At 52.6% G+C, this 112865-nt stretch overlaps 2 protein-coding genes across 2 annotated transcripts; both read right to left on the reverse strand.

The window, feature by feature from the left end:
- Positions 1-17330: 17330 nt before the first annotated feature.
- On the reverse strand, positions 17331-50598 carry SLC26A6 (solute carrier family 26 member 6). The gene is made up of 20 exons (XM_038772062.1): positions 50549-50598; positions 32125-32293; positions 31172-31305; positions 30564-30674; positions 30081-30241; positions 29621-29785; positions 26600-26752; positions 25733-25815; positions 24553-24700; positions 24179-24292; positions 23843-23920; positions 22908-23003; positions 22695-22801; positions 22147-22216; positions 21636-21728; positions 20813-20929; positions 20141-20236; positions 18889-19086; positions 18069-18123; positions 17331-17479 (listed from the first exon to the last, which is right to left on the reverse strand). The coding sequence occupies exons 2-20, from the start codon at positions 32253-32255 to the stop codon at positions 17331-17333; spliced, it is 2259 nt and encodes a 752-aa protein (XP_038627990.1). The 5' UTR covers positions 32256-32293; positions 50549-50598.
- A 3999-nt stretch (positions 50599-54597) lies between these two features.
- Positions 54598-107719, reverse strand: CELSR3 (cadherin EGF LAG seven-pass G-type receptor 3). Its single transcript, XM_038771723.1, has 38 exons — positions 107628-107719; positions 107407-107462; positions 104083-107316; positions 87500-88132; positions 83140-83362; positions 82419-82534; positions 82096-82184; positions 80973-81130; positions 80401-80564; positions 79918-80043; positions 79335-79504; positions 78872-79057; positions 78282-78392; positions 77690-77858; positions 77082-77223; positions 76093-76213; positions 75595-75778; positions 75329-75430; positions 74992-75006; positions 73809-73903; positions 73331-73540; positions 72160-72343; positions 71466-71612; positions 71044-71224; positions 70141-70308; positions 69836-69962; positions 69360-69566; positions 68960-69134; positions 67726-67838; positions 67230-67309; positions 66862-66988; positions 63717-63833; positions 63208-63344; positions 61452-61558; positions 60616-60789; positions 59375-59575; positions 56249-57371; positions 54598-54991 (listed from the first exon to the last, which is right to left on the reverse strand). The coding sequence occupies exons 1-38, from the start codon at positions 107717-107719 to the stop codon at positions 54964-54966; spliced, it is 9792 nt and encodes a 3263-aa protein (XP_038627651.1). The 3' UTR covers positions 54598-54963.
- Positions 107720-112865: the final 5146 nt, after the last annotated feature.

Raw genomic sequence — 112865 nt, forward strand, 5'->3', positions numbered from 1 at the left:
CTGTTCGAATCATCAAACTGATTCAAGATCCCCTGTTCACTTTATCAGCCTCCTCATTGATCTCCCAGCTTCCCACCTGTGTACTCCACCCTGTTGCCCTGGTCATCCTCCTAAAATGCTGTTCAACAATTGCCTCTCCATTCCTTAAAATATTTCAGTGGCTATCCGCTTCCCTCCAAATCCATCAGAAACCCTTTATATCATTGGTTTCAAGGTTCTCCATCCTGCTACTCTCCAGCTCACACTCTTCGCTCCTCCCAAGCTCACTGAGAAGCAGTGTGGCCTAGTAGAAAGAGCACAGGCCTGCGAGCCAGAGCATGTGAGTTCTAGTCCCGGCTCTGCCAATTGTCTGCTGCGTGAACTTGGGCAAGTCACTTCACTTCTCTGTACCTCAATTACCTCATCTCTAAAATGGGGATTAAGACTCTGAGCGCCACTGGGAACATGAACGGTGTCCAACCTGATTAGCTTGTTATCTACCCCAGCACTTAGTACAGTGGGTAGCACATAGTAAATGCTTACAAATACCATAAAAAAGAAAGTGGCAGATCAGAGTTGGTGCAGGCTGGTGGTGATGAGGGCCTGTGTGTGCCTAACCTGGTGTGAGGCTGAGGTGGAGAGAGAGATAAGTAGAATGGAGTGCTGTGCGAAAGTGGGCCGCAAGGGATCAGCAGGATTAGCCTTATGGAAGTTGAGTCAAACGCGCTGGGTATGTCACTCCCCTCCTCAAAAACCTCCATTCATTCATTCATTCAATCGTATTTATTGAGTGCACTGTACTAAGTCAGCAACATATAGAGAAGGTCCCTACCCAACAACAGGCTTAGTGGTTGCCTATCAACCTTCGCATGAAGCAAAAACTCCTCACTATTGACTTCAAAGCTCTCCATCGCCTTGCCCCCTCTTACCTCACCTCCCTTCTATCCTTCTACAGCCCAGCCCACACCCTCCGCTCCTCTGCTGCTAACCTCCTCCCTGTGCCTTGTTCTGGCCTGACCCGCCGTCGACCCCTGGCCCACGCGTGGCCTGGAATACCCTCCCTCCTCACATCTGCCAATGTGTTGCCAATTTGTACTTCCCAAGCGCTTAGTACAGTGCTCTGCACATAGTAAGCACTCAATAAATACGATTGATGATGATGATGATCTGCGAAACTAGCTCTCTTCCTCCCTACAAAGCCCTACTGAGAGCTCACCTCCTCCAGGAGGCCTTCGCAGACTGATCCTTATCCTCTGCTTCTCCTCCCCTCCCCATCACCCTCTGTCCCTCCCTCTGCCCTACCCTCTTCCCCTCCTCACAGCACTTGTGTGTATTTGTACTTGTGTATATTTGATGGTATTGACACCTGTCTACTTGTTTTGTTTTGTTCCCTTCTAGACTGTGAGCCCGTTGTTGGGCAGGGACTGTCTCTATATGTTGCCACATTGTACTTTCCAAGCGCTTAGTACAGTGCTCTGCACACAGTAAGCGCTCAATAATTACGATTGAATGAATGAATGCATGAATGAATGAATATGTATTTATTGAGCGTTTATATTGTGCAAAGCACTGTATGAAGCGCTTGGGAGAGTACACTATAAAAATTAACAGACACATTCCCTGCCCACAACGAGTTTACAGTTTAGAGGGGGAGACAGACATTAGTGTAAATAAATTACAGATATGTACCTAAGTGCTCCCCGAGGATTAGTGAAGGTGGTGGAAATGAGGGTAGGAAGAAGAGAAAGTTATCAGAAGCACATAGAAATGAAGAGGCAGGACCAGAGTGTGGTATAAAGCAGCATGGCTTAGTGGAAAGAGCACAGGCTTGGAAGTCAGAGGAGATGGGTTCTAATTGCCTCTGCCACTTGTCTGCTGTGTGACCTTAGGCAAGCCACTTAACTTCTTTGTGCCTCAGTTACCTATCTGTAAAATGGGGATTACGACTGTGAACCCCACGTGGGACAACCTGTTTGCCTCGTATCTACCCCGGCGCTTAGAACAGTGCTTGGCACATAATAAGCGCTTAATACCATAATAATAATAATAATAATTACCTAGTAGTAGTGGGTGGTACGGGGGATGACAAAGGCTTCAAATCAACCCCACCTCAAAAAACTCCAGTGGTTGCCCATCCGCCTCCGCATCAAACAGAAACTCCTCACCATTGGCTTTAAAACACTTAATCACCTTGTTCCCGCCTACCTCCCCTCGCTAATCTCTTACTACAACCCAACCCGCACACTTTGTTGCTCTAATGGTCAGTTTCTCACTGTACCTCGATCTCGTCTATCTGGCCGCCGACCTCTCGCCCACATCCTACTTCTGGCCTGGACATATCTCCCTCCTCATATCAGACAAATAATTGCTCTCCCTCACTTCAAAGCCTTATTGAAGGCACATCTCCTCCAAGAAGCCTTCCCTGACTAAGCCTCCTCTCCTCTTCCACTCCCTTATGTGCTGTTCTTACTTGTCCCTTAATTCATCCTCCCTCCCATCCCCAGAGCACATATGCTTTGCACATAGTAAGCGCTTAACAAATACCATTATTATTATTATTATTATATGTATATATCTGTAATGTATTTATTTATCTATTTATTTATATTAATGTCTGTCTTCCCCTCTAGACTGTGAGCTCGGTGTGGGCAGGAATGTGTTTGTTATTATATTGTACTCTCCCAAGCGCTTAGTACAGTGCTTTGCACACAGTAAGCGTGCAACAGATACGATTGAATGAACGAATGAATCGATCGTATTTATTGCACGCTTACCGTGTGCAGAACACTGTACTAAGCGCCTGGGAGAATGCAACAGAGTTGGTGGACACATTCCCTGGCCACAACGAGCTTACAGTCTAGAAGGGGAGACAGTCATTAATAGAAATCAATACATTTCGAAAATGTTCGTAAATAATGGTGTTTGTTAAGCGCTTACTATGTGCAAAGCACTGTTCTAAGCGCTGGGGAGGTTACAGGGTGATCAGGTTGTCCCAAGGGGGGCTCACAGTTTTAATCCCCATTTTACAGATGAGGTAACAGGCACAGAGAAGTGAAGTGACTTGCCCAAAGTCACACAGCTGACAGTTGGCGGAGCCGGGATTTGAACCCATGACCTCTGACTCCAAAGCCCGTGCTCTTTCCACTGGGCCACGCTGCTTCTCGTAAATGTTGTGGGGTTGAGCGGTTGCAAATGTCTCACAAGCCACTGACCTTGGCATTATCCTCAACTCATCTCTCTCATTCAACCCGCACGTTTAATCTGTCACACAATCGATCAATCGTATTTATTGAGCGCTTACTGTGTGCAGAGCACTGTGCTAAGCGCTTGGGAAGTACAAGTTGGCAACATATAGAGACGGTCCCTACCCAACAGTGGGCTCACAGTCTAAAAGGGGGCTCACGGTCCTGTCAGTTCTACCTTCACAATATCTCTAGAATCTGCCCTTTCCGCTCCATCCCAACTACTACCACGCTCGTCATTTCCTGCCTTGATTACTGCATCAGCCTCCTCGTGGACCTCCCTGCCTCCTGAATCTCCCTTCTCCAATCCACACTTTACTCTGCCTCCCGGATTGTTTTTCTGAAAAAAAAAAACGTCCAGTCTCCCCACTCCTCAGATCCCTCCAATGGCTGTCCATCCATCTCATCATTCATTCATTCATTCAGTAGTATTTATTGAGCGCTTACTGTGTGCAGAGCACTGTACTAAGCGCTTGGGAAGTACAAGTTGGCAACATATAGAGACGGTCCCTACCCAACAGGGGGCTCACAGTCTAGAAGGGGAAGATGCCCACAAAGAGTTTACAGGGGAGATTAGTAGATTAGATTAAGGATGAAAGAATAAATGATTGAATGATGTGCAAAGAGTACAGCTGGGTTGAATAGCCAAATGGCTGCATTTTGGAAATGGTAACCCAACCAAAACCATCCAATCCGATCAAGTGTCCCCCTTTTCCAGCACCAGGTTGGAGAGTCTTGGGAGTTCTGGAAAGTGGCTAGAAGATTCCCATCTTGGAAGCAAAGTCAAAGAGAAGCTCCTTACCATCACCTTTAAGGCACTCAATTAGCTCTCTCCCTCCTTCCTAACCTTGCTCATCTCCTACTAGAACCCAACCTGCACTGATTGCTCCTCTAGCGCCAACCTCCATTTATTTTATTTTGCTAATATGTTTTGTTTTGTTCTCTGTCTCCCCCTTCTAGACTGTGAGCCCACTGTTGGGTTGGGACCGTCTCTATGTGTTGCCAACTTGTACTTCCCAAGCGCTTAGTACAGTGCTCTGCACACAGTAAGTGCTCAATAAATGCGATTGAATGAATGAATCAAAGTGGAAGGGCGACGCAGAAGGATTTGGGAGAATGAAATCAATCAATCAATCAATCGTATTTATTGAGCGCTTACTATGTGCAGAGCACTGTACTAAGCGCTTGGGAAGTACAAATTGGCATCACATAGAGACAGTCCCTACCCAACAGTGGGCTCACAGTCTAAAAGGGGGAGACAGAGAACAGAACCAAACATACCAACAAAATGAAATAAGTAGGATAGAAATGTACAAGTAAAATAAATAAATAAATAAATAAATAGAGTAATAAATATGTACAACCATATACACATATATACAGATGCTGTGGGGAAGGGAAGGAGGTAAGATGGGGGGATGGAGAGGGGGACGAGGGGGAGAGGAAAGAAGGGGCTCAGTCTGGGAAGGCCTCCTGGAGGAGGTGAGCTCTCAGCAGGGCCTTGAAGGGAGGAAGAGAGCTAGCTTGGCGGATGGGCAGAGGGAGGGCATTCCAGGCCCGGGGGATGACGTGGGCCGGGGGTCGATGGCGGGACAGGCGAGAGCGAGGTACAGTGAGGAGATCAGCGGTGGAGGAGCGGAGGGTGCGGGCTGGGCAGTAGAAGGAGAGAAGGGAGGTGAGGTAGGAGGGGGCGAGGTGATGGACAGCCTTGAAGCCCAGGGTGAGGAGTTTCTGCCTGATGCGCAGATTGATCGGTAGCCATTGGAGGTTTTTGAGGAGGGGAGTAATATGTCCAGAGCGTTTCTGGACAAAGATAATCCGGGCAGCAGCATGAAGTATGGATTGAAGTGGAGAGAGACACGAGGATGGGAGATCAGAGAGAAGGCTAGTGCAGTAGTCCAGACGGGATAGGATGAGAGCTTGAATGAGCAGGGTAGCAGTTTGGATGGAGAGGAAAGGGCGGATCTTGGCAATGTTGCGGAGCTGAGACTGGCAGGTTTTGGTGACGGCTTGGATGTGAGGGGTGAATGAGAGAGCAGAGTCGAGGATGACACCAAGGTTGCGGGCTTGTGAGACGGGAAGGATGGTAGTGCCGTCAACAGAGATGGGAAAGTCAGGGAGAGGACAAGGTTTGGGAGGGAAGACAAGGAGCTCAGTCCTTGAAATGAAGAAGAAAGGCGGAGGGGGCGAGCTGGGCCCAAAGCAGCATAGGGGGGTGAGGGGCAGGTTCCCTCCTCCACCTTTCCCTGCGAGATGGAGGGGGCACAGGGGGTCTTATCAGCAGAGAAGAGCGAGGACTCCAGGATGAAGGGGAGTTTGACCACAGTGGAGCAGGGGTCCCGCTGCAGTCGAAAGAAGTGACAGGGTGGGAAGGTAGCCCGGTAGCGGGCGGTGGGGCAGGGAGGGAGAAGCAGTGTGGCTCAGTAGGAAGAGCACGGGCTTTGGAGTCAGAGGTCATGGGTTCGAATCCCTGCTCTCCCGCTTGTCAGCTGTGTGACTTGGGGCACTTAACTTCTCTGGGCCTCCGTTACCTCATCTGTAAAATGGGGATTAAGACTGTGAGCCCCCCCACCGTGGGACAATCTGATCACTTTGGAACCTCCCCAGCGCTTAGAACAGTGCTTTGCACGTAGTAAGTGCTTAATAAATGCCATCATTATTATTTTTGCGAGAGGCGTCGATGGACCTTGGGTGCGTGAGTGGCTTGTGGCGGCAGGAAGAGAGGAGGCCTGGAAAGCATTGTGGCTCAGTGGAAACAGCCCGGGCTTTGAAGTCAGAGGTCATGGGTTCAAATCCCGGCTCCGCCAATTGTCAGCTGTGTGACTTTGGGCAAGGCACTTGACTTCTCTGTGCCTTAGTTACCTCAGCTGTAAAATGGGGGATTAAGGCTGTGAGCCCCCCGTGGGACAACCTGATCACCTTGTAGCCTCCCCAGCGCTTAGAACAGTGCTTTGCACACAGTAAGCGCTTATTAAAGGCCATTATTATTATTATTACGTTGCGCGAAGAGGGGAGGGTGGATGAAGACGGAGGAAGGGAAAAGTTCAGGTTCGGCCACCAGGTGGCGCAATCGGAAAGCAGCAGGGTCAGGTCGGGGCGGGCTTGTAATTGTGGAGGAGGCAAAAGGTTGCCCTCGTAGATTTACTACTACTAATAATCATAATGATGGTATTTGTTAAGCGCTTACTATGTTCAAAGCACAGTTCTAAGCGCTGGGAGGGGATACAAGGTGATCAGGTTGTCCCACGTGGGGCTCACAATCTTAATCCCCGTTTTACAGATGAGGTAACTGAGGCCCAGAGAAGTGAAGTGACTTGCCCGAAGTCACACAGCTGACAGTGGTCGGAGTCGGGATTTGAACCCATGACCGCTGACTCCAAAGCCCGGGTTCTTTCCGCTGAGCCGCGCTGCTTTTCAACTGGGACGTCACAGAAGGGGTGCAAGCAGGAGCGACAGCAATAATGCCAGTTCCAAGGTTGTCCCCGGCACACATCATCCCCCGGGCCTGGAATGCCCTCCCTCTGCCCATCGGCCAAGATAGCTCTCTTCCTCCCTTCAAGGCCCTACTGAGAGCTCACCTCCTCCAGGAGGCCTTCCCAGACTGAGCCCCTTCCTTCCTCTCCCCCTCGTCCACCCATCTTACCTCCTTGCCTTCCCCACAGCACCTGTATATATGTATATATGTTTGTACATATTTATTACTCTATTTTAGTTGTACATATCTATTCTATATATTTTATTTTGTTAGTATGTTTGGTTTTGTTCTCTGTCTCCCCCTTTTAGACTGTGAGCCCACTGTTGGGTAGGGACTGTCTTTATATGTTGCCAACTTGTACTTCCCAAGCGCTTAGTACAGTGCTCTGCACACAGTAAGCACTCAAATATGATTGATTGATTTCCCTTGGCACCCAGGTGAGCGGCTCTGCTGCAAATTGCTGTTGCTTTCCCAGTATTCTGAAAGTTGTAAAGACTTGTAAAACTGTGAAGTTGGAAACAGCATGGCCTAGTGGCTAAAGCACCAGCCTAGAGGTCAGAGGATGTGGGTTCTAATTCCACCTCTGCCATTTACCTTTCATTCGATCATATTTTTTGAGCACTTACTGTGTGCAGAACACTGTACTTACCTGCTGTGTGACCTTGGGCAAGCCACTTAACTTCTCTGTGCTTCAGTTTCCTCAACTGTAAAATGGGGATTCGACACTTGCTCTCCCTCCTACTTAAACTATGGGCCCCGATGTGGGACAGGATGTCTGACCTGATTAACTTGTATCTACCCCAGTGTTTAGAATACACAGTTAAGCACTTAACCAGTACCATTTTAAAAAAAAAGAAAAAAGCTGATTTCTTCGCTTCTCAATCCTGCATGGGTGGGTAGGTGGGTGGGGCCTGGACGCAGCGCCAACAAGCCAGATAAGGGATTGGTTCAGGCATTTGCAGACCCACTGCAGAGGTGGGCGGCTGGGACTTGACAGAACAGGTTTCTAGCTGCAAGTATCTTGAATTCTGTAGGGGAGGATCCTGGCTGCAGCACCTCACAGGCTGGAAAGAAGTTCCAGCAGGAGGACCAGAATATCTCTTGAACCATTTGCTGCTCTTTTGAAAGGTAAAACGTGGCTCCTAGAGAACACACTTTGCAGTCCTGTGCCTACCACGAGTGGCCCTTGGCCTGGATTACTCTTCAATCACTATTCCAAAAGTAGTCCGGCTCCCAGCCATTATTATGGTCTGAATAAGACCCCCCACCCCCCCACCCCCGTTTCATTGCATCAACCGACATCAAGTAAATGATCGAGCTAAAAATTTGGGTGCCGGGACTTCATTGTACCTTCAATAGTGAGTGTTCCTTTGGACAGGGAAGGGCTGTCAGTTTGGGTGGGCTTTAAAGAACTAGACAACTTGCCAGGGCAGTAGTCTGCCCTTCTATGCAGTCCTGCTCACCCAATCTGGTCCCACACCTAAGGATAGCCCTGGCTCCACAGCACAGTGTTCAGAGGGAATGAGAGGAAAGTCAAGCGTTTGTGCTGGGAATTGTAGAGATCAGGAACCCCACCCACTGGGTTTAACCTCTGGCCTGGAACGCCCTCCCTCCTCAAATCCGACAGACAATTATTCTCCTCCCCCCCGCCAAAAACCTTACTGAAGGCACATCTCCTCCAAGAGGCCTTCCCAGACTAAGCCCCACTTTTCCTCATCTCCCACTCCCTTCTGTCACCCTCACTTGCTCCCTTTGGTCTTCCCCCCTTTCCCCATCCCACAGCACTTATATATACAGATATATATATATCTTTAATTTTATTTATTCATATTGATGTCTGTCTCCCCCCTGTCTAGACTGTGAGCACATTGTGGGCAGGGATTGTCACTCTTTATTGCTGTACTGCACTTTCCCAAGCGCTTAGTACAGTGCTATGCACACAGTAAGTGCTCAGTAAATACAATTGAATGAATAATAATAATGTTGGTATTTAAGCGCTTACTATGTGCCAAGCAGTGCTCTAAGCACTGGGGTAGATACAAGGTAATCAGCCACATGGGGCTCACAGGCTTCATCCCCATTTTATAGATGAGGGACTGAGGCCCAGAGAGGTTAAGTGACTTGCCCAAGGTCACACAGCTGACAAGTGGCAGAGCCGGGATTAGAACCCACGACCTCTGGCTCCCCAGCCCGTGCTCTTTCCACTGGGCCACGCTGCTTCTCTGCAGTGTGAATGAATGAATCTTCAAGGAGAGACCTCTGCTGCTGCTCCATTCCACACATTTCATGGTATCGAATTTTACTTCTCTGAGAGAGGAACCAGATAAAAATCAGACGAGGGCCATCTGCCTCCTTCCAGAATGTCACAACCACCAAAACGTGCCATGGTGGCTTAGTGGATAGAGCATGGGCTTGGGAGTCAGAAGTACCTGGGTTCTAATCTTGACTCCACACCTGCTGTGTGACTTTGGGCAAGTCGCTTCACTTCTCTGTGCCTCAGTTACCCCATCTGTAAAATGGGGATGAGTGTGAGCTCCATGTGGGACAGGGTCTGTATCCAACCTGATTAACTTGTATCTGCACTTAGAACAGTGCTTGGTGCATAGTAAGTGCTTTACAAGTACCATAATTATTATTTTTATTTACAGAGAAGCAGCATAGTCAGAAGATCATGGGTTCATCAAGCATGGGTCATTTGCCTCCTTCCAGAATGTCACACTGTGAGCCCGTTGTTGGGTAGGGACTGTCTCTATATGTTGCCAACTTGTACTTCCCAAGCGCTTAGTATAGTGCTCTGCACACAGTAAGCGCTCAATAAATACGACTGAATGAATGAACCACCAAAATGTGCCATGGTGGCTTAGTGGATACAGCACCTGTTCTGCCACTTGTCTGCTGTATGACCTTGAGCAAGTCACTTTATTTCTCTGGGCCTGTTACCTCATCTGTAAAATGGGGATTAAGACTGTGAGCCGCATGTGGGACAGGGGACTGTGTCCAACCTAATTACTTTGTATCTACCCTAGTGCTTAGAACAATGTTAAGTGTAAGCGCTTAACAAATACCATCATTATTTACCATTTATATAAATATTATTTATTGTTTACCATTACTTACCATAATTTACCATTATTTACCAGCTAAACCTGTGGGCTCCTGGTCTGATGGTTTCTTCTTCATCTTGGGTCTTTTCCCCACACTCTTCTTGAAGGAGAGGATATTAACTGGTGTGGAGGGAGTACTGTTTTCCTGGGTTTCTCTTCTGGAAACAGGGACTTCACTTTACGTCCATCATGAGTTCCGGTTTGCAGGCCTTTCCTCCTCCTCCTCTCTGAGGCAGAGGAGTCATGGTGGGCATAGAGGAATGCCAGGTGGCTAACAGCATCTCCTAAGGGGAGAGCTACAAATCACCAAAGCAGGGAGAACTCAGGATGGGGGTTTAAGATAAATCAGGTCTCTGGGATTTCTTAAGGGGGAAGGAGGGGGGACTCATAGTCTAAATTTGGGAGGTTAGGGGTTGGAGTTCAAGGGAGTCAGGGCTTCTTGGCTCTTTGGGAAGGGTTCAGGCTCTCCTTCCCCGCATAGGTGCCAGAAGAGAAAGAGACTGCTGCCTAGGAAGATCAGGGTGATTAGCATACTAGAAAAAGCACAGGCCTGAAAGTCAGAGGACTTGGGTTCCAGTCCCAGCTCCACCACTTATCTGTACTCCAAGGCCTTCCCCTCAATTCCTCATTTCCCACTCCCTTCTGAGTTGCCCTGACTTGTTCCCTTCATTCACCCACCTGCCCCAACCTCACAGTGCTAATGTGCAAATCCACATTCATATTAATCTCCCCTCCTGAACTGTAAACTCGTTGTGGGCAGTGAATGTGTCTTTTATTGCTGTGTTGCACTCTCCCAAGCACTTAGTACAGTGCTCTGCACACAGAAACTGCTCAATAAATACAGTTGATTAACCTGATTATCTTGTATCTACCCCAGTGAGAAGTGCAGTGCCTGGCACATAGTAAGTACTTAAATACCAAAAAAGGGGTAAAAACCAATCGAATGCTTCCACCTCCCTCTAAAACCTCGGGTACACAAACCATTCTGAAGACACCAGCATCTGGCACTCCCAAGGCTGAAGGTTTATCCTCACTTGGAACTAAAGAAGATGGATATTCCCATTACAAGAGTAGAATTTCAGGCAGCCTCCCCAGGTTCATCGTCTCAGTGTATTTCTACCAAGTTGCTAGGTAACCAGACGAATGGTAAAATTACTGTGGGTTGATGACTCCACCGTTCCCCTTGGTTTCCTCTTGGATTGAATCGCAACTCTTATGTCAGGCCTACCGCAGGCAAATATATTGGGACAGATCCTGCCTTAGGTTTTGAGACTATCCATTTCTTACAATTATGATGGATGGTCTTGTCAATTCTTCTTTCACAACATTTCCAGAACCGCCCCTTCCTCTCCATCCAAACAGCCACTACACCAGTCCAGGCACTAGTTATATCTCAGCTTGACTGACTGCATCAACCTCTTCACTAATCTCCCTACTCCCATTCAGTCCATATCTCCCCACACCTCAAAAACCTCCAATGGTCATCCATCGAACTCCACACCAAACAAAAGCTCCTCACCATCAGTTTTAAGGCATCAATCAGCAGCCTCCTTCCTACTATCTACTCTCTTCTCCCATTACTCCCCAGGTCACACACTTCATTCCTCTCAAGACAGTTTACTCGCTGTGCCTTGCTCTTGTCTCTCCCACTGGTGATCTCTTGCTCAAACCCTGGCCCCTACCTGGAATTCCCTCCCTCTTCACATCCTCTTCACAGTAAGCGCTTAGTACAGTGCTCTGCACACAGTAAGCGCTCAATAAATACGATTGATGATGATCCGAAAAACCCATTTTCAAAGCCCTTTTGAAATCAGCCAGATCTGACCACACCTCTCCCCATTTTTCAAGCCCTCCTAAAGTTCCTCCACCCCAGGAAACCTTTCCAACATTAGTCACATCACCACAGTGCCATTAGACCAATAACCACCCTTTGCAACGTATGCACTTCAATTCTACCTTCAGTGCTCATGTACATATGTATATTTTTATTTGTTCATATATTAATGTATTTATCTGTACATTCAATGAATTGTTCACTGTTTCATCCTGATGTGTTTGTATTGCTTTTTGTTTTATACTTCTGTCTCTCCCTTTAGATTATAAACTCCTTGAGGACAGGAAAATGTTTCTTGCTACTGTATTCTCCCAAGTGCTGAGAACAATGCCCATGACTCAAAAAACACTCAATAAATGTCATTGAATTTGTATGTGGGCCACACATTTACAAAGCTAATTACTTTTTTGGGTAAAATCAGTAGCAATAAAACACATTATTACATATGACAAAAGGAGATGAAATTCCTGCTTTCTTGTAGGTTCAGTGCTAGTGGGCTGAGCTCCCACGGGACCAAAGGATAGGGGAAAAAAAAGAAGGCAGGAAAGGCAGAGAGACAGTGAGAGACAAATGCAGATGACAGAGAGACACAGATGAGAGACAGGTATCTCCCCATCATGCACAATCACCTAGCTGATTTTCCCTTTGGACAGTAACACATAATGGACTTTATTTCATTAAGAATCGGCACGACCTAGTGGAAAGCGTATAGGCCTGGGGGTCAAGAGACCTGAGTTCTCATCCCGGCTCTGTCACTTGCCTGCTGTGTGACTGTGGGCAGGTCACTTAGCTGTGCCTCAGTTTCCTCATCTGTAACAGACTCCCCCAGAGGGGCTGTATGTAGCCTATCGGCATTTAGCTTGATACACTAAATCTCTACAGCCCAAGCCCTCTGAGCAATAGGCACTAAGTGGAAAGTTTTGTATACCACTGAGGCTAAAAATGCAATTTTCTATCAACAAGAAAAACTCAATTGCCTGGTATAGACACAATATTAAGAGTTAAATATTGCAAAAAGCAAAACTAAATGACCCTTGCTAAAATTGAAACCATTTTCCTGTGTTTTATCCTCACTGGAGACAGAAAGCAACCAACTACCTCTAACAACCCTATTACTAAGGGCCTTAGACTTTGAGCCCCATGTGGGACAGGGACCCATGTCTGAGCTGATTGTGTTGTAGCTACCAACAGAGCTTAGTCCAGTGTTTACCACAGAGTAAATGCGTAACAGACATCACAATTATTAATCTGGATCTGGGACCTGGCGCATCCCTAATCCACTCTTCCCTGTGGGGAAGAAATAATCAATTCATTAGATAATAATAATTATGGTACTTAATAAGTGCTTACTATGTGCCAAGCACTGTTCTAAGCGCTGGGGTAGATACAAGCTAATCAGGTTGGACACAAATAGCAATGTAGAAGCCACAACTGACTAGATAATAACAGGGCTAGAAGACCCCCCGGTCCTACCAAAAGAATCTCTAAAGGAGGGGAGCCAACTGGCATGGTAGCCTCCTGAAAAGTGCACAAGAGACCTGGGTTCTAATCATGCCTCTGTTACAGGGCTGCTGTGACACCTCGGGCAAGTCACTTAACCTCCCTGGGCCTCATCTGCCTCCTAAATATAAAGGAGAGTCTTGCCTTCTAATCCACAGGGACGTTGTGAGGACAAATGAAACCATTGCTTTCAAATTGCTGTGAATGTCAACCCTATTTTAAATTTCAGGGCCTAGTGGAAAGAGTACAGGACTGGGTTCTAATACTGGCTCTGCCAATTGCTTGCTGTGCGACCTTGGGCAAGTCACTTCACTTTTCTGTGAGTCAGTTTCCTCAACTGTAAAATGGGGAAATGGGGATTAAATCCTACTCCCTCCTAATTTAGACCGTGTGCCCTGTGAGGGGCAGGGACTGTGTCCTACCTGATAAACTTGTATCTACCTCAGCGCTTAGAATAGTGCATGACACATAGTAAAGCACTTAAACACCATTTAAAAAATGCTACCTTGCCTAGTGAGCCAAACTGACTCTAGCTGTCGGAAGAAGTCTGAGATGCCTCCTCCTGTCCTGACTGCTTTAAATAAGCCACTCAGCCAGGGGCCCAGTTCTGCTTGGGACTGTTCATCTCGTTTGCTTCACATCCACGTGCAAATTGCCTTGTAAGAGGATGGCGGTCTAGGATGGCACAAGGCAGCCAAAGGGGATATTGCAGCTTTTCTGACATGAGGCACACCTGGTCTCAGGGGAAATTCACTTACAGACCCTTTCTTGGCTCTGTCACTTTTGGATTGGTCAGCTCATCTGGTGACAGCTGATTTCCAGGATGGTTAGAAGGAGAGATTAAAAAAGGTGATACATGAGTCAGATTTTTTTCCTCTTGCCTTCCTGCTCCAAAACTGAAGAATATTGTGAATATTGAATAATATAGGAATATTGAAGAATATTGTGCCTTGCAAAGCCCAAGAAAACCAACAAAAACAACAAACACACACACACACACACACACACACACACACACACACACACACAGCTTTCCACAGAAGAGACCAGATAAATGGATGCTGCTAAAATTTGGAAAACCCCAGATTAATGGAATTAAGAACCAGTACCAGACTAAGGTTGGTAGGCTGCAGTTAAACCAGGATTTTGTTTAAAATCTCTATTGCTTAAGTCACTTTAGCAGATGTGTTTGCTCACTTCTGGTTTGGGGAGGCTTAAGATTCAACCTTAGTTACATTTGTATATAGATAGATATTTTTCTATAAAGAGGTGGAGGTCTTTATGAGAGTTCAGTATTCTGGGGAAACCATGCTGTTACTTTGGAGATGGATTGAGGATATCACCTTTCTTCCCCAGCCAGCAGCAAAACCCCCACAAATGCTTCCCCCACCTCTTGGTGGCTCAAATCTATCCAGCAGATTTTTTCATGACAATTTTGGGAAGCCCTTGCCAGAACTAGTCCCCGACAATAATAGTAAAGGTAAAACAATCTGAGAGGTCACCTTTACTCTAGGACAGATCTGATTGGGAAGGTCATTTTCCTGATGGTCCAGCCTGGCACAGGGCAGATATCACAGTCCTGGGGGTTTTGGATTAAAGCCTGCCAACTCTGGCCTGATTGGCCCCATGTAGTAGTGAGGCTGGGAGTTGGCTTTGCGGTCAACAGGCGATCCTCGGCAGTAGCTGCAAGGCTAAAATGATAATAATTGTGGTGTTTGTTAAGCACTTTCCTATGGGACAAGCACTGTACTAAGCACTGGGGTAGATGATACAAAATAATCAGGTTGGGCATAGTCCCTGCCCTCCGTGGGCTCACAGTCCAAGGGGGAGAACAGGTATTTCACCCCCATTTTACAGATAAGGAAACTGAGGCCCAGAGAAGTGAAGTGACTTGCCCAAGGATACACAGCAGAGCCAGGATTAGAACCCAGACCCATGCTCTTTCCACTAGGCCACACAGCTTCCCACGTGCAAGAGCCCCATCATCAAATCTGGGGCAAAAAAATCTTTCTTCAAGTGATAGGGAATGTAACAGAGAGTCTACCCCAGGGAATTGTAGTTTCTCAAGCGGTCTGCCCACAGTAAGCATTCAATAAATACCACTGATTAACTGAGTCCCAGATAGCAGCATGATAGGCCAAACTCACGTTTGAGGAGTTCAAACAAATCAAATCAATTCAAATCAAATGGTGAGATTCATGAGGTTGTGTTCCTCAGCCCCAGGACAGAGAAGTGAAGCTGCAGTGGGGTCCCAGGAGCAGGGTCAGCAGGACTCCTGCCAACAGGTCAGGCATATTTTCATACCAGGCCTCTGGAAGGCAGGGATACCCCAGGGGGGCAGAGGAGGGGGCACTGGTGAGGGAGGAATTCTGGCCTCTGTCCCCATCCTCTGAAGAAGAATAGACCAGTTTATAGGCCACTACTATTTGCCTGGTTTTCAGTGGGCTAGTCTGACTCTAGTAGCAGGACATCCAAAGAGTATGGGAAAGTAAGAAAAGTATGGGGAAAGATAAAAGGTTGCTTTATTTAAATAGGCCCTGTGTCCTTAAATAATCTTTAATGTGCTAAGGTGCCTAGTAACTTCCCCTGTTATTGCTCTGCAATCAGGTTGAGATTTGGGGGCTAGTTTTAGCACTAGCCAACAAATCACAGCCTAAGCATCTCTATCCAATTCTACTGCGACCGAGCCCCTGCACGTGCCCCCTTTTCCTTCTCCGCCCCCGCCGTCTAGGTGTGCATCCGTCTCCCTCCTTGTCCCTCTGGACAGCACACGAGCGTGAGGGTCTGTTTGTCTCAAAGCCTGGCATCTCAAGCCGAGCCTCCAGCTGCCCCGACTGCTGAAAATGGGAGTAAAAAATTAAAAAAAGTAAAAGGGATAAAGAATATCAAGTAAAGAAAAAAATCGGGGAGGGTAAAACAAAAGATAACAATTGAGATATCTTTGAGAGACAGGAGTGACAGTCATACAGAGGTATGGAGAGCGAGGAGTGGAAGGATGAGTTATTTTTCCAGGTTAAAAGCATCAGAAATTGAGAGCCATCTCAAAACCGGAATCCTCTTGGTTTGGGAGCCAAGTGGAATTGCATGGCTGAGATTCCAGACCATAGTCAGGCAGGCTGGCTGGCTGGCTGGGGTGGTGTCTGGCTGGCTGCACCGTGGCTTCTCCCTCTGAGCCTCCCTGCTCTTCCTGGCTCCTCGGAGCAGGCGCACACTGAGGTTTCCTTTTCCTGCCAGGCCCTCGGGTGGATCCCTGGAAGGGTTGGCCTGTCCCTCTCTCACTCGTGCTCTCTCTCTCTCTGTCTCTCTCTCACACATATACACACACACACACACACACACACACACACACACACACACACACACTCTTGGAAGGACAGGAGGGTGCTGCGCTGGATCCTACAGCCCCCTCCCCAGGCAGTCCTCAGCCATGAAACCTGGGGCAGTGGAGGGTGGGTGAGTGTGGCAGCAGCTCCACCTCCTTGCTGCCTCCAGAAGGGGGACTGCTCCAGTTCACGTTCACATTTTGGTGACCTAGGAAGTCAGAGAGAGTGAGATGTTCCAAAGGCCAAGGTAGAGTCTCTTCCCCGACTTGGATCAAATTGTTCCACTCCCTGATCGCTTCCCACCAGCCTCAGCTCCGGCTCCACCTCCCCAACCTTTCCTCACACTCGGGCCACACCCCCTTACATTTCCCAGCTCCAGCCCAGGGCTCCCTGAGACTCCTTTTTTGCTCCCCTACTTGACCCCAATATCCCCAGGTACTGCCTCTTGAAATCCACCTTGCCCAAGTCCTGGCAATCCCTTTTCCACCCCAGGGCTAATCATGCGTTGTCCAGCCTGCTCCTCTCTCCCACCACATTCCATTTGTGGATGAGACCCCCATACTGGGTTACTAGAGGGAAGGCAAAGGAGGACGTTACATAGTCCAACCTTAACCACGAGGATCGATGTCAAGAAGGACCCCGAAGAGACACATGATTTCTCCAGGCACCCAGATGCCACCAGATGGCCACCCTCCAGCTCCCTGCAGCCCCTGAATTACAACAGCAAAGCTTTAAAGGGGTTGGAGGAAGACTCCAGGCATGGTACGGTAAGGACCCAGTGGCCCAGGAAGCGGCACTGAGACATGTTCTCACCCGCACGGAGCATGGAGGTAAGGGAGGGGAGGAGGCAGAATCCTAGATGGAAGGTAGAAGCTATACTCTGCTTACGTGGAACTCGGATGTCCCTGAGGCCCGGTCTCGGAGGGAGTAGGTGACGGCGTCATGCACGGAGGCAAAGACGTGAGCCTTGGTGATGGTCTGGCTGAAAAAGTTGCCAGCTTCCAGCTGGCAAATGACAGACTCTGACGGAAAAACAAGAGCCAGTGACTTTCCCTGTGGCAAAGCCCTGCACCATTCTCCTTCCTTCCTAAAAGTTCATCTTTGGTCTTCTTTCTCCCCCCTCTCCTTCCCCTCAGGCAACCAACCCAACAGAGGCCCTCTCTGCTTCTTTGGTTTTACTAATTCTTGGGAATCCAGGTGAGTGAGGCCTATCTGGAGTTTTCCACTGCTGTGACCTAGGCTGGGGCATCCCAGGGCTCAGATGGTGCCAAGGAGACACAGAGGGGGACACCATAAGGGGTTCCCCGTCACCTCTGGCACCTTCAGAGAAAGTCCTGTGGCCCGGTCTTCTTCAGGTAGATAAAAGAGGTATCTGTTGGGAGGGCAAGAGTAAGAAGAAGGAATCCGGTATGCACCACAGAAGTTGGCTTCAAGGGGAAAGGGAGATCCTGGGAGCTAGGCTATTGAGGAGCAGGGCCAGCTGCAGTGGACTCCAGAAGGGGCTGGGTTCCAGGGGACCAGTGAGTCAGAGTTGGGTGCCAACTCCTCTCTTGCGAGAAGAGCCACATTCTCTCAACAGAGGAGCCTCAAGTCTGGCAAAACCCCACAAACCTTGACAGCTGGCAAGATACACGTCGACCTCGATCTCCCGGAAGTCTCCAAATATCTGCAGAGAAAGACAAGGGAGCTTAGAATCCTTTAGTCAGCCTCCAGGTTCTCAACGGGATGGAGAAGGAGTTGCCTGCTCAGGGCTCTGTAAGGGGCTCACAACCCCAGATTCCCTATCTCACCCATCTTTAGGGGAGGGGTGAGGTAGAGGGAGAAGAAATGGGGCCAGTAGAAGAGCAGAATCATTATCATAAAAGGATAGAGTGTCATTATCTGGGACAGGTTAGGCTTTTGAGAAGGCCAGAGGATAGGCTAGATCGGTGTTTCCCCCTGGTGGGAATTGGGGAGTTTAGTGTACCCCCAAATTTGGGGGGCACTGCCATGTTTGCTTTCATGGCACAAGAGCTTCTGGCAGGGAATGTATCTGGTGGGGGGATATGAGCCCACTGTTTATGCAGAGGGAAAGCTGAGGTGGTGGCATACCACATTTCACCTGGCCTATCAATAATCTTTTGGGGGCATCCCGATTGGGCACTGCTGGCTTAGATGACCTCTCAAAGTCCCTTCCAGTCTGTATGGAAGTCCAGCCAGGCACAGGTCAGGCAATCTACTCTGAGCCTCAGTACCCTGGTGAAGGCCAGTAAGACTGAGCTAAATAACCTATAAGAGCACACGCAACAAAAGCCAGCTCCTCCAATGGAGGGGCAGCTGGGAATGGGCATCTGTCAACGGGCTATTGAGAAGACCTTCTTTAGGGAAAGGAGAGTGGCCAGTGTTCCTCACAACTAGACCCCATTCTCCCTGGGACCTCTAGGTGACTCACATTTTTTAAGATCTTGATACAGACGGTGTCCACAAAGTTGACAGGAGCAAAATCAAGGATGAGAGTGTGGAAATCAGGCCTGGGGAGTCCCAAGGACTCCAGGGTCAACTTCTCTTGGGCTTCCGATTGTGTTCCGAGATCCTGGATGTCTCCGGTTATGCTAGCCGTAGAGTCGTGCCCATCCTCATCCAATACCTGCTGGGGAAACCCGCCATCCAGCAGACTTAGCACAGAGCCAGCTGAGTTCTTGGTACATTGCAGCCAGTGGTGGGCAGAATCTCTGGCTCAGACCCTTTCTATTTCCCCAGGTTAAGTATCTTGTACGGGCACAAAAGAAAGGACTCTAAACTGATTCCAGGGTCATTAGTGGATTCAGATTGTCAAGAAAAGAGAAGAGTTACTGAATCCCCAGCGTCCCAGTCATATCCTTCCATAGAGAAGTAGCGGGAACCAGTGGATAGAGAATGGACTTGGGAGTCAGAGGGACCTGGGTTCTAATCCCAGCTCTGCCACTTGTCTGCTGTGTGACCTTGAGCAAGTCGATTCACTTCTCTGGGTCTCAGCTCATCTGAAAAATGGGGAGTAAGACTGTGAGCCCCATGTGGGACAGGGACCATGTCCCAACCTGAAAGCTTGTATGTACCCCAGCACTTAGTACAGTGCCTGGAACATAGAAAGTACTTAAATACCATGAAAAAAAATTGTAGCAGGCATACAACTTGGCCTAGTGGAAGGAGCACAGGACCAGGAGTTTGCAGATGTGGGTTTTAGTCCCAGTTACACCACAGGCCCGCTGGGTGACCTTGGGCAAGTCACTTAAACCTCTCTGGGCCCCAGTTTCCTCCTCTATAAAAGGGAGAGAAGATAGATTGTGAGCCCTTTGTGGGGCAGGGACTGTGCCTGATCTGATAACCTAGTATCTAACCCCAATGCTTAGGATGTAGTAAGCACTTAATAAATGCCATAATCGTTACTGTTAGCTGGATCTTCAGTTCTTTGGCTAATAGTCCACAGTAGTCCACTCAAGAGGCACATACACACACACAAAAAAAAAATACACTCATAATTCTAAAAAGAAAAGTACTGGTAGGAAACAGCACTGAGGTCCAGGCAGTTGGGAGAGGCTGGTCTGGGGGTTATCTCCCTTCGAATGAGGGAGGAATAGGGGAGATGAAAGGGAGTGTGAGGGAGCCTTCTGAATTCAGGGAACCACTGCAAATTCACATCTTGGAGAAGGTCAGTTCTCCCTTACCTTGGCTTTTATGTCTTCGACGCTACCTATTCTGACTTGCACAGAGTCAGAGTTGACCTCTTCAGTGACCATAGGAATCTCAGCAGCAACAGCAGCCTGTAAGTGTAGTCAAGGAGAGAGAGAGAGAGAGAGAGAGAAAGAGAGAGAGAGGGAAGAGTGAGAGTGGGCCCCCAGTGCACACCCTCTCTGGAGCAACATCCTACTGCACAGACACTGGGATCAGAACAACCCACCTTGGCAATTCTGGGGCCACTTATAACCCCTGAAAAAATGTGCTAGCTTTTCTCCTCCAACACCCCAACCCAGGAACTGGGAGATCTGAGATAGGACTCCCTTTAATATGAAAAACAGCCTGTCCTTGTGATTCCCTAAGGAGGAAGTGCATTATTTTCAGGGAGAGCAGGACATCTTTGCCTTAGGGTGGGAGAAGTACAAAGAGAAGACAAGAAAGACAGCAGAAGTAGAACATGGTGATCAAGTGCTTAGTACAGTGCTTTGCACACAGTAAGCGCTCAATAAATACGATTGAATGAATGAATGAATGATTGTTCTAGGGGAAAGAGCAGGAGAGAAGAGGGAGATGCAGAAGAATTGTGAGGTACAGAACTTTGAAAGCCAGCCTGAAGTAGAGTGAGGCAAAAAATCTCCCAAATTGGCAGATAGCTAGCAGACTCTACTTGCCTTTTTGTCCCTCTTTTTCTCTTCCTTCTCTATCTTGTTCTGTTTTTGCTTCTGCTTCTTGATTAATTTCTTCTTCTTTGTGATCAGATGGTCCACATCAATGCCACACTGAGAAAGAGAGAAAGAGAGAGAGAAATGAGAGTGAGCGAGATCGGGAGTTGGCAGCTATCAATCAATCAATGGTAGTTATTGAGCACTTACTTTGTGCAGAGCGGTGTAAGAAGCACTTGGGAGAGTACAGCAGAGTCAGTAGATATGATCTCTGCCCTCAAAGAGCTTACAATCTAATGGGGGAGACGGGCATCAAAAGAAATTACAGGCAACTGAGTGTAAGGACAAAGGTAGGGGTGGGGTAAGTGCCTAAGTACTTCTAGGATCAGGACTCAAGTGCACAGGTGACACAGAAGTGAGGAAAAATAAAGTTGGGAGATGAGAGCTTAGTCAGGGAAGGCTTTTTTCTCCAGGTCATCCTGGCAATCATCATCATTGCAAAGCTGCAGGGGATGGTCAGGGAAGGCAGGCAGCTGGCAGGTGGAGGGATTCAGTTCTCCAACCCTGCAGCACTGCTGGGAAGAGACACCACCTCCCCCCGTACTAAAGTGGAGCAATGCTCAGTGATGGGAACAAACAGCTAACACTCCAGTGCAGATCAAGGACTAGGTGCCCACGGGCATGATGCCCCAGGAGTAGGGCAGATCAGGGATGAGCATCATAGGATGCCCAGAAGGTGTGCACTTTGAGAGCACAAGCCCATCCCTGCATCAGGTTCCCCTTCCCCTGCCCAATCCCTACTTGTTCGTATTCCCAGTCTCACCTTCTTCTTCAAAGCCTCTGCGTACAACTCGGCATTGGCAAAATAGAGCGTGGCAGACGAATGGAAGATCTTCACGCCGGGGAGCTCTTTGGCCTGGAACAAAAACCGGGAGAGGGGCTCGAGTGGGGAGCCGGGTGGCCCTGGGGCTGCCCTCCGGAAAGGCAGTTCCAAACGGTTGGGTCACAAGAAGGTGTGACAAGTTGGGCAAGCCCAAGTGCTCCAGATTCCCCCGCCAGATCAGATCACCGGGACGGCTGGATCTCGGGAGCCCCCCTTTGGGGGAGGAAACGTCCCAAGCATTCCAATGTGCCAGTGTTTGGGTTACGATTCCATCTTCCTGTCTGTGCAGGCGGAGGGCCCAGAACCCTCTCCTGTCGCCGCATCGCACTTGGCCCGCAGGTGGTGAGCGGGGTCGGCAGCTGCTGGGCAACTAACCCGCCTTCCTAAACAGCGTCCCCCGCCCCCCCCGCACAGTGGGGCAGCCAGGCTGCCGCCTCCCGCCCTGCTTCACCTCCTTGTACTCGGTCACATCTCTGTAGAGGTCTGTCTCAGTCACCTGCCCTAGGATGGAGTACTGTGGTCTGTGGGGTAAAGGACAAACAGACAGTCAGATGGACAGACTGCCGAGGCTCCTTCCCCTCACACGGGCTCTGCCACTGGTCTTCCCCGAGGCAGAGCCCTCCAGATGGGGAGGGAGGTGGGGGGCTGCCCGGCCATTCTGTCAGGGCCCGGCCGAAGGGACTGGGCAGCCGCCCCCATTCGGCAACCTCATCCTGATGGCCCCACGAGATTTACGCTCCCTTCCTCATCCAGCGTTTCCTGCCCTCAGGGCCGCGGAGCTGTCGCAGAGCCAAACAGCAGCCAGCCCTTTGCTGACCCTCATCACTTGGAAAGGGTACCCCACTGGGAGGAAGGCAGGAGACTCGGGGGTCGGCCGAAGCGGGGGGTCGGCCAAAGCAGGCACCGTCCGGGGTCAGAAGTATGAGTCTGGGTTGGAGCCTTGGTCCCGGCCCCCTCTCCGGGCCCCTCCCCTCCTGGCTTCATGCAGGCCCCGCTTACAGCTGGGTGCGGAAGATGACTGTGAGCAGAGCAAAGGCCACCGAGGCTCCCAGGCCTAAGTCCAGGTTCAGCAAGAGGGTGGACACAAAGGTCACCAGCCAGATCATCTGCAAGAGACAAGGATCAGCCTCAAGGCTGGGAAAGTGGGAAGCGTGCCCACTGGTCCCTCTTAGCTCAATCCCACTTGCCCTCTCCCCAGTCTCACCCCCTTACCAGGTCAACCCGATTGGCCTTCCAAAGGGTCTGGATGTCGCTGAACTGCTTGAACATCCCCTTCAGATTCACAATGATGATGGCTGCCAGAATGGCCTGAGGAGAAAAGCCCAGCAGTGGTTACCCTCTCTTAGCACAACCTGGAGAGTAGGATGATTTCCAGAGCTCCTTAGTCTCTAACAGCAGACAGGACAATGGGGCAGAAGAAACAGGCTATGGATAAGGCTTGACGGGGGCTGAGGAATAGTGGGGTCCAGAGCCCAGCAAGGGCAAGGAGTCATAAGAAATTTGAGCCAACCCTGAGTCGTTGAGCTTACTCTCCTGTTCCCCCTGCCCCTCCCTGTTCTTCATACACATGCACAGGCCCGAGAGTCAGAAGGACCTGTGTTCCAATCTCTGCCATTTGTCTGCTGTATGACCTTGGGCAAGTCACTTCACTTCTCTGGGCCTCAGTTACCTGGGGATTAAGACTGTGAGCCCTATGCAGGACAGGGACTGTGTCCAATCTGATTAACTTGTACCTACCCTAGTGCTTAGTACAGTGCCTGGTACAAAATAAACACTTAACAAATATCATAATAATAATAGTAACACACACATCTTTTCAAACAATTGCTCGTCTGGGATAGACAGGATTAGCACAGCATCCCTTTCCAGGGTTGCTCCCTCACTGGAGTCAGGGATTAGTCTCAGAACGGGGTTTGGAAGCAGGACTACTGAGGATGGGTCCAAGCTGAACAGGGAATGGAAAAGAGTAGGAAATATGGAGAGGAATATCAAGGGGTCATGGAATCTCACTGCAACGTCACTGCAGGACTCCAAACCAAGTTCCCTCCCTGGGGTGCAGTTTGCCCATTGGATTTTGGTAAAAGCACAAAGGAGCCTTGAGTTGGGGATTGGGGCGTGGTGGTGTTTAGAGGGAGATCCAGAATTACCTTGGGCAGATCAGAGAAGAGCTCCCCAAGTTTGATGATGATGATCAAGATGACGAGGGAAGAGACAGCTCCTGCCACCTGGGGCAAGAAGGGAGAAGGCTGTGAGAGCTGGGTGCTTCCCCACAACGTGCCCGCCCTGACATCCTAACAGCTAAAACCTATCCCATCAAGACTCAGCTTGCCACTCCCCAAGGTGGGGGAGCAATTCAGAAGTGCTCTCTCTTCTGTCCTCTTGCTCCACAGTCCTAGTGGCCACCCTCCCTGACCATGCTGTCCCACTGACCCCTGCAGGACTGTCTGCCTTTCCCAGTTTGGGCTTCAGCGGAGGGTTCTCACCTGGCTGTTTCCTCCTGTGCTCTCCTGCACCAGGCTTCGGGACATGGAGCAACTGATGGTGAAGCACCGAAAGAAGCCGCCCAGGAAGTTGCTGAGTCCCAGGGCAATCAGCTCCTACACAGTGAGGGTAAAGAATGAGAAGTCACAAGGAGCACCTCTTGTCCGAGGCCTTCCCAGAGTTGAGAGGGCACCTCAGGATCATGCAGGCCAGTCTGGGAACACCGATCCACCTTTGCCCTCAAATGGGGAAATGGGCAGGCCTTTTTCTCAGGCTCCAGAGGGAAGTAAGATTTGAAGAGAAAAGCAGAGCAGGACCCAGGAAAAGAAAGAGATCAGGTCGTGAGTCAGGAGAGGGGCAAGAGAGGCCCCCTTACCTGGTTGCTGTCCACTTTGTACCCATGCTTCAGGGCAAATATTTTGCCTAGAGAAATGGCAATGACATAAGCCACTATGGCAATGGCAAAGGCATTTCCCGCCACCTTCCCGAAGAGGCTGAAATCAGGCATCATTGGTGGGATCAGCCTAGAGCAGTGAGAAAGACAGAGGGCTCTGTCAGGATAGGTGAGGCAGAGGCAGCAGATGGGGAGACTAGGGGGAGCTGAACCTGCCTGGCCAGGTGGGGACAGAAACAGCTGCATGAGAGACTGCACCTACAGAAGAGGCTTTGGGAAGAGAGATTATTTACAGATTCTCACATCCTGTTATCACCAGGAACTTTCACCAGGGGAAGAGCCCTGATGTCCTTTCTGGCCGGTTCTGTGAAACGGAGCAAATGACCTGGTGATTTGCTCCATGAGAACAGTCCAACTGGGTAACTCAGGTCAAAACACTCACTTTGGAGCCTTCCTTATCTGGTTAGATTGTCTGCATGGAAGAAATCCAGCAGATAATTACTCAGTCTTCCAATTGGGTTGCACAGGCTCAGCTATGGGGTCTCAGGCACCCTGCAATTGATTCCACTGCCTGGAGCTGCCGGGAGATTCCTATGATTGACTCTGAGGGCTCTTCCTAAAAGTCCCATCCTCCCAAGAGGGTCCTAAACCCTCTCCTTGTTTGTGGGAGAAAGAAGGGAGAAGGAGTAGGGAACTAGAATGTAAGGACCTGAGCTGGGGGGCCGGGGCTGGGGGTGGTGGTGAGGGAGGGAGGCGGGGAGTAAGGGAGAGGCAAGAATTGAAAGGGAGTCCTGACTAGAGATGGAAGATGTTTAACAACTGCTCTCCTGAGCCCACTGGCCCAGTAGAAAAGAAGCTCTGAGCTGGCCCTGCAAACTTCCATCCCATGACAGTGTGTACCGTTGAGTCCCAGGGTCATAGGACACCTGAACTCCACAGAGAAGGTTTGCCTAGGGGCAAAGATGCTGAGCACTTGCTTCATTCATTCATTCAATCGTATTTATTGAGTGCTTACTGTGTGCAGAGCACTGTACCAAGCACATGGGAAGCACAAATCGGCAACATAGACAAAGCTGAGGGAGGAGAAATGGGTGCCATCCATGAAGATCACTGGTCTTTCCTCCCCCCGTCCTCCCTGAGGGACACACCTGCCTGGCCTCACCCTGTGGGAATGTGGCCCACGACGTCCACACCATAGTTTTCCTGCAGCCTGGCTCCAAAGGAAATCCCGGTGGCTCCAATGAGCTGAGGGGAAGTAAAAGAGAAAGTTTCTGGGGGACTTGCTGCAATCTTAGACCTCTCTTGCCTCCCTGGGGCATCCTGAGTCATACTAGGCTAGTCCTGCAGAGTCAAAAAGGGTTCTGCTGGAGAGATGATGCCTTCCACCTGCTCTGTTTTATTGAACACTCCCAAGCGCTTAGTACAGTGTTCTGCTCACAGTAAGCGCTCAATAAATACCACTGATTGAGTCGACCAGTCTCACTGGGAGCTGAGAGTGCTAGTCTCAGAGGGTAGGTGAACCAGCAAGGCCTTTAGGGGCCCAAATTAACCTATAGGAGACATGTGGTGAGACCACTCCTCTCCTTGCTACCTGCAGGTATTCTCTCTTGTGCCTCACCCTCTAAGCAGAAAGTCACACATTCCATCTTGGGTTACCCCCTGGGAATCAAAGCTATTTGTTTCTCCAAGGAACAGCCCCTGGCATTTGTTCCATGGCCAGCTGGGGAGAGCAGCTCGGTCACTTGAATGGCCAACACACAGCAAGGTTGTGGGGCCTGGGCTGGGGTCAGGGGAAGCCCTGACCCACCCAGACAAGCTTTATTAGCCATGGAGAGGATTTCTTCCTGACTCCACTGGCACCTACGGAACTACAGGAGCTGAAAGGGGCATGAGTTCCTGATCCTCCGGTTTGTATTCCTAAACCCAGTCCAGAATTTCCAAGCTTGCCATTCCTGGTCCCAGCCCACCAGTCCTGGGTTACTGTTCCCAGTCCCCAACCAGCATTTCTGATCCACTGGGACAGTCTTACTGTGAATAGCTCGATGGGAATAGGCATGAACAGCTTGTTGGCGAACTTCTGGTTGAGTAACTTGACAGCTAGGAGAATGACCACGGCAATCAGGGTTGTCAGCAAGGTACCCACATTAGTTTGTGGCAGCTTGGAGCAAATCTCAATCAACATCTGGGAGAGAAGGGAGAGAAGCTGAAACCGGCCTTCATGATCATCTTGCCTTGGAGAAACTAACCCAGAAAAACTAAACAGAGCTGGGGGGACTAATCCCTAGGAAGAGCAGGAGAGGAGAGAGGGAGGGAAGGGAGTGCAGATGGGCATTTCACCAGCTCTCCGATCCTAAGGCCACAACTCCATTGGCAAACTCCCCCACGCCCCTAGATTTGCAATCAGGGACTTGGTGAGAGCCAGGGAAATTAGTGACAAACATTCCTGGAAAAAGTTTCAACAAAGAAGTCTGTTTCTCAGATTTGCTCTCAACCCACCTAGCTCCGTCGCCTTGCTCACGCTATTCCTTCAGCTTGGAAACTCCTTCTCCACATCAGAAAACTCACAGCCCGCCCCATGTTCAAAGCCCTCTTTAAAATCCCACCTCCTCCGACAAGCTTTTCCCCAGTTAATTTCCCAGCACCCTGAGTCGCATCATCCCTTTAGCCAACTCTAGCATTTAAGAGCTTATGCACAACTTCCTTAGCAATCATGAATACATGTCTGCTTAATTTATTTTTGAACCCTCTAGTTGAAAATCTTTTTATGTTTGTCTCCTCCATTACAGTGGAAGCTTTTTGTGCACAGGGAACATATCACTTCATTTTTCAGTACTTCTCAAGTGTCTGGAATACTGCACGCATCAAGTGGATGCTCAATTAATGCCACTACTACTACTACTCTCTTAAGATATCATTTCTTAAAGACATCACACCATTCTCCTGTCATTCTGCCTCCCTGTCCACTGGCCTGGACTGTGGGCCATGGATCGTGTCCAACCTGGTTATCATGTACATTATTAATAATAATAATGACATTTGTTAAGCACTTACTAACTACAGTACTTGGCACAAAGCGTGAGGGTGGATACAAGATGATCAGATTGGATGCAGTCCCTGCCCCACACAGGGCTCACAGTCTAAGGGAATCTACCCCACTACTTAGTACAGTGCTTGGCACATAGCAAGCACTTAAAAAAATCATAATAATAATGATAATAATAGTAAATGGCAGACAGGAATTTGAAGAGTCCATTAAAGGAGTTTATGGCTAGAGGCTTGCTTGCTTAGAGTTTTCAGGGAAAAGGAGAATTAGAGAGCAAAGGACGAGAGAAGTGGGGAAAGAAAAGGAGAAGGATTGGGGAGGGAAGGAGGGTAGGAATGAGGGCCAGAGATCCAGAAAGGAAGTGCCTGGGTCCTACCCATTTCCTCCCATTCTCAACAACATATGACAGCCCACATCAACCCAGGTAATTCAAAGGAACTGCAGAGTCAAAGTAACAGATCCTTGCAGTGCCCAGGGACCCAGAGATTCCCACTACACTGGGGCATCAAGATTCCTCATGGGTCTCTCAAAGGCTGAGGGTGAGTTAAGAGTTTGCCACATTTTCAATCTGGACTTTAATTTCTGGAGGTAAAGGGAGAAGCATCTGGGGATGCCTCCTGCACTGGCTTAGGAAAAGAATCCTGTCATCTCCTCTTTGCCCTAACTCTCCCTTTTCTGGACTTGAGAATCAGATGAGGCTCTTGAGTTGAACAGACACTGGATGATCCACACCGTTAAGCTGCTCAGTTGTACAAAGGCAGCTCAGGGGACACAGACAGGAATCTGGACAACTGGGCACCCCATCAATGCCCTAGGAGTGATTATGGTTGGTAGGAACATTGCTGTCACCTAGACTGTAAGCTCTCTCTTTTTTTTCCATTAATGGTAGTATGTGCCAGGCACTGTAATAAGCACTGGGGTAGAAGCAAGCTAATCACGTTGGATGCCATCCAGGGGCTCACTTAACCTCTCTGGGCCTCAGTTTCCTCATCTGTAAAATGGGGATCAGATACTTGGTCACCCTCCTCTTAGACAGGGAGCCCTGTGCAGGACAGGGATTGTGTCTTTTACTTCTATTATATTTTCCCAAGTGCTCCGTACAGTGTTATGCATACAGCTGGAACTCAATAAATACTTCTTTCTTATAACAGAAACGGTAATAATAATAATTATGGTATTTGTTAAGACCTTACTATGTGCCAAGCACTGTTCTAAGCACTGGGGTAGGTACAAGGTAATCGGGTTGTCCCACGTGGGGCTCACAGTCTTTGTTCCCATTTTACAGATGAGATACCTGAGGCACAAAGTTAAGTGGCTTGCCCAAGGTCACACAGCAGACAAGTGGCAGAGGCGGGATTAGAACCCATGCCCTCTGACTCCCAAGCTCGTGCTCTTGCCACTAAGCCATGCTGCTTCTCATGGTACTCATCGAGTGTCTACTAAAGTGCCAAGCACCAGGGTAGATACAAGATAATCAGATTGGACCCACTCCCTGTTCCACACGGGGCTTCCGATCTAAGGAGGAAGGGGAACAAGTATCTGATCCCCATTTTACAGGTGAGGAAACTGAGGCCCAGAGAGGTTAAGTGACTCGCCCAAGGTCACACAGCAAGCCCAGTGGCAGGGCTGAGACTAGAACACAGGACTCCTGACTGACAGTTCTGCCCTCTTTCCACTAGGCCAGGCCCACCCCAACCCTACTGATGATGCCAATGCTGGTGATGAAAGCCAGACCAGTGGAGTTCAGTGTCTTTTTGCTCTCTCCACTTCCTGTCCTTTATTCCATGCCATCCCTTATCCCCCTCAATTCCTGACAGGTCTTCTACCTCTTCTCTGACAAACATGGCCAAGGGACTACCTTGGCAAAGGGATGGTGACTTGTGGGGCCTGCTCATGAACTGATAATTTTCTTCTCTTTGGTGCTGGGTCAGCGGGTGGGAGGGGAAGGGAGGGGGAGGATGACGGCTGTTTGAGTCCCTCCCCAAGTTTCGGCCGTATCTTACTCACATAGATCATAGAGAGGGGTCCTGAGTGCTCGCCCAGCTTCACCCCAAAGACGTATTTCAGCTGGGACATCAGCACCTGTATCGCGGCCGCTGTGGTATAGCCCCGCACCAGAGGCTCTGACAGGTAAGTGACCACAAAGCCGAACTGCACCAGGCCCAAGGCCACCTGCAGAGAGAACCATCCAGGGCAGCAGCCTTCACCAGCCCTCCCAAGGACAGGATGCCCACCCCCATCCCAGCCGGCTGGTGTGAACACTGGGCTCACATCCGACTCAGTCCGGCTCTGCTGTCAGTAAAGCCCAGCTTAGTGTGTCTCCTCTTTCCCAAGCTACTGGAAACCAGGAGGGATAAAGTGGGGCACAGGATTTCACCCTGGGAAGTCCCGCTCTCCCTCCTTAGTCCTCTGCCCCCTGGGCGAGGAACTGCTTCCCGTCTCGTCTCCTCCCCGTCCCCTCACTCACCTGGAAAATCCCCACTAGGATGGTCAGAGAAGCCGCCACCTGGACCCTCATGGCATCTCTTGTTGCCGTGTCTGTGCCATTGCCTGGCAACAGGAACTCGTCATTGGGGACCAGGGCCTCAGTGACACTGCCAACCATCACAGAGACAACCGCAAAGGTACCTGCAGCCACAAGACCAAGATGGGATCCACAAGGCCCAGTGCTATGTCACCCCGCTACACCTGTGCTCTTCCAGAGCAGAGGGCGAGCCTAGGTTCTACTGTCTCTCTGCCAAACCTCTTCCACCTGAGAGCTTGGGGCAGGGAGAGAGTTGACAGAGAGGCAGTGGCAAAGGAGGCATTCACAGAAGAACCCAAATGCCCAATCTCCAGGCCTAATCTCCCCATCGCCACCACTATTCTCCATCTGCAGTTTTAGGTGGTTGAGCAGACTTGTTTCCCTCAGTCCCCTAAGTCCAGCTCCTAACCCAGCTCCCCAACTCACCTACTGAGACGTGCCTGGATGTGCCAAAGAAGAAATAAACCAAGGTGGGGTAGAAGGATGAATAAAGGCCATAGACAGGGGGTAGCCCCGCCAACATCGCATACGCCAGCCCTGAGGTCGAAAGAAACACCAGTCACTAGGCATCCTCAGGCATGTGCTGTCAGCGCTCACCAACTCACTTCACCAACGTGGCCCTAACCCCATCATCACATTTTACACTCTCCGCACCATCCTATCCTCACACCCCACCAGACCCAAAGCTGGCTTCCTCCCGACCCCCCACCCCACCCCAAAACGTCAAAGTACCGAGGTCAAGGGACTTTCCCTTACATTGAAAGAGTGGGTAAAGTCCAGAGCTAAGGAGTGCAGGGAGAGGGAACAGGCCTGAACTCCTGTATCGCTCCACCCCTCCTTCCTGGTCTGTTCCTGCCCTCCCCCGCATGTGGCTGCTGGATCTAGGCTGCAATATTATTGGGTCCCTACCAGAAGGAGACAGGCAACAGGAAAAGCAGGAAGGTTCAGGATGGCCATTCCCAGCACAGTGAAAGGGGCTTAGTGTAGGCCTCCTACAGTGGCCTCCCCAAGCCCAGTTGCCCAGTTACGCTCACCCTGAGGAAGATGAACAATGCCCACACTGAGTCCCGAGACCACGTCTCCCAGGAGCCATTCCTTCACAGGGTACCGAGGCAGCCAGCTCAGCAGTGGAAAGAAGCGCAGAAGCAGGGACTTGGCTACTAAACACCTGGTGGATGTGGGGAGGGAAAGGTTAGAGGAATCTGGAATCAGAACAGTGCTTGGCACATAGTAAGCGCTTAACAAATACCAACATTATTATTATCTGGGGCAAGGAGACTAGTATCCCCATGGCAGAGGGTTCCCCAGGCAAAGGCTCCCCAAGCAGTCTCTGTTCCAGAAACCAAGCCCGCCACCTGGTCTCCCCACACAGGGGCCTCAGCAGAGACTGGAGGAACTGCCCAAGCCCTACTACCATGTAGCTATGCCTTTAACTGCCTATCACACAAGCGCCATCCCAACAGGAGGGAGAAGGAAGGACTTAGGATAAAGGAAATGTGACATTTGCCGAACATTTTGCTATGTTTGGCAGAGCTCTATTCCTTAGGCCTGATGATGGGAGGCAGGATGGAATGGCTCAAAGCTCCAGGACAGAGCCATCATCCACCAATGCCTTCATCTTGGCTCAGCTCGAGGAGAGCCAGGTTGGGCACTGGCGGGGAGGGGTCCCAGAATACAGGAGAAGAATCTAGGGCAGTGAGTGTTTCCACCAGCTCTCAGAAGAAATGTAACCACTACAGGGAGCAGGGCCAGAGCTTCCTGATTCCAGAGCCCAGCAGGAGAAAGGACCGGGGCTGGTTTGGACAGGGGAGAACCTGGTGGAAAGCAGTAAATGGATGTTTGGAGAGTAGGCGTCTTGCACACTGGAGCTACCCCTCATGCTCTCCTCGCACGTCCAATTCTATCCCCACCACCCACCCTCTTTCTCCCCTGTCCCCCAGGAACCACACGAGCAGACCATGTCACCAACTCTGCCCTGAACACTCACTGGGGCTTCCTTCTCCAGGCTGGCAATTTCGGCTTCTTGCTCCTCTGGCCGATCTCCTCCAGCTCCTCCTCGTTCAGTACAGTACGCTTCACAAGGTAATCCCTGTGGTGCAGGGCATGTTCCACTTCCATGGTGCCCCAGAGTCAGTAGGGCCTGCCTGTCCTTCAGTCTGGGTGAAGGACAGAGAAAGAACAGTTGATTGATTGATTCATTCATTCAGTCGTATTTATTGAGCATTTATTGTGCAGAGCACTGAACTAAATGGTTGGGAGAGTACAGTACAATAAACAGACACATTCCCTGCCCACAACAAGCTTAGTCTAGAGCAGGGGAGACAGACATCAATCTCTGCCCTATTACTCAAAACCAGCCAGGTGCCCAAGAATTCCTGCACCCCCCAGACCCCTCACCAAAATTCAATCATCAGAGACATCCACAATCACCTCAAGACCCTGGGGGGAATGGAGTCTCAATTCTACCTCAGATGAGTTTGTGTGACCTTGAGTGTGTGTTTAAGGGTAAATTAAAAAAAAATAACAACCTCTCCCTGGATCTGTAAACTTGAGGAGGAATTCTGCCCAGCTTTAGAATTTGACCCTTTAAGTGTTGCATTAATCATTAGGAAAGAGGAGTGACTGTTAATACTAGTAATTAACTAACCCAGCAGGGGAGAGGACTGCTAATCTAAAATACCCTCCCAGCAAGGAGGTCTCTCCTTGCTCCCATCTCTTTAATAGACTATTTGTCCTCAGTGACCAATAACCTGCAGGCTTTCTCCTTTTCCTCTCAGTATTGGCTGACCCGAGGCTGTGGAGGGCTGTAGACTTTGTCTTGTTCACAAGTAGAAAATTTCAACCTCAGCAAAGTCCTTGAGGGTCAACTTGCAGCCCACCACCTTTGGGGAAGGAAGAGCAGAGATGAGCCTGATGGGAGAGTCGGTGAGGCAACAGTGAGGCCTGCCCCCGCCCTGGGGAGAGGGAAGTCCGAGGCTACAGCCATAGGCCTGAAGTGTCTGTAGAAGCATTTCACCAACCCCAGGACAGGGTTCTAATACCCAATGGTTTTGAAACACTGAAGGTTATCTGTGGGATCCAAAGGGCACCTTTCAATCTCCCCGAATAATCCTGGGACACCAATTAACAGAACTTCATGGGGCTTCAGCTTTTAGTTCTAGAGGCATTTGGTGAGGGAAAGGCTCTCTGGATAGCTCCCGCCCCTCTCCCTCCGCTCTATCCCCAACCCCCATTCCCCCCCCGCACCCTCCCCACTCTTTTCTGTGTTCTCATAATCCTTTCCTTAAGCAGAAACAACAACTACCTCCCAGGAGCACTCCTGAGGCTGCCAACTATCACCCCCACATAAAGCCCATTGACAGACAATCCCAAGAAGAACCAGAAAGATCTGTAAGGTCTGGCTGGGCTGGTTTTCCCTAGGGACTGAAAGGCATTCTACACATCCTGCAGTCAGAAGAGCCCATGCCACCCGGACAGCTGGAGTTCCTTAGCCACAACTGGCCTCAGGGCTGGTTGGAGCCTGGCTTAGCTGGCAGATTCAGGAAGGAACTGGATTAGTCCATAGGTCTCTCTGCTTGAGACATGTTGGCAGTATGGGCCACAGGGACTTGGGGCATTTCTCAGGGAATGACTGCAGGCTCTGGCTGGAGTGGCAGAAAAGGTAGGAGTCAGGGATTCCACGACAGAGCAGAGAGGATCTGGGGATCTAAGGGAACCTCAGCTTGGTAAATGATGTAAATTCATTCATTCATCCATTCAATCATATTTACTGAGCACTTACTGTGTGCAGAGCACTGTACTAAGCACTTGGAAAGCACAATTCAGCAACAGAGACAGTCCCTGCCCACAAAGAGCTCACAGTGGGAAGTCAGGGTAGCTTAGTGGAAAGAGCACAGGCTGGGGAGTCGGAGGACCTGGGTTCTCCTCCTGGCTCTGCTACTTGCCTGCTTTGTGACCTCAGGTAAGTCACTTAATCTCTGTGCCTCAGTTTCCTCATCTGTAAAATGGGATCAAATACCTGTTCTCCCTCCTCCTTAGACTGTGAGGGACAGGGGCTGTGTCCAATCTGCATACACTGTCTCTACCTCAGCTCTCAGTATAGTGCTCGGCACATCTGGAAAAAATGGTCGGAGCAAAGTGGCTGCCAATTTGGGCTGCATCTCTCTGGAGCTTTACAAGAGTTGAGATCTCAGAAGTCTAGGGCTTTTCCAGTCCTCACCCACCTCTCCCTCACCAGCAGATACTCCTCGCTGGGGACCCATCTCCCCGCACCAGCTCAGGACAAGAATGATGCTATCCCATCCGGGTCGGAGGCCTCAGCTCTTACCTGGGGTATGGGGCTGGTGTGGGGGTGGTCATGCAAGATTGTCTCACCCTGGGGTCCCGGGGCAGGGAGAAGTGAAGGCTGATGTCCCACACAGAACACTGTTCAGGATGGAACCGGGTTCTTTCGGATTAGTACAGTATTAATGCCCCTCCCTGATCTTTGAGCCCTTCGGCTCCTCCTCCCTGATCTTAGCTGAGTCATTACCCATCTTAAAGGGCCCAATCCCAAGGTTTTCCTGAAGAAGGCTGTTTGCAGGCCCCCAGGGGAACCACTCCCAAAATCTTATCCCATTCTCAGACCAACTGATTATCAGAATCTCTCCCCGACCCCATCCATCAGTGTGGCTTACTGGATTATTATTATCATTATTCTATGGCAAACCAAAAGAATGGCTCAATCACCAAACCCCAGCCTATTTACCTGAGTAAGGCCCTGGGCTGGGAAGTAGGGACCTAGGTATTGCTCAGCTCCACCAGAGGGCAAGACATTCACTCTTTCTATGCCTCAGTTTCCCTGCCTGTGAGACCAACTCTACCTTGGGTAAAAGCACAGGAGTTAATCCAAGGAAAATGTTTTAAACTTTAACAATCCACTCTGGGCCACAAGATGCAGCACGGCTTAGTGGAAAGAGCCCAAGCCTGGAAGTCTGAGGACCTGGGTTCTAATTCCATCTCTGCCACTTGCCTGTTCTGTGACCTTTACTTCTTTGTGCCTCAGTTCCATCATCTGTAAAATGGGCACTCAATACCTGTTCTCCCTCTTAGAATGTGAGCCCCATGTGGGATCTGTGGATATCTACCCTAGTGCTTAGAACAGGGGCTGACACATAGTAAGCACCTAACAACTACCACTATAATTATTATTATTTTTCATTTAATCCTCCCTATGGTAGAATTTTGGGGGGAGCACTCACTTCAGGAACCCTGAAATTAGCTATTGGTCTATTTGGTTATGAAAACTTCCCCTTCCTAGTCCTCTATTCTGTATTTATTAAAGCAATCCCAGACACCTAATGCCATGCTGAATGTGGTATCAAACAAATGAAACAGATATAGAGCTGCCTGAAGGTGAAAGGACCATGGTCTAGTGGATACAACATGGGCTTGGGAGTCAGAAGGACCTCGGTTCTAATCCTGGCTCTGCCATTTGTCTGCTGTGTGACCTTGGGCAAATCACTCAACTTCTCTGTGCCTCAGTTACCTCATCTGTAAAATGGGGATTAAGACTGTGAGGCCCACATAGGGCAGGGACTGGTTCCAACATAATTAGTTTAGTACAGTGCCTGACACTGTAAACTCTTAATACCTTAAAAAACAAAAACAAAAAACCCCTCATCTTCTCAATTTACAACCTCAGATGGACAAAGCAAAGCATGCCAAGCAGCACACCCTTTTTATTTCTCAGATCGATCTGCTCTTTATACCTTATAGCAATACGGACATTAGCTGGCAATTCCTTCATTCTGGGCTCCCCTGCCTCCCAACCCATTGATCCCAACTCTGTCCCCATCTAGAATTCATTCATTCATTCAATTGCATTTATTGGGACACATTCCCTGCGAACAATGAGCTTACTGTCTAGAGGGGGAGACAGACATTAAAATAAATAAATATAAATAAATTACAAATAGGTACTTAAGTTCTGTAGTGCAGGGAGGGGCGATAACTAGAAAGAGCAAGTCAGGGTGATGCAGAAGGGAGTGGGAGAAGAGGAAAGGAGGGCTTAATCAGGGAAGATCTCTTGGAGGACAGTACAGTGCTCTGCACACAGTAAGCCCTCAATAAATACGATTGATGAAATACGATTGATGATGAGGAGATGTGCTGTCAATAAGGCTTTGAATGAGTAGGGGGAGGGAGGAGAATCATTCCTCTTCCCTGTTTGGCATCATCAGACTTTATCCCTAGCCTGCCTTCAAGGCCTTCCCAAAGGGGTTTTCTTCTCCAGGAGGCATTCCCTGATCAATCACCCCAACAAACTCCCTCAGCAATCCTACGCATTTCTTTATTTAGTATTTGTGTTTATTTTTTCTATCTACTCACGCTTTTAATTATTGTCTGTTCATCAACTTATAGATTGTAAGCTTGTTGTGAGCATGAAATGTGTGTATCAACCCTATAATTCCCTCCCAAGCACTTAGTACAGTGCTCTGCACATAGTGAGCACTTGTGTATATATGTACATATTTATTATTCTACATATTTTATTAATGGTGTGTATGTATCTATAATTGTCCACTTGTTTTGTTGTCTGTCTCCCCCCCTTTTATACTGTGAGCCCGTTATTCGGTAGGGATTGTCTCTGTTGCCGAATTGTACTTTCCAAGTGCCTAGTACAGTGCTCTGCTCACAGTAAGTGCTCAATAAATACGATTGAATGAATTAATACGATTGAGTATATCTCTTTGTCTTCCCCACTAGACTGTACAATCCTCAAGGGCAGGGATCATCATCAGTCATCAATAATACAGTACTTCACAGCGTGGCTCACTGGAAAGAGCATGGGCTTTGGAGTCAGAGGTCATGGGTTCAAATCCTGGCTCCGCCACTTGTCAGCTGTGTGACTTTGGAAAAATCACTTCACTTCTCCGTGCCTCAGTTACCTCATCTGTAAAATGGGGATTAGGACTGTGAGCCCCCCGTGGGGCAACCTGATCACCTTGTAACCTCCTCAGCGCTTAGAACAGTGCTTTGCACCTAGTTAGTGCTAAATAAGTGCCATTATTATTATTATTATTACTATTTTATTGAGTGCCTCAAGTGCAGAGCACTGTATGAGCTACTTGGGAGCAACTGAGAAAAATATTACCCTGGAAGGGCTTACACTCTTGTGGGAAAGACAGATACAGATAGTATACATAAAAGGGGAACAACATGAAAATAGGGATACAACTGGTAACAACAAAAGCAAAAATGAATAGGTAAATGAATAAAGAAGAAATAAATGGATACAAACAAAAATGTTAAGGGACAGATTGTAAGGTCCTTGAGGGCAGGGCACACTTGCCTTGATGCTAATGAACTCTCCCAAGCACTTAGTACAGTACTTTGAACTCAACAGGCTCTTAATAGATGCCAATAGATACCAATAGATTGACTGATTGGGATGGCTGATGGAGCAACATGATTGAAAAGGTAGAGATTAGTCAGGGAATGCCTTCTGGAGGAATTTGTTTTTTAGGAAGGTTTTGAATGTGGGGAGGGACAGAGTTTGGCAGATTGGAGGGACAAGGGAGTTCTAAGCAGGGAGAAAGTTGTGTGCAATGGGTTCAAGTGGGCAAGTTGATAGAGAATCCAGTTAGGATGCTGACTTGGAAGAAGAGACAAGTGCAAGCCTGGGTGCAGTGGAAAATGAGAACCAAGAGGTAAAAAGGAGAAAACTGGTAAAAAAGCCTCGACTCCAATGGTCAGGAAATTCTAATAGTTATAATAATAATTATTATCGTGGTATTTGTTAAGCATTTACTATGTGCCAGGCACTGTTCTAAGTGCTGGGGTGGATACAAGCAAATTGGGTTGGACACAGTCCTTGTCCCATATAGGGCTCACAGTTTTAATTCCCATTTTACAGAGGAGTTAAATGAGTTACAAAAAAGTTAAGTGACTTGCCCAAGTTTACGCAGCTGACAAGTGGCAGAGCCAGGACTAGAACACAGGTCCTTCCGACTCCCAGGCCTGTGCTCTATTCTGTTTGATGCAGAGAAAAATTGATAGCCAATGAAGGTTTTTGAGGAGGGGAGTGATGTATTATGAATGACATTTTAAAGATGATCAGGGCAGCAGATTAAGAGAGATTAAAGAGCTTCAAAGGCACCGCCCGACATCCAAATTTGTTGAAGAGGGAATTGGCCCTGGGAATTCTCTACATCTGGCTCTACCACTGACTTGCAGTGTGACCTTGGACACGGTATCTACTCACTTGTGCCGCACTTTCTCCCAAGAGGGTGTCTTATAATCACCATCATGATTGAGCAGATGAATGGGAGAAAACCTGACAAGTGGCCAGAGATCATAGGAGAATCCACCTTGGAAAGAAATGCATCATCTGTGGTTTGCCTGCCAAGTATTGGAGCAGAAAGTAATGCTACTTGTGGAAATCTGTAGAAACTGCGAACTCCATAGGGGCTGAAAATATAAAGCGTGGGTGAGTAAAACAATAATAATAATAGTAATAATAGTAGCATTTTATTAAGCACTTACTATGTGCAAAGCACTGTTCTAAGCGCTGGGGAGGATACAAGGTAATCAGGTTGTCCCATGTGGGGCTCACAGTCTTCATCCCCATTTTACAGATGAGGTAACTGAGGCACAGAGAAGTTAAGTGACTTGCCCAAAGTCACAGAGCTGACAAATGATCTTCGATGGATTGTTTCTTGAGGGGCAGAGGGGAAATGGATAAATGAAAACATCGTGAAAGCCAAAAAACACTGCCAGTGGCCATGGAAGAAAAGAAACAGAGGTATATGGGTTGAAAGGGGTCCACAGAGTTTAGTCACACTCTAAAAGGGGCCTGTGAAAGGAAGGTGAACTGTCTTACAACAGTAAAGCAGTCTAGAGACCTAAGGCCTGTGTCCTGGTTCCATGTCTAATTCACTATGTCCTCATTTCCCTCCTAAGGGAAGAATGCTGGCTAGATGTTCTTCATGTCCACTGAGAACAAGAAGAAATGGGCTTAAATGAAAGCTAGAGAGACTTTAGTTGGACAAATGAATTGAATGATTTAAAAGAATTTACTGACCAACCAGGGAGATCAAACGCCAAAATAGACTACCAGGAAAAATTGTGGAGCTTCCATCTCAGGAGATCTCTAAGAAAAGATATCTGCCTGTCCTGGTCCATACGATCTCATAAAGTCCTCTCTAGCTCTAGAACTCTTTATGGCTCAGTTTTCCCTTCTGTGAAATGGGGAGAAGTCTAGTACCCAACTGCTCCAGATTAATTTCTTTCTCTTGACAACGTTCAACCCCCTGACCTGTTCCTTTTGGGCAAATAAGCTTTTTACCTTCCTCCTCTGTCCTTCACATTCTCACCTCTGAGTCTTCATTGTGGATTGTCTGCCTAATTTTCCTATTTGCCTGTAAGGTTTTTGAGACCATGTCTTGGTCTTCCTCCATAACTCAGCAAACAATAGTATACATGGAGCACTGGGGCAGGTACAACTGAGGTTGAACACATGATTTCTGGCCTTAAGGAGCTTACAATCTAATGGTGGAAACTGGCACAAAATTTCCAGACTGGAGGAATAAAATGGAAAGCTAGATAGGCACTCAAACAAGTTAAATAGTCATATACGTAAATCAATAGCAGCGTGGCCTAGTGACTAAAGCACAGGGCTGGCATCAGAATGACCTGGGTTCTAATCTCAGCTCTGCCACCTGTCTGTTGTGTGACCTTCGGCAAGTCATTTCACTTCTCTGTGCCTCAGTTACCTCTTCTGTAAAATTGGGATTAGGATTATGAGCCCCATGTGGGGCATGGACTGTGTCCAACCTGATTAATTTTCTTTCTACCCCAGCATTTAGAACAGTGCCTGGCACATAATAAGCACTTAAATATAATTTAAAAAGTGGTTATGACCGTATAAGTGCTGAGGGGATTCAAAAGGACTGAGGTGGTAATTGGATGGATATGACCTGATGAGAAGAAAATCAATGAGGAATGCTTCCTGGAGGAAGCTTCCAAGCACTTCTTCTATCCCGTATCAACCTCCTTGCTGACCTCCCTGCCTCCTGTCTCCCCCAACTCCAGGCCATATTTCGCTCTGCTGCCCAGGTATTTTTCTACAAAAACGTTCAGGCCATGCTTCCCCATTCCTCAAGAACCTCCAGGGTTGCCCCTCCACCTGTGCATCAAACAGAAGCTCCTTACCATTGGCTTTAAAGCACTCACTCACCTTGCCCCCTCCTACCTTACCTCTCTACTCTCCAAACTACAACCCAGCCCACACATCACTCCTCTAATGCTAATCTTCTCACTGTTACTCGATCTCATCTATCTCACCATTGATCTCTTGCTCATGTCCTGCCTCTGGCCTGGAATGCCCTCCCTCTTCATATTTGACGGACAATTAATCTTACCAACTTCAAAGCCTTACTGAAGGCACATCTCTTCCAAGAGACCTTTCCTAAGCCCTCCTTTCCTTTTCTTCCACTCCCTTCTGCGTCATCCTGACTTGCTCCCTTTATTTACCAACCCCTCCCAGCACTTATGTACATATCTGTAATTTTAGTTATTTATATTAATGCCTACCTCCCCCTCAAGACTAATCTCGCTGTGAAGCAGGGAATGTGTCTGTTACAGTGTTGTATTGTACTCTCCCAAGTACTTAGTACAGTGCTCTGCACAAAGTAAGCGCTCAATAAATATGATTGACTGACTGACTGGAGGGGATGGGATTTCTTTAAAGATGGGGAGAGCTGTGGCCTGGAAGAATGGAAGGAAGGATGGAGTTCCAGGCAGGAGGAAAGGCATGAGCAAGAATTCAGAAGTGAGAAAGTAAAGAATGAGAACAGTGGGAAGATTATCTTAATAGAAACAAAGAGTAGTGGGAGAAGAAAGGGAATATGTAAGACAGAGAGAGCTGAAGCAGTACCTTAAAGCCAATGGTCACGAGTTTTTGCTTGATCAATCAAGCAAACTAGGTGCAGAGTACTGTACTAAGCGCTTGGGAGAGTACAGTACAACAGAGTTGGTAGAAACGTTCCCTGCCCACAAGTTTACTGTGGAGAGAATGGTTTTTGAGAAGTGGGGAGCTATGCAGAATGATGTTTAAGAAAGACGGATCAGGCAGCAGAGTGAACTGAAATGGGGAGAGACTGGAAGCAGGAAGACCAATTTAGAAGGCTGATGCAGTAGTCTAATCAGGAATACAACAAGTTCTCGGACCAGGGTGGTATCCATTTTGGGATGGAGTGGGAGAAGTGGATTTGGGAAATGTGTGGGGGAAAAATCAACAGGATTTAATGACAAACAATGAAAGAGAGGGAGAACTCAATGATAATACCAAGATTACAGGTTTCAGAGACAGAGAGGCAGTCGGTTTGCCAACTGTGATGGGAAAGCAGCATGGCCTAATAATAATAATAATTACGGTATTTGTTAAGTGCTTACTATCTTCCAAGCACTGTTCTAAGTGCTAGGGTAGATACAAAGTAATCAGGTTGTCCCACGTGAGGCTCACGGTCTTAATCCCCATTTTACAGAACCCATGTTCTCTGACTTCCAAGCCCGTGGTCTTGCCACTAGGCCATGCTTAGGGAGGATTCTGACAGAGGCATTCAGATGGAAAGATCATGGGCCTTGGAATCAGAAGACCCGAGTTATATTCCTGGCACTGCCACTTGTCTGCTGTGTGACCTTGGGCAAGTCACTTAACTTCCCTGTGCCTCAGTTACCTCATCTGTAAAATAGGAATTAAGACTGTGATCCCTATGTGGGACATGGACTGTATTCAAACTGATTATCTTGTATCTGTCACAGTGCTTAGAACAGTGCATGACACGTAGTAGCCACTTAAATATTTTTAAAAAGCTAGGTAAAAGAGTGGGTTTGGGAAAAAAAACACCCTGAAAAGTTCAGGTTAAGACACATTGACCTCAGGTTGCCGCCTGTAAGACACCCACGGGGCAACGTCCCTGGAAAGGGAAGAGGAAAGGAAAGATTGCCAAGGAGGTGAGAGGTCGGGAGTAGCAAGATAGCTTTAGTAGTCCTTGGTGTAGAGGTGGTAGGTTCAACTACTGAATTAGTGAGTGTAAAGTACAAATAGCAAGAGACTCAGAAATGGGCTTCAAGAGACCACAGTTAGGGGGTAAAAAGCGGAAAAGTCAGTGAAAGAGACTGAGAAGGAACAGCTGGAGAGGTAGGAGGAGAACCAGGAGAGAATTGTGTCAGTAAAACCAAGGTTGAATAGTGTCCCCAGAGGGAAATGATCCAGTGCCAAAGGAGGCTGAGAAGTCAGAGAGGATTAGGATAGAGTCCATCAAATTTACCAAGGTGGAGGCCATTAGTGACCTTGGAGAGAGAGTTCTCAGTGGAGTGAAGAGGGTGGAAACTCAGGTTTTAGAGTGACCCACTAGTTGGAAAAGAGGAAGTGAAGGCAGCAGATATTTATGATCCACATGAGGAGTTTGGACAGGAATGGGAGCAGGGAGATGGGGTGATAGCTGGAGGGTGCAGTGGGATCCAGAGAAAGCATTTTTAGAATAAGGGAGACTTGAGCATGTTTGAACACAAAAGGGAAGGAACCATAAGAGAGTGGACAAATGAACATGGGAATTAGGGAGGGAAGAAAGGTAGGATCAAGTGTTATTAGAAGGGAAGAGGAAATGAGGTCATTGGCAGAAAAGCACCATGGCCTAGTGGAAAGACCATGGGCCTGGGAGTCAGAGGACCTGGGTTCTAATTCCAGCTCTGCTATTTACCTGCTGTGTGACCTTGGGACAGTCACTTTACTTCTCTGTGCCCAGCTTCCTCATCTGTAAAATCAGGGTTCAATACCAGTTCTCCCTCTTATTACACCGGAGCCCATGTGGAACAAGGACTGTGACTGACCTGATTATCTTGTGTCTACCCCACTGCTTAGTACAGTACTTGGGTCACAGTAAGTGCTTAAATACTACAATTATCAATCAACTGTATTTATTGAGGGTTTACATTATGCAGAGCACTGTACTAAGTGCTCAAGAGAGTATGGTATAACAGAGTCCTTATCTTCCCTCCCAAACTCTGTCCTCTCCCTGACTTTTCCGTCACTATAGACAGCACTACCATCCTTCCCATCTCACAAGCCCACAAACTTGGTGTCATCCTCAACTCCGCTCTCTCGTTCACCCCACACATTCAATCTGTCACCAAAACCTGCCGGTCTCAGCTCCACAACATGGCCAAGACCCGCCCTTTCCTCTCCATCCAAACCGCTACCTTGCTAGTTCAATCTCTCATCCTATCCCGACTGGATTACTGCATCAGCCTCATTCATTCATTCAATCGTATTTATTGAGCACTTACTGTGTGCAGAGCACTATACTAAGCGCTTGGGAAGTACAAGTTGGCAACATATAGAGACGGTCCCTACCCAACAGTGGGATCACAGCCTCCTCTCTGATCTCCCATCCTCCTGTCTCTCCCTGCTTCAGTCTATACTTTACTCTGCTACCCGGATTATCTTTGTACAGAAATGCTTTGGGCATGTCACGCCCCTCCTCAAAAATCTCCAGTGGTTGCCTGTCAACCTACGAATTAAGCTAAAACACCTCACTCTCGGCTTCAAGGCTGACCATCACCTTGCCCCCTCCTACCTCACCTCCTCCCTTCTCTCCTTCTACAGCCCAGCCTGCACCCTCCGCTCCTCTGCCGCTAACCTCCTCATTGTGCCTCGTTCTCGCCTGTCCCACCGTCGACCCCTGGCCCACGTCTTTTCCCTGGCCTGGAAAGCCCTCCCTGCACACATCCACCAAACTAGCTCTCTTCCTCCCTTCAAAGCCCTCCTGAAAGCTCACCTCCTCCAGGAGGCCTTCCCAGACTGAGGCCCCTTTTTCCTCTCCTCCTCCCCATTCCCCCCGCCCTACCTCCTTCCCCTCCCCACAGCACTTGTATATATTTGTACAGATTTATTACTCTATTTTACTTGTACATATTTACTTCTCTATTTTGTTAATGATGTGCATATAGCTATAATTCTATTTATTCTGATGGTTTTGACACCTGTCTACATGTTTTGTTTTGTTGTCTGTCTCCCCCTTCTAGACTTTTGTTGGGTAGGGGCCGTCTCTAAATGTTGCCGACTTGTACTTCCCAAGTGCTTAGTACAGTGCTCTGCACACAGTAAACTCTCAATGAATACAATTGAATGAATGAACTTAGTCTAAAGGGGGATATAGTTATTAATATAAATTACCTATTATTATTATTATTATTATCGGTACTTGTAGAGGGGGTAGATTTTGAAAGCAGATAGGAGGAGGTTTTCATAGACCACTGGGAAGGATGAAAGAATGGATGTACTCTCTTCTACTCGGACTTTGAGTTCCATATGGGATAGGTATTATGTCCAACCCAATTATCTTGTATCTACACAGTGCTTAGTACAGTGCCTTGCACATAGTAAGTGCTTGACAAGTACGATTTACAAAAAATGGAAAAGGAGGGAGTTGGGGAGGGCTTCTTTGATAAGATTGAGACCATCACCAATGAATTACCCAGAGTGCCCAGAACAGAACTCAATGCATATGTTTGTCTGATAAAAAGAAGTCATGAATTAAAGGAGCTTGGATAATCATAATGGAGCTTGGATAATCATAATAGCATCTAATAATCATGGTATTCGTTAAGCGCTTATTATGTGTCAGGCACTGTACCAAGTGCTGGGGTGGATACCAGCAAATCGGGCTAGACACAGTCCTTGTCCCACAGAGGGCTCACAGTCTTAATCCCCATTTTACAGATGAGGTAACTGAGGCCCAGAGAAGTGAAATGACTTGCCCAAGGCCACACAGCAGACAAGTGGAAGAGCTAGAATTAGAACCCAAGACCTTCTGACTCCTAGGTTCATGCTCTATCCAGAAGCCTTTCTCTCTCTCTCTCTCTCTTTCTTTTTTTTAAAGGAACAGAAACCATGAAAAGTTATGATAACAGTACTCTTGGGGTTTGAGCAACCTTATTTAGAGATGCAGTGCTCACCCCCAAATAGTGAGGGGGCAGAAAAAATCCCTTACCACATTTTCATGGGCAGAGTGGGTAAGAGATTGGCTCAACGACAATCACACAAACGTGGATGCAATTCTACCATCAGTAGCATCTCTTTCAAATATGATGCAATTCTACCATCAGTAGCATCTCTTTCAAATATGAAGATCAGATGTGCACGGCCATACACACACACACACACAAACACACTCACCCCTATGAATATTAGGTTCCAACTGTATTGGAAGGCCCCAGTCAAAAAACCTGCTAAACAGATTTCACTGTTCCCGTCAACATAAGAGCATGGCCTAGTGGAAAAAGCCGGGGCTGGGGAGTCAGAGGACCTGGGTTCTAATCCCACTCCGCCACTTGTCTGCTTTGTGACCTTGGACAAGTCACTTCACTTCTCTGTGCCTCACCTGTAAAATAAGGATTAAGACTGTGAGCCCCACGTAAGACATGGACTGTCTCCAACCTAATTAGCTTGTATCTAATCCAACACTTAGTACGGTGACTGGCACAGAGTAAGTGATTAACAAATTCTATCAAAAAAAAAAACCCACGAGGAAGGGGGAGAATGAAATTCTCCTATGCTTTACAACAGCCCTCTCCTGCTACTGATAAGTCACCTTCCATGAGGCGTAGATTGTTGATTCACTAATTTCTAAGATTGGCAAGCAATTCCTAAAGGGACAGTACTGTAGGGACAGCTTGTTTGGACACATCCCAGAGCCCTCCCTGACCATCCTGTACCCCAAAAGGCTAGATTTAGTATCTTTTCCTCACCATGTGGAAGCTGAGTTCAAGCCAAAGCTCAGAACAGGATGCACCCTCATTTCCTTCACAGTCTGGTAGCAACATCATCATTAATAACTTCCACTCCGTTTGGGTCTGGCACTATGCTAAGGCTTGTACAAAGCAAGGTACATAGAAATCCATCACCTAGGATATTACCTTCTAAAATAAACAATTTAAGGCAAACATCACTGTTGGTGGAGGGGGAAGAGGGAAAGGAAAAAAGAAAGACCTAGTAAAGCCATAAAGCCACACAAAAAAGCCATACAATTATATTCATAAATCACTATTTATGTGTGCTTTATGGATGGGGAGTGAGAGGGCGTGTACAACGTTTTTTAAAAACCATCTCGTTATGATTTCGAGTTTTCACCTGATGCAGAAGTGCCAACTTTTCATTTGGAGTATGAAAGTGGAAATGGGGCAGGAATTTTAGGGAGGGTGAGGACCGGGAAGGGGTAGGCTTTAAATAGCCAATATATGGTGTCCTTTCAGCTTTTACTGAAAATCTCGGGGCTTGTCGCACTACATTGTGCGCCTTGGGACTGAAGTGCAGGGCGTTGTGGATAAAGCTCGGGCCTGAGAGTCAGAAGGTCATGGGTTCTAATCTCAGCTCCGCCACTGTGGGAGGGAGTTCCAGGCCAGAGGTAGGAAGTGGGCAAGAGTTCGGTGATGAGACAGATGAGATTGAGATACAGTGAGTAGGTTGGCATTCAAGGAGTAAAGTGAGAGGGCTGGGCTGTAGTAAGATAACAATGTAAGGTGGGAGGAGAGGAGCTGATTGAGAGCCTTAAAGCCAACGGTAAGGAGTTTCTGTTTGCCATGGAGGTCTCCTCTCCCCTCAATCTCCCTAAGCACAAGGCTGACAGACCAGCAGCCTTCCTTCCCATCACCTGGGTACTTTGGTTTAAACACACTCTCACCTTCTAGTGAAGCAAAAGAATTTTGGGCTTTCCTAGCTGCTCCCTAGTCCCTTGGTACAGTGACCTCTTAGACAAGGTGATGGATTTGTGTGTCTTGAAGCAAAGGCTGTCAACTGCTTCTGGTTGGCAAAGCAGGCTGAAATCTCACGGGCAAGAAAATAAACACCTAGAAAATACAACACTCTGTCACCACCTCAGGTTTCGGGTTCCTGCTAATAAAGTGGCCTGAGCTTTACTGTAGCAATAATTGACAGATGAGCATTGAGACTTTGCTACTCTGGAACGTAGCAAAGGGTCAATTCAGCCTTACAGACAGGATCAAAATAGTCATTCATTCATTCAATCGCATTTATTGAGCACTTACTGTGTGCAGAGCACTGTACTAAGCACTTGGGATGTACAAGTTGGCAACATATAGAGACGGTCCCCACCCAACAGTGGGCTCACAGTCTAGAAGGGGCAGACAGAGAACAAAACAAAACATATTAACAAAATAAAATAAATAGAATAATAAAATAAATAAATAGAACAGTCAATTACAGTACAATAATAAAGCTCCTTGTGGGCAGGGAATGTATCTACCAACTCCGTTATTGTGATACATAGTACCAACTCCGTTATTGTGGTTATAGTACAGTGCTCTGCACACAGTAAGAGCTCAATAAATATGACTGAATGAATACAATTGATGATATTTTCATATTACTTATTTCATTTTTGTTCTCACAACATCCATGAGGAAAGAGCGTAGGTAAGAATTATTACTCCCATTTTACAGATGAGGAAACCGAGGTCCAGGGAGGTTAGGTGACTTGCCTATGGTTGTACAGCAGACCAGTAGCAGAGCTGGGCCTAGAATCCAGTTCCTATGTCTCCCAGACCCAAGCTCTATCCACACTGCTTCTGAGAGCTCCCATGTGGGACAGGGATTATTTCTGATCTATTTAATAATGACATCTATTTGTGCAGTATCTACCCCAGTGCTTAGAACAATGCTTGGTCCACTGTAAGCACCTGACAGAACATTAATATTAATAGTAATAAACCCCCAACATTCTACCTAACCTTACCCAAACAGAAGTGCCCCTAGTGTTGCTGTGACTGAACTAGGAGTAACAGGGGCCTAAAGTTCAGTATGACTGTTGTTGGGTAAGTTTTCCACTTTTATTATATTTTATTTGCTTCTGGCTGGTCCTGGCCTTGTAGTGACTTTCATAGCTGGTTTGCTTTTATTACTGGTTTAGAACTGCTGTAAATTTTATGTTAGTACTATATTGGGAGTGAACTTGTGTTCCTCTTCAGGCTAACAATAGCTTGAAATTTACAGTACATTACATCACTGAGGGGTACTTTTTATCCTCCGGGGCCTGAGTTGGGCTGATATTCACTTTCTCTGGATCTGCAAATTAGTATTAAACCCACAGGCCTAGGAACTAGAAGATTCCAAGAATGTAAGAACTTAAATAAAAATTGAAAATGTTTAGTTCCTAAGCCTACACTTTTTCCGGTTCATGGTCAATGGCCTCATTGCTAACAGTATTGGAAGTGTGGGGAAAAGTGTGGACTTGATGGATTAATTTTGAACAAATCTTCAAGTTTTTCCCTACAAAGCTCAATAAATACTACTGAATGAATGAATAAAATTTGATCTTTACTTAGCTGGTACAAGAAGCTGACCACTGGTTGGAAGTTTTAGAGGGTGGAGCTATTGGGGATTGGGACTTCTAGGGATAAGATTCTGAAATGGCCACTACATCATATAAAATTGGAGTATGCAACTCCTCTGCAGCCCAGGGCACCCAACAATGCTTCCTGATTTCAAGGCTGGGAGTTTTGTGAGTTTTAGGGACCTATTAACAACAACCTTCAATGGCCTTTTTCGGTTCCCATTTTTACTTCTCATTTGTTCTTCTTCCACTTCTGCTCCTCCTCCTCCTCCTCCACAGTATTTTATTGCACACCTACTCTACAACATACTGCTAGGCACTGAAGGAAGTTTCCCTGTCCATGCAGGGCTTAAAATCAAATGGATCAAACAAACAAGCATAAGAGATGAGTGAATGATTTGATAATAATAATAATAATAATAACGGTATTTGTTAAGCACTTACTATGTGCAAAGCACGGTTCTAAGCGCTGGGGAGGTTACAAGGTGATCAGGTTGTCCCACGGGGGGCTCAGAGTTTTCATCCCCAATTTACAGATGAGGTAACTGAGGCGCAGAGAAGTTAAGTGACTTGCCCAAAGTCACACAGCTGACAGTTGGCGGAGCCGGGTGAACCCATGACCTCTGACTCCAAAGCCCGTGCTCTTTCCACTGAGCCACGCTGCCCTTGATCAAGCGAAGGGCATAAATAAGAGAAAAATAGATGCACCAGGAACAATGTGGCCTAGTGGATAGAGTATGGGCTTGGGAGCCAGGAGGGCCTGGGTTCTAATTCCGGTTCTGCCGCTTGTCCTCTGTGTGAACTTGGTCAAGTCACTTGACTTCTCTAGGCCTCAGTTACCTCATCTGTAAAATGGGGATTAAGACTGTGATCTCCACGTGGGACATGGACTGAGTCCAACACGATTATTTTGTATCTACCCCAGAACCTAGTACAGTGCCTGGCGTCCCCCTCTCCATCCCCCCATCTTACCTCCTTCCCTTCCCCACAGTACCTGTATATATGTTTGTACATATTTATTACTCTATTTATCTTACTTGTACATATCTATTCTATTTTTTTTATTTTGTTAGTATGTTTGGTTTTGTTCTCTGTCTCCCCCTTCTAGACTGTGAGCCCGCTGTTGGGTAGGGACTGTCTCTGTGTGTTGCCGACTTGTACTTCCCAAGCGCTTGGTACAGTGCTCTGCACACAGTAAGCGCTCAATAAATACGATTGATGATGATGATGACTGTCTCTATGTGTTGCCGACTTCCCAAGCGCTTAATACAGTGCTCTGCACACAGTAAGTGTTCAATAAATACGATTGATTAATTGATTAACAATTACCATAAAAAAACCCAAACACATGGTTGCTGATAAATACTTGGGGCAGTTGAAGTGCTCCTTTCTTCCTCCTGCCAGGTTGTCCCTGTCCCATTCCGGCCCTTTCTCGTTACCAACCCTACTTACCCATTCCAGCTTCCATCCCAGGACAAGTGGTTGACCTCCCTGCACCCCCCTCTTCCCTTCCCCTCCCCTGCTCCTGCTTGGCCTCCCTGGTACTCACCCGGAACTGGTAAAAAAAAAAAAAAGGCCCGTTGAACCGGCTGAAAGAGCGGGAAACGACCCCCGGGGCACGTAGTGACAAGACTGTGAGCCCACTGTTGGGTAGGGACTGTCTCTATATGTTGCCAATTTGTACTTCCCAAGCGCTTAGTACAGTGCTCTGCACATAGTAAGCGCTCAATAAATACGATTGATGATGATGATGAAGCCGGCTCGGGTACGGCAGGGCCCATAAAAGCTGCCCTTTGAAGCCACCCTCTCTCTTAAAAGGGCAATTAAAGAGGGGGGGCGCTCCGTGTTTCTGACTGGCTAAGAAGCCCGCGTTCGCGTTGCCCTTTTTACTGGAGCGTCTGCGTTAAAGGGGCAATGGACCCACCATTCCCAACGGCGGCAGGAAGTCTCCTGCGCGCCCCTCCAGTTCTTCCCTCGTCCCTTTCCCCTCCGACCTGGGCTCCGTTAGGATTCCTACCGGCCTCTCCGTCCGGGACCGCGCTCCCGTTATTCCGATCGCCGGGAATTGAAGAGGATCCGCCGGGCGGCAGGCGGAACGGGAGCACCGCCCCTGGGCGTGGGCGGAGAGAAAGCGGCCCCAGGGCCTAGTCCTGGACGCCCTCGGGACGCGAGTTAATCCGATTGGCACTGTCCTCGTTTCGGATTCAGGAACCGTGCTGTCTCCACCGCCTGCGACTTCTTCTTTCTTGTTTTTTTTTTAAGTCGGCTGAACCGAGTCACTCCCCCCACCATTAAGGGGATCGCTTTGACTTAAACGCCGGCCTTCCCTCTGACCAAGTTTCACGTGCTTAACTAGCAGTGGCTCGTACTAAATCATAATTATGGTATTTGTTAGGCCAAGCGCACTTCTAAGCGCTGGGGTAGGTGCAAAGCAGTCAGGTTGTCCCACGTGGGGCTCACAGTCTAAGCCAAGCACACTTCTAAGCGCTGGGGTAGGTACAAGGCAATCGGGTTGTGGGCTCACAGTCTTAATGCCCATTTTACAGAGGAGGTAACTGAGGCACAGAGAAGTTAAGTGACTTGCCCAAGCTCACACAGCTGACAAGTGGCGGAACAGGGATTAGAACCCATGTCCTCTGACTCCCAAATCCATGCTCTTTCCACTAAGCCCCGCTGCTTCCATGGCATAATTTCTTAACCATACCCATTCATTCCTTCAGTTGTATTTACTGAGCGCTTACTGTGTGCAGAGCACTGTACTAAGCGCTTGGGAAGTACAAATTGGTAACATATAGAGACGGTCCCTACCCAATAGCGGGCTCACAGTCTAGAAGGGGGAGACAGAGAACAAAACAACACATACCTCTGTTCCCCCCCCCCCCCACACACATATACATTTACTTTAAAGACCTTGCTGCTATGTGGGGATTCAGGGACTTGATGAGGGCTCTAACCCAGCGGACCCCAAACAGTAACAAAGTCCATCCATACGCGGCTTCTCCACTGTTGGATCTTTTTTTCCATGAGCAGCACTCTTCTCCCCCACCCCTCCTCCCAAGGCAAACACATGAAACACCACATGATCAGGGCCGTTTTTTATAGAAGTTTATTTCCAAATCCGGTGCTTTCATGGTAAAATTTACACGGACGGGAAAGGAGGCAGCTGGGCAGCTCTGCTCCTGCCCGCATACGGAGGGAGGGAGGGAAGGAGGAAAAAAACCACAGACGACGGTCTACAGAGCCTATGGCACAGCACTACACTCAGGGACTGCTTAGTGCAGTCTTACTCCCTACCTCTCCCAGACCTAACCCTACCCTTGGGACCAACTCTCCTTCCCCAGATGGCTCGGAGCTCTGGGCCAGGACTCCAGCCAGAGGGCAGGCACAGGAATGAGGTGGGGGTTTGGAGAGCCATGGTGGCCGGTGAGTTTTGGCACATGTCAGCGAGGTGGAACCTCTAATCTCCTTGGCAAATTGATTGGCCATCCCAACTGTCTGGCTTGGGGCAACTTAGTGCCATCAAGAAGACAAGCACGGAAGGCCCTACCTTGGCTCCTGACCTGAAATTTCAGTTCCCTGTTAGCCTGGCAGAGGCAGAAGGGAATACAGAGACCATCTGAGCGGAATGTCCTAGTGGGGGCCTCTAAACAGCTTTCTCAGACCTGGTAATGATACCTGTAGGCAGCTGGAGACATTCAGGTCTCTGCCCCTCTCCAACCCCCTGGTTTGCGATTTGAGTTCAATATTTGTAATGTTTGTTTCCCCGCCTGGTTTTCTGTGGGCTGTCAGCTGTGTCCTCCCTCGCTTCCCTGCGCACCGTTGTCCTGCCCTCACTCTTTCTCCCCAACCCAGCTTTTCCCACCTACACCGATACTGCTCGTTTGTAAACAAAGGAAGGTACCAAACATTTCGGTAAAAAGATCTCACAGTAAAGTATGTTTCCTCTTTTAAAAAAATAAATCCACCAACTTTTTAGATTGAGCAAGCACCCGGGAGGAACCATGTCACTAAAGGAAATGAGCACACAAGCCGCACCGTTGGCAGCCGGGAAAGTGAGCAGCCAAACACAGGGACCCAAGAAAGCGGGGGGCCCCGGGAGAGAGAGCAGCCCGGATGTTTCTGTAAACGTGGTGGGGAGGGGGAGAGGAGATGGGGTGAGCCCCAGCTGAGTGGGAACCTACATTCTGCATGAAGCGCTGCTTGGCCCCCTCGGTTTTTGTCTGGGGTCCTGGTCAGTTTCACTCTTAATTTCCTGTAAACACCCCCACACTGGAGGGATGAAAGTTAGCATGTCATAATTCAACCCCAACACCTCCTGTTTCCCTTTCCCTATCTCTGCTCCCCTCTTCAAAGGGACTCCAGGGCAGCATGCAGGCTCCCAGGGGACAGATCTTCCTCTCCCAGGCCTCCCTGTGGAGGCAGGCGAAGGGGGTGACTGGCAGACAGCCCGAGAGTGAAGGTGCTTGGCGCTGGCAGGAGCAAATTGGAATGTCTTTGAAGAGAAAAAAGGTGGAATCCCAACTGGTAATATGATATGGCATTCTCCGCTGGCAACATTCATCTCTGCAGCGGGGCTATGCAGCGAGGAATGGACGCCGCAAACCCAGCAACACTGTTTGAACCATCGATAGGAAAACCTCACTTTGTAAACATTACATATGTTGTTTAAATATTAAACTACAGCGTTCTAGTGTTATAAGGCAGTAAATGGCGGAGGGAGGTCACTGATTCGGCTCGGTGACTCCATATAAATATATATATATATATATATATTGGATACACAGGGGGGCAGAAAGCTGGGTGTATATATATATTTATATTTCACTGCCAGACAGGACGGGGCTCCTCTTAGCAGAATGAGTCAGTTCATCAGTAGAAACTGGGTCACACCAGGGCCCCAAGAACTGAGCCTAGGGAGCAGGCAGTTTTTATATCCAGCGGAAACAGGCACACAGGATGTGCTCAGCTGGACCAAGACTAGGAGTAAACCAGAGAGAAGAAAGAGACCCTGTTATGTCGCCTCAGCCCCTAGAGTTGGTTAAGGACCCTCCAACCTCCACCCCAGAGAATGCCCCCCTGCTGCTGCCTGGATGCTGGTTCCACCCTGACTCTGCCCAGGAGCTGTGGGAAGGAACTCGTGGCTTTGGGCTTCTTGGCTCCCTCCCCAACCCCTTCATGAGAGAAGAGTTTGGACTCTGGCCATTGGAGAAAAACAAATCCAAAAAAGGTTTTCGCTTCACAATCCACTCGCCGAAAGGGAACATCTTCAGAGTTAAATGGGTGGTGACCAGGGAGAAAAGGAGTCCTCCCCTCCCCCCCTGCCCACCGCGAGGCAGGCTAGCACAAAAGGCAGGTACGTGGGCCTCCGTAGCCTGCCCTGCTCCACCCCAGCCGCTTTCCCGATCCTTCCGCCAGCTGATGGCAGGAAGCAACAGAACTATGTGCTCTTGGTGAAGAGTCAAAGAGTAGCTGCCAAACAGGGCAAGGAGGAGAGCGCCAAGAAAAGCAGACTGGTTGGTAGGGGCAGAGGGATGGCAGTGAGGGGGTGGAGACCAGGCCTTTCCCTACAGAACCAACACACGCTGGATCCAGAGGTTCTCCAACGAGGCCCACGGACCCAGATTTAGCAGGGGGTAGGATCCAACTTCAGCATGGTTCCAGCCCCCAGACTACGCAAAAACCCTAGAGGTTTGCTACCCCCAGTAGGTTCTGTAATGGAAGGAGGAGAAGGCCCTAGCGGAGGCAAGTGGGTCCAAAGTAAGGAGAATGAGTGTCGGGGTGGGCCTAGGAGGGCAGGAGAGGAGGTAGTGAAGGGCGGAGTGGCTGCCCACTTCCCCTTGTGGCTCCTCAAGGTGGGGGACCCCTTTTTGAAGTATCCTCTACCCCAACCTTCTCTCCCTCTCCCCACCCCTCTGCGCTTTTCGTTCCCCACCCTTCCCAGACCCTTCTCCTACACCAGGTCAAGAACCCACACGTAACTGTCACTGCAACAGAAGAGCGTAAAAATAATGATAGAAATTTCTCTCTCTGATTACAAAGATACAAAATGTATAAAAGTTCCCTCCCTAGCCCCTCCCCACACGTGTGCACACACACACACTCACACGCGCGCACGCACACAGTGCTGAAGTGTTTCAGCAAGAAAGATTCGGCCCGGTGGCTTCTCATATGTAGCCAGAGGTCCCGGGTGGGAGGGCGCCTTAGCCGAAGGCTGTGTCACCTGCTTCTCACCCCCCTGGGGTGGGGACAGAGAGAGAGAAAGAGAGAGGGAGAGAGAGAAAGAGAGAGGGGGGCGGGGGGAGAGAGGTTACAGGCCCCTCTGAGCCCTGGACATTGTGTCTCTTCAGTCCCCAGAGCCTAGAGATCCCAGCTCTTGTGCCGGACGCATCAGTCCCATCCTGCTTCCCGTGTCTTCCTCAGCACTGGTGGCCTTCAGGAATGGCCTTCACTTCTGGTTATTCTGCACCAGATACAAGAAGGAAGAGGTCAGAGGTCAAAGATGCTACCCTAGCACCCTGAGCCTGCATTCCCAGCCAGCCTTAGGGGGGTCCAGTTTTCTCAGGCCTGTTTCCGTATCGGGAGAATAAACCTTGGTCACGGGTTGCAGTGAGTCCCCTCATTTTCCCTGCTTCACTCCCCCTACACTGTTGCCACCCTCCCTGATCCTGGAGGCTCTCTGCCCTGCTCTAAACTGAAGTCTGGCTTAATGGTAAAGCTAGAAGTACCAGATAGCCCTTTTCCCATACTGGCCCAAAGTATCAGTTCCCCCGGCCTCCCACCTATTACTCAACCCTTCCCCTGCCCTTTACCTGCTGGGTGACCTGAAGCAAGTCCCTTAACTTCTCTGGGCCTCAGTTTCCTCAACTGTGAAAAGGGGAGTCAATATTTGTTCACTCTCCTCCTTAGGCTGCAAGCCCCATGGGGGACAGGGACTGTGTCTGACCTGATTATTCCACATCTACCCCAGTACTGAGTAAAGTGCTTGGCACAGGATAAATGCTTAGCAAATACTACTAGTATTATCATTATTACTACTACTACTACTAATAATAATCCAGAATTTGGTCCCTGGGGAAGTAGGGGTTGGGAGGTGGCAAGGACAGCCACAGAGCAAGAGAAGAAATGCACGACTCCTCCACTTGCTGCACCCATTACACACTAGCGAGGGACACCAGGCACAGTGGCATTTAAACCCCCAAACCACCCGCTCAGGGCTGAGATTCAGGGGATCTAAGCCCCCCTCCCAGCAAAGTTGACTGATGCCAATCAATAAATCAATGGTATTTATGGAGTGCTTACTGTGTGCACAGCACTGTACTAAGCACGTGGGAGAGTACAATACAACAGGATTAGCAGACCCGTTCCCTTATCATAATGAACGTATAGACTAGAGGGGGCCAGGGCCCTCTGGAGGAGTCCCTAGATCATTCTGACCTCCCTCTCAGAAAGTCCAGATCTAGGCTCCCGACCTGGATTTGGGGGGACTTCTGCCTTGCTCCCTGGAGAGCTCAGGGTTGATGATGTGAAGTCCCCCGGATGGGGAGCAGCTCAGCCCCTCCTCTCCAAGGGATCAACACTGGTGAGCAGGGCCATCAGGATGGCTCCCACCACTACCTCGTGGGGAGAAAATGAAGGCTGAGACCTCTCTCTCCCCCTCTCCCTCTCCCCCCCGCCCTCCCAACCAGCTAGCGGGCCAGAGGTGAAGGGAGAGACTTACTCAGAATCCGGTGACAACTCAGAAATGCTGTGGGACGTGGCCGAGCGAGGCGTGGAGGGGCCCGGTGCGGAGGGTGTGGAGGAGGTCTGCACAGCAGAAGGCGTGACGGTGGTATGGGGACCCGAGGGGGTGCTGGATGATGGCACAGAGGACAGGGCAGAGGAATTAAAGGAAGCGAGGATGGAAGAAAGGATATCTAGTTGCTCGGTCGACGGGTGGCGACTGGGGATTGCGTCTAGATTTTCTCTAGATGGTTGTCGCCTTGCCAGGGGTTCTAAATTCTCCCTAGAGGGGAGTCGTCTAGAGAGCGGCTCTAGACTTTCTCTAGAGGGCTGTCTCCTAGAAAGAGGCTCCAGATTTTCCCTCGACGGGTGCCTGCTTGGCACTGTATTCAGATGCTCTCTGGAGTTCGATCTTCCGGATAAAAAATCCAACTGCTCTCTGGACATTTGTCTAGCGGATGCTAGCTGGTCCCGTGAAGGCTGCCTTCTAGAGAGCAGGTCGAGGTGTTCTCGAGAGGAATCTCGGCTGGGCAGCGTGTCCATGCGATCTCTAGAGGCCTGCCTGCTGGGTAAGGTGTTCAGCCATTCTCTAGATACTTCTCTGCCCACCCCACAGTCTAGATGTTCTCGGGACCCAAATCGAGGCGGCAAGGTGTCTAGATGGTCTCTAGAGCCCTGCCTTCTGGGCAGTGTGCTCCCACGGTTCCTGTGATCGGGCCTGCTCAGGAGCAGATCCAGATTTTCCCGGGACCCCTGCTTGCCGGGGCCGCTCTCCAGGTGTTCCCGCGAATCTTGCCGACTAGGAACCGGGTCCAGCTCCTCCCGGGAGCCGTGCCGGCTGAGCACGGCCTCGAGGAGCTCCCCGGAGGAGGCATTGCGACTCAACTGCTCCCGTGACATCTGCCGCCGCATCAGCAGGTCCAGCTGCTCTCGGGAGGAGTAGCGGCTAGCCGGCTGGGAGAGGCTGCCGGTCCCAGAGTAGATTCGGCCGTAGGAAGCCGCCGGCATGGCCCGGTGGCCCAGGGTGGAGGTCTTATACCAGGAGAGCTCGTTGGTCATTCTCCCCCCGGCCGGCAGGCCCTGGAGGGCTGGCGGGTACTGGAGACGGTTCTTCAAAATCCCTGGGGAGGGAATAATAATAATAATAATAATAATAATAATAATAATAATAATTGTGGTACTTATTAAGTGCTTACTATGTGCAAGGCACTGTACTAAGCGCTGAGGTGGATACAAGCAAATCAGGTTGGACACAGTCCCTAGCCCACATGGGGCTCACAGTCTCAATCCCCATTTTACAAATGAAGTAGCTGAGAAGTGAAGTGACTTGCCCAAGGCCACAAAGCAGACAAGTGGCAGAGCCAGTATTAGAACCCATGACCTCTTGACCCCCAGGACCATGCTCTCTCCACTACTCCATGCAGACATTAAGCCAGGAGCCTGGGTGGGGGGCGCCGGGATGGGATGGGGGCACTTCTCTGGGCTGCCAGTGATACCCCCTCAACCCCCCATCTCCACCAGCCAAAAAAACCCAACCCCTGCACCTAGACATTTTTTCCTCCAAATGAACTCTATTCACGTGCCCATTCACACCCCCATTCACATCCCTCTCTAGACTCTAAGCTCACTGTGGGCAGGGAATGCGTCTGTTGTATTGTTATTCATTCATTCAATCGTATTTATTGAGTGCTTACTGGGTGCAGAGCACTGTACTAAGCGCTTGGGATAGTTATATTTACTCTCCCAAGCACTTTGTACTGTGCTCTGCACCGAGAAAGAGCTCAATAAATACAATTGACTGACTGACATGTACTAAACTTTCCTGTATTTGCCAAACTACGGTTCCGGAGAGGCGGACAGCCCTCTGCCTGCATGCAGGGTTGGCAGCTGACTCCAGCAAGAAATGATACTAATAATAACAATGGCATCTGGTGTTTACTCTGGGCTAAGCATTGAGGTAGAGACAAGATCATGTGAGGCTCACATTCCAAGAGGGGAGGAGAACAGGAATTGAATTCCCGTTGTATAGATAAGGAAACTGAGGCACAGAGAAGTTGGAGCATGGACAGGAAGTGTGGCTCTGTGGAAAGAGCACGGGATTGGGAGTCAGGAGACGTGGATTCTAGTCCCAGCCTTGCCACTGGCCTGCTGGGTGAGCTGGAGCCAGTCACTGAACTTCTCTGAGCCTCAGTTCCCTTATCGATAAAATGGGGATGAAAACCCCATTCTCCCGCTCTCTTTGAGCCCCGTGTGAGAGACAGGGACTGGGTCTGATCTGACTATCTAGCACAGTGCATGGCACCTGGTGAGCACTTAATAAATATCATCGTGGTATTTGGGAAGTAGAGTATCCACCCCTAGTCAATGACTCTCACTAGCCAAGCTGCCTTTCTGGACCATCCCCGGTTTGGCAGGGAGGTTCTGGGTCGTGGGTTTGCCTGAGTAAGGGTTGGGCCGAACATATTGATAGAGGCTTGGCTCAGTCTTGATTTCTCTGCGTTCCACCTGACCAAACCTTTGTTTTGAGCCATACTACTGAGGGATGAACTGCACCAGGTAGAAGTCATGATCAGCGAGCAGATTCCCAAGGGCAAGACAGCAGAACCCTTGTTTCCCATAATCCCCCCCAAGAGCTGGCAGAACCAGACTGGTTTCAAAATTCTAATGGAGAAATCCTGATAAGAGAGCTCAAAGGTGGGGGAGGGGGCGGTTGGGAAACAGAAGCTGCTCAATTTTTGTCAGTCACACCGCTTTAACCGGCTCTGAACGGCTATCAGCGTGCTTAGAGCCCAGAGCAAGCCGGCAGCTATGTGGAACCAGGCAAGGCCACCATAGCCCACACTGGTCCATGGATATGCTGTTGGGTCAGTTGGGGCCTCGCCTTGGTGCTCATGAGCCCCGTATTCCTGAGCCCCTTTCCAGCTTCCCTGGGTCTTAAGTCTCCCCCACTGAGGCAGAGAGCATTTTAGAATGTTTTCAGTTGAGCCACGTTTTAAAAGTTCCCGGTCTCAAGCCCAGCTCCCTTCCAGCATCTGGCCCGAGGCCACGGCCATGCCAGCTACCGCTCTGGCAGAGCCCAATACCCATAGCGAGGGGGTACTTCTGGAGGGGGGAGCATCAATACCTTTCCTCTGCCTTTGGGTATGAGTGAGGGAATTCTCGTCCCCGCTGGTCAGGGCCAAGTCCGGCTGGTTGTTGTTGGCAGCGTCTTTGTTGATGTCGAAGCCCAGTTTGCGCTCCGAGCCCCACTTCTGCAGGGAGCAGGGGTGCACTTCGCACTCGCCAAGAGCTGGCCAGTAAGACATCAGGTCATTGCCGTCCATGTCTGGTGGGGGGAAGGGAGGGAGAGGTTGGCAAAAGCCGTTGTTAAGGCTGTGGAAGCTTCTGTAACCCCAGCTTAGATGCTCTCAATCAATCAATCAATCAATCAATGGTATTTATTGAGCGCTTACTATGTGCAGAGCTCTGTACTAAGCACTTGGGAGAGTTGGTAGATGTGATCCCTGCCCACAAGGAGCTGCTGATCTCACTGCTTTGGGGTTTTGGGCCACTCTTAGCTACTGTTCCTGCCATGCTGCCACCTGCCAGGCCCTGGATGGGTGATGCCACTCTTAGACGTGCATAGCAGAGATTGCTAATGCTGGTATTAATTCCACAATATACAACGGAACCGAGTCACGTCCGCATTCAATCCAGTGCCCACTATGGGCACGGGATCTGGGATCTGGGATCTGGGTGGATGTGTTTGGGCCCGGTCTAAGGACCTAGAGCTAACATTTTCTTCTTATGAAACCTAATTCGGCCATTGGGGAAAGAGAGGGCCTTAAGTTTCTTGCGGAGGGACTGTGTCTACCAACTCTATTATATTGTCCTCTCCTAGGTGCTTAGTCCAGTGCTCTTTCTATATGCAGTACGCACTCAATAAATATCTGAAGTGGAGGGAAAGGGAGGACAATCGTTGTGACCCACTTTGTTCCCCTCTGTCCCGTCCTCCCCCCTCAAAATGTGCATGCTGTTGTTGGACGGTATAGTAGCGCTTTAAGACAGGGGATGCTCAAGCAGAGCTTGGTGACAGGGGGGTCGGAGGCAGGGTTGGGATGTGCCTTGCTGGCAGATTAGCCACTACTGCTTTGCTCCCTGCCATATCCATAATGTGGCTTCAAAAGCCATGAAGGGAAGGAGCGGAGCAGTACGTTTCCTCCAAAGCCACCCTGCTTTCAATGTTGGAAAGACTCAAATTTCTAGCCAACCTCAGAGCTGATGCAGAAGTTTTAATGCCCCTCCTTCCCCTGATATGGCTTCCACTTCCGTGGCCCTGGGAGTTGGGCGCAATAGGAGCAAACACTGGGTGTAGGGGGCACCTGCCTTTGGGCGTGGTGTTGGAAGGGTTGGTGAGGAGCCGCTCACTGTGGGCTGCCCGCTTGAACTGGCGCTGGAACCGGCCCCGGAGCCGCACGTTCTCCTCGCTCTCTGAGGACGGGATGGAGAGACTGCGCTCCTCTTCCAGGGACAAGTCGCTATCCGAGTCCGAGTCTTGTCCTAGCAGGGGCAGTGGAGGTTAGAGGGGAGGGGAGGGGGATAGCCGGGTGCACTCTGAGGTCAAATAGGGAGGGGCTGAGGTGAGGCCTGGGTGGGGGGGGGGGTCTTCAGACTACAAGACTGTGGAGATGGGGGAGTGGATAACAGCTGAACCCAGGAGAAGGAAGAGGGGGTGGAAGCCTGGGGATCAGATGTTGAGAGGGATGAGGGGCAGGTTAGAGCGCGTTAGAGGTGGTCAGGTGGTCAGGAAGGTAAGGGTGTCACTGGAGGCACCTGGAGAATTGCGCAGGGGGGATGGAGAGAGAAGTCAAGGAGTGTGTTGGGGCTGGGGGAGGAGGAGAGCGGGAGGAAGACATTGACCTTACTCTCGGTAAACTCTGAGGTTCCACCCAACCCATCTCCCAGGGATAAAGGTCCCCTGTCTCAACCTGCCCCAAGGCCACCTGGGAGGTTTTCAGAGATGCTGCTGCTGCTGTTTCTGCCAGGGTTAGGCAATAGCAATGAGATGGGATTGAGAAGCTTCCCTTCCCCTCCAGGCTGGGCTAGGAATTACTGGCATGATCACTCTGCTTGAGGCACCAGCACAAAGCCCCAAAAGGTGAGACACCATTCCTTGTTGGGAGCTCTCTTCCCATCACCCCACTTCTCATCCCTCCTCTCACCTCCCCCGGCATCCCGGTGGAACATAGCCACGTCCAAGTCGGTGGGGCCAGCGTGGCCCAGCAGGCTGTGGTCAGCGGCTGAGCCCTGCCGCACCAGCATGTTCTCTCTGAAATGCATCCAACACACCCAGCGTCACTCCCTGTCTGGCCAAGGACATCTTCTTGTGCACCAGAAAAGCAAGACTTCCACGCCCCCAGGAGTGATCTCATATCAGGCCCGGAGACAGAGAACAGAGGCCCTGGGGCAGGAAGGAGAGTGGGATTGGGGGTAGCAGCTCTGCACAACTGTCAGAGCTGACTTGGGTGGTAGACTGAGCTGGAGAGTATCACCTCAGAGATCCTCTCCTGACTCCCCTCTCATCATTAGTGTTTGGGCTCAGAGTGGACACATCCCTCTGGACTGTAAGCTCGTTGTGGGCAGGGAATGTGTCTGTTTATTGTAGTATTGTACTCTCCCAAGCTCTTAGTACAGTGCTCTGCACACAATAAATGCTCAATAAATACGACTGACGGACTGAATGAATGAATCCCAGTCCAGGGAGCGAAGAGGGCAGAGAGGGAGAACTGCCAGAATGTGTTTCCAAATGATGTGAGCTCCTCAAATGGCGGAGACTTGATGGGGCTGTCTTAGAGACATCATCTGCTCTGGGATCTCCAGATTTAGTGAAGACAAAATGTCCATCAATCTGGACAAAGCTCCCATCAGATTGCTGTGGGAGTGGAAGGACTGTGAGCGTGTGTGGAAGTGTGTGTGTGTGTTCACGCGCACACGCGTGCATGGTGGCTGAAGTCTGCTGCTCAGTCGCTATTCCATTTGGACTCCCATTAGCCCCTTCTCCAGCTGGTCAGTGTGAGGAAGCAGCAGCAGTGTGAGGCCTTCTCAACTTTTAGTTGGGGTGCTTGTACCTGGGACTGTTGGGACTGTGTGACTCTGAACAGCCTGAAACTCTTCTATTGTTGTCATTGTCTTTTTATGTTGTTTTTGTGTTTTTATTGTTTGATTTTTTTCCCTTATGGGTCTGTCACCAGCCCCCTCTCCCTGGCTTATTCTTAGATTGCAAGTCCCTTGGTGGGGTCAGGGACCATATCTCATTCTCACCCATGTGTTTTTCCCAGCACTTAGTACAGTGCTTTACACATAGTAAGTACTTGATAAGTACTAGTGAATGAATGAGTGAATGCATGCCTCTGTGTGTGTGTGTGTGTGTGTGTGTGTGTGTGTGTGTGTGTGTGTGTGTTTTGGGGGTGGGGGGAGGTATATTATAAAAGTGTGTTTCTGAGCATTCAACTTTTTCTATTTTAGAGTGATGAAGTCGCCTGTGAAGAATGAGTGACAAGCCTTGGTCCTGCAATGTCGGGACTGAGATCCAGCACAAAGGAATTGATTACAGTGCTAGTGCTTGGCACAGAACCACTCACACCCTCTCATCCCCGCCAGTCCTGTTCCCCCCAGGGTTCGGAATGCCACGAATAGATATCCTGCGACAGCTGCACCCCAAGCCCAGTTCTTCAGAGGGATGTCTGAGTCACCACTCCCCTAAATCTGTGTGTGCATTCATTTATGGGTGAGAGTGGGCACATGTGAGTCTAGATGCCAGAGTTTGTGTGTAGGTGTGCTGCTTTACAGGCCAGGAGTTGTGCACAACTGTAGCTGTAGTATGTGTTTTCTCCTCCGGCCTGGCTGTGCTGCTCCAGGGTGGTTCTCCCGTCCCAGCCCCAGGCCCTGACGTGAAATGTTCTCCCAGCTCCCCCTTACCTGAGGTAGCCCCGCTGGCTGGAGTGGGTACGGGCAGAGCGTACACTACTGACAGAGGAGATGGTGGAGGCTCCCAGGGTGATGCGGATGAGGCCGCTTTCCTCAAACAAGGCTGTGTTGTTGTAGGCGTTGGGACCCTGTGGGAGACATCAGAGGCTTTGCCAGGAACCCTTCCAGGAAGCCCTCAGGAAGCCCAGGCTGGAGCACTCCTCACTTTCTGCCCCAGCTCAGGACCCTTCCCTCCTGGGGCTTCTGGCCAGGAATCCTAAGTCCCACATCCCAGCCCTACATGCTGCCAGGGTATGTTCCTTCCTCCAAACCCGCAGAAAGAACAGAGCTGGAGGGCTGGGTCCCATCTCCAGAGGGAGATCAGTGCAGAGCGGATACATGCTGGGAAGGAGCAGTGGCAGACAGAGTCTGGGAAGGAGGTGAGAGCCCAGAGGAGGGGCACAGCATGTGAAAAGAATGGCCCTGGTCTGAAATAGGAATTGATGGGCTCTTACCCCTACCTGGGCAGGCCTGGCTGCCTCCTCGCCTTGCCCCCCTTTCTTGCCCAGACAGGCCAGCTTCCACGCCTCCTGGACCTCCTCATTCAGGACACAGAACAGAAGCAGCACAGCCAGGCCCTGCAGAGAGAAGGAAGAGACGAGGTACGTCAGATGCCGTGAGGTCCCAGCGCACCACCTCCTTTCCCCACAAGATGCAGGCCACCGTGGAGAACTCAGCCTTGGCCAACAGCACCAGATTACGGCCAGTGGGGTGGGGAGGAAGATGTTGCCCATGGGCCCCAGTCCAACCTGCAGCAGATGCTCTTTGGTAGCAGCTATTACAAAAGGGGCCAAGCATGAGGACTTGGTTTCTCAGCCACCCCAGGGTATGGGATAGGAAAACAACTCCAGGAAGGAACTCCTGGATCATTCGGGAGACTGATGAACAGGAATCCCCATTCTCAAAACACTGTACCACGAGGCATCTAATTGAGCATTGGTTTGATGACAGATTGATGCATGGGCTTGGGAGTCAGAGGTCATGGGTCATGGCTCCGCCGCTTGTCAGCTGTGCGACTTTGGAAAAATCACTTAACTTCTCTGTGCCTCAGTTACCTCATCTGTAAAATGGGGATTAAGACTGTGAGCCCCACGTGGGACAACCTGATCACCTTGTATCCTCCCCAGCGCTTAGAACAGTGCTTTGCATATAGTAAGCGCTTAGCAAATGCTATTATTATTATTATTATTATTTTATGATAAGGGTAGAGGGCGAGAAGAACCAGCACCCCCTAGTGGTATCAAGGAGTAAATCACTTTTTAAATGGTATTTGTTAAGTGTTTACTATGTGCCAGGCACTGTACTAAGCACTGGGGTAGGTGCAAGCTAATCAAGTTGGACACAGTTCATGCCCCACGTGGGGCACTCGCTGTCCTAGTCCCCATTTTACAGGTGAGGTAGCTGAGGCCTAGAGAAGTTAAGTGACTTGCCCAAGGCCACACAGCAGAGAAGTGGTGGAGCCAAGATTAGAACCCAGGTCCTCTGACTTCTAGGCCCATGCTCTTTCCACTAGGCCAAGCTGCTTTGCGCTTGTCGGGAGTCAAATTTCTGTCTGGCATGCAGTGCTGATAGGAAGCCGGAACTGGCTGGAACTTGGGTCTGATATAAGAAAAAGCCCGGGTACGGGTGTTCCAGGGAGGCGGCAGGTTGGTGATGGCAGGGGACCAGTGGTGGGGGGCGGAGGGGAATGGCCAGGGTTAGGGGTTAGGCTGGGGAGGAGCTGCTGCCGTGGCCTGGCCCCCATCCCTCAGTGTCTCTTTGGTCGTCAGCACCCGTAGCCTCGCTTCTCCCATTTTATTCCCTACTTTGGCCCTGGGCTGCATGCCTGGTGTCTTCTTCAGTGGCTGGCTGCTTCAGCCCCTCCTCCTCCTAAAATCCCACTCACCTGTAGGGTTGGTTGGGGTGGGGGGGCAGTAGTGGCCACCAGTGTTCCAATTAGAAGTGATTTTAACTTTAAGCATTGCTGGTAAGTGACCCGTTTGAAGAGAGACTCCAAGTGAAGCCAGAGTACTGAACAGGCAGCTAGCTACTGTGTTTACACTACTTTACAATCCAAGGACCCTGGCAGCCCTACGACTGAGAGCACCCCTTCTGCACAGGGCCGGGGGACGGGGCTGATTGGGATCAGAGGGTGAGGAAGAGAAAAGAAATTCCCTTCACAAATATCCAGAATTCCCTCCACAGGCTGTGGAGGCCATTACTACTTCCCAGGGGCTCTCAGGATTGGGTCTAAGGCCAATTTCCTGTCTTAGTGATGCAGGCCCCAGTGCACCTGTAGTAGAGTCCTAAACAGGCCAAATTTCTAGGGCCCGGCCCAGCCCAGCCCAACCCAGTCCAGTTCTTCCCCAGTCCTAGGAGTCAGAGTCAATGCCTGGCCTGAAACTTGGCTAGACTCAGAGAAACCCAACCTCGCTTCTGGGTAGAAGCTGGACTAATCCTTCATTCACATATGGTGGCACTAAAGGCTCAGGGCTTTCTGGAAACACTGGTCTCCTCAGCCCCCACACTGGTCCAGGTGGCCCCAAATGGGGTGGAGGTGGCTTAGTACAGTGCTCGGCACACATTTAGTCCTCAATAAATACCACTGATTGATTTGAGGTGCAGGCCAGCCTGAACAGGGCTCTCCAAATTCTGTGGCCAGAAGCTGATCTTGAGGGGCCCGGGAGGCTGGGAGCCTCCCCAGAGGGAAGCAGTCTGACAGTGGCAGAAAGACCCATCCTGAACCAAGCAACGCTCCAGGGCCACTGGCCTGACGTGACGTGCCATGGAGGCACATGGTCTTGAACAACAGACATGAAGGCTGTGCAAAGGAGAGCCGGGAGTAGCTGTGTTCCACTGTAGGCTGAGGCGCAGACGCTGGGGTCCAGGTGACCAACCAGCTTCTCCCCTGACCAGTCTGATTCAAACCTGGCTCTCTGCCAGCACCTTCCCTGTATGGGCCAAGGGGAAGAAGGTTCCTGAAAGACCAATGTCGGTTCACTTGGGAGCCGCCAGGAGTCATTTTCCAGATTTGGGATAAATGCTCCTCTTCCGTGGGGGAAAGAACCTGGAGGCCCAAGGCGGTGTGGGGAAACAGGAAGTCAGGAGAGGGCTTGTCGGGAAAATACGGGAGAGGCCTTTAGGTGAGGAGCATGTGGAAAACAGCCTCAGTGGGAGCTTCAGAGGGACAGGAAAGGCTATGAGGCTGACATGACAAGGTGGGACAGATCTGAGCAAAGGAATAAGACATGGGGCTCAGGATTGCTCCCAAGGAGTGGAGACAGTGAAAGGCAGAGGACAGAGGCATGGGGAGTTGTAAGGGTGCAGTCCAAGGCTATCCATTCAGTCAGCACTCAGAAAATGTTAAATGATGGTTGTGGCGGAGATGGACAGGGCTGAGTTGTGGGCCAGAAGCCTGAGACGAGGGGACTGCTCAAAGCCATCCCCTGCCTTGCTCAATTCCCCACCCTCTGCCAGCTCTGTGTGACTGAGCTAAAATGCCCAAGGCTAATCCACACCTCCTGCCTCCTTCCTCAAGTGCTGACAGGCCCGGAGGTCTCCCCTCTCCTCCCCTCCACCCTCCTCACGGGCTTCAGCCCCTCCAGGTCTGCAAGGCCAGAGAGTTACCTGGAAGCTGCAGAGGACAGTGTAGAGGTAGTAGAAAGCCAGGACACTGTTGTTGACAGCCAGAAGGCCAAAGAGCCATGTAGTACTAATAACTAGAAGCAGAACGAAGGAGCTTCGCAGTGTCATGCTGAAGAGAGATACAGACACACAGAGGGTCAGCCATAGAGACAAGATGGAGGGGGTTAGCATCAGCAGTGAAACGATAATCTCGAGAGAAAGCAGAAGAGAGAAAATGTCCAGAAAAGGAAAAACCTACTCCCAGCCCAGCTCTGGAGGGCCCTGGGGCAGGAGGTAGCCTCCCAGTGGTCACTGCCCAGGAGGTATTTTGTCTAGGAGGTTTCCCCTCCCCTTCTGCACTCCATACTCACAGCACTGACTTCTTTTTGGTCTCCTTCTGCCCCAGGGAGCAGGACATCTTAGCCAGCAACAGGAATACAACCCCATTCATCTGCACACAGAGAAGCGGATGAGGTGCTACCCAAGTTGTCTTCTTTCGCCCCAACCCCCTAGTCCCTCACTCGCCCTAGGCCAGGGCCCCGGCTGACCCACCCTAAGATCTGGTCTGAATGATTCCAGCCTGGAAAAGCACAAAGGAGCAGGAGTGGGGCAATGGTTTGGGGGTGAGCAGTCAGTTTTTCTGGGTGACTGGGAGGAGAAGGAAACTCAGGGAGCAGGAGGAAGAGCCACAGTTGAAGAGGACAGAGAAAACCAAAGAGAGACATCAACAGGGTGGCAATCTGGAGTTGAGGGTTGGGGGATGGAGAGTAAGCGTAGGCAGAGCAGGAAATGAAGCTGAGGAAAATTGAGGGCTGGAGATTGCTGGGGATCTGGGGAGTGGGGTCAGGTAACGAGGTGGGAGTTTACCACAATAACAACAGCAATGGGACCCGCAAAACTCCAGACCAGCTTATCATGGATGGAAATCCAGCAAAAATCCAGGTTGCCATAGCCTTCGGGGTCCAAGCCCACTGCCAGGCCTAGGAGGAGGGAAGATGAGTCAAAGAGATTGGCCTGTTCAAGAAAGATGGAAAGGGCAGGAGCAGCAGTGACAGAAACATCTGGGTGAGGCCCACAAGCTGCTGAATCCAGACAGGGACCTGAATCCCCAGCTGTTCCCTCTCCAAGCCTCTGACAACGGTGAAAAGGCAGACTTGATGGTCTTCTTTATGGGGTCCCAGCTCTGATCAGTGGTCCGGGAGCACAGACCTAGGACTCAATCCCCCTGCGACCTGCCACCTTGTCTATTTTCCAGATGTGACTTCCAGATGGAGGCCATTAACAGAGCCTTCCCTTTCTCAGCTAGGATGCCTGGCCCCTGGCCCTGAGCCCATTCTGGCTCAGTGGGGTATATCTGGAAAAGTGGGGCATGGCATGGACAGGGAAGGGGATGGCTTAGGCCCAGAGTGTCCAAAAACTCTCCTTTGAGGAACAGGCTGAGAAACAATTCTTCAGTAGTGGGCCAGGTGAAAGAAAATGACACCCACACACACACACCCACACCCACACCCACTCACACACCCACACACCCACACACACACCCACCCACACACACACACACACACTCACACACCCACACACCCACACACACCCACACACACACACACACACACACACGTGCACACGCTCACAGGCACACAGACTAGGGTGAAGAGCCAGGACCGTGTTGTCCTCAGTCCAGGGTGGGGGGTTGAAAGAGTGGAACTACTCGCCAATGCAGTAGTTCCTCCTTTAAATCACTTTCTTTCCCCCACCCTCCAGAATGAGTCCCTGGGGACAATGGTTCCGGGGTCCAATTCGGGGTCCAGTTTGGTCCCACATGTGGCTCTGCTCATCGACTGGAGGGGCGGAGCCCCCGCCATCCCCACCCCACCTCCCAACCCTTGGCCATCGTTTGGCGGGCCTGATCGAACCAGTGGCTGACCGTATCTGGCCCACGAACCACAGTTGGGGCATCCCCGGGTTAGGCATTCAGCTGCCTGGAGGCAAAGGGCTGGACCAGATGACCCCTCGAGACCCCTTCCAGCTCTAGGATTTTATGGCTCAATGGGGGAAGCGGCTGCCTCTGCTTCTGTTAGAGCCTTGCCCGCGGGGCACTTACCGGTGATGATGGCGGGCACTCCCCAGCCCAGGGCGTAATAGAAGCGCATGGCCCCGAAGTTGACATTGCGGGCTTCCGTCTGCATGCGGTAGGTGTGCAGCCCTTCCACAAAGAACCAGGCAAAGGTGCCCAGGAAGAAGTAGTGCAGCAGGATGGCAATCACTGTGCACAGGAACTGTGGAGAGGGCAGAGCCGTAACCCCGGGGCCCGCAGGCTACCTGGCTGGACCAAGGCCCCTGCTGGCCCACAGCTGGGCCCACCCAAAGGAAATAGGCCTTGGCCCTCCTGGCCCATCCCTGGTTCCAAGCTGCTGTGATGTGCCAGCTCTGACCTCCAAGCCCCTTGGGGCCTCAGTCTCCCTCCCCTTTCAACGGCTCCCTGGGCCTGGCTCTCCTCTCACCTGGTTCTCCGTGCGGTTGATGCCCAAGAGGAAAAGCAGCTCAGAGAAGAAGAGGGCAGTGGCTATGTTGGAGTGAATGCCCCGCGTGTTGGACTTGAGGCCCTTCAGGCACAGCAGGAAGGAGATCGTGAGCAGCAGTGCCAAGAGGGAGACGGACACAGAGGAGTACGTCACGATGGCCAGGATCTCCAGGTCACCCTCCACCTGCTGCAGGAGATGTGAGGACGCGGGCGGTCAGGGGCCGAAACGGAAGGTCCCGCCCCGCCCCCAGAGCGTCCTCCGTCAGGACAGTCGTTGGAGAGATTGTCGTTCGGGGTTCCCTCGGGCTGAGCTGGGAAACTCGCGGGGAAGCATTTGTCCGACAGCTAGCCTCGGGCCCCGCTGCCCCACCCGAGAGTTCCCTTGGCCCAGCTCTTTGAGGTCCCCTGTGGCTTCCCCCCACCCCGTGCCGTCCACCCCAGACCAGGCTGGGTTACCTCCCGTTGCGAGCTGTCCATCAGGACCCCAAACGTGCCAAACTGGGAGCACTGGCAGCGCACGTGGGTGGTGTTCCTGTACACCAGTTCACAGTCCTTCGCCGTCCAAAAGCCTGAAGGGTCCACCCTGCAGTCACCAGAGAATAGGTAGAAGCTGCTGTAAAGGGGAGAGAGGCAGGCTACAGCCCACTGGGCTGCAGGACGGAAGAGGCAGAGAAGGGAGGAATGGGGAACTCAAGCTGCGGGGCATGGGGTACCCTTGCAGAAGCAGAATGAGGGAGAGGTGGGCCCAGGGAAGTGCTCACTGGCTGGAGTGATTCCACTGGACGCAGAGAGGCTTGCTGCGGTTGGCTGTCTCCAGCAGGCGAAACTCCAGGGTGAGAGGAGGCTCCAACGCACCCTGCACGAAGGTGTGGTTGCTAAACACAGCCACGCTGACGATGGGAGAGTTCATGATGGGGTTCTTGGGGAGCCTGGAAGAGACAGTGAGGACCTTGAGACGGAAGGCACCAGGGAGCTCACCTCATGTCCCGGCCGGGTCCTGGGTACCTCCACCCTAGGGGAGGTACAGGGGAAGGAGCAGCTCACTGTGCAACCCCTTCCTCCTCCTCCCTTCTCCTAAGAATAAGCATCGTAATCATAATACTTGAGGCATTTGTGAAGCGCTTACTACGTGCGCTGTAGTACTCAGTGTACTCAGTACTGTACTCAGCACTGTACTCAGTGCTCGGGTAGATGCCAGTCGCTCACAGTCTAAAGTAGGAGGGAGAAGAAGTCTTGAATCCCCAATTTACAGATGAGGAAACAGCAGCTTTAGACAAGTTGAGCCCTCTAGACTGGGCAGGGAATGTGTCGACCAACTCTGTGATAGTGTGCTCTTCCGAGTGCTCAGTCCTGTGCACGCAGGATGTGCTCAATAAATACCTGAAAGCTCATTGTAGGCAGGGAATGTGTCTGTTTATTGTTGGGTTGTACTCTCCCAAGTGCTTAGTACAGTGCTCTGCATACAGTAAGCGCTCAAAAAATACAACTGAATGACTGACTGAATGAATGCGACTCATCAACTGGTTAAGAAACTTGCCCAAGGTCACCCAGCAGCGGCAGAGCTGGGATTTGAACCCAGGTCCTCTGACTCCCACCTTTCCACGCCAGGCTTCCATCTTCCCTGTCTGCTTCCCCCCGACCCCCTCCACTCAGTTCCTCCGTACCTGACGCTCCTGCGGTCCACGTGGTACCGGGCTGGGAGCAGTCCCCCTAGGGTGCGGTAAATGAGGAGGATGATGATGGTGACGGCTGGCTCTGGCTCGGGGAGGGCCTGCCTGGGTGCCGAGCTCTCCATCGTCTCGTTGGCATCGCTCCCACTCGGTGTGGGCAGGGAAGAGAATGGGGCTGGGTGGCAAGGGAGGGAGAAGAAGAGCAGCACGTTAGGCCCATCCCTCTCCTTGGGCTCAGAGGAAAGGCACGGTTTTGGCCAGGAGTGCCAACTCCAGTGTTCCGGTGTCCTGACCTCCCTCTCACTGGCACTCGGCTCCCATGGGCAGGGCAGCGAGCTGGAGGGCGGGAGGGGGGAGAGGTCAAGAGCCGGGGAGAGGGCATTTGACAGTGCCCTGGCATGAGGGGGATCTCTTACCTTCATCCTTGAGGGGCAGGAGGATGGAAGGCAACACCACGTGAGTGTGGGGGTCCCAGGCCGCTTGCCCCCGGAAAAGGCTGCTGTGGTAGCGGGGGTAACGCCTCCTCCCATGTGTGTGGTTCTCCATGCGGTCGATGCTGAGCACTATGGAAGGGTAAGTGGAGAAGGGTGGTCAAGCGGTCAAGGACACTGGGGTGATGCAGCAGGGGGCCCAGACCCCAACACAAGGTTCCTTAGTTTTTCTGAGAGGCTGTGCCATGTAGGGCAACCCCACCCTCACGCACCCCCTAATCCTGCCTCTACTGGCTTTCCCAGCCCCACCCCAGCTCTGTAGGTCTCCCCCATCCCCCCAGGCCTGCTAGCAGCCCCACACTCTCCCGTCCTTCACTGTAGCTCGACTGGACCAACCCCCAAAAGGACCATTCCACCCCTCCCCACACCGGTCACCTAGGGAGAGCCAGCGAGACTCCTGCCTCCCTCCTCCTCCTTTTCCTCCTCCTGCAGCCCAAGCCCAGGATCTTTAATGATCACTTCTGGACTCTGATTGCCCATCCTGTACACTGGGGCACCAAGACCAGGGCCGGCTCTTGAAAAGAGTGCCCGTTTCTCCCCTTGTGCGGTCCCTGGTCCAGTCCTTGCCCCTGGGTGGTTCGAAGCCTGCAGCCTCGCCCCCCTGGGGAATGGCACTCACTAATGTTCGGGGTGACCACGCCCACGGGATTGAGGTAGGTGAGCTTCATGTTGCTGGCGAGGGTGGCCGTGTATTCCCGCAGCTGCTCCATCAGCCCCACGCTGCCCCTCTCGCTCTGCAGCAGGGCCTCCCAGTGCTCCCGGTTCTCCGGGGCCAGCACGGCGCTGCCAGCTCGCAGCAGGTTCTGGGAACGGCAGGTGACAGTGAGGCAGGGGGCAGTCTGCTCTTGGGGATACAAAAGGCCCTGCTCCCGGGATGACTCTGGAATTTTTTGTCCAGCTCTGCCCTCCCCAGGAATAATAATAATAATGGTGGTATTTTTTAAGTGCTTACTATGTGCCAGACACTGTTGTAAGCGCTGGAGTAGATACAGTCCCTGTCCCACATAGGGCTCACAGTCTTAGTACTGTTTTACAAATGAGGGAACTGAGGCACAGAGAAGTGAAGTGACTCATCCAAGGTCATACAGCAGACAAGTGACAGAGCAGGGATTAGAACCAAGGTCCTTCTGACTTCTAGACTGTGAGCCCGCTGTTGGGTAGGGACCGTCTCTATATGTTGCCAACTTGTACTTCCCAAGCGCTTGGTACAGTGCTCTGCACACAGTAAGCGCCCAATAAATACGACTGAATTGAATCGCAGGACCATGCTCAAACCCTTAGGCTTCGCTACTTCTGGGAGACAGATGCGTGCAACTTGACTCTTCTGAGCAAGGAGGTTTACCCTAGCTGAGTACTGGCTGTGTGCAGAGAACTGGACTAGGGGCTTGGGAGAGTACAATATAACAGAGTTGGTAGACACGTTTCCTGCCCACCAGGAGCTTACAGTCACAGGTACACACCCCTGTGGGGCATAGACCGGCGGTCCTGACCACACCACTCAATGCAGAGGTATGACAACAGTTCTGGGGGCGGGGGGCAGGTGTGCATGCATACACACACGTGTACATCAAGGGGGTACAGGGCCAGATCCCTTGAACACCATTCCCCACAAATACAACGGAGGATTTGGCTGAAGCAGTAGGTGAAGAAGGGTGGGACAGAGTTGAAGACCCTGGCTCGGGTAAGGAGGGCAGGCTGGAGAGGAACAAATTGGGGTGGGGTAGCCCAGCGCAGCTGGGGGAAGAGGGACAGAGTCAGGCAGAATGGAGCTGGGCAGGGTAGGTGCCCACCTCATTGAAGTGGGCATCTTGTGTGGCCGTGAGCCCAAAGCCACGCTGCTGGCTCTCAAAGTTCATGAGGTGGGAGAGCAGGCGATAGGTGATGTGGACGTCATTGCCGAAGTAGCGCTCCATCTGGTCCGTCACGGCCCGCAGCCGGTGTGCCAGCTTCTTGGCTTCGATGGTGTTCAGCTCGGTCTCGTTACGCTCCAAGCCCTCCAGCTGCCCAGAGACAGGGGAGCCGGCTCTCGCCCCACTGCCTCCTGGACCGGGGGCCCCAACGCCCTTCCCCCGCCCCCAGCCCCCTCCGGCTCCTCTCCCCACTGGCCCTGCACCTAGAACCCAAGGTTTCTTCTCGTTAGGTGGCTTCAGTGCAGGAAGAGGAGGGAGGGGCTGAGCCAGGAGGCCCGCAGGCGGCCGGAGAAGATGCCGGGAAGACTATGAAAGGGCAGAATGGCCCCAACTACGGTCTCCCTCCAGGGCCTCTTACCAGTGAGGAGAGCTCCTTGAAGGCCGGGGATGTGCAGTTAAAGAGATCAGGCTCCCGCCAGCCTCTCTCCTCATCGCAGTGCCGAACAGCTGCACCTGTGGAGGGAGGAGGGTGGCAGGGAGGGGCCCCTTTCAGATCTGAGGCCTTGGGGACTTGCCAAGTAGCCCAGATGCTGGTGGCCTCCTCCCACCCTGATAGAACTGATCCACATCGGCAGCTCCACCTGCAAAAGCAACTCTGCCATGCTAGGCACCCTCAGCCCCCAGCAACCCGAGCAAGGGCAGCACCTTCCAACTCTCTCGATGACCTTCCCTGAATCAACAACCTTGGATTCCCCCAAGCCCCAGCTTTTGAGCAGGAGTAACAGCCTTGGGCTGCCTGATCCTCTTCCTCCTCCTCCTTTTGGGCATCTCTCAGGGTTTCTGGAGTCTGAGGGAGAGGTGCCCAGCTCAGAGACCAAAGGAATTTTTCTGATTTGCCTTTCCAGCCTGACTCCCTGCTGCAAGAACATGATCAGCAAGACAACTGTCCCCATTTCTATGCTCCCATCTCTTCCTCCCCAAATGCTAAACAAGGAATGATTCAGGGTGTAGCATAGAGGAGGGACTCCCCAGGCCCCCAACCACGGTGGCAGGCAGCACCCCAAGCAGCAGCCCAGAATCGCAGCAGCATTCTGAGTCCCCAGAGCAGGAGAAAAAGCAAGGAAGACAGTGCTACACGGAAGGGGAGGTGCCTGCTTTAGCCAGGGGCAGTGATCTATTTACATCCAGTTCAACAGAGCAGAGGCCCCAGGGTGCTAACAGCAGCGGCAGCTTGGTGGGGCAGAAAACGCCATTCCTGCCATAGCTCAGCGTGGGGGATCCTGAGCCAAAGAGTCCCCAGATCATCGGGTGGTCCGGGCGTGGTGGGGGTCAGGGGTGGTAGGAACAGTAAATTCATCCCTGGCCAGGGGGCTATGTGTGTGTGTTGGAGGGTGGGGGGAGTTTCTTGAGGTCCAGGTGGAAAGGGGGGGACAGAAGGGAGCCAGGGGGCAATCCAGCATTAGCGACACGGTTAACAACTCGGAAGCACTGGGGAAAGCGAGAGGGTGGGGACTTCAGGCCAAGGCAAGGGGGAATGGAAAGCCACAGCGCAGCTGAGGGCACATAGCCAGGAAGAGGGCAGGATGAGACGGAGCCCTTACCTGCACCCCGCAAACCTGAAAAGGAGGGCGAGAGATGGGGAACAGAAGTGACACGGTTAGGACCCAAGCCACTGAACCACTCACACCCCATACTCACCCACGTGCGGCCAGGCCTCCAGACAGAGGAGCCTGGGCTCCGGGCTGGAATTGGGGCTCTCCTGGGACCCTTGTCCTGGCCTCCAGGACTCTAGCTCCCCCCTCCACCACTCTGGGTTGGTAGGAGCTGTGGGGGCCTCCCCTTTAGATTTTACTTCCTCGGAGCCTCAAGACCCAACATCATCATCATCATCATCATCAATATCATCACCACCACCACCATCACCTTATTGTCACTTACCCAGGGAGCCCTTAGGGCAGGGCACTGCAGCCAGGAGCCCAAACTTGGTCTGAGGCCACCACACCCCAGCTCGCAGGGTCTTGGGGCATCCGTCATAGAGTACTGCCAGAGAGAAACCAGAAGGCTAAGGGCCTGGGGCTGCGAGGGGCTGGGAGGGGCGTCCATCCCAGGACTCCCAGCAAGGACCCCTCCTACAAAGAGGCAGACCAAGCAGCCCAGACACCCCCCTACTTTAGCAGCCAGGCCCCTGCGCCAGGCTCACTCACCCTCACAGCCGCTGGGCGTCACCTCCGCAAAGGGGTTGTCGCAGCTGTTGCACTGGCGGCCGATGACCCCAGGCCGGCAGTGACACTGACCGCTCTCCCGGTCGCAGGAGCGGGAGGAGGAGCCAATGGGGTAGCAGTCGCAGGGGAGGCAGGTGTCACCGTCCCGGGGTCGGTAGTGAAACTCCTGCGGCGGGGAAGGAGACGTCAGGGGCCTCCGGTAGGGTCAGGCCAAGGGGGATTCACGACCCAACTATCCATCAGCCCAGCGTGGCTCTCCGGGGCCAGAACTGAATCTTCCCAAGATGGGGAGGGGGCGTGGGTCTGTCCATCCCCAGGGAAATGCAAGGTCTCCACCTAGTGAGGGAGAGCACTTAGGCTTTATCAAATCAACTGCTCTATTTACACATTGCCCACAGTTCCACCCAGGACAATCAGATTGGGGACCCTGGGGTCACCAGGGTGAACACCACACCACCTCTCCTGAGTCCTACCCCTCACCTTACAGTGGCACTGCCCATTGGTCTTGTTACAGTCAGGATCAAAGCCCTTGCTGACATCACAGTTGCACGGTCCACAGGTCGGGTTGCCCCACCAGCCTCTAGGGCACTGCTGGTCCATCCTGAAGGAGAGCAATGAGACCCCCCCACCATCTCAGTCCTGCCCGCCCACCAGCTTTGAGTGGGTTCAGACAGATGTCTTCTCTTTCAGGTGCTCAGGGCCCCACTCCAGGCTGGGTAAAGAGGGGAAGGGTGGGGGGGACTCACTGCTCAGTTAAACAGGCTTCCTTCAGCCACATCAATGAGCCAGGTCCCTGTTTAAAGGGTGGCCCTGCTGCAGGCAAATTTTTGAACAAAGGAGGGAACTGGCAGGTTGGACACTGGATGTTTCTGTGCCTGTTGGACTCAGGCCAGATTCAAGCTGGGGAGGATCCGGCAGGGTTCAGTTGGGCCCCTAGGTCAGGCCTATGCTGAGCTCCAAAGGAGAGAACCAGAAGCCAAACCGGCCTGATTCGGCCAGCCTGTCAGTCAGTGTCTTGTCAGTCGACTGTCAGCAGTCTTCTCTTCTGAGCACCCCCGAACACTGTATTAGGTAGGCCCCGGGTCTCTGCCCTCAGGGAGCTTCCAGTCTAAGTGGGGAGAGGGGGCAGACCCAGATACCAAAGGGACACCCAGGAGACACAGTCATAAAGACACAATAAACTTCAGAAGAACACGGGCCACAAAAGCATATGCACATATTCGTCACAGCTATGCCTATGGGTTAGGGAGGAGGTGTGGAGAGTGCAGGGTCCAGATCTGGTCTACAAAGCCTTCCTGGAGGAGGTGAGTTGGTAGTCGAGTTTTGCAGAAAGGGAGCAACATGGTTTGGGGAAGAAGGTGGGGGACAGTGACCGGGTGTGCTTAGTTGAAGTGGAGATCAAGGCCAGCATGGGGTTGGAGAGACACCCGCCTCTCTAGGGACAGCTTGAAGCCCCTCCAGTCCCTCACCTGTGCTCACAGTACTGTCCGAAGTAGTTGTCCCCGCACTCGCAAGTGTAGCCATGGGGTGTCCCTGTCTGTCGGCGGCACACTGACTTGTTCTTGCAGGGGTTTAGCTGGCAGACATCTATGCAACTCTCACCATAATATCCTGGGGGTAGAAGCAGCAGAGGCCCCTTGAAATGAAGTCACTCATCTGGGTTGGAAGAATGAGCTGGGCATGTGGCCCAGCCAGAGGGAATCCAGAGGCCTCAAGCACTGACCACAACTGACTGGATAGCCACCTCAGGCTCTTCCCAGATTTTGCCAGTTGCCCCAGTCGGGCACAGGGAACGATCAGGGATTTGCAAATCCAGACATCAAAATCGGATCAGCTTTAACCACCCTGTCCATGGCCAACGCTGGTGTTGTTTGGATAGCGGCCAACCGGTGGGGATGGGGGGAGGGAGTCTCAGATCAGTGAGAGAAAGGAGAGGACAAGAAGGAAAGACAACCAGATAAACAAGAGGGGGGCGGGAAGGAAGTCAGTGGGGGAGAGGGGGAGAGAGATGGAGACACACAGAGAGAAGGAAGAGCAGCTGGGAGGGGAGGCGGGGCACCCTCCACCAGGGCCCTACCTTGCTGACACACGCAGGAGTAGTTTTGCCAGTTGTCCCTGCAGTTGGCATTGGCCGGACAGGGGTTGGAACTGCAGGGGTTGGGCACGCTGCAACCGGCCTCCACATTCAGGCTACTGCTGGGCTTAGGGAAGGTGATCCTGGTGGGTGTGTCTCCCAGCCAGACTCCCTGCCAATGTGCAAACCGCACAGCAACGGTCACATGGGAGATGGGGCAGAGAGGACTTGGGAACTTGGCCTCCAAACTGAGGGTTCCTGGGATTCACACATTCATGCACTGATTCGGACAGTCAGCTAGCAAAGCTTCCGGCCTCCCTCCCTACCGTACCCCAGAGAGTAGCCTGCTGAGAGACGCCGCCCTCCAGCCCTTCATGGAGCCAGGTGCTCTGCTGTGCTATACTGCTCCCCTCCCTACCTTCCTCCCCATCACCACATCCATCCCAGCACCCTCGGGACTGTGACCCTACTGGGAGGCGGCCATACGCCAGCTGAGGCGCCGACTCAGCTGCCTCCCCAAGTCCCACTCGGCCCTGCCGGTTGGAACCTTAGGTCCCAGGGCCCGAGCAAGCTGCCACGAGAAACCCTCAGTCACCTGGATGCAGCCATCCAGGCCATTCTGCACCTCTCCAGAGGCTGGCAATCCCCCAACGTGGAGATGCTTCACCTTCAGGCCATGCAGTTCATTCCCGACCACCATGGTGTCCTGCAGAAGTCGGGGCATCAGGTCAACCAGGGAACTCGAGGCCAGGCAGAGGCCCAGAGCCTCAGAGAAGGTCACCCCAGACCTCCAACCCAGGACACGGCCCAGTTGCAGACATGGACGTGTCAACCCATCTCTCCTCTTGGCTGGTGCTGGACCATCCCAGGCGACCATACGCCCATGAACCCAGGGGCAGCTGACTGACTGGGAGCCAAGCACGGGAGGGGAAGCTTGGGACCAGTTTGGTACGGAGGGCCACCTGGCAGTGATCTCATGTATGTTGTAGCACTTAGTTAGGGGCCAAGGGAGCACTAAATAGAGGGTTGTTTTGGAGACCATGGTGGGCATCCACGAAAGTACTGGGCTTTCAGGACCCTGGCTAGGAAGAAGGATGGGACAGGAGGCCCCACCAGGAGAAAAGAGGAGGCCTTTGGGGAGGGAGGGGGAAGAGGGGTTCTGGATAGAAGAACCGGACTACAGACCTGGAAGAGCCCAAAGTCCACGGTGACCATGATGATGTAGTGACTCTCCCTCCCACTGCGCACATCCCGCAGCTCCAGCTGGAGGTCGTGCCATCTGCCGTCACTGAGGGGCACCTGGTCCAGGAGGAGCCGGCTGGTGCGGCCGGAGCCCCTGTTCACCACGAAGGACAGCAGCCCTGCGTCCAGCTGAGGAGAGGAGCCCGGCCCGGTGAGAGGCCTCTGCTGCCTGGGCAGGATCCTAACACCCTGCGCAGGGTCAAGGGTACAGCCCCAGCCATCAAGAGCCTCAGTGGTCCAGAAGACCCCCCCCCGCAACATCACCCCAAAGGGGAGCACAAGACCCCAGTTGGGCCCCCTCCACCTTTCCCAGGGTCTTCTTGGACAGCAGCCTAGGGGCTGGATCTATGCCCCCCTAGCCAGGAATGAGGACGGAGGGGCCCAGGGGTGGGCCCAAGGGACATACCTGGCACAGAAGAGTGGTGTACTGGCCGGCCTGGGCCTGCAGCAGCACCCCATGTGGCTGGCGGGTCCGGAACGCCAGCCCCAGATACCAGGGCATGGAGACCTTCACCTCACTCTTGAAATCCCAGGAGAGGATGCCGTTACCCCGGAAACGGTGGGGATGGGCCATGGCTGGGAGGGGAAAGGAGCCAGGGAAGGGGAACGGATGAGGGGCAGAGAAGGGAGAGGGAGGCTCTCGACCAGTCCCTCCACACAATTTCAGCTCTTTGGTGAGGTCGTACAGTCCACGATGCGATGATGCCATCTCCAGAAACCCTGCTCTGTGCCCCGCAGCCACTTGAACTATCCTCTCCTCATCAGTCCGCTCATCCTGCCACCCTATAAACACCAGGCCTTCCACTCCCCCGTGGACCTTACCCATTCCCACAAGCTCCCACCTCCGTTGGCTGTGCTTTCCAACTTCTCTTTCCCCGGTTCCCCTGAAACACTCCGCACGGCACACATGGTCCAGGCACACACCCGGGGCTCCCGGACCCCGGCGCCAGCTCCCTACGCACCACCTGGTGTTTCTCGGGTCCACTCACCATGCCTGCAGTCCTTGCCCCCGAAGCCCATGGGGCACTCGCAATGGAAGCTGCCCCAGGCGACCGAACAGGAACCGCCGTTCTTGCAGGGGTTGGAATCGCAGAAGCTGTGCTTGGCATGGCACCCTGGAGCCAGCAGCAGGGGTAGTTGGGGGTACTATTAGCTCATTGGCTAGCTCTGTCCCCCTCGGCCCCAGGGCATGGAAAGGAGCCCCAACCTCTCAGTTCCAGGAAACCCCGTGCATAAGAAGAATTCCCGGGCCTTGTTGGCCTCCCTTCGTCTTCTGCCCACCCCATGGCTGGATTCCAGCGCCCGGGACTTGCTCTCCCCACTCCCTGGCTCCCCTTCGTGACCCTTTTCCCCTTGGTCTAGGTTGGGGGCGGCGGCGGGGGGAGAACGTGGGTGGAGGCAGGCCCAGCTGCACATCCACCCAGCATCCCTGCCCCAAGGACCCCACCAGGAGGGCTCCCTGGAGCCGGTACCTGCAGCTGTCCCATTGTTGGCAATGTAGGAGGCCAGGTCAATGCGCTTGCTGTCGATGAACAGGTCTCTCATGCAGCCCACAAACTCTTTGTGCGCCACCGGGAAATTCTCAGGCAGGTTGGGGACACCACCGAGGAGCAGGGGCCCCGTCAGGTCCAGGGACCTGGAAGTAGATGCAGTTAATGAGGGTGTTTGTCTCACCTGTGGAGGGGCCGGGACATCATGCCTAGCCTGGCCCAGCCCTCAATGTGGGAGGGGCGGCATCCCTGCTCCGAGGATGAGCAGAGGGTGACAGGCTCTCTAACCTTCACTGAGAGCAAGGAAGAGGCAGGGAGGGCCAACCACACAGGGCTGGGGCTTAGGCACCATAGCCGGGACGGGGGAAGGGGCGGGAGTTGGGGGGGCAGCTGGGTAGGAGAGGGGGTGAGACAAAGCACGGGTGGGATCTGGGCGCGTGCGGAGCTAAGTAGGCCTGGGTTCGGGCAGGTGGGGTTGGGGGGGTCTAGGTGCCAAAGGGCAGTCTCAGTGCAGATTCAGCCTCCTCTCTGGGCCCCAGTCAAGGGTTACTCACTTCTTGGAGCTGGACTGCACGCCCTCTGCCGCGCACGAGTAGTTGCCGATCTCAGCCCCAAACTGCAGTGCCACCGATGCATCGCACTCATCCACAGTCAGGATGGCCACCTTGTCCTTGGAGGGGCCCTGTGCCACCCCAAGGGAGCCGATCTTGGGCTGCGGACCCAAGGCAAGGAAACCTCAGCAACTGTCTTGGCCAGTTGATTCGGGTTCTCTTGGAGCCCTCCAGCCCCACTGCCCTTCTGTCATCCACTCCTCCCCACTTCCTGATACCATTCTTACCTGGTACCAGCAAGCAGTACCCAACCCAACAGAGCCCCGGAGCTGAGGCCCACTGACTCTGGCTGGCTCCTGAGCCCCAAGTTCACCATCAAGATGGTCTGGGAGAGGAGACCCCCTTAAGTCATTCCCTGGGCCCAGAACCTCATGAGTTATCAGTCCTCATCGGACCTTGAATCTGCACAGTGCTTTGATTTGCCCTGACCACTTTCATGCCAGTGATCTCATTTTCTCTTCACGACATCCTTGTGAGGGCGAGAAAGGCAGCTAAGTGTGATCCCCATTTGAGGCATACAGGGGTTAAGTGATTTGCCCAAAATCACACAGAAGGTCCAAGCCACAGGAGTCAGGACTAGAAGCCAGATTTCTTTATTCCCAGACCCAAGCTTGTTAAACTAGACCAGTGCTGTCCCTCAAGAACAATGCCACAAGGCCACATGCCCAATGCCTGGCCAGTGAGTCTGGGCAGAAGGCCATCCAGCTCAGGAGCTGTCTCTGACAGTGGCAACATGACTCATGTGTTTTCCAGGGTAGAGTGTTAACCACTAGACCACCTGGGATCCAGAAGCCAGGAAAAAGTGTCAAGAAACAAAGCAGTGGTCAGCCCTGGGATTAAATCTCTTTTTAGCAAAGGTTCCCTCCCAGAATGTCACGCTGTGCAGATAAAGCGGTTACTGGGGAGGGGGGCAACCTTCTTGGCTGTCTCCCGAGCCCTCCTTTCCCTTGCCAGACTCTGCTCTGGGACCACCCCTACCTCTAGGCCTCTGGCCTGGACAGCCAGTGGGGGAGACCCAAGCCGCCAGAAGGAGCCCCCGGCTTGTCAGTGAAAGGGGGCACCCTACCTTGTTGTAGTAACGTAGCTGGACGGTGTGCCACTGCCCATCACTCACGCCCCCCGGAAGGAAAGGGCTCACCAGGGTGCTTGACTCACCTGTGGAGGGACCAGGCCATCACCCACACTGCCCAGCCCAGCTCAGGGCTCACCATCATTCCTGCTGTCACATGCTCTGTGAGACACACATCCTCAGCACTTGTGCAAGCCCTAACCCAACACATACAATCAGTGCCCCAGTCAGCGCTTGTCCCGCCCAGGCGCTACAGGGTCTCCCCTCCCTCGCCTCCCCCCCCCCCCGTCACCCCGCAGACTGGGACGGCCCCCACACACCAGTGGAATACTTCAGCTGAACCTGCCCGTCCACAATCTCCACGGCGATGAAGTCGTGCTTCTCGTTAAGACGCCCGTTGTAGAAGAGGAGGCCGCTGCTCTCCAGGGTGGCAAACCTGCCATGGGGTGAAGGGATCCCCCCCACCGTCAGGGCACCGCCCGGGGCAACGCTCACACCCAAGCGGGCAAGGCAGCCCCTCGTTGGCATTCCCAACTTGTGCTTCCCAAGCGCTTAGTACAGTGCTCTGCACACAGTAAGCGCTCAATAAATACGTTGATTGAATGAATGAACTCCTACAGCCCACCTCTACCTGCCTCCGAATAGGGTTGGGAACGTGGGGCTTCCAACCGCAGTTGGCCACAGCGACCACCAGGTGGCGCACTGGACCCTCCCTTCGCCGCCTGGAGGGAAGAACTGAATCGAGCAGGCCCAGGGGGTTATTTTTACACCTCCCCAAAGTGCGCTTATTTTGTCGAGACATCTACACTGGCGGAGTTTATTTTTATTTGCGGTTTTTTTAAACCTCTCCCTAAGAAGATCCCACGCGAAGGCTTTTTATTGCTGCAAGGGAAATGTAAAACAGCTTCCCAGAAAGCGGCCAAATTGGGTTACTCCAATCCAGTCCAGGGCCCTGCGGCTCTGGCGGAGGGGACGGGGTTTTCAGGTTGCACGCTGGCCCAGAGATGGGCTGGGCTGGACAGTTGGGGTGGAGACACTCACGAGAGGGACAAGGTCAGGTGGAAGCGTTGCCGCAGGCCCCGGAACATGACGAAGGACTTCGGGGGGAAGGAGCGGGCGGACACCTCACAGTACGGTTTCTCAAAGCCCCCCGCTGGGCACTGGCACTGGAAGCCCCCATCGGGCGAGTTGGTGCAGGTGCCCCCGTTGCGGCACACTCCGGGAACACAGCGACCTGCCCGGCTATCCAGCTCGCAGTCCTCACCTGGGAAGAGGAGTGGAGTGAGCGACAGGGTGGTTTCTGTCCATCACCTCGCCCTCTCCTACCTCACCTCCCTTCTCTCCTTCTCCAGCCCAGCCCGCACCCTCCGCTCCTCTGCCGCTAACCTCCTCACTGGGCCTCGTTCTCGTCTGTCCCGCCGTCGACCCCTGACCCACGTCCTGCCTCTGGCCTGGAATGCCCTTCCTCCACACATCTGCCAAACTAGCTCTCTTCCTCCCTTCAAAGCCCTACTGAGAGCTCACCTCCTCCAGGCCTTCCCAGACTGAGTCCCCCCTTATCCTCTGCTTCTCCTCCCCTCCCAATCGCCCCCCTCGCTCCCTCTGCCCTACCCCTTTCCCCTCTTCAAAGCACTTGTGTATATCTGTACATATTTATTACTCTATTTATTTTATTAATGATGTGTATATATCTATAATTCTATTGATCTATTCTGATGGTATTGACACCTGTCCACTTGTTTTGTTTTGTTGTCTGTCTCCATCTTCAAGATTGTGAGCATGCTGTTGGGTAGGGATTGGCTCTATCTGATGCTGAATTGTACTTTCCAAGCGCTTAGTACAGTGCTCTGCACACAGTAAGCACTCAATAAATACAATTGAATGAATGAATGAATGAATGAATAAATGAATGAATTCTCTCTGGCAGGATAATCCCCTCCCTCCCCCCCGTACCCTCCATGCTCTTCTGGACCCCTGAACTCCATCCACCTTTGCCCCTTCCTCTGGGGTCAGGGCCAGGAAAGGCCTCTCAGAGCTCAGAAAAGGTGGGGGATAATGGCAGATGGCCAACTCTATTGTACTGGACTCAGCCAAGTCTTTACTACAATTCTCTGCACACAGTAAGCATCCAATAAAAAGAACAAATGAATGAATGAATGACCAGATCAGGAGCTCAGGGCTTGGGGCTACAGTAATACTGAAAGTATGGAAAGTGTAGCATTGTAAATTCTGCTTGGAAGTCTACAACAAACATTGATGATGAGGAAGAGGGCCATAGGTGCACACCCCTGGCTAGGGGTAGCGGGGTGGGAGGGATGTGAAATCATGGCACCCCCAAGTTCAAAGCTGAGGCTCAGGAGGTAGAGGAAGTGTGTGGAGAGAGGGAGAGAGGGGGAGAGAGAGAGAGCAAGCAGGTAGATTTTATTTATTCACTAGGCTGTATCCTTTAAATCCACTCACCCTCTTTTGAACTATCAATTTAATCAATTGATCAATTCATCAATTTATGGCTGCTAGCCTTCCCCCATTAGATTATGCGTTTTTTGAGGGCCAGGACCATATCTTTTACATTTTCTGCAAGTCTCCTCAAGTGTCTAGCATAGTGCTCTGCCCACGGTAGGTGCTCAATCCATAGTATTGGGAGTGAGGAGAAGGAAGAGGAGGAGGAACAGAAAAAGGAGGAGACAGAGGAAGAGGAATGCAAGCAGGTGCTCCCTTTGGGCTCCCCATCCCTTCAGAGCTACTGGAGCTGCTGCCACTCCAGTCCAACTGGGCAACAGCAGCAAGTAGAAGCAGGGAGTTTGCACCATGGAGCCCCAAATGGCCAGGGACAACCCTCTCTAGGGCACAGCAGTGTTGGGGTGAAGGAAGACTGAGGATTCCCTCCAATCTCTCCCACGGCCCATGCCTGAAGACTGAGAAAGGGGAGAGGCACAGGATAAACCCCAAGACATGCCAACATGTCCCCCTCCTCCCCCTCCCCAACCCCCCCCCCGCCTTACCTCCTTCCCCTCCACACAGCACCTGTATATATGTATATGTTTGTATGTATTTATTACTCTATTTATTTCTTTATTTTATTTGTACACATTTATTCTATTTATTTTATTTTGTGAATATGTTTTGTTTTGTTGTCTGTCCCCCCCTTCTAGACTGTGAGCCCACTGTTGGGTAGGGACCGTCTCTATATGCTGCCAACTTGTACTTCCCAAGCGCTTAGTACAGTGCTCTGCACACAGTAAGCGCTCAATAAATACGATTGAATGAATGAATTTCTTTATTTTATTTGTACATATTTATTCTCTTTATTTTATTTTGTTAATATGTTGTGTTTTGTTCTCTGTCTCCCCCTTCTAGACCGTGAGCAACACTGTTGGGTAGGGACCGTCTCTGTATGTTGCCAACTTGTACTTCCCAAGCTCTTAGTACAATGCTCTGCACACGGTAAGCGCTCAATAAATACGATTGAATGAATGAATGAACAGGTTCAAAGCCTCACTGAGGACCAAACCATGTGATAATTGTCTTAATGCCCTTTACATTGCATCCAACCATTCTAGCTGGGCTGGGCCACGCCTCCGGTCACGTAAAAAACTGCTGTTTAGGCAGGTAATCATCTGGGCCACATGCGCCAGCCAACTCGGCCCCATCAGGAGAGCCAGCAACCGGACAATAGGAACACGGGGCAGGGCTGGGGGCTGGGAAAGGGGTAAGGGGAGGAGGGCTAGGGAAGAGGTCCAGGATTGGAACTGAAGAACCTGCTTGAGAGACAAAAGCTTGCCCCTCCCAATATTCCTCTGGAATGAACAATGGGCACGTGGCTCTCCCTTTCCTATAGCCACCAGATGGTGTAGCTGCTGTAAAGGCAATGGTGGGGAATGGCCAGTGGCCAACCGGAGCTGGGGGAGACCCCTCTTTCTAGCCTCGGGTCCCACAGCCTAAGCAACCTTTTCCCGCTCCCATCCCTACTGAGAATCATCTCTGGGGCTTCCCTGCCCTTTGGGGCCCTACAGGGGCTCCCTGCCAACTGGAGGAAACTGAGGGCTGTATCCTGAGCTCTACAATCACCCAAACTGGCTCTTCAGTTCCTGCTACTGCCAGCTCTGGCTGGCACCACCCAGGAGAACTTCAGACCCACCGAACCAGCGTCCTGAACCAGAGTCAAGCTCCAGGAACCTGGGATGTAGACGGGGAAGCACTGTAGCATCCCGAATGCCAACCTTGGACAACCAGCTTGGATACCCTTTCCACCAGGCCAGGTGGGTACCGGAGCCAAGTCAGCCCAGGGCAGGGTGGCACAAAGGGGCACAAAGGGGCTCATCTGGAGCCCAAAGGGGTCTCCGTCAAACAATGAGATGGGGATGGGGGTTGGGGTGAACAAATCCTAGAGGCACTCCTTCTTGCCCAGAGCAGCAGATTGGAAGGTTCATTCATTCAGTCAGTCAGTCATTCAATGGTATTTATTGAGCGCTTACTGTGTGCAGAGCACTGTACTGAGCGCTTGGGAAGTACAAATAGGCAACATATAGAGACGGTCCCTACCCAACAACGGGGTTATGACCCCTCTCCTGGGGCCGGGAGCTGATCTCCATTAAGATGGACATTATGAACTCTTAGCCCTAAGGAGGGTAGGACCCTTCAATTTCCCAGGCTGCCCAGATCTGGTGGGAACCTCCAACCGAACTACCGGCTCCTTTGCTCCTGGGACCTGCTCTCTGAATCCAACCCAGAAGTCACACTGGGTTCAGGGTCACACCGACTGATCTCCGGCCTTAATGCCTGGACCAAGTCACCACTGAGACCTGGAGTGTGACCAGCCAGTCTCAGGGGGCATTGATTTAAAGATCCCCATAGAGACACATAGGAGAATCAGGTTTGAGTAAATGCTCCAGATCCCCAGCACAGAGGCAGCCTGACTAGAAGAGCATTCTCCTGATTGAAAAGCATAAAGGGCGAGGAAGTGAAAACCTAAAACAACTTAGGGAATTTCCTCCCAGTAGCTTTATATTCTCCTCTCCTGACCCCTATGGATTCTCCAAGAAGAAGACTGATCTCTCTGATCCTGTCCCGATGGCCTCCCCACCACACTCCCTCAATGCCTTCTTACCCGTGATTCCTCCTGCATGTCTCAATGACCCCCTCCAACCTTCAAAGGACCCCTCACCTTGCCCCTTTTGATGTCCCCTGAATACCACTGTCATCACCGCCACCACCCCCTCCATTCCTTCCGCTGCCCAGACCCAGTTCCTCATCTGTACAGGTGCCACCTCTGCCACCTTCCCGGCCCCAGCAGGATGGCTTTGGCTGCCCGCTTTGGGCAGGGGGGCGGGCAGAGGGCCGGGGCCAAAGTTGCCTCCAGGCCCACCTGAACGGCCACCGATTCCCCTCCTCCCCTACTCACCCGTGAAGTGTTGGCGGCAGACACAGGTGTAGCCCCCCTCCCTGCGGGCACACGCACCCCCATTGCGGCAGGGGTTGGAGTAGCACAGATTGATTTCCGTCTCGCAGTAGTCACCGGTGAAGCCCTGGGGGCAGCGGCAGCGCAGGCCGGTGATGGGGTGGATGGGCCGAAAGAGGGTGGAAGGGGAGGCCAGGAAGGGGGCGGAGCTGTCGAACTTGAGCACGGAGATGCACTTCATGTAGTTCTCGCAGGGCTCCCGCAGGCACACGTTATCGTCAAAGGGCAGCACCTCCAACAGGGACACCGAGGTCAGGGCCATGCGCTTCATGTACAGCTGCTCCTGCAGCTCCTCTGAGCTGAAGAACTGACCCCCGCTAGGGGCCAGGGCGGAGAAGCTGACGTTGAGCACGGCTCCGCCCACGTCGGTGTCATTCTGGATGTTGAAGATGAAGACGTCCTCCTTGGGGGTGGCCAGGACAGTGGCTACGCCCTCCAAGAAGCTGGCCAGCAGGGGTGACAGGAAGCGCTCCTGCCACATGTCCTCCAGCCGCACCGTCAGGCTGTTGGCCAACATGTCTTCCGTGATGATGATAACACGCAGGACACACTGGGCGGTCACGCTGTGGATCCCGTCTGTGGAGGGGAAGGGGGCGGAGTGTAGGTTAGCAGGGGGAGTGGGAGCCTCTGTTGTGGAACGGAGGGGCTAGATTCTCCCCTGGCACACTCAGCGCCATCATCGACTGTCGCTCTGCCCTGGAGGGACTGACCAGACGTCAGACCCTAGACCACTGGATCCTCTCCTCCTTTCATCCCCGTGACCAAACTGGCCTCAGGCAAGAGACAGCCTCCCTACTCTGCCCAGCATACCGTCTCCAACCAGCTTTTAATCATCACGGTGCTACTTGTTCAGCGTTTACTCCAGACCAAGCACTGTATTGGACGGTGGAGTAAATACGAGATAATCAGGTCGGACACTGTCCCTGTCCCTCATGGTCCTTGGGCTCCCTCCACAGTCTTACATGGAGGGAGCCCGGCTATTTCATCTCTATTCTACAGATGAGGAAACTGAGGCCCAGAGCTCAGTGACTTGGACTTACCCAAGGTCACACAGCGGGCAAGTGGCAGAGCCAGGATTAGAACCCAGGAGCCCTGATTCCCAGCCCCGAGCTCTTTCCACTAGGCCACGCTGCTTCTCCGGCACAGCTGCTTCTCTTTTAAAACACAGCTCACTGCTACCTCCTCCAAGAAGCTTTCCTGATTAGCTCCAGCCCCTCTCCAACCTGCTACCAAAGTTTATGATCTATAGATCATTATTTAATTATTTTAGCTAAATGGTCATATTTATGCTGATTGTACGTAAACCCGGATTGCAGGGAGGGATCACGTCTATTCTACCCTGAGCCCCTACTACAGTTCCAGCCTCTCCCCTCTTCAGTTTATCTTCTACAGCTTCACACATCTTTCCAAAATACGATAGGAGCAAATCAGTCTGCAGGTGTCCAGAGGGGATGGACACATGCAATTGGTGTTTGTGTCAGGAAGGCTGAGGGTCAGGAGGGTGAACTAGCAGGGAAGGGCCGGTGGACGGTGAGCCCACAGTGGAGCAGCCAAGGGAAGTAGGGCAGTGGGCTCAGGGGGCAGGAACCCGTTGGAACTACATTAGGAACAAGGAAAGGTGGCTATTCCTGGACCTCCTTTAAGATTCTGTTGTACAGTCTCTGCTGCTGCCAAAATCCTTAACTAAGTAAACACCTATTCTTCATTTATAACCTCTAGACAGTAAGCTCCTTGTGGGCAGGGAAGGTGACTATCAACTCCTTTGTATCATACTTTCCCAACCTCTTAGTACAGTGCTCTGCGTGCAATAAGCACACAATAAATACCATCGATTGCCTTGTCGATTATAACCAAAGAGTGTGCTTGAGCAATCTGTGGAGGGGGGAATCTATTCATTCGGAGACACACTCTCACGGGGAGGGGTGGGCATCTGGCATTCCTTTAGCCCTCACCAGCCAGCCTGAAGAGTACGACTGGGCATCCAACCTCAAAGAGTGACCAGAAACATCACAATCATGTCTTCCACTTCTATGGTACACTCCCACGTGCCTTGGTGTAGTGCTGTGCACACCGTGCATGCTCAATAATCCTGATGATAATGGTGGTGATGATGAAAGTCCTTTCAATCAATCAATGGTATTTATTGTTTACTGTGTGCAGAGCACTGTACTAAGCCCTTGGGAGAGTACAATACCCACAGACTTGGTAGACATATTCCCTGCCTTCAACGAACTTACTTTCGTCTTCTCCCCCACTCTCTACCTTCTCCAATAACTCTTCCTTTTCCTTCCTTCATGAAACCTCGATTTTCTTTCATCGTGTTCCTGGTCATTCTACCCCTCAGCCACTTAGTCCTCAGGGACATTCCTGTTACCTATTTCATTGTTCACTTATCCATCCCCCCTGCCTTACCTCCTTCCCTTCCCCACAGCCCCTGTATATATGTATATATGTTTGTACATATTTCTCTATTTATTTTACTCGTACATATCTATTCTATTTATTTTATTTTGTTAATATGTTTGGTTTTGTTCTCTGTCTACCCCTTCTAGACTGTGAGCCCACTGTTGGGTAGGGACCATCTCTATATGTTGCCAACTTGTACTTCCCAAGCGCTTAGTACAGTGCTCTGCACACAGTAAGTGCTCAATAAATACGATTGATTGATTGATTGATTGATTGATTTTATCATTTGAAGCTACAACCACTGGCTTTATGGCAATCAGCTCTCTCCCCACTATTTGCACACTCTCTTCTCCTACTACAGCCCAGCTCTCACTCCTTGTTCTATCTCAAGATAATCTACTCACCGTGCATCATTCTTGCCTTTCTTGCTGCCAACCTCTTGCTCACCCCTTCCCCTCTACCTGGAACACCTTCCCCCTTCACATCCAACAGATCGTTGCTCTCCACGTTTTCAAAGGCTTTCTGAAATCTGATCTTCTCCAGGAGACCATCCTGATTAATTTCTGATCTCCCCAGGTCCTATTCCCCGAACTGCCACTTCAGCATTTCCGTATCACATAAACACTTAAGTACCCTTAAACTCCAGTAGCCCATATGTTCATATCTTTATACTCTTCTACCTGTAATTTATTTTAGGATTTGTTTCCCCTGCTAGATTGTAAGATCGTTGAAGATGTAGATTCTACCATACTCTCCCGAGCGCTTAGTACACTGCTCTATAGGCAGTAGGTGCTCAATCAATGCAATTGCTTGACTGAGATCAAAGTTAAGTGACCTGAACCCTTCTCATTTGGCAATCTTGTGTGGGTTGAGGGAAAGGGGAGGAAGCAGTGTGGCTTAGTGGATACAGCACCGGCCTGGGAGTCAAAAGGTCAGGGGTTCTAATCCCGGCTCCACCACATGTCTGCTGTGTGACCTTGGTCAAGGCACTTCACTTCCCTGGGCCTCAGTTTCCTCATCTGTAAAATGGGAGTTAACAATGTGAGCCTCGTGTGGGACAGGGACTGTGTCCAACCTGATTAACTTTTACCTAGCCCAGCGCTTAGAACAGTGCTTGGCACTTGGTAAGCGCTTAACAAGTACCAACCATTCCTAGGAAAGCGAGGCAAAACCCTAGGAATCCCCAGGTCACGTTCCCCGATCAATCCTTCGGGCCTGCACTGCTGGCTCGATGGCGCCTGCAAGACTCACAGCAACTCAGCCATTGAAAGACCACCGGTCCGGGAGGGAGAATTAGGGGTTTGAAACACAGACCTACTTGCCGGTGCAGTTAAAGTCCTCTCCCGACACCTCTCGGAAAAAGGTCCTGGATCTCTCGGATCCAGGGGCCGATCTGGTCCCGCACGGAGCGGCAGCTCTGTTTGCCTTATGGTTTCCCACTGCTGAAATCGAGGACCAGTGGCCATTGGTCTACAGCGGCCCCCCCCAGCCCTCCCGTTTGGCGGTTGACTTAAACTTATAACAACATCACTGCACAAATACAGAGGATGATTTGCACTTGGTTGGGGGGGCGGGGAGGAAAAAGTAATTAATAGCAGTGCTTAAAGTAAGCCAGATCCGGACGGAACGCGGCTTCAGGAGAGGTGTCTCTATATGTTGCCAACTTGTACTTCCCAAGCGCTTAGTACAGTGCTCTGCACACAGTAAGCGCTCAATAAATACGATTGAATGAATGAATGAATGGGAGCGACGACGCAGGGTGCGGGGAGGGACAGTGAGGGGACGGGGATATGATGGATGGGGCCATTGTGGCTGGGGGCGGGACCGCGGCCGGACCGCGCCACCGGGCCCCGTGCTCAGCTCCGGCTGCTTGCTGTCTCTGATCGTCAGCAGCTGCAGCTTCACCTTTTTCCATTTCACTCCGCCCTGTGCCCCTGCACTGCGCGCCTGGTGTCTTTTTCGGTGGCTGGCTTCCCCCCGGTCCCCGATTCTCCCAGAAAGCCTATTTGCTTCCGGTCGCCCCATCCCTATAAAGGCCGCTCATCACTGGGGCTGCGGGGGCTGCCGAGGGTTACTTTTAGTACTGATCAAAAAGAATTGCAGTATTGAGACCGTGGCCATCATGGACTTCCGCTGCCCTAGTTTGGTGGAGGAGGAGGAATAAGAGAAGAACGAGGGAAGGGGATGGGAGAAAGGAAGAATGAGGGAGAGGGTTTCACCGAGAGGGAGGCTTGGGGGCGAGAAGGAATCAGAATAATTGTTCTCCCTGCTCCTGTACTACTCTTGAGCCCGTTCTGGGCTATCAACCCAACTTCCAAGGAAATTTTAACTGCACACTAACTCCTGGAAACAAACCACTCGCTACAGCATCCAGAAATTACATGATCCTGTCAGGTGAATGCTCTAGGTAAATACATTAGCATGTCTATATAGACGCACGAAAGCAATAGGGAATCTGGAGGAGGGGGTTGGAATACATCCCCTATTCCCCATTGCAACAGTAGTTTGCAAATGCCGATTTCACTAATAACGAGCTGTGTTAGGAACATATCACTCAACAGTAGCATGGGACTGCGGCATGGCGAAGTCAGAGGCAGCAGGTCCCAAGGTCAGCCCGCCTGGAGTTTATCAGCCTCTCTGCATGTCAGTGCTGTCAGCTTCATGGAAGGAGAGATAATTGCCTTTGCTATCTCCCATTGCACTCCACCGGGCTTGGACATCAATGAATTTCCTGCCCGCATTGTGTCCTGGAGCTGAGAGGAGATGGGGAGAGAAGGCAGGAGGACCGAGTGGGAGTTCGTACCACAGCTGTTGGCTGCTGGGCTTCCCCACTTTCCTTAGCCACTGAGGAAATGAATGCGGGGACTCAATTTACTTTGATCACCAGGTCGTAACTCAAAGCTGGCAAGCTCACAGCCATCTAGCAATCCCACTACCATCTATAAATGCAACCTGATACAATCCAGCTTCTGCTTTGCATTGGAGTCTGAAGAGCTGGAGATCCGTGCACTGATAGCGTCCCCCAGCCCTCCCCAAGAATAGTCATCTGGCCTCTTGAGCAGTTTCATCAGCAAACCTGGCAAGACAGGCTTCCCAACAACGAGGTCCTCCAGGCCGGTCACCTCACCAGCACTGAGGCAGTGCTCATCATGACGCTCCTTTGCTGGACGGGACGTGAAGAAAAGGGATAATAGCAGGATACTCAACAGCTGCCACAGAGTGACCTGACACAGGGCACTTGCAGGCGGGGAGAGCAGAACAAATATTTCAGAGAGACAGTCGAGCATAGACTCAAACAGTGTGGCAACGCAGCAGATGGACCAAACTGATGCACAGCAATCAGGGCAAGCTTCAGGTGGATCAGGAGGCCACGAGGCAGGGACAGAAGACTTGAACGCTCCCATTACGGGGCAATGAACATGTCAATCAACTCTACTGTATTGTACTGTATTATACCAACTCTATTGTATGGTATTATATTGTAGTAAGGGAAGCAGCATGGCCTAGTGGATAGAGCACAGGCTGGGAGTCAGAAGGACCTGGCTTCCAACCCCGGCTCTGCCACTTGTCTGCTGTGTGACCTTGGGCAAGTCACTTCGCTTCTCTGGGCCTCAGTTATCTCACCTGTAAAACGGGGGTTAAGACTGTGAGCCCCGTGTGGGACAGGGACTGGGTCCAACCTGATTACTTTGTATCTACCTCAGCACTTAGAACAGTGCTTAACACATAGTAAGCGCTTAACAAATACCATCATTATTATTATTACTCTTCCAAGTACTTAGTACAGTGTTCTGCGCACATTGTCAGCTGTGTGACCTTGGGCAAGTCACTTAACTTCTCTGTGCCTCAGTTACCTCATCTGTAAAATGGGGATTAAGACTGTGAGCCCCCCGTGGGACAACCTGATCACCTTGTAACCTCCCCAGCGCTTACAACAGTGCTTTGCACATAGTAAGCGCTTAATAAATGCCACCACCATCATTATTATTATTATAAGTGCTCAATAAATATGATTAATTGATTGAAGTAGCTAAGGACCATCTTTACATGCACACAGTGTAGACTGGACTGCCAGTCATTCAGCCACCCTCTCACTGTCGGCAGCCACATCTCGTCTTTGAGTGGAAAGGGCGGTTGATATATTCCTTGGCTCTGGAGCCACCCCTGCAGCTGGGTCACAATTCTTGACTGTAGAAGAGTCTGAAACACCCTTCTGACCCATTCATCTGTGGCCTGGACAGGATTTTCTCCCCTCCCGACCTTCACTAATAGGTAGAAAAGTGAAAGGGTCTGGAGTCAGGAGACCATCTCTTCTATTCAAATCCCATATCCTCTTCCCCCTTGCTTCAGTCTGCCGCCTGTAACTCTCGGGCACAAGAGTGCACTCTGTTAGCCTGCCTTCTCCTGATACAGCTTCTAATGGGCCCTGCCTCAGAGATTGGGGCGGGGGAGGGGGGACGGACAGCCGGGAGCTCGTGCTCCGAAGGATTGAATGATCAAAATCCTTCCTCCTTATTAAGGGTAGCTCCACCCCTGCTTCAGAACTAGCAAAGATCCAGGCGGCCTGAGGCTCTGGAAGGCACGGTGGGTGGTATTGCTTCCCCTCCTCACAAACCTCTAGGGCCTCCCTCATTTCTTCGGGTAGCGAACCTAAACCAACCATCGACTTCAAGGTTCTCCGTAACTGGCTTCCTCCCACCTTCCCCCCATCTAAGTGTTCTGTTCCCCCACTACTCCTCAGCTCCTGTTTTTTGTTCCTACTCAGCTGACCCTTCAACCACCTGTCACTCTCTACTCCCTCTCGTCCCGTGGCTTACGCCTTCCCCCTGCTTGGGCCACCCTCCCTGCTCAGCTTCTCTGAACCACATCCTTCCTTTCAGAGCCCTTCTGAAACATCACCTCCTCCGGGAGGCCTTCCCTGATTGGTCCCCCTACTTTTTGGTTCATGTTATTTTCTCAACCACTTTTCATTTCCAGGCTCCCTGGGGAGCAGCAGTTGCCCAATTGTGCCAGTGTGGGTCACTTCTGGCAGAGCAGCTCACAGGAGTTCCTTTACTTTCATCCTGCTGCCGTTCTCCTACGTGGCTCAGAGCCAAAACCACGGCTGCTCTCATTGGCTCTAAGCGTGGCTTTGCCTCAGAGCCAGATAGGAGAGTGCGGTGATGCGGTGGAGGTAGAGGAATGTCCGTTCCTTAAACCCTGATGCCCTTTAGTCTAGCCCTGTTTTGTCCTCCTGTACCCTTAATCCAGCCCTGCCAAGGGTTGGCATCCCATCGTTTACTTCTTTGCATGTTCTCAAGCACCTAATAGAGAGAGGAGGTGCTCATGCAGCCCTGAAGATACCGAGAGGTCCGGGGATCTGTTTCCTGAGGACCTTTCTGTTGAAATTCATCCACTTCCTAAGCAAACCACTCAGGCAAGCTGGAGCCCAAGGCTGACTGCATGGGCCGCCTCCAATCAGGCTGCCTCTCTGAAAGCCAAGGACAAAGAGAAAGAGAGACAGCATGGGACGAGTGGGGTGTGAGCTCTGAACCTTATCACCCTTTGCTCCTATCCGTTTCAGAAGCGGCTGCCCCAGCTGGCTCTGCTTCTGAAAGCTAAGGTACCAATGTTGGGGAATCTACTCTTCTCCATGAGAGACGAGGTGGATCTGTGATAGGGCTGGGAAAATGATATTATAACCATGGCGGCTGCCGTCCCCCGCCACCTCCCTGGGGGTGTCGGAGAAACAGAAAAAAAATTCCTCAGAGCAGCTCACTCATCCAGTGTAGCCTATTCCCCTCCTAGGGTCACCCCAACCTCAGTCACTGAGGGCTGGGGAAAACCCGGGGGGACACGACTTGTATTTGGTACCTTCCAAATGCTGCCTTCCTCAAATCGCCATCCTTCTCCCCACTGCCCCTCCGCATCTCCCCAGTGTCACGACCACCAGTCAGGGAGGGGGGGCAGGGGGTTCAGTAAAGAGAGGAGAGGGGAAGTGGGAAGGTTGGGGAGGGCCCTCGGTCCTCCTTTCAACCCTGACAACAGCTCTGCTACAGGGACAAGCGGGAGGCTGGCAGGAAAGGGCAGCATCCTGGGCCAGAGGGTAGTGCCCCAATCACTCAATAGCTGGCAATCACTGTTCACAAGAGCAAAGCATTAACCTGGAGAAGGGCTGAGCAAGGGAAAAAACAATCAAAAGGAAATGAATCTGTCTCTAGTCTACAGGTGAACATGACTCAATCAGCAGAGAAAAATCAATGAGGTGAAAAGGAATGAAGCAAAAACAGACTGACTGCATCTTTCCTCCTTATTCGAACCCCACCCAAGCCTCTGAACATTATTATAGCAATCTTCTCTCCTTTCCAAACTGCTGAATCAAATTGGTCTTCAGTAGGCTAAGCATTCTCCTGGTTCTCCGAATAACCAACCACAGATTACATTTACCCCCCAAAAGCCCGGTCTTGCTTTCCCTCTATCTCCCCAGCTGCCCTGACCCCACCTTCCTAAGTGAATTCCCACCAAACCAAATCCACCATCAACCTAACACCCCCTTAACCTCATCGAAGGCCCTCAACCAACATTCCCACGGCACGTTGACCTCACATGCTTCTCTCTTGAATGCCAGCACGTTACCCCAATTCTTCACCGCCACCCCCACCCTGCATGGGCCCCAACCTCAATAACGAACCACTGAGTCACCTCCAAGTCCCACAGATTTACTTCTCCAGGTTGGGCCAGATACAGCAGAGAGTGAAGGGTGCTAGGGGGAGAAGGGGACAGTGGGAAAACAACTGGGTTGGGAGTGAACTTTGGCAGCCCAGAGCTATCACAAATCAGCATATATAAGAGGGTGAACACGTGAGCAGGGCCAGTACTAGGTCAGACCAGTGGTCCATCTAGCTCAGGATTCTGCCTCCAACAGTGGCAATAAGATGCTTAGTGATGGACAGTGCTGAAAGTTACCAATAAAAAATGTAACCAGAATGGGAGCAGTGGCCAGCTGGCTTTCTGAGAGGGAGGGGGAGCGGGGAGGGAGCGGAGGCCGCTACAATTCCAGTTAGAAAATGGTTTTACTTTCAGCCCTGGAATCAGGGCAGGTTGCGGTGAAGATCAAAGTAGTCTCACAGTGAATGAAGTGGGTTTTTGCCTAGGGGTGAGAAGATCTCCCCTACAGGGATCCAGATATCTGGGATCTCCTTATCCCATCCTCTGGGCCTGTGCACACTGACACCAGTCTCAACCTCTTCAGAGTGCTGTACAATGTCCCAGTTCCAAAGCCCAACTGGGTGCCACCCGAGCACCCACCTATCCTGGGGGAGGTGGAGGGGGGAGGTACCCATCGGCACGCCCTCTTGCCTCCTTTGGCCGGGCTTAAACTGGCCAAGCCCAAAGCATTAGGTCTGGGCCCCTCACTGTGCAGTGTGGAGCTGGAACAGAGATTTCCACCGTCCCTGTCAGACTCCTCCTCGCAGGTGTCAGCCCATGCCTCCTCTCTCCAGGACCGGGGCAACCAAACCTCTCCGCCCATCTGAGTCAAGTTCGCCCCTGCTAGGAACCTGGTGCCACTCCCAGTGCTGCCCTTGCTGGGTTCGGTGGTCCCTGCCTGGACCCCATCCCCCATCTGCTGTGTGTTTGGGGGAAGCAGATGGTTAAGAGAATGATGACACCACACCCCTGGCCCCAAAACAAAGAGCACAAAGCGAGCTGCAACAGCCCCAGTCCCTGGGGAGAGATGCTAATCACAGGCAGTGGAGCCATCCAGCATAAATCCAGGGGCTAAGGGCCGAGCCTCCAGCCTGCTGAATATTCATGGCCCAGAGAAGTGGGTGTTCCCGGGAGAAGAGGGAGAGGGGTCAGAGAGGGGCCCAGCCCCAAGGCCCAGGGCCTGGGGAATGGATGGGGATGGGCTCTTCCCCTCCTCACAGCCGTCTGGTGCAGCCCCACGTAGCTCAGGCTCCAGTGGCTGGCTCTTCATCACGTGGATGGGCAGGTAGAGAAGCCCCTGATACCCCGCTCCCCTCCAGTTTTCCAGACATCTGAGGGAGGGATACAATCCAGGCCCCCAATCTAGGCCCTCAGCCTCCCCGGAAAGATGACAGCAGCAAGAAGAGAATGGGCGGCGCCCAGGAGCCGGGAAGGAGGGAGGCAGATGAGAGCATCCTCCAAGGCTGGGGTGGGAAGGCTTCTTGAGCATGATCTAGGGTCAGGAGAGCTTGGTACCCTAAGAAGCCTTGGGGCCCCAGAATTCTTGGCCAGGGGTTCCGACAGACTTCGTTTCCTCTCCAGAGAGGCTTCTGCCTCCGGATCTGTCGCTGCTGCTTCCTTGGACCCTGGGATTGAGACAGAATGATGATTCCAATTTCCCAGGCCTTCCTCCTCTGCCCCGCCCCAACCTACACACTCCCAGGAGGGGAAGCAGAATTTGGTCTGAGTGGGACCTCCCCTCTCAGCTCCGCCCCTGGAGGGGCCAACCCAGGGATTTCAACTCCAAATCTGCTCCTTCTCTAGACTATAAACTCCTGACAGGCAGAGAATGTGCCTACCAACTCTGTTGTAATGTGCTCTCCCGAGCACCCAAAACAGCGCTCTGCACCCAAAAATCGCTCAATAAATACCATTGATTGATTGATTGATCTGTCTCTCCGAGGAAGAGCTGCCTCATAGATCGATAGTCATTCAATCATATTTTTATTGAGTGCTTACTGTGTGCAGAGCACTATACTAAGCGCTTGATGCGCTGGGGCCTCGTGAGGAGTCCAGCAAGCCGGGGACGATGCAAGCCCACAGTAGGCCGAGCTGATGGCCAGTGAAGGGCAGCACCTTGCTCCCTGAGTTGATGTTGCTCCAAGACCTCCCCTACTGAGTCTGCTCTTGCTAGGCATACTAAACCAGCACCACAACCGTGGCTCTGTTAGAGGCTCCATCGGTATCTCTGAGGGCATACCTGGCTAACGGGATACTCAGAGAACAAGGCCTGCTCTCTCGTATCACAGCCGACAGGGCAGAGAGGCTAATCCTCTGTGGTGTCTTTTAGGCGTAACCAGCCCCCCCGCGATCATCATCATCATCATCATCATCATCATCATCATCACCATCACCATCATCATTATTATAATATTTGTTAAGAGCTTACTGTGTGTCAAGTTCTAAGCGCTGAGGTAGATACAAGTTAATCAGGTCAGACACAGTCCCTGTCCCACTGGGGTTCACAGTCTAATTAGGAGTGAGAAAAGGTATTGGAGCCCCATTTTACAATTGAGGAAACTGAGGCACAGTGAAGTGACTTGCCCAAGGTCACACAACAGGTAAGTAGCAGATCTGGGATTAGACCCCAGGTCCCCCGCCTCCCTGGGCTGGGCTCTTCCCACTAGGCCATGCTGCTCCCCTATTACTCCCCATCACCCATAGGCCCAATTTCTAGACTGTGAGCCCACTGTTGGGTAGGGACCGTCTCTATATGTTGCCAACTTGTACTTCCCAAGAGCTTAGTACAGTGCTCTGCACACAGTAAGCGCTCAATAAATACGATTGAATGAATGAATGAATGAACCCTATGGATCTGTTTTCCAAATCTCATCCAGACCGCAGGGCTCCTATTTCCTGAGATCCAATTTTTCTGGCTCAGGACCAAGCAATAAATGATTCCCTGAGCAGAATTCTCAGATGAACCAACGCATCAGAAGGAAGAAGCCCTTGCCTAGGTTGAGTCACTGGATCATGGGGGAATCAATGGGGAAGTCAAGGAGGACTTCCTTGCCTCCTGTTGGGACCTTGGGGCTGCTCTCTGACCAGCCCGATCCTCATTATAAGGTCCAGCTGGGGGAACTGAATAGCCGGTGAAGGTGCCATAGCAAGGAAACAATTCCAGACGCGGCTATAGCTAAGGAGAGATAGCCCATGCTAGAGAGGTCATCATGCCTCGTCCTCACCTCTCACCTCTGACCCCTTGCTCAGGACCGTCTTCCTGCCTGGAATTCCCTCCCACTTCACATGTGGCATACCACTGCTCTCCCCATCTCCAAGGCCCTTCTGATATCACATTTCCTCCAGGAGGCCTTCCCTGATTAATCTCTCATCACCCCACCCTATTTCCACCCCTCAACTACCACTTCAGCACTTCCGTACTTCCATATCACCTAAGCACTGGGTACTCACCCCCCCCCCCCCCCCCCCCCCACACACACACACATTAGAGGACTTATGCCCTTATCTTTAAACTCTGTTGCTGTCCCCTATCTGTAATTTATTTTAGTGTCTGTCTCCCCCTCTAGATTGTAAGCTCCTTGAGGGCAGGGATCATGTCTACTAATTCTATTGTATTGTAGTCTCCCAAGCATTGTGCAGGGTTAAGTGCTCAATCAATCAATCAATCAATCAATCAGTCGTATTTATTGAGCGCTTACTGCGTGCAGAGCACTGTACTAAGCGCTTGGGAAGTACAAGTTGGCAACATACAGAGACAGTCCCTACCCAACAGTGGGCTCACAGTCTAGAAGGGGGAGACAGAGAACAAAACCAAACATATTAACAAAATAAAATAAATAGAATAGATATGTACAAGTAAAATAAATAAATAAATAGAGTAATAAGTATGTACAAACATATATACGTATATACAGGTGCTGTGGGGAAGGGAAGGAGGTAAGACGGGGGGATGGAGAGGAATCGATCAATCAATCAATCGTATTTCCTGAGTACTTACTGTACTAAGCACATGGGACAGGACACTATAACAGAGTTGGTAGACATGTTCCCTGCCCACAACGAGCTTACGGTCTAGAGGATAGCCTCGATGAATTGCTACACGACAGGAGACCTTAAGAACTCTCGCTCATCAGATACCCTCACCCCTTCCTTGGTGTCACCCAGCTCCCAAGGAGTTACATGGATTCGGGAGTCACTCAATCCAGCATCAGCTAGGAAAAAGACCGTGAGCCCACTGTTGGGTAGGGACCGTCTCTATATGTTGCCAACTTGTACTTCCCGAGAGCTTAGTACAGTGCTCTGCACATAGTAAGCGCTCTATAAATACGATTGAATGAATGAAAAAAGAAGGGACAAGCCCCAGGGGTCACAACCGCTTGGCCTCTGATGCATGCCTAGTGGCTTTAGTTCTCTCCTCTCCCCCCCTCGCCCCCCAGGACTATCTCCTCTGATCTCTCCTCCGCCAGAAGCTCTCTCTTTTGATTCCCTTCTCGTTTCCCTGGCTGGGAAGATAGAGCCCCCGTAATTAGCAGTGCTTTGTTGTTCTAAGCCATTTTAGTGAAAGGCCGTTTCGGTGCGAATTCTCCCTACATCCACGCAAGGTTAAGTACGATTTGGAGGCAGAGCCAGCACATCTAGATGCACGCCAAAGCAGAAGCGGGAGAGGTCGGCAAGGCTCTTCCTCCTCTGCTGGCAATCAACATGCGTGTGTGTGCGATCTCAGACACGTGTGTCTGTGGGTATCTGCCTCAGCTCCCTCCCTGCCCTGCAGTTCCAATTAACCCCTCTTGCACCCCCGTCTAGCTGCAGGCCCACCCAGGGGCCGCAGGCAGAACAAAGTCCCCTTGGAGAAGAAACCAGGGCTGACTGGGCTCTCCCGATTCCCTCCCAGCTGGCCCAGGTGGAGCCGGAGGAGGGGGTGGGCTGGCGAGGGCAGTCGCTGTTGAGATGCGCTGGGAAGCCCTGTGTGGTGGCACTCTTCCTGGGGGCAGTGGTCACCAGCCTTGGCCCCCCGGCCGCCCCTGCTCCCTAACCCTTCCTCCTGCTTTCCCATTGCTCCCCAGCAGGGAAAAAGCTCTCGAGACCGGCCTCCCTAGATCAGGCCAGAGAGAAGGAATGGGATTTCCGAGGATTCGCATGAAGCCGGGCCGAGCCTCCAGCTCGTCCCCCGGAGGCTTTGTCTTTCTCATGAGGCCTTTTCCAGCTGCGAGCCGACGGAGGGAAGCAAAGTTAGAGGGGTGATCACCATCCCAACTTCTGCCGCGTTAATACAATCACTTATCCCATCCCTCTTGGATTACTGCATCAGCCTCCTGCCTCTCCCCATTTCAGTCCATACTCCACTCTGCTGCCCAGATCATTTTTCTACGAAAATGTTCAGGACGTATCACCCCGCTCCCGAAAAACTCCAGTGGTTGCTCATCCACCTCCGCATCAAACAAAAACTTAGAGCACTCCATCACCTTGGCCCCTCCTACCTCACCTCGCTACTCTCCTCCTCCAACCCAGCCCGCACATTTTACTCCTTTAGTGCTAACCTTCTCACTGTGCCTCAGTCTCACCTATCTCACCACCGACCCCTCGCCCACGTCCTGCCTCTGGGCTGGAACGCTCTCCCCCCTCAGATCTGACAATCACCCTCCCCGCCTTCAGGATCTTATTGAAGGCACATCTCCTCCAGGAGACCTTCCCTGACTAAGCCTCCCCCCACCCTTTCCTCTTCTCCCACTCCCTTTGTTCTTCCCCCCCCCTCCCAGCCCCACGGCACTTATGCACATATCTGTGATTTATTTATATTAATGTCTGTCTCCCCCCATCTAGACTGTAAACTCGTCGTGGGCAGGGAATGTGTCTGTTTATTGTTGTATTGTACTCTCCCAAGGGCTCAGTGCAATGCTCTGCACATGGTAAGCACTCAGTGAACACGACTGAATGAATCTACGGAGGTGGGGAGGAGGGAACGGTGAGTTCCCGTGAGACGAGGTCGTAGGATTCCAAATTTCAACCTAAAGATCCCCGGCAAGGGCGATCAGGGAGACTGGGTGACAGCCCTCCTCTAGAGCGTTAACAGGGAGGGAAAGAATTCCCGAACGGTCCACCGTCCACAGATCTCTTAGCCCGAAAAGGGACATCACACTTACACGCTCCAGCAGCGGAAGATCGGGACAAGCAGGGGGCCTGGCAGGAATGTGACCGGAGCGGTGCCATCGGAAGGCCTTGGGAGCCCAAGGACAAACTCCCGCCCAGTTCTACCTTGAGGGCTCTAAGACCCCATCGCTTCTTGCCCCAGTGTTCGATGATTTGGATGCCTCTATCGGGACCCACCCGGAGTGGCTTCCCACTTTCTGGGGGCAGAAAGGTGGGGGGGGGGGGGGGTCCCCTTGGTAGAGAGAAATGGCAGGAAAAATATCTTCTCTGGGGTTTAGCGCCCGGTCCACGTCTGCGGTAGAAAACTCCCTTTGCCCTCCCCGCCCCCCCGCTCCCCAGCATATCATCATCAATCGTATTTATTGAGCGCTTACTGTGTGCAGAGCACTGTACTAAGCGCTTGGGAAGTACAAATTGGCAACATATAGAGACAGTCCCTACCCAACGGTGGGCTCACAGTCTAAAAGGGGGAGACAGAGAACAAAACCAAAGATACCAACAGAATGAACCTGTTCTCACGATCAACGCCATCTCCCCGACACCATTCCGGAACCAGACCCGTGGAGGGCCCCAAAGGGCAGCCCACCCACCGGGGCACGCGGTAAGGGCTTTCGGTGCGCCTGCCGGCAGCCCCCCGGTCCTCGGGGAAACTACGCGGCAGCCCGCGCGGCTGAGCCCGCCGTCATCTTCTCCGATAACTACAGATTTTGAGCCAGGTGCCCCTCCGCCCTGCTTCCCCACCGGTAACCCCAGGATCTACCGGCAGGCACGGGCACACGGGATCCTGGAGTCTCCCGGGGACTTGTGAGGGCTTCAGATCCCAGTACTCCCCCAGATAACCGGGTCGAAGGCCAGACGCCCCGACAAACGACGCTCTCATCGCCGAACCGAGCCCGGCATCGGCCGACGGATCGGTCTGCGTCAGATTGGATTCCGTCGCCTTTGGGAGAAGGGCGGGGAGAAAGGGTTGAGTGAGGCTGACCGGGCACCCCCGCCCCCTCGCCCCCGCCGTGCGGCTTCCCTAAAGAGAGGCCGAAACGGGCTTCCCCCTGCCAACTTCCAGCCAGGCCAAAGCTCCGGTGTCTCTCGGGTTTTCGGCCCGAAGGGGCGGCCTCGCGGTGGCCTCCCGCGAGCACGCCGAAGGCGCGGGAGGGCGAGGCGAGGCCGGGTCGAGCGGGGCCCTCGGTCGGGCCACGTGGGGGACCCCACCGAGACCGGATCGCGCCGGCCGAGGGCCCCCCAGGCCCCGCGGCCCCCGTCTCCGAACGCGGCCGTCGAGACCTTACCCGTGACGGTCACCAGCATGGAGGCCACGAGGGGCCGGTTGTTGTCCAGCTTCCGGCTGAGCCTCAGCTCCCCGCTGGACTGGTTGACGATCAGCAGGCGCAGCTCGTTGCCCCGCTCGAAGGTGTAGAAGAGCCTGTCCGACACGTCGGGGTCGTAGGCCGGGATCCTGCCAATGACTCCGGAGGGGAAGGTGTTGGACCTGTTGGAGACGTAGTTGTTGAAGAGGATCTGGAAGTTCTTGAGGACGGGGCTGTTGTCGTTCTGGTCGACGAGCCGGATGTGGACCGTGGCTCGGCTGACCAGGGGCGCCGAGGTGGCCTGCACCACGATCACGTACTCCGGCCTGGTCTCGTAATCCAGGTCGATGAGGGCCGTGAGCTCCCCGGAGAAGATGTCCATCTGGAAGATCTCGGGGATGTTGCCCTCCACGATCTGATACATGACCTGGGCGTTGGGCCCCTCGTCCGGGTCCGCCGCCGTGATCCGCGCCACCACGGAGCCCACCAGGCTGTTCTCCCTCACCCGGACTTCGAACTCCTCGGCGGGGAAGACGGGCGCGTTGTCGTTGACGTCCCGCACGGCGACCTGGATGCTCACCGGGGTCCGGAGGGGAGGGACCCCGCGGTCCACGGCGTAGGCGGTGAGCTCGTACACGGGGACGCTCTCCCGGTCCAGCCGCCGCACGGTGCGGACGATGCCCGACGTGGGCTCGACGGTGAAGTCCCCGTCCCCGTCCTCCCCGTTCTGGAAGGTGTACTGGACCCGCCCGTTGGCGTGGGCGTCCCGGTCGGTGGCGGAGATCTGCAGCACGCTGGTGAAGGGCGGGGCGTCCTCCGAGACCACCCCCGGGTAGTGGGAGGCGACGAACTGCGGGGCGTTGTCGTTGACGTCGTTCACCATGATCTCCACGTAGGTGGTGTCCGCCTTCCGGGGGATGCCGTTGTCCTTGGCCGTGACGGCCAGCGTGTAGGTCACCTGGTCTTCGTAGTCCAGGCCGGCCTGCAGCGTGATGGCCCCGGAGTCGGCGTCGATGCGGAACTGGGGGAGGTTGTCCTCGAGGAAGTACGTGATCCGGGCGTTGTCCCCCGCGTCGTCGTCGGTGGCGCCGATCACCGCCACGGTGCTGCCCACGGGCCGGTCCTCGTCGACGCTCACGGAGTAGTGGGCGCTCTGGAAGACGGGCCGGTGGGTGTTGGCGTCCGTGATGTTGACGTGCACGTGGCAGCTGTCGTGCAGGGTCCGGTCCGAGGCGGTGACGGTCAGCACGTAGCGCCTCTCCTGCTTGTAGTCCAGGGGCAGCGAGAGGGTGATCAGGCCCACGCCCGCCTGGCTGCTGATGGCGAAGCGGTTGCGGGTGTTGCCCCCGGTGATCTGGTAGCTGACGGCGCTGCTGACGTCCCGGTCGATGGCGGTGAGGCTGAGGACGCTGGTCCCCACCGCGGCGTCCTCGTTGAGGCGGACGTAGTACTCCCTCTGGGTGAACTCGGGCCGGTTGTCGTTGACGTCCAGGACGGTGAGGGCCACGCTGGCCGAGGCCGAGAGGGCGGGCGTGCCGTGGTCCCGGGCCTCCACCCCGAAGGAGTAGTGCTCCGCCGCCTCTCGGTCCAGGGGGCCGCTCACGGCGATCCAGCCGGTGGCACTGTTGACGGCGAAGGGGGTGGCGGCCGGCAGCCCGGTGAGCCGGTACTCCAGGCGCGCGTTCTCCCCGGAGTCGGCGTCCACCGCCCGGACGTGGATGACCGAGTGGCCCGGCGGGGCGTTCTCCGGGACGGCCACCTGGAAGGGGGTGCCGACGAAGACGGGGGCGTGGTCGTTGACGTCCACCACCTGGACGCTGGCCAGGCCCGTGGTGTTGGACAGGGGCGGGCGGCCCGCGTCCTGGGCCCGGATCCGCAGGGCGTACTCACGCTCCGCCTCGAAGTCCAGCGGGGCCACCACGCGGAGGGCGCCCGTCACGCCGTCGATGGCGAACCGGCCCCGGCCGTTGCCGCTGAGGATGTTGTAGCGGACCAGGGCGTTGCTGTCCTTGTCCGAGTCGGTGGCCGTGACCGTGAGGATCCGCGTGTGGGGCCGGACGTCCTCCCTCACCTGCACCACGTAGCGCTTCTCGCTGAACTGGGGCACGTTGTCGTTCTCGTCCAGGACCGTGATGTGGACCGGGACGGTGGCGGAGCGGGGCCCGGGCTCCCCGCCCTGGTCGCTGGCTTCCACCAGCAGCGAGTACCTCTCCAGCTTCTCCCGGTCCACCGGGCCGCTGGTGGTGATGAGGCCGGAGCGGGGGTCGATCTCCAGCGCCGAGTGGGCGGCCCGCTCGTCGACGAGCCGGTAGCGGATGTTGGCGTTGGGGGGCGAGTCGGCGTCCGTGGCCCGCAGCTGCAGGATGGGGTAGCCTTCCTCCACGTTCTCCCGGATGGTCTCCCGGTACTCGCCCTGCTCGAAGACGGGGCCGTGGTCGTTGCGGTCGGCCACGCTCACGGCCAGCAGAGCGGTGGCGGAGAGGCGGGGGGCCCCGTGGTCGGCCGCCGTCACGCGGAAATGGTGCAGGTCCAGGCTCTCCCGGTCCAGGCCCTCCACCGTGGAGATGAGGCCGCTCTGGGGGTCGATGCTGAACAGCTCCAGGGACCGGCTGTTCACCAGGGCGGCCAGGGAGTACAGCAGCCGGCCGGCCTCGCCCGGGTCCGGGTCCCGGGCCGCCACCGTGATCACCGGCGTGCCCGGCGGCTGGTTCTCCGCCACCTGCACCCGGTAGTTGGGCTGGGGGAAGAGCGGGGGGCGGTTGGCCGCCCGCCGGGGCCGGCTCCTCGGCCGGGGGGACGGGGGGGGCCCGGGGCCGTGGGCCGGGGGACAGCGGGGGACCGGCACGGCGCCGCCGCCGCCGCCGCCGCCGCCGCCGCCTCTCCCCGCTCGCGCCCCGGTACCGTTGGCCGGGGGACAGCGCGGGAGCGGGCGGAGGAGGCGGGGAGCTGTCCCCGCCGCCGCCGGTGCTGAACGCGGCCCGCCCGCCTCCCCGCCCCCAGCCCGCGGCGCCCGGCCCGCGGGCTCCCCTCGGGGCTCCCCCCCGAGCCTGGCCTCCACGCCGGAGCCCCCCCAACTCTTCCGGCCGCCCCCCGGGAGCCGCACGCCGAGGGGGTCGCGGCCCCTGCTCCCGGGCCACGGGCTCCCCTCCGGTTTCCCCAGGCCCCGGGCCGCTAGCCCCGCTCTGTCCGGAGGGCCCCGGGCCCGCTCCTGGGGGGCTCGGGGGGAGGACGAGGACGAGGAGGAGGAGGAGGAGGAGCCGCCGCCGCCGCCGCCGCCGCCAGTCCTGCGGTCGAAGGAGCCCGAACAAAGGGCTACGGGGCCGGGGCCGCCGCCGCCGCCGCCGCCCCCCGGCCGCTCCCGGCTGACAGGGAACAAAGAGAGGAGGAGGAGGAGCGGCAGCAGCAGCGGCGGCGGCGGCGGCGGCCAGCCCCAGCCCCAGCTCCAGCCCCGCTTCTGCGGCGGCCGCGCAGCCATAGCCCCCCCGCCCGCCGCCGCCGCCGCCGCCGCCTGTGGGCCCGGGCTCTGCCCGCCGCCGCCGCCGCCTCCCGCCTCCGCGGCCCCGGTCGCTCCGCGCCCCGCGCGCCGCCGCCGCCGCCGCCGCCCCGCCCCGGGCACCATCTACTCCGCGCCTCGCGCGGCCCCAGCGCGCCGTGGCCGCCGCCCCCGCCGCGCAGCCGACAGGAGCCGCGGCCGCCGCCGCCGCCGCCGCCGCCGCCGCTTCTCCCTCTCCCTCTCCCTCTCCCTCTCCCTCTCCTCCTCCTCCTCCTCCTCCTTTTCCGCCTCCGCCGCCGCCGCCTCCTGGCGCCCCAACATGGGGCCCGGCCGGGCCGATGGTCCGCTCCGCCCCCGCCCCGCCGCCCCGCCGCCCGGCGGCCGGTGGTACGGCCCGCCGCGCATGGCAGCGCGGGCCCCCGCCGCCATCTTGGGTGAGGGCACTGCCCCTGGCCAGGGTTCTCAACCGGCCCGAGCCCTGCGAGCCCTAGGCCCAGTCCTCTGCCTCCGCCTCAAACACCTGCCTTCTCTCGCCCCCTCTCTCTCCCCCTTCCTCCTGTCGTCTCCACCCACCCCAGTCCCTCCCACCCTCTTCCTCCTGCCCCTTTATCTCTTTTCGGCCCCCTCCCTCTCCCTCTCCCGTTGCCCTTTCCCCCTTCTTGCCACCGCCTGCCTTTCCGATGGGCTGGAAGGTTGGCTTCCAGGACAGAAAGGGGACGGACGGTTCCTCCTTCGGTGAGCCATGCTCAGCCTCACATGCCTGTTGCGAGGTTCCGGCCATTCAGCCTCTTCCCTCTCCCTCCTCCATCATCATCGTCATCAATCGTATTTATTGAGCGCTATGTGCAGAGCACTGTACTAAGCGCTTGGGAAGTACAAATCGGCAACATATAGAGACAGTCCCTACCCAACAGTGGGCTCACAGTCTCATTCCTCTCCTCCTCACTCTTTCCCCCTCCAACTTGTACTTCCCAAGCGCTTAGTCCAATGCTCTGCACACAGTAAGCGCTCAATAAATACGATTGATTGATTGATTGATTGATTGCCACCACCAGCCTTTCCGATGGGCTGGAAGGTTGGCTTCCAGGACAGAAAGGGGACGGACGGTTCCTCCTTCGGTGAGACATGCTCAGCCTCACGTGCCTGTTGCGAGGTTCCGGCCATTCAGCCTCTTCCCTCTCCCTCCTCCGTTTCTCATTCCTCTCCTCCTCACTCTTTCCCCCTCCAACTTGGACTTCCCAAGCGCTTAGTACAGTGCTCTGCACACAGTAAGCGCTCAATAAATACGATTGATTGATTGATTGAGTCTTGCCACCGCCAGCCTTTCCGATGGGCTGGAAGGTTGGCTTCCAGGACAGAAAGGGGACGGACGGTTCCTCCTTCGGTGAGACATGCTCAGCCTCACATGCCTGTTGCGAGGTTCCGGCCATTCAGCCTCTTCCCTCCCCTCTTGACAATAGCGTCGAAACACACACCTCCCGTCATTCTCTTGCTCATAGCTGAGGGGCTTTAGGGGAGACTGCCTGGGCCTGTCGAGCAGAAGGAAGGGGAGGATCGACGGGTGAGTCCCGGGGACAGAAGTGTGGACACACAAGACGCTCCAACCGGCCTCCGTCTTTAGAATAATGCACGTGCATCCACCCCTCTCTCCGTGCCCCGCCTTGGATTTATTGGGTTCACATCGGGACGCGGGGGGAGAAGACCTCAGGAGCCCCCCTCGGCTTCTGAAAGGCTCTGGCCATCGCAAAAACGAGGGCTCTGAGAGTGCGAGTGACCGGGCGCCGAGTTTGATGCCTCCAAAAAACCACCAGACGGCTGTATTTGGGCACAGAGAACCCGCCGCCTCTCCTCTCCAGGTACCTGTGGGCAGTAGGGAGGATCAGCAGGGAACTTAAATGCGGTTAGCTTCCCCCTTGCAAACTGCAAAGGACAATTGGTCTTGTTTGCTCTACAGGGAGAGACGATTCCTCGTTTGTTAGTTTAGTTTATAGGCCAAAACAGGTCTCAAAGGAGTGGGATTCATGGGATTGATATTGGAGGTAGGATAAGAGGGGTGGAAGCTTGGGGATTCATGGGGTTGATACTGGAGGTAGGATAAGAGGGGTGGAAGCTTGAAGCTCCCTCAACCCAGCCTGTTATCTTCGTCCCTGCCAGGTGGATAAGCAGGGCACTAGACTGGTCACCACGTAGAGTTTGGTGAGCCGTCGGTTGTTAAGCTGTCCTCACCCGGGCTACATTTTCCCTGAGGTGGCTCCGAGGGGCCAGTGGGGGTAGGCCAGTTGAGACTGGCTAGACCCGGAGCACCAGGGAAACAGGCTGATTTAATTTTGGGGAGCTTTAAATCTGCGCTCTTCACATTATCATTCCTGCTGCCAAATCCGAATTAGCCAATCACATCTCTCGGGCCCAGATGAAGATATCGACTCGAGGAAAATGAGAGCCTGCAGATTCCCCCAAGAGAGAGGGGGGCTGGGGCTGAGAACGCCCCCTGAGCCTGCCCTTCCGAGAAAAAAAAAAAGAGTCCACGCCACCTGCCTGAAAGTGCGCCCGGCCGAGGGACACAACCGATACACAGAGATGCAGAGTGTGTGGAGGCTAATGGCTCATTTACGTCTGGCAGTTAACTCCTAGCAGGACTCGGACTGGACTCTTGGGAGAGGCGACTCGGGGCAATTAGGCTGCGAGACTGTGGTTCCCTTCTCTCTCCTGGATCATCTAGAGGCCGGTCGAAAAGAGAACGACACTCAGGAGCAACCCCGGGGAGTAGGGGGTCTGAATCCGGTCAGATTATTAGTCCACCATCTCAGGGTGAGAGACGAGAACCCGAGGGAGTCATGTGGCTCCTCCAGGAGGCCTTCCCAGACTGAGCCCCCTCCTTCCTCTCCCCCTCGTCCCCCTCTCCATCTCCCCCATCTTACCTCCTTCCCTTCCCCACAGCACATGTATATATGTTTGTACGTATTTATTACTCTATTTATTTATTTATTTTACTTGTACATATCTATTCTATTTATTTCATTTTGTTAATATGTTTGGTTTTGTTCTCCATCTCCCCCTTCTAGACTGTGAGCTCACTGTTGGGTAGGGACTGTCTCTCTATGTTGCCAACTTGTACTTCCCAAGCGCTTAGTCCAGTGCTCTGCACACAGTAAGCGCTCAATAAATACGATCGATTGATGTGGCTGTTCCGGCTCATAAGCCTCGTCCCTCTCCAAAACCTGGACGGGCCTGTAATCTGCTCCTCTCCCCACGGCTCTGTGCCCCCTCCAGCAACGGGAGATCACCAGGGTCAGCCTGGCCCGGCTGCCGAGCAGACCACTCCCTCTGCCCTCCGTTCCCCGAAAGGCCTTTGAACGGGAGTTTGGGCATCACCGGCACGGGCGTCCACTGCCCCTATCCGCAGGAAACCTCTCCCTGAGAGCCTCGCGTTTGACTTCTCCGCCACCGTGCCTTGGGGCTGACAGGGCCCCTTCACTTAATCCATTTTTAGACTGTGAGCCCACTGTTGGGTAGCGACTGTCTCTATATGTTGCCAATTTGTACTTCCCAAGCGCTTAGTACAGTGCTCTGCATATAGTAAGCGCTCAATAAATACGATTGATGATGATGATGACTTCTCCGCCACCGTGCCTTGGGGCTGACAGGGCCCCTTCACTTAATCCATTTTTAGACTGTGAGCCCACTGTTGGGTAGGGACTGTCTCTATATGTTGCCAACTTGTATACTTCCCAAGCGCTTAGTACAGTGCTCTGCACACAGTAAGCGCTCAATAAACACGATTGATTGATTCAAGGGGACCGACCCGGGGGGGCCAGCTCTCTCTCTCCCCTCCCTTTGCCTCGCTCAAGTCTCCTCGGCCGTAGGCCAACAACCGCGTTCCCGAGGTGGCCGTCGGTGGGACGGTCCTGCGCATCCCTGGCCCCGGTCCGCCCGGAGGATGCGGCGGTGGGGGAATAAGGGAACGAGTCGGAGCATCCCAATCGGGGGCTCATTGTCCCTATTAGCACAATGGCGAGGCCCCGCCCCGCCGGTAGTGGTCCGGCTCATTGTCTTCGGGGCGGAGAGACATCCCCCGGAGCTGGAGCTAGGCCCCTCCTCTCTCCCTCTCTCTTTCTTTCCCTCCCGCAGGCCAGGCCTCTCTGCCCATCACCGCCCAGTAGATCCCGAGTGAACCGTCTCCCCGTTCCCCCCCGCCCCTCGGCTGCCGCTGATCGACACCCCGGAGCCCGGGTCCGGGATCAGAGCCCCCCGAGGGGAGGAGAGTTAATGAACTCGGACAGATTTAATCACAGTCGCGCCCGCCACTTTTCATTCATTCAGAGGTCTGTGGGGCCCTCACCACAAGGAGCCCGAGAAAGGGTCGCGGAAGAAACTTCCTCCGGGACTAAAAGCGCGGGGTACAGGAGGGCCAACGAGGGGACACCCCACGCCACTCCTCGCCCCAAACAAGGCAAAACGCTCGAGGCCCGGGCCTGGCCTCCAGATCACACTGGTCACCAAGCCTCGCAACGGTCACTGCTGCCGCCGGGTTCGTGACATCACCATCAGCCAATCACCCGCTACATTCACTCGCTTTGACTCACACGCCAACTCCCTCAAATCGGACCTTGCCTCGGGACGGGGGCCGGAGAAGCCACCTGGAGAGGTGGGCTCCGTCTCCAGTCCCCAGATTCCTGTAAACTGACCCCTCGCCCCGCACGTTCCATGTGGCCAGCAGATGAACAGGGTTGGGGTGACGATGGGCAAGGAGTTCACCCACCGCAACCAGCGTGTTGCACGATCCTACCATCCAGGGACCCAGCCGAAGCATTACCCGGAGTTCGTTCCAAACCAAGCAGCCCCCACCCCCCATAATAGCACACCCCCCTCCCACCGGATCTGGGTTTGCTAGATTGCTCCGGACCTTTAATAATAATGATAATAATAATAATAATAATAATAATAATGGCATTTATTAAGCGCTTACTATGTGCAAAGCACTGTTCTAAGCGCTGGAGAGGTTACAAGTTGATCAGGTTGTCCCACGTGGGGCTCACAGTCTTAATCCCCATTTTACAGATGAGGTAACTGAGGCCCAGAGAAGTTAAGTGACTTGCCCAAAGTCACTCAGCTGGCAATTGGCGGAGCCGGGATTCGAACCCTTGACCTCTGACTCCAAAGCCCAGGCTCTTTCCACTGAGCCACGCTGCTTTCCTTTGCCTCCTGAGAGCTCGATAGGGTCATCTGTCTCCCTCTTCTAGACTGTGAGCCCACTGTTAGGTAGGGACCGTCT

This window comes from Tachyglossus aculeatus, chromosome X1 (assembly GCF_015852505.1).
Source record: "Tachyglossus aculeatus isolate mTacAcu1 chromosome X1, mTacAcu1.pri, whole genome shotgun sequence".
Taxonomy (NCBI): domain Eukaryota; kingdom Metazoa; phylum Chordata; class Mammalia; order Monotremata; family Tachyglossidae; genus Tachyglossus; species Tachyglossus aculeatus.

Coding starts and splice junctions, on each gene's coding strand:
- CELSR3 (XM_038771723.1), bottom strand. CDS start 107,719: ATGGTGCCCGGGGCGGGGCGGCGGCGGCGGCGGCGGCGCGCGGGGCGC. Junction 77,224..77,689: donor CTCCTGCGTGTGTCAGCAAG/GTAGGGCCCTGG, acceptor TTCTACCCCCAG/GATATTATGGTGAGAGTTGC. Junction 69,567..69,835: donor TGGACAGCTCGCAACGGGAG/GTAACCCAGCCT, acceptor CATCTCCTGCAG/CAGGTGGAGGGTGACCTGGA.
- SLC26A6 (XM_038772062.1), bottom strand. CDS start 32,255: ATGGAAGTGGAACATGCCCTGCACCACAGGGATTACCTTGTGAAGCGT. Junction 30,242..30,563: donor ATCCAGGCACGTCTCAGTAG/GTGAGTTGGGGA, acceptor TTGTGGCTGCAG/GTACCTTTGCGGTTGTCTCT. Junction 24,293..24,552: donor ACAAAGTGGACAGCAACCAG/GTAAGGGGGCCT, acceptor CTCACTGTGTAG/GAGCTGATTGCCCTGGGACT.